Here is a 116504-nt window from a genome sequence, read left to right as displayed (position 1 = left end):
GTAGCTCACACCGAACAGATGTAGAAGCAGCTTATAAAATAATAAAAAAAAATAGTGCATGGAAGAAAGGACCGTTATTCTTTCAAATAAAACATCCGGAGTGCAGCCTTCACTTTCATGGTTCTCATCAAAGGGGAGAGAAGGGTGAGCTAAGGAGAGCAAAGATAAAGGGGAGAGAAGGGTGAGCTAAGGAGAGTAAAGATAATTAATTAACTTAAACGCTGCCGGTTGCTATGGCTGTGCTATGTTGTCATTTTCAGACCGGCAGGTAGTCCGTTTCAATCAAATCATGGTAGGACTCCGGATTAGACGTTGGCCATTGCATTTTGTCTGTTAAGATAGGGTTGAATCATATGCTTCTGCTCCTGATAAGTTTTAAGTTATTTTGATTTCAATGTACTTCTCGCAGCAAGCTAACTTTCATGTATCCAAAATCATTCAAACGATTTTCTTATCAAGAGAGGGTCTATTTGTCTCTTTCATGTAATGATATTTGTCTCTTGATGAAATTGAGTTTGTTGGGGATGGAAGCATCCCTGGTAACACCTTACTTGCTTAGGGTTGAATGCTGCGTTCCTAATCCATCTTTTACAGTTTTAGTTAATGGTTCATCTTGTCCTTGCATCTAAACCTGAATCTTGATCATGCACTATCGGATTCCTTGTTCGACTATTTTCCTGATGCACAGTTAAGGATCTCCATTTGTGCCAAATGTCCCAAATCGAGCTTGGGATTCCTATATATAAAAATGTCTCATTAGAGCAGCGTATATGACAAAAGACCATATTAGTTGTACCGAAAGATATGCTCGAAAAAGATCAAATGCCAATTTCTTAAAATTCATACCACAATCTACGTTGATAAAATGAGGTAGATTCATTTATATATTTTATATTTTTTTACAATTGATAATCACTTCTATAGGGACGAATACAAGATGACACTTAACTCAAGTATTTAGTATAAATTTTGAAGAACCTATACGACCGCATTAAGAAAAGTAGTCCAATGCAAGTTAATCCAAAAGGAATCTTCTCCAATATCATCACAATCAATATTTTCATATGGGACTACTTTCATGACATTCTACATCAAGGTAACTTTTCAATACATCCAAAAGCACTCAAAATGAAGGCCACATGAGAAAGCATTAATAAAGTTTCTCTTGAAATTCTTCTTAAATTCTTGAGTGGTGAGAGGCTAGGGTTCATATACTAAGGTCTAGGGATGACCGAAGGTATGATGTTGAAGGTCCAGCAGGAAGAGGAGGTGCCGCAAGGCCTTTTGGTTACCTTTACTTAGTTTAAGTTTCTGCTGTACTACTTTGATCTCATACAGGATAGCAAATCTTATATAGGGTCCTTTGCATCATTTTCTGTCTCTATTGACCCACTATTTGAAGAATCCATCCGATTACTTTTCTATGGAGCTTGAGCTTCTTCTAGGAGTAATGCGGTTTTCCCTAGCTTTGGGTGTTGTATCGCACCCATCCTTTATTGACGCGGTTTGCATCTTCAACTTCTACTATGCTAATTAAGTTGGTCTCATTAGATCTTGGAATTTCAAAATTGCTTGAACAACTACTATTGTGAACAATCTATTAATTTCTGTGTCTTAGCTCCAATCTTTGATATCAATTGCTATAAGTTTAGGAATAGCTAAATAAAATAATATAACATAAAACCAGCATGGTGCACCAAAACTTAACGTGCTTCAACAAAAATTCAGACTCTGTCTACTAAAGGAGCAAGTGACCTGCTATAATAGAGTGCAAAGCTTTTACAAGTGTTCATCGAACGAAATCAATCCAGAAAAAAAAAATATAAGAAAGATCAATACAAGAAGAGAGCTTGCTGAGAAATTTAACATAGAAGTACGCCACTAAGAGAGCATGGAGATATCGAGACCATATAAAAATCAAAGAAAAAATAATATTCTTACCTTCTATCTCTCCTCCTGCCTCTCTTCTTTTCTCTCTGACTTTCTTCTCTTTCTGTGTTAAGATTACGTGTGAGGTTTAATATCATATGGAATAATTAGCTCTAGGTAGATGGATAGATATAGATGATTGGGCCTAAAACATAACAATTTACATCTTTAAGTTGAATTGGATTCCAACTTGTATATCAAGATCTTCTCCTAGTTAAATTTGAACCTCCTATCTCTCTACAATAAGTGGTATCGGAGCTAATCGTAATCAAACTCTGGAAGTTATAGAGGTGCTCAAATTAGTACTCTTAACTTGCCAAGAATGATAATATGCAAACTCCTAGAGTCAAGTCATGATGGCTGTGAAGTATGGAATGGCTGTGGTAAATTGACTCGATGAAGTAAGATTGATGTTGGGTTTGAGTGCCAGTCCAGAAATTGTTCTTCGAATAGTGGAACTACCGAGTGAAGTATAGTAAGACTCCTGAAGAGTCGGCTTTTGGATTAGAGACTTAAAGAGTGGGAGCAAATGGTGCAAGAGGAATTGGACATGGAGCTTGATTGGAGCGTAGTAGTGGATTGGACTCGAGGGAAAGTTACATTTGCTCACAAGCGATGGGAGAGAGTGTCGAAGAGTCACGTGTGAGGTTTAATCTCAAATGGAATAATTACTAGTGGGAGGTAGATGGATCAATACAGGTAATTGGGTTCGAAACTTAGCGGCTTAAGTTTTAAAATTGAATAAGATTCCAACTTATGTATCCAAATCATCTCCTTATAGTCTCAAACTTCCTATTTCTTCCTCACATTATCTAGATATCACCCTTGCAGTCATGCAACTGTTGGGAGAAACTGTTACATGTCAAATTTGGTATGGAGCATTCATGGCCACTCAGATGAGATAAGGATAGGTAACCCATGAGGAAGAACTAGGCCCAGAAAAGGAGGAACCAGGGGTACCCACCATGGTTGAATGCTTGAGCACTAACCCAATGGGGGGGCAGGACAAAAGCAGCCATGATTGGAAAACACCCAATCCCGAGTTGATAAATTTTTGTGGGTGGCGGTCGCGTGGAATGCATACTCCCTTCCCATTTACTAACGCAATCTATCTGTTCATGCATTATCTTGACAAGGTGCTCATCTATTCAGCAATCCATGAACACTTATATGATAGGCATATAAGCAATTCAAAATTAGAAAAAAGATAAAAAGAAGGAAAATATTAGAATCCACGTTCTTTAGGCTCGGAATCCGTATATAAATTCTTTTGTTGTTTTGCCCAAAAGATGTTGACCAACTTTCTACCGGATCATTAATTTGGTTGTGGTGGAGGTAAAGGAACTAAAATCAATAACTTTATTGATATCAATTTTAGGGGGCCACACATATGTTAAAGCCAAAACTTTAATGTTTTGAGCAGAAAATTAGAAAGTGAACAATGACTTGGTCACTACTCAAACAATGTTTACTTGATTTGCTTCGCCATTAGTGTTCTGCTCTCGCTATTGGTATTTGATGTGCCTTGATCGTGCTGGAATTGTTCAGAAAGGAGTTGCTATTTAGTGCAATTCCATAGCTGCAAGCATGAAGCCATATTCATGAACCACCATTTCTTAACTTCTTCACTAGATTTTTCTTGAATAAAAACACGTAAAGATATGGGTTTTTAGGAGTCTTTAGGAGTTTAGAGTATCTATCTGTTTGTTAAAGGGGTGGATTTTCAGAGTTTTCAAATATCTACTAATTATGCGCTTAGTGAAAAAGGAAAAGATAGAAAATAGACAACCCATTAGCTCATCCACCACATATTATAGTGGCATTTTCCTCAAGAAAAAAAAGAAAGAAAAGGAAAGAAAAAATTTAAGCAAAGGATTTGATCTTAACTTGCACTATATCTTTCTTCAGTGGCTCCACCATGGCTTGTAAACAGTGTCCACCAACCATTATATAACAGCTATGCAGGCCGTGTGTCTGCCACACTCTCTCACCTTCCCTCCTTCCTTCTTGCTCCCGTTCTTCTTCGATCGTTCTTACACCCCCATTCTTCTTCCTTCTTACCCTCATATCTCTTCATGGCCTGCAACGACACCAGGCTGACAATTGATGGCGTCGAGAGCTCCGAACCAAAGGGCGAGGACTCCGACAACTCGCAGAGGGGACAATGGCTTCGAGCTGCCATCCTTGGGGCAAACGACGGGCTGGTCTCCACCTCCTCGTTGATGATGGGAGTGGGAGCTGTGAAGGCCGACGCAAAGGCGATGCTGCTCTCGGGCTTTGCAGGCCTGGTGGCCGGGGCATGCAGCATGGCCATCGGAGAATTCGTGTCGGTGTATTCCCAGTTGGACATCGAGGTGGCCCAGATGAAGAGGGAGCAAAGGATCAAGGGTGGAGGAGAGGTGCACCAGGATGGGCTGCCGAGTCCGGTGCAGGCGGCGGTGGCCTCGGCCTTGGCATTCTCGGCGGGGGCGATGGTGCCACTGCTGGCAGCTGGGTTTATAAGCAGCTATAAGGTGAGGTTGGAGGTCGTGGCGTCGGCGGCAACTGTGGCATTGGTGGTGTTTGGGTCTGTCGGGGCGCTGCTTGGCCGGGCTCCGGTGGCGAAGTCTGCAGCGAGAGTGTTGGTAGGAGGGTGGATGGCCATGGCTGTCACCTTTGCAGTCATGAAGGTCTTCGGTTCCACTGCGCTGTAAAAGACCATTAATGGACCTCTCTCTCTCTCTCTCTCTCACCCCACTCCACGGTCAACACCATGCAAGTAGATATGTTTCTGTAAGCGCGTGGAAAGGAAGGACCAAAAGGTATTTATGTTTTCTGCATGCGATAACAGAATGAAAGCTCCTTCAGTCCAAATATATGCGTCCAATTCGGTTCGCTGGATATGTGTAAACACGCACGATTATTTTAACGGGGAGCGGGAGGAGGATATATATATATATATATATATATATATATATAACGTAGAGCCGGATATGATGAATATAGTCGTTCTGCTTGTCTGGAAAAACTAGAAGACAGAGGCAGAGGTTTCACTGTTCGGATTCAATCATTTGAGCCTGGGTTTAATTTACATGACTGTCACCTTATGGAGTGGAAGATAGGTGTGCACCACAGACCCAAAGTGGAATACAATTTTCACTGTTAAACACCTCCTCACTTCATGTCACCAACATCCAAAGGTTGTGCAGCTTATTCATCATGGCCGTCTTTCTCAAAATTTACAAAAAAAAAAAAAAATGATAATATAATAAAATCATCACCAAATATTTCCTTCGATGGTATTATCTGTTGCTACTTAGGCTAGATGTTGAAAGTTCGATTTTGGTTGGAATCAGACATTGAAGGAGTGGGGTTGAGTATAAGGTGAAGATTGGCCCCTCCTAATTTTTGAAAAAATAATAGAAAAAAGAAAAGCAAATCTAGTAGCCCTGCCCTCTTATTTAGTGGCTTGGTCATAAGGTGGATGTTGGCCCCTCCAAATCAGGACATAAAAAAGAAAACAAACAAACAAACAAAAAAGCACATCTCAACAGCTATGTTCTCTAACTTAGCCTAGGCTATACCAGGTTCAACAGGTTCAAAAGTAATAGTGGCTCTTAGGCCTAACTGGGCTCTTACTTAGCCCATTCTCTTGGAATTTGCCCGTTATGCGGAACCTAAATTTAAAATACAGGGGTTGGGTTGAGACCCAGTTTGAGGCTCAATTGATCAGAGTTCGTCAAAGAGGATCAACCATATTGGACCAATTGCGGGACATAACAGGCATAACCATGAATTTGAACAGCCTGAGTGCATGCGTCCTTAACGAGATTTCAGCTCTCTTTATATGGTAATGTCATATTTTCTGAGAGAAAAAGCAATATTTCTCAAGAATTTGACTGTGATGTCATAAAAGCTAACTCAAAAAACCCAGGTTTGAAAGCACACAAATTGATGTTGGTTAGTGGGCATTTCTTGTATGCAGAACTCTGCAAAAGAAATAGCCCGAGTGCTCCTAACGTTACAGAAAATGATTTATAAATGGGCAAGCTATAATTTCCTATATGTAACATTTGCCCAACCAACAGCTGCTATTACAGTGACAATCTCATAAACCCTAAGACTGCAAATGGATCGGATCGGATCGGATCAGGATCACTGCAAATGGATCGGATCGGATCGGATCATGAGAGATCCTGATCCGATCCATTTTTTTGTTCGAATCCTAATTTTGGATCCAGATCCGTGTCGGGTCAAGTCGGATTTTGATCCGACGGGTCATTCAGATCGGGTCGGATCCAGATCTATGTATTTTTATATTCAAAGTTCCACTATATAATGGTAAAAAACTGATCCCAAAAGAATAGGTCAGATCGGGCCCGGATCCAGGTCAAAATTGGGTGGACCCAACCCGACCCCTTGACATCAGTAACTTCAATGCAACTTCATATGTCACATAACAACCCAAAATAACTAAAAATAACAGTATATCAAATGTGCCAAGTCATAGCTATAAAATGCACAACCAAGCAACTGACTTTAAATTACATTTGTCAGCACAAGAACATACATAACTTCGCATAGGAAGTTGACAATGCAATAAGCAAACCTATCATGAACTATGGGTTAAATATACATGTCAATTCTACTATATTTGCATTTTCATAAGCTACTTTAAAAAAACAGTGCTAAAAACACCTCAAGTTGTATATACTAGGATTCAACTTCCTTAGCAAAATGAAATACTGTACATATGTGCATGAAGGAATCAGGATGGTTAGTTTATGAAGAATCTCCACCTGCAGGCTTGTCTTCACAGTTGTCATCCGACGATTGAGATCCACCTTGTCTAAGTAACAATTCTTTTATCTCCTTGTAACTACTCAGCACCGCTAATGCATCTGCTGTAGTCCTTGGCTTAGGGAGCCCAGGAGCTGTAATTCTTGAACTTGAAACAGGGCTCTCAGATTTCTCCACTTCAGCTTCCATGCCTTTGTTATGCTGGATCCTGGGGTTCCAAGATTCATCCCTGAAGACTTGAGAAGACCTGACTGAGTTGGAAAGACCTTGCTGCAGAGGTGGGGCAGTCTTGAGCATTCGCACAAGTGCACCAACGACAGCATCTGGAGATCTTTGGACTGGTACCAGGGCTCTGGTTTCCAAATTCTCGCTGACTTGAGTGCCTGCAGAAAGTTCCACCCTAGAAGAGGAAATTTTGAAAGCTTTAGATTATGCATGTAGAGATTGATTGTTTGTACATGGAATTTATAGGTTACCTTTGAGTGTAAAATTGGTGCAGTAATTTACATCAAAATCTGAAGTTTTCACACCAAAACTTCAATAACAAAACCATTGATTGAGAAGAGAATCTTCTCGTCAAAATAACCACCCAAAAAGGCAATAGTACCTGGCAGTTTTTTTTTGGGGGGGTGGGGTAGAGGCGCAGGGAATACCATTCATCCCTTTCTACCTTATACAAGAAATATACTTGCAATTTGGGAGTCAAAGCCAGAGGCAACAGAGATCCTGGAATACGTAACATTTGAGGGGCAAAAAAATCTTATACATGTATAGAAAATAGTTGTTCAATATTACTACTACAAACTTCATAATGCATTATCAATATTAGCATCCTTCTTCACGCTTTACATAAAAATCAGATGAGCTTTATATAATAATCAAACGAGTTATCAAGTGGTTCTCATAGGACAAGTTGAACAAAGACATACAAATTGATATTTATATCTTCTAACATATCAAAATTTATGCTAGGAGGATCAACACATGAAGTAATGTTCCTTCTCAGCCAAGACACTATGAGATGAGAAAAATGACACTGATATTTTTTTTTGTCTTCAGCATTTTAACTTGTTTTTTGCATCAGAAGAGCTAATTTGGTGCATGCTCCAAAGCAAGGCTTCTCCAGTAAGCTCATTGTTAGTAGGAGGCGTAGGTGAAAAGAGAAAAAAACTGCAAGACAGGCAATATTTCAGTTTTCAAAGGACCTTATCAAATTGGTTAAACCAATTCAGCAGACAAATTCAATTTCCACAACCAAAACCCTCAACTTATCCTACTGTACAGGCGCATGTCTAAATCTTTCTGCACAACACAATCTTACTTAGGGCTGCTTCCTTTATCAGTATGTTTTTGACAAATCCTTTCTCCCAGGCCTCTATCCTCGTCTTTTTATTAAGACCTCCGCTCCTCTCTCCTCACCTTAATTTTCAGATCTTTCAATACTCCTTTAACCTGTGTTGCACATGCCTTAACATCTCAATTGGTACTCCAGTTACCAATCTTACTTAGGGCTGCTTCCTTTATCAGTATGTTTTTGACAAATCCTTTCTCCCAGGCCTCTATCCTCGTCTTTTTATTAAGACCTCCGCTCCTCTCTCCTCACCTTAATTTTCAGATCTTTCAATACTCCTTTAACCTGTGTTGCACATGCCTTAACATCTCAATTGGTACTCTAGTTACCAATCTTATATTTGTGCAACCACTTCCCTTGAGAGAAATATCTTCAACACTATCATTCCTCCCCACATATTTCTGTCTCAGCATTTTGATTTGCAACAGTCAAACTATTTGCATCTATCATCTCTATTGCTTAATATTCTAATTCATAGGAACAATCGTGGTCCTAATGTTATCGGAAAAGATCTGTTTTGCCTCCTAAAGGTGGTTATAGAATTTATGGAAAGAGATAATTATGTCAAAATATATATGTGGACGGTGGTCTGGTACTCCACATTCATGGTACACGTGATACAAACTATTTCAATTATATCACTTCAAATATATGAAAAATAAAAATAATGAATCTGGTAAAACTAAATCTCCAATGATAATGCTGTAATGTTTTGGAGTGTTCTACAATTGCCATGTGCATCCAAGATTGCAAGAAAGTTTTATAATATGTTTCCAGATGAGCTGTTTTATGGATTGAATGTTGGGTAGTAACTAAGGTACATGCATGTAAGGATACTGCAAATCAGGTTGTTAAGGATGGATACTCGATGAAATCCAGAAGCATGAAACTAGAAACATAAGAAATAAAAACAAACTGAGAAGTCACTTAAATCGAGGATAGTGGAGAAAAATTGCTAGAGACATGGTTTGTTCCCCCAATGAAAGCAAGATGCAGATTGATCTTGAACTGTGTTTAAGCTTCCATTGTCCAATCAGATCCTTAAATTGCCCATTCACATCATCTTTGGTCATCCCCTTCTTGTTTAACACAGCCCTCAATCTTCACCGAGTTGTCCATGCAACAGACACGAAACTCCATTGTAAATGACATACAATTTAAGCCGGTTCACCACTTACCAATTGGTGCAACTCCTTCTTTCCCTTGAATGAAGTAATTTCCCACTCTATGCTTCATAGCTACCAATCATATCAGTACTCTCAGATTCATTGTGCTCACCTCATGATACGATTTCGTAATGGCTGGTATCCAGAAACATATATAACCATGGCCCTTGTTAACTTAATGATGTCCAATCAAAATTCCCTCAATTAAAGGCGTGCATCCATCACATAAAACTGCAAAAGCACCACTCCAATTCATCAACCGACATCTGATTCTATCAAAGCCCTTGTTAATGTAACAATTTCTCTTCCAATTATCCTCAAGTCCCAAAGGCATGCATCCATCACATAAAAGCACAAAAACACCTCTCCACTACCTTCCTTAAGCTATGATTCTATCAATTATGTCTACATCCATCTCTCCATTTCTCTGTATAATATACTTAAGATAAACAGAAGAGATCATAATGTTGTTTCTAAAGTCGAAGAAACCAGTAGCAGGCACCGAACCGATACCCCGACAGCACGAGCCGGTATAGCTCGTGCCGAGCCTGTACCGACGAGGCGACAAGCAGAGGCACGGTACCGTGGGAGAGAGGAAGAGAGAGAGAGAGGGGAGAGAGGGAGGGAGACGGATGTCGGCGGAGGGTGGCGGAGGCTGCGGGTGAACCCCTGTTTTGTTTGAAACAAGAAAACCGGCAGCGGCCTCCGCCGGCCCTCCCGACCTCTCCCTCTCTCTTCCTCCCCCACTCGCTCTCTCTTTCCTTCTTCTTCTCCGGCTCCAGCAACGAGTCTCGTTTCCATTGCCGGAGCCATACCGATGCGGCTCGGATCAGCCGGAGCCGCCCAGTTCGGAACAGTTCCACCGACTTTAGTTGTTTCGCTTAGCTAATGGACAGAGACTGGTTTCATAGAGGGCCATGCTATTGCATGCAAACAACAAATTCTAAAATTGAAGAAGGGTCTTCAATAAGATGTCCATCAACAAAGAAGAGTATTGGTAAGTGGATACAGAATCCTCTGCGGTGCGCATTTTGCAATATAAAATGCAGTACAACGCTCGATGGCCGCCATCAGAAAATGGACAGCTATCAACAATGATGTGTCTTGCAAGGCACTTAAGGCCACCCTGTTTGATAGCCATCCATTTCCATGATTGGACAATGTGGCGGCTATCAAGTGCTATACAACACCCTACGACGCAAACCATTCAACGTAGAGGATCCGCACTTTGGTAAGTGCCCTCCCCCAAAAAAAACTTGAAGATACCTAATCCCTGTCATGTGGGGACTTGTGAATATTGGATAACAAAAAGATTCAGATATGCAAAATAAATTTAATAAATAGGATAATATTCACATAGATGCATGGTAGACTTGGAAGGTCAAAGTTATGTGGGTACATTAAAGAAAAAGGACCGTCCACAATCCACATGGTATGCTCATGCACAACTAGGTCAGGGAGGCTTGGGAAAGGTCTCAAACCTGTGAACAGTCAGCTAGGATGAAGTTTAACATGACCAGGGAAAAAGTCACAAAAAGATGTCTGCGAGACATTATTGAATCAGATTAATCCATGTGTGATGAATGGACAGTAACAACTCAGAAAGCCAACCAGTCATATAACAAGGAAAATTACTCACCAGCAATGATTCATATGTATTATTAAGTATGAATATGTTTTCTTGAACTATCATGTCATATTGTTGTAGGTGTTCCTTCTCAAGTTCTAATAAAATGATGCATAACGATGATGCAACATTGCTCCAAGCATTTGCTTTATTTTTTCCCAAAATTGTTGGTGAGGAATGCTGTATCTAAGTGCAGTTTGAGCACCCTGCTGTTTTTATGTAAATCATTTGTGAAGGAGCTCAAACGGTTAATTGGAGGACTCCATAGTTATGACTACTAGAAGCACATAATTAGAAAAAACATACTCAGCAAAGAAAAGAGAGCAGGAAAAGCATCAGCAATTAATTACTGTTTTGGTACTAACAAGTTCCCCTGACTTGGTGGGTCTCAGCATTATCATATCAAAAATAATGTGCCAGAAAGAATATCACAAACCAGACATACCCATCCAAAGATAAACATTAGCCTTATCTGTCCGTCGTCTAGAACAGAAAGAGAACATATGAATAACGTGCTTAACTGGAGCCACTAGGAATAATGATTAATTATATCAAAAGAAACCTGTCTCGGAAGTCACATAATGTGAAATATAAACAGGTGTCTCTTATATGGAGGTCCAAAGTTCATATAGTATCAATTAATGTACCACTGATACGGAGACATGGATTAATCATGCAACATTGGAAAATATGATGCAAAACCCAACAGCAAAACAATCAGTTCACAGAAAACAAATGCACACATAAAAGAAATTAGCAATTAAATCTGACCTTTTCAAGCCATAAGAAATCACTATCAAAACTAACTATATAAAAACACTTAAGATACATTAGCAGAAAACATCAGAAAAATGATGGATAGCCAAAACAGGGCCAGTGATCACAAGAGAGTATAGAAAGTAGGAGTACAACAAAGTATTATAATTCTCTTTTTTTACCAGTGAATCTGTAGGAAAAGTTGAGTAAAATAATGCATTAAACGATAAATATGGCTCCATGACTTGTTCCAAAGGTTCAAGGCCCGAGCTGTGAATTTTGGACGCACAAAGACCATCTCAATTTATATGGGTATCTTCTTGATAATGTTCATTAAATATGCATCAGTGAATATATAAATTTGGTCCCACTTCATAACACAGAATGAAAAAGCACAGGCCTGACATTGTTCAGGTTTAACAAAACTTCTAGTAAAGAAAAGATCGAGGCTCTGGAATCCACCAGAAATCAGAGAAAAGAAAATATTATTAAATCTCTATCTCAACTAGTACAGCATAAGGTATATTTATAGCAGCCTCTACCTACTCTTCTTACAAGAAAACCCTATCTGACTTGATTATAAGTAAACTACTATAGAAGGATAAATAAATAAATAAATAAATAAAAGACGACCTTATTTGACTAAAACTTTGACTTAATTACCAAACTAAAGCATGCAAAATAAACAACTAAAAGGAGACCTGGAGTCTAACAGTTTCAGATACACCTGCTTCTCAAGGACTTCATCCCTGTTCTGCATCACTTAAGCAAATATAAAACTACAAAAGAGAGCAAATTTTGCAGACCCAACTAAAAAGGCCCATGTACAACAAAAGGTTATCACCATTTTCACCCTGTAGTGGCCGCAAGAAGTCCATCGTTACATTGACTAACCAATGCATTTCTCTATGACTATTCCCGATTCTGTATAACCTCCTTATTCATCATACCGTGAAATAAGGTTCACCAAACCAGTATGCACCACCCCGTACCAAACAAACCATACTGTACCGGTACCAAACCGAGACTCGGTACATGCGCGTATCGAGTATCAGTACGCTAGACAAACCTTAATACCTAGTGTATCAACATGGTACCAATACAAGGTCTAGCACCGAGATGGCGAACCTTGCCTTGAAAGGAGGACAAAATCATGCACTCGATTGTTGAATAATACACATAGAGGTACAGATTATAAATTACATAACTCTAAGCTGGAAAAAGCTATTATAATGTTGAAAATCACTTTTAGATAAGCAAGGGTCTTGAACTTGGCCTCAACTATTCATCCTTTCCTCTTTCTTCTACACCAACCACAAAACTGAATGAAAGAAAAGAAACTGATGCAATCTAGCCCTATCATTCCACCAATCAACAATGATGACCAAATTTGATTAAATAATGACTGCACAAGGTCTAGCGATGATGATGATCATGATATGTAAAACAAGATTCAAGGTTGTCCACTTTCACATCAACATTTTAATCAAGCAAATTTCTCTCAACTTCGTGGATTCAGTGTTAAGACTCCACAAGTCTTACCACAAATCGGTTCAGGTCTAAAAAAACGAAATATTTTCCCATTCTTTGAGGTATAGACAATCACATGGGCTTATGCTTAAACTATCCTAGACCAAGCCAAGTTTGGACTTCAAAGTTTCTGTTTAGCATTATGAACACCACAGTAAAGAGGTTAATGTGTATGATTTTTTTAACTCATGACAACTGCCAAATAATTCACTTGCACCAAGCATCTACATCTTAAAGCTGATTGCAGTAATATGGATAATTTGGTCATCAAAATACATAATTAACATCCTTGGGGCTTTGACTAGTAAACATTCAAACTAATAAACATTAGCAGTCAGGATTTCCAAAGAGTACATTGGTAGCCCTACTATGGTGGATCATAGTGCAGTGTTTGAATCACATGCAAGTCAAGCTAATGGAATGACCTAAGCTAGTAGAGGGAATTATATGGTATCTTATGACCACATACTAATCATGATCATGAGGCCTATGTTTAAGAAAACTGCCAAACAACTGGTCCTGACCAACCATGTGCAGTTTAATCTAGCTGAGAGGCCACAGATTGAATAAAATGGTGTCCTTTCACAAGCATAAAATGTATATAACATACACCTGCACTTGCATTTATAAAGAGAACAAAACCTTGCCATAATGCACAGCATGATGGATGCAACAAATACTTCCACAACGTATGATTTAATTTTAGATTTTCCAAATAAAAAATAAAACCATTTGCAGACTTAAAGCTTCATCGCACAGATGTTTAGTATGATAAGTGGAAGAAATAAAACATTTTCGATAACTGAAGTTTCCAAGCAGCAGGTTGCAGCATCTAGAAAAGCTGAAGTTGGATCACTGATATGCAAAGATACAGGTTTGCCAACCCACATGCATGAAACTAGCATATTATCCGTCGAGTGAAGAACCAAAGCAAGAAAACAGCCTCTTATGTCAGGAAGAATAATTACATATCCTATAAAATCAACTGCATCATAGCTATGCAGAAACAAAACGAAAATCTAGTCTAGCTTGATAATCATAATGTTTAAAACAATGTATAGTAAATTAGAACACATTTTTGCATCACGTTTAAAACATCAAACGATAGGTCACACTAGCAACAGAAAATCCCATAATGGAACAATACCTGTTGCATGACTCTGTTGTATCTTCATCATCAGCAAATGGATAAGCAAACTCAGAATCATCAAACTCATCCAGGAGAGACAACCTACTACAACTTCTAGAAGAAGGGATGCATGCCGAACTGCACTTGAGTCCAGGTGAGGCTCCAACTTCATCTTTCCCAAAAGAAAATGCCTACAATACAAACACCAGAACTTCGCTTGAGAGTCAAAATTAAGATTGCAATTTTGCTTCCATTTAAATATTTAATAGTTTTAGAATTTACATCCAAATTTCCTGGGCTAAGGTGAAATATAAGATATTACCTTTGCCAATGATATGCCAGTCTGAAAGTCCTCTGACCTCAATGGATCCTTCTTAGTTTGTAGCTTACTTTCAAGGGAAGAAGTCTGAGATGCAGAGGCAGTGGTATTTTGAGCTCTGAGTAGATCAGTTTGAGAAGAACACCTAGGCCTTCTAGGCTTGGGAGAAGATGGAGGCAAGGCCTGATCAGGTAAGCCACTATTTCTCCCATGCCTACGTGAAGGAATACTGACTGGAGAACTCTCAGAGCGTAGGAGAGAATTTGGCAAATGGCCCCCATGGGTTGGTGTAGAAGGGGAAGATGTAGGTGAAAATGGAGATGATGATAAGTAATCTTCAAAACTTGTGTCTTTCTTACAAGCTGCTGAAGCATTGCGTGGGATTGAGATTGCTGACGGAGGCTGATCATGCAGGTGTCGAGGAGGGAGGCGTGCATTCGGGTTATAATGCATAGCTTGAGAATCGGAGTATGTAGGTGATGGAGAGGGAGATCCTGAAGGCAAGCCTCCATGGTCATTGCTCCAACTATGTCGCCTGGTGACCGAAGCAAGTTGAGGTGCCAGTCCTGCTGAAGGGAGTGACTGGAATCTCTTGAGAGGATCAGTTGTTGGACTACCAACATAATCCATTATAAACTGTGTAGACAAGGGTGTAGAAGGCTCTGAACTCACATCTTCCAATATTGGGAGGTATGAGACACACAGACACAACCTGCCACATGGAGTGTCAATGGGCACAAAACTAAATTGGTTCATCTCAGCATCCTCTGCCCGAGTAAAGGGCTCCACAAAATAAGTGATTCTGTGGGAAAGGCTAAGCGGGCGGATTCGGCCTGAGGAATTGAGTTCACAGAAAAGTTTGTAAGCAGGTAACAGCCTAACAAACACATACAAAGACCGAAGCATTATGATCGTTCTCTTGTATGTTTTCTTGTACCAAGCCGGGATTTCAGAAGAGCGATGAGACACACCGCTACTTTTCCTACTACCCAAGTACATTTCCTTTCCCAAGCTTCTGTTATTTCGACTCTCGTACTGTACAATCCATCTCTCTACGATCTTCTCGCTTCTAGTTTGAAGCTCATCCTGCCTGGGAATCATTGGAAACCTATCCTTCCCCGAGACATTCTGCAGTAGGCACCCACCAGGAGACAGAAGAGTCGCATCCATGGCAGAGGATCGACGAACCAAGAGCACATCAACAACCAATGGGTCAAGATTGCTCTGCCGCCCAAGGTCAAAATTCTCAAGCGCCGCTGGGCAGTCCCGTAAAGCCAAATTGAACCACTTATCCCTTGGCCGGCTGCTCGATGATGAGGAAGAGGAGGAAGGTGAGGAGGTAAAATGATCCACACTATAATTACGTGAGGAGACGTAAGGAGACCTCGACTCGAGTATGATGTGGAGGCTCTTGGCAAAAAATTCGGTGATCACTTGCTCGATTATTGGAGGTTCAGAGTAGGAATTGCATGAAGACGAAGCCATATCGTACCAGAGACTCAAAAACAGCTTCGAATCTATGAATTCTATAAATTTCAAATTCGATCCTTCTGGACACAAGTAATACGATCATCACAACTTGAAGTAGAACACAAAGTCGATACCTTTCAATTAATTCTCGAGTTCTTGCAGCGATGAATCAAGAGAAAAGAGTAATTGCATGGATTTTTCAAGATTACCAGCTTAAAAAACTAGGGTTTTAGAAGAAACCAGACTCGTGATTCCACTGTAGAAGCTAGAATCCCCCAAAAAACGAAGAAACAACTCAAATCAAACCCAATGAACATAAAAAAAGAACAGAGTACGCGAATTTGATGATGCGATTAAACAAAAATCAAAGAATACACGCTCAAGAACCTTGAAATTACCAAAAAAAATCCAAAAAAGGCGGATTCAGGAGCTTAATGGCAACAAACTGGAGAAAATTTCCGTGGCCTCGATGGGAAGAAGATCGAGAGAAAGGGACTACCTCGAGGAATTATATGCAGTTTGGTGGTTGAAATCTCGGAGCCGTTGGAATCTAGGGTTTTACAGATTGATTGCCCCCTTTTTCCCACAATTGGGAAACCCTAGGTCGATGGATTTGGGCGCAGGAGAGCTCCAATGATGCGGGTCTGCCACGGGCTATTCATGGGAATTACGGATGGGCCCCGGCGATTCGGCGGAGGAGGCAGAGAAGGTGGATCAGAAAGACCGGAGCTGGAAGTTGCAACGCTTCGCCTCGCCTGGGATGCCACATATTAAATGTACTATGCTACTCCATGGCAAAGAGTTTATTAATGTCGACATGATGAACTAATTTATAAATTACACTTTCATTATAACATCTAGTATGTTAATCTTTTTTTCAATTTTTCCTTTAAAAAGTATTTTTTAACTTGTGAAGTATGTATGTATGCATGAGATTCTAGTATAAATATACTTTGGTTTGAAGCATGAAAAACTGGACGAAAAATGTTGATTGTTGGTATGAAAGACTTTTATTTAAAAAATAAAATTGGCGTGTATCCAAACATCCTTGAAAAGATTCTAAACTAGGGTTTTTTAGAAAATACCAAGGGCAAAATTGTTAGTTTGGTCATCGAAGCCCTTTATGTACTAAATCAAGTTTAGACCCTTTGCATGAACATTCTTAGTGAATGCAGCACTGGAGCCCTTCATATATGGTACAAATTCTTTCTGTATACAAATATATATATATATAAATATTTGTTGTATTTTTGTATTTTATTTTCTACTTCAATTCTTTATTATGATTTGAAGTTTATTGGGTTATAGGTGAATATCCTCCATTGTCATCGTCATTTAGACATTTCGTCCATTAAGATAGAGTCAGTATAGAGGATGATTAGGAATATCATAGAGCGAATGCAACTAGAAATGCTAACATCTTTGCCGATCAATTTGGCTCAGCCAAAAACTAGCACAACCCAACAAGCAACAGGCTAGCCATAGCCAAAATTCATAGTCTTTCTTGGGAACATAACTATTAATAATTGTCATCATCTTATTATTCACTAATCATTATCCCTTCATTCCTTTGTTTATTATTACTTATTATTTATAAGTACCTCAAAGATAAGTAGGTAATTAAGCTTTCATATAAGGATGCATAGATGATTTTTCCTTTATTTCGACGTTTTCCATGTAAAGTTGACGCTGCATAAATCAGTTTCTTTTTTTTTTTTCAATGACAATGCAATTGCAAAATTTTGCAATATCTATCTATATGAGAGATGCAACTCAAGAATTGTAATTAATTATACACTTAGGGACCTATCAATACTTTCCTCTACAATTTTTTGTTGGCTTTGTAGACAATTGTTGTACAAATGACAGGGTTGCAGAGTGAAGCAAAAACTGAGACAACATATGGAAGAACTCCAAGATATGCCACTCTTCTTCATGGAAAGAGAGTACAAATTCATAAGCCAGCAGCTTTCTCCAGATGCATGTAGGAATGGCAACTTGAGTGAAAATGTTCTAGAGTTGGCTTGATGTCTGCACATACGTAAACCTTGCAGTCCTAGCTTCTTCATTAACTTCTAGAGGAGGCCCATTGTTATATGTGTTCTTTTTCTTTTTATGACGACAAGATGACTGCTAGATCTGATGGTGCAAGAAGAGTTCTGAAATTGAGAGTTTGAAATTTTGTAAAACAAAAGGAAGCAACCATACTACATTTGGCGAATTTCTGAGGCTTCTTGTAACTTTCGCCATTCTATCAACTTTCCTAGCATTAACTATTAATGATAAGCTTTTCTCTAACCACAAGACAGTAACCTGCATAGTTTCTGATATATTTTTTTGTTGTAGATCATCATAACCTAAAGTCAAGGTCGAACCATCGGAAAGTGGTGGAAGTTAAATTTGAAGAGTTGTCCAACAAATTTGTAAATCTGAGTACATTCCATTTTGAAACAGAATCTGCTTAGATTTCAGATAATGATAGTCATGTATAGACATAGATATAGATACTGAAACATAACAACCCTTATTTCATTAATTTGAAGCTTGCTTAAGCCTTTGAAATAACAAGGTTCTCAACTTATATATCTATAACTCCATCCTGGTTTTTGTTGATCTTCTTTCTCTTCTATGATCCTTCAACCCCTACTTGGCACTTCCTCATCAAATATATTGTTTTGGCCTATACTGTACATGTGCAAACACTAGTTCTCTCTCAATCCTATGCATGTCCCACTTTTTAAGTTCTAAGCTTCAGATGATGACATTAATTTGAACTGAATCCCTGGAGTTTTGTTGGACATCCATCTTGTTGGATCAGAATATTGGCTGTACAGAGGAAACACTATATTTATAAAGCTGGTCTTATAATGGTACAATAAAATTTTCTGGAATTCCTAAGGCATTTGATACCTTCACCACACTGTGATAGCATCTTAACTTCATTTTGCTCAGATGACCTAAAGATGCAGAATATTGATATTATTTATGCAGAAAATAATATCAATGAAGGTGATAAATGGTGCTCAAGTATGCTAACATGCTATCAGGAGACTCTACAATTAAGATAAAACAACAAATTAGTTAGATATTTGGATAACCACAGTTGACATCATGGATTAGTTGGATAAAACAACAAAAGATGATTAAAATAGCAGGACCTGGTTAACAAATTTCCATGTTCGCTGGTAAAATGAATCTTGTCCTAGGCGTTCAATTTGTGCTAATTATAAATTTTCAGCTTTAAAGACTCACCGTTGCTCAACCAAAAGAATCAAGTTAAATGTCAAAACTGGTGTGAACAAAAGGCTACTGACATCCAGTTAAATGTTACAACTGATGAAAAAGTTCTTACATGGATAATGAAATCATTCTTCAAAAAGGAATTCTGAGACTATATTAACTCGAACAGATTTACATGATAATTTGTGATTTTCTTGGCATCAGCATGAAAGGAACTCTATTGTATTTCAAATACTTTACATTTGTTCTGTTTCTCTACATTCATCTTTTATACTACCAGATTTTAAATGCTTGGAAGTCTGATAGTGTTCTGTTCTCATCTTCTACAATCCCGGATTTCTTTGAAACTTGGGACTGGTAGCTGACTCTGGACGTATCAAGGGCGTGACAGCCATGTTCTAATATTCATGACATATTTGGCGATTGCATTCTTTTTTGTGTGTGTAGATCGGAATAGCAGTCATATATCTTCTCTACCATCTTAAAATGATGGTGGAATTGCATGCTCGCAACTATATAAATCCCTGACATACATCCATTTATAATTCATTTTATATTTCTGGAATTTCTTCTGTCCTAAAATTCGAGATTTTTGGAGTTATCAAATATCTTTTTGTCAGATCACTCAGTATAAATGCTTAATATGTTTGAACTTTTAAAGCAAGCAAGCATTCAGCCAACAGCAAAGGATTATGAGCTCACTTCTTGCATCCAGTTCTTCGATATTCCTATGATGAAAAGAACAAAATGATGTTTATAATTCGTCTTCATGGTTTCATTAATATTGATATCCCCCAAATGAGGTTAACTCCTCCTCCAACGAAACAATAAGAACAACTTTTGTCAATCTACCAACTCTTGTTTCTGACTTGACCAAATAGTGGAATTTGCTAGAGTAGTGAAGGATGTGCGAGCATTTAGCTAGGTTGCCGGATGTCAAAAACAACTGAAGACTCTGAATATTAAAATCTCTCTCTCTCTCTCTCTCTCTCTCTCTCTCTCTCTCTCTCTCTCTCTCTCTCTCTATATATATATATATATATATATATATATATATGAAGCAAAATCTTAATGAAGATCTTCAAAATCTAAATCCAAAAGGCCTTAAAGATATTTTGAGAGAACGCATACTTGCATGCCACAAGTTTCCCACTAAGAACAAAATTGATCCAAGCCTACAAATTTACCACAAGTTGGGAGAAATATGTGTCAATCCCCATCCATAATTAAATTTCTAGAGGGAAGCACCAGCTAGCTCCCACTTGCGTATCTTATTTACGATTACTATGATTGTGATCTCTCCAGCAAACCATCTCCAGCGAAGTGGATAGACTTGAAGTGTCTTCAGATAATTCTATCTGTGAGAGTTTTGTGCTTTTGTTTTGTTCTTTAGTTTGCTTTATACTGAACGAGCTGTTGAGTCGCCGTTGCTGCAATTTGGAGCTACACTGGAGCCCACACCACAATCTCTATGCATAATCTAAGTTTCGTGGGGTTGTAAACTATATAACATAGGTCAGTTAGGATAAGATTTCCGGAGATACGTGCCTCCCACGGAGATGTCTATTTTGCAGGGAAATAATATTTCCAACCGAGCTCCACATTAGGGGACTCTGAATGCAATTTAACCGATATGAAGTTCATTAGATGGTGCAAGATTGCCGTCTCATTATCGAATTCTATACTGGTGCCATACTAACATAGTGTCAATACAGAAATTTTTTGGTATACCGAATATCCGTACGCCACTCATACCGGATACTGGTCCCGAATCGAAACGGTATGGTATGTCCTCTACCGTCCGGTTCGGACTGGTACGATATAACATAACTTGGTAATATGGTGAAGATCGGCAGGCATGTCACATCACAAAACTAGTAAAATAGAGAAGCCTTTGCTAAACATGGAGTTAGAAGGTTTAGGATGCAGTTCTCTGCAGTAGAATTTGCATATTCGTAACCATAAATACTAAGCTTTGCTCTAATTATTCTGCGTGGGTTTTATAAGTTCTTATTCACCCAACATTTTTAGATAAGATTCTTTTGTTTGGTAACTTCTAATTATGTTATTTTAGATGTTCCCCTTCTCTTTCTGCATTCTTAAACGAAAATGGAAGTTTTCATGAGCTCCTCTCTCTCTCTCTCTCTCTCTCTCTCTCTCTCTCTCTCTCTCTCTAATACAAAATTAAATTATCCCAATTTTAAGAAATTTTGCAAATATAAATGTTTATAGAGCATTGATCTTAATGCTGTGTCGTGCATCAGCAATGATGCTGCATTTTTTGACGCTAAAAACTATTAATCTCTTGATCCTAGCTAGGTTCCCTTGATGCTAAAAACTAAGAACTTAGATGACATAAAATCGAATTAATTCATGCCCAAAGCCTAGGCCCTTCGATCAAAATCAGTGTTGAGCTTAGATCCATCGAATGCATGGCGGCAACCACGACAAATCGATGAACAAGGGAAGTAGGTAAAGAGCTGAAGGATAGTTGGATGAGTTCAGTATCTATCTATTTACCTATCTACCTATATATATATAGTTTCAAATTCTCTTGACATAAATTCGTAGCCACTGATCAACTCAAATTATGTTCAACCAAATCCAACCTGACAAGCCTCCATCAATGGAAGTATCCATTGTTGCGATAAAAAGGGTTCAGAAAAAGATGGAAGCATCCATTTTGCGATAAAAAGAGTTCAGGAAAAGATTGAACATCTGGAGCTTGATGCTGGGACCCATGGTGAGAATATCGCTGAGGTTTGACGTCGCGCACTCGGCCGAAAGGTCGCGCGCGCGCCCGTTGGAAGCAGCACTCCAACACGCCAAAGCCTTCCACACCCAGCTATCCAATCATATGATGACAGGTGTATAGTCATGGCTTTCCCTGGGATTTTCGTGACACGTGGCACTGTTTGCTGCGTTAAAAGTGGGGAGGGCTGTAAACAACCATGATGGCCGCTGCAGTGCGTTTAAGAATATGTGCGCTTTCTTTAGCTTTAGTGCAGGGTTGATCTCTTTGGATATTCGGCAAATAAGTTTTATAACGTAAAATATCTTGTACTCAGATACACTGTGCCCGAGTCTTGTTTATTCTTTTTACAAAGTCACCTTACGGATTCAAAGGACCCAGAGGTGGATCCAGTTTGCTGGAATTATGCACGCCAAGTATTTGTAAGTTTGAATATATAAACAATTATCTTTACACAATTATACTTTATCTAGATAACGGAGACAAGATTCGATAGCTATAATTATAATTATGCATGCATATAAAGAGATACACAAAGGAGAAAGAATTAATTAGCTTCCGTTTTCCTAGGATCACAATTATAAAAGAAAAAAAAAAAAAGGAGAAAGAATGATAACTCTTGCCTCATAGACATGCTACCATATTGTAAAACTTCCCCATTACTGTATTTTTTGAATTATCTATTAACATCATGCAAGCTGACAAAGATGGAAAATAGGAAAAGTTTGTCTAGTGGACAAGACCTATGATATTTTTTGTGTTTGTGTGTACTAATCATGAATCATAAACGACAATGCAAAAGATAACCTTCTCTATGGCTTCTATACTACAATAATATCGAAGATTTTTTCTTTAAAAAGCTCATAAAAAAACTTATCACAACACCAATAAAACCTCTCATCAGCCTCCACAAAGGTTTTTTGTGCTTAAAAATTCATAAAACTACACCAAGAAGTTAGTGCTGCTCTCCATCCTGGTATAATTTTGATGCTTCCATCTCAAGGTACAAGTTACCCATCCACTATAAATTAACTATTCCAAAAGCTAAGCCACTTTTTTCAATCCTCTCTCTCTCTCTCTCTCTCTCTATATATATATATATATATATATATATACACCCCATTTGAACAAGGCCACCAGAACTGTCCTCCAAGCTACCTCTCTTTGGCTAAAACGCCACAACCATGTCTTCTACTTCCTCCGCTTCCCCAGCCATCATCCAATCTCAGATCATAGACATCTATCATAGAAGACTTCTGCTGATCCACACACCCCTCGATAAACAGCCCATTCAACTAAGACCACCTTTGACCGGTCCGGCTGGTTCTGAGCCGGATTCCAGCATGCCGGGAGGTAGCGTCGATGCCAACATCGTCCTGATCCTCGCCGTCCTCCTATGTGCTTTAATTGGCGTGCTGGGACTCAAGTCTGTCATCCGGTGTGCACTCCGGTGCTCGGTCGAGCCCGAGGCGAATCCGATGATGGCCCGGTTCACTCAGATCGGGATCAGGAGGAAGGCACTCCGGGCCCTGCCCACCCTGGTCTACTCGGCCGCTCCCGGGCTCCATCGAGCTAACCCAGAGTGCGCCATCTGTCTCTCGGATTTTGTGCCTGGGGATCGGGTTCGCGTCCTACCCAAGTGCGATCATGGGTTCCATGCCAGGTGCATCGATCGGTGGCTCATGACTCGGTCATCGTGCCCGACCTGCCGGCGATGTTTGTTTGGTTCGAGCCCAAAGACCTCCGATTGCGCCGAGGTGAACCACCCAGGTCCGGTGCCAGTTCAGCCAATTCTGGTACCGTTGGAACCAGAAGGTTTAATTGCTCGCTATGAATCATAGCAAGGGAATTATAAGTTAGGGTCTAAATTTTTTTGAGCAAATCAGTGCTGTTAAATACTAGAATTTACTTCAGTGTTCCAAACGTATGTAAATTGTATATGTTCATCAAAAGAGTATATGTAAAGAGAGAAGTGTGGTGTTAGATGATTTGCAACTTGGGCTCTTATTTTCCTACATTATGTTGTTCTTTTAATCCAATTGTCTTTTAAATGTACCTAAAGATTTTGAGGTGGAGAAAACGAGGAGGTGCAGTTTGGCTACAGTGGAAATAGCCACAGCTAGTAGCATGTTTGCTCCACTGGTACTACTCGTCCATCACAAATCTTTCTGCCTAACGTCTTCCAGTGCATCCAATACCCCAACAAAGGCGGCATCATAGGTATTAAAGCTCCTGGCCCCCCACAAAGCCTCACAACGTAATGTAGCACTAGTAGCAGCAGTGGAGATATTTAGCTGAATTCTAGCTATACAAAAAAAGGGTGGCAACGAAGAAATTAACTGGGGTCTTCTTAGCCAATGAAGTTAGAGATGAATGAGACTCCGAAGTGAAGCCCACTAAGCACCTTGGAGGTTCTAGTCCAAAGGTGGCACCTTGAAAAAGATTTGTCTGAATCTCTTCCGCCAAAGCATAGCTTAAGTAGATTCTGTCAATCTCTCCCATGGATCAGTCTCCACTTTTTCTGTAGTGGATGCCACTTGTTATAGCAGTCGGGGATGACGAGAGAAAGGCCGTCAACCAACCTTCAGAGACTTGAGTGGAAGAATGACACAAATCGTCGGCGTTCTCATAAGCTAATGCTATTTTGATTTTTCTCTCTCTTTTTTTTTCGTTTCTTTTCATGTCTTTTTTTTTTAAAGTAAAAAGGAGTTTAATCCAACATGTAAGAGTGAATGGCCATTTTCAAATTAATAACTTAACGCATACCCGTGCCTCTGTGATTCGATGGCTGAAAGAAGAGAATACGAGGAGACTAATTCATCAGTAATGTAGCAAGTCCTTGAGTTTATAGTGCTACACAACATGAAATGGCCTGTCAACCAATTACTCTCTACAAGGGGCTTTGCTTGTTGGACTAGAAAAATGTCAGAATTAGGAGCATCAAAGGGTCAAGTATGATGCATGGAGTGAAATGTTGCAACTAATATTGCTTCTCAAAACAAATTACACTGATTCACGTAGAGCAACAAATTCAAATACCGCTTATCCAAAAAGCATGATACCTTACATTTGGTGAACGAGAAGGCTCCATTGGGATAGCTCAAGCAACAGCTTGGGGGGTTGCACAAATTTCGATGTGACGGTCAAGAGATAAAATTCACCTCTTCGATAAACAGCTTAAGGGATTGATTATTGATTAAATATGGGAATCTTCGATGGCGAAGGCTGATTAGGTCACCTCATTTGCTGCTCATTATTCTGAAAAATCTCTCTAGAGTCTAGACTAGCAATTCTCTATTCCTTCTGCTTTGTGCAGCTTTCTTGCTAGTAATAAAGTTGGTTGTGCTCATGCGAGAGCGGTGTTAGCAGCCAATATATCAAAAAAAAAAAAACCCTAACCTCTAATTGAAACCATGAAGCAGCACCATGGAAGAGCTGAAGTAGGAATGACAAGGAAAGGGTTTTGAAAGGAAGCAAACCATGTGTTCACTGAACTACCACACATCATGCTACGGCCACCAGGTGAAAGAATGCATGGATTCAGTATCTATCATCATGCTAAGGCCATAAGGTGAAAAAATGCTACATCAGATCCACCATGGGTCTAAAGTGAAATCATCTTTGCTAGATTCATTTCATCTTAGGATGAAACTATTAGAAGAATTCAGTTCACCTTAGATTAGATCTATGGTGGACCTGATGCACCTAATAATTTCTCCACAGAGCATGACATGCTTTTTACTCCAAACAACCCATACTGGCAGGATAAGGTTTCATCACTATCCTGCATGCCATGTAGGTGAGACAAGGGTTTAGCATTACAGTGATGTCCCATGCAACTATGTGGTGAGGTGGGATGAGTAACCTTTGTGCAGGCCTCCAACTGGTATTCTAGCAAATGTAAATTTTGCTAGTCATCTTTCAATTGCTGCAGGACATATAATGCATGACCAACTGCTGGTCTTGCAAGTAATCTTCAGACTAGTTTCCAATAAGAATCTTACATGCACACTTCCAGCAACATTGCTTAATTCTTCAAACAAAGTACAATTAGTAAATGTGATTGCAAGCATGTCTAGATCAGCATCACAGTAAATTAAAACATAGATACCGAATTAGCAAGCTAGAATATTGAACCTTCCACTATTAGGCGCCTTTGATTTGGGCTGTAACACTCCACAATCATCTAAGAAGCTGACTTCTCTCTCTTTTTTTCTTTTCTTTTCTTTTTTTCCTGCTTGAAGAGGGAATGGAAGTAAAAGTGGATGAAGAGTGAAGGTGCTGATGCTGACGCAATCCAACAACCACTCTGAATATTTATCTCATGCAAAATCAACAATTTCTACTCACATCTGTTTTATGGATCCTGCATTCACAAGATCTAATTAAGTTTCAAATAGAAAAGCTTGTAAGAAGACTGAGAATTTCTGAAGCAGATAGCATAACATCCCTCCCTTAATAAACAAAATTATCAGAATTTTTGTGCTGTCGAGAATGATTTTCTACGGTCAGCATAACACATTAATGCATATTTCCACCGCAATCATAGTGCCACCAATAACAGTGACAATTGACAAGTAAGCAGTTTAATATGGAGATCATCAGTAGCGGTAACAACTGAGTAACAATAGTTCAGGCATGTGGTGGCTAGAACATGAATTTATTGGAGGTTAATGAATAAAGAAGCAGCACAAAAAACATCGTCCACCAAATGCAGCATCCCTTGATCACTTTAGCTTATCAAAAAGCTTCTCTGCTACCTGCATCACCCACAAATATTCAACATAAAGCACTCTCTCTATATAAATTAAAATGCATAATGAAGTTAGCACATTGCATTTTGTTGTGTCAGGCATTTCTTTTTGCAATCCTAGAAGATTCACTAAATATTATAATAGGTGAAAAATAGAAAATAAAGAGGAGATTTACTTACACATTTATCAATGCATTTCCAATAGTCAAAATATTGGCCAGTGCAGTGCTTGTGCCCTGTTTCATCGTCCTTGATTCTCTTGACACACTCCTGTACATCATAAGAGGAATTAAAACCATAATTCTAGACAAAATTGCGTTAAATCGAAAATAAGCAAAGGGAAAAAGATTAACGACTGCATAAATCTTAAAAAAAACTACTTTTGAATCACGGGATCGTTCAAATCCTGGAAATGGCATAGAGCAAGGGAATTTAAACCCTTATGCCAAAGAAGAAAAGTTGATGATGAACCTCACAAATCAAATTTAAGCACGAGTTGCTGAAATCATAAAAGTTTTAGACTACAACATGGGCATATGTCCAGCAGGCTTTCAAGGGAGGAGCACTGGAATTGCCTGACAAGGTTTCCTTCATGTATGGTGGGTAAGTTGATCGGTGGTCTTGGGTTACAAGTCTTTGTGAAAATAAAAATTGGACTTGTCATTTTTTAAACAATGATGCAAGTGCAGATTATAAAAATGGAAATGATTAGATTTGTAAGTATATTCTTAGTCATCAAGCAAGTAATCTATCTACCACAATATTAAATCGTCTAAATTCTCAGACACACACCAGAAAATACATCCAGTTTTTAGTCAAATAAATGACATCAACTTTCAAAGGAACAAATCCATTTGCATTGTTTTCATTTTAATATCACAGTTCAGTTAATAAAGAATTTTTTTAGATTAATAACTATCATCAAGTTTTCCGTCATTTCAGTACGGATGCAGTAAAAGAACATAAAAAAATTAAGCTAGAATCTACAAAAGAAGAAATGACTGGTCATGAAGCATCTCAAAAGTATGAGAATAGTGAAACTCCCAGCAAGAGGAAATCAAGGTAGACTGATGCTGGAAGAAGCTGAAGGCTTTCATGATCAAGGACACTACTAGCACATGCAATAAAATTTATAAGCATTTTGGTTGGGATTGGTGGACATAGATTTGGTGGAACAATGATGTCGAGAAAAATGCGCAGGCACAGACAAAAAGAAGCTCAAAAGGAAAATTATGGCTGCAAAATATATAGCCAGCATAAGCTACCTTCCTTGAAAATAAAAGAAATCTAAGAAACAATTTGACTGAGTCCCAACAGATACCTAAACCACCTATAATACCCATCAACAACTAGAACAGCATGAGATCATGTCATACAATATTTCCTAAATAAAGATAGCAGGGCTTGATCCTGTCTTACATTGAAAATAGTGTTCTAAAGACGAGAGCTTTTTTATTGATTAAAACAAAAGACAAGGAACAGCAGTCACGATTTTTGTCCTGACTAAACACAATTGGAACAGGATTCGAGTCATGCAATATGATGGATTTATGTCATCATGTATTTTGAAGATATCAGCAATTCTATACAGTGTGCAACATGACAAGCAGTTGTTACATGATTGATTTAATGATCACATAACAAGGGTGTTCGATGGACTCAAAAATCCATTTACTTGACCGGTGGAAAATTACTTGATCCAAGTCAATGATCTAGTATCATTGATGGTAAAGTCTAGTTGAAACCCTTAACATTTGATGTTATGAGTGAGAAAGAAAAGAAAAGCCAAAGGACAATCACAAGTACATCATTTTCTATTGTGTATTTTAATTATGATTTGGTACTTGAAGGTCCAAATTATCAGCTATACTTAGCAATCATTTGAGCAGCATGGCAGCAGCCATCAGATAGAACATCTCACTGCCGATTGACAGTTACTAGTCAAGGCAGCTCTGAGATTGCCTGGTAGTCGTTAAGTAGAAAACTTGGGGTGTGGAAGCAGTTTCACATATGTGAAATTACAACCACACTTCTTGATTGTAATGAGCTTTATAAGTATGGCAGCATTGCAAAGTACCAGATCACTTTATTAGGAATAAAGTTGCATAAATGAAACAGTTAGGATCAAAACTAAGTGGATCTTACATCCAGCGACCTTGACCATGTCTTTGGGTGCTAGTCCTTCTTAATTGGCATATTGTGTTCACTTTCTGATATTATTTATGTTAAAGTAACTTGTTTAATAAGTCCAAGGAATTATGACAATGAAGAATAAAGATGTTCTCAAATGCACTCATCAGAAGTTTATTTCAATGCATCTACATATGTATTGTATATAGTCGGAACGAAGGAATAGCAGCACTAAGATTGAGCTCTAACAAATGCATAAACAAGACCGACTGAAACAACTGAGAGGAGAAACTATCTCGTACTCATAGATAGCTATTTAAGAAAATAATATGCATTACCCGATATTCATATAAAGCTTTTACGCATCTAGGCTGGCAACGTTCCTCAAGATATTTCTTTGGATCAACAAGCTCGTCATCCGCCCTGAACATACAAAAGAAAAAAAAAAACATATCAATATGAAGCACAAAAAGAAGTAGCCATACATGCATTGGCGCTGAATGACCATACGATAGATAACAATTCTTATCACAGCTATATGAAGTTACCTCTATGAATTCAGTTACAGAGGTTAACTGCTACCTTAGGTTGCCTTCAAAGAAAAGGAACAAAAATTTGCCAGGAATGAGATGTTTGCAGTCATCTAATTATAACTTGGTTGGTCAAAAGCCGTAGCCAGTTTAAAGCAATGTCTAATGGTTGCTGAAGGAAGCAATAAGTTCATTGAAGTAAAACAGCACGAAATCAACTACAGAACGTGAACGTACAATAATCAATCCCCTCTAATCCTCTATGCTTGAGTCAACCTAGAAAAAGTTCTCATGGCATCGAATAATTCCTTTCAGATTTCTGCAACAACATAAGATCCTCGTTGTCAGTTCTCATGTCCTAGGTGTACATTAGATTCTCTTGTACTCAATCTCTAACCGCAATATATCGGAATCGAGAAATCGCATCCTATGATAACTACTGCATTCATTATAATTGACTTTTATTTGATCCAAGTTCAACTGGCTATTCTAATTTCTAACCATGACTATAGATTCAAGAAGATGACAAGAAAAATATATGCAAGGAATAATTTAAAAAATACAAATCAATAATGGAAAATACGCGGGGAAAATTTATTTTAAAAAAAAACAGTGAGCCAGATTTATACACTCACATGGAGAACAAACTCGAGAACTGGATATTGTTTCAGCGATTCCTCCTGAAAAATCAAGCAAAAAAATCGCTTACTTTACAGATTAAAAGTCAAAATCTATGATAATTTCGCAAAAAAAACACTCGATCTGCACAAATCTTTGATCGCCGGAATCGGGATCAGCGGGAAGAAAGGATGGAGCCATTGGGATCGTGGATCGGGTTGATGGGATCCATCGATTCGTGGAATGCTTACCTTTCTGGCTGGATCTTTAGAAGGTGGCCGGCTCTGGGCGCGGACTTTTTGGACGGCTCCAGGGCTTCGGGGAGGGGAAGAACCCTAGGTGAGGCGACTGACTTTTTTCCCCGTTTGGGCGTTCCAATTTGGTGGCGTTCCATCTGGACCGTCCAATCCGTGGGTTCAGAGACTGGGAGGATACTGTTCGGCCTTGTGAGTGCGAAGTGATCGGGGCCGACTTTTTTTTATTAGGCCCACTTGGGGAGAGCGGTTCTATTTAGTAACTATATTCTGTGTCAGTTTAATATATGTTTGATAAATAAAATAAAAAAATATTTTTAGTATAACAAAATGATCATAAAGGATATTACATAGTATTATATAATAGAGCATAATAAAATATAATATATATTAATACATAAATATATGATATAATATAATATTCTATAATGTAATATAATATTATTATAATATAATAATATAATATTGTATACCATAGCAAAATAGTTTAATATAATATTAAATTATTTAACATAATATATTAATGTATTATGATATGATGTGATATAATATTATATCTATAGTATAATACAATAATAAGAATATAAAATATTATAATTATTAGCGTAAATTAATTTTTCATAATATAACATTTTTTTTAGCTAGGTGAAAAAATTGGTTAAACAATTATTAAAAGAATATTTTGTGTTATTATGATATTTTATTATGGGTATTTTGGTAAAAAATAGCTTTCCGACCGGACCTAAAAGTGCTTTTTTAGAAAGCTCCAAAATGGTGCTTCTTCCAAAAAACTTTTTTTAGCTTTCGAAAAAAAGTTAAAATAGCTTTTCAAAATTTTTAACAAACACCACTATTTCATCTAAAAGTATTTTTGGAGGACTTTTTAGCCCTCCAAAAACTCTCCCAACGGAGCCCTTAGCTTACCTTTCTGATAATATAGCTATGATTGACCGAACATGCACCATTCGATCGCACAATAGCCGCTATAAATTTATATAAATAAAATTAGAGACATCTCAGCAATGGTTAAAATCATTAAAATTAATAATTTTTTTGTGCGAAAGATACAACCCACATCTAATGACTAGATTCTTGAGTTTGGACTGTATCTGTAGCGCAAAAGAATGATAGATGTTCTTTCACGACATCAATTATTGGATCGCATCTTGCACAGCATTCCAATATCTTTCTTCCATCCATCTATATAGATTTAGAAACTATCGTTGCATTGCATGGCCCAATGGTTGATATTGGAAAAGAAGATGAATCATTCTTTCGTGCACAACCCGAACACCTAGATTGATTGCCGATAGTTTTGGAAAAAAAAAAAAAATTTGCTCGTGATTCAAAATTTTAGAATTCAAGAGTAAGAAAAAATCATTTGATTGCATACCCAGATTAGCTAGTCCTTCTGGGTGGGAGGGATTGTTCTCTAATGCTTTTGTATGCGGCTATACTCAAGAATTTATGCAGCAAGCATTGCATGGATGACTATGACGATATTTTGGTTGGGCCCAAAGTTCAATTGCAAGGAGATGTATTGCGCAGGATCTCATTTAATCATATTGTGTGAAAGATTCAAAGGATGCATGATGAACTCCGAACCTTTATCACTGCATAAAAGTACCACGAGAATAGCTGCACTTCGTGAGTATCACGGACATTGCAGCCCAGCTTTGATTAAATTAAGTACGGAAGACCGAGGAGAGCGGATTAATTAAAAGGCAAAACATGGGAACATCCCATGAGATGCTTTTGCGCTCCAGCCTTCCAAGTTCCCCACCCACCAACGCAGAGATGATGATTCCAACTCTTTCGAGACCCAGATCAGTACGCCATCATGCGCTTTGGGCGCAAGTGAGAGAGCACGTGGTCCCACCCAACCATTAAGAGCCGAGATTCGCTGAACCCATACTGATCGGTAATCGGTATGCATCGGTACTGAGTCAAACCGGACGGAACCATCTGGCTTTATCCTATTCTAGCCGATTTGGGCCGGTTCTGGCTAGAGCTAATTCTAAGACCGAATCGATCTGGTGGGAAATTGGTTCGGCTCAATTCAGACTAAACGGATCAGTACGGGTTGGTTCAGCTTTTCTCGTTAAGAACGCAACCAGCTGTGTTTTGTTATAGATTATCTCAAAGTGTGAAGGATGATGTACAATCCGTACTTTTATATGCCATATTTTATGTCCATTTGACGTTATATTCCTTTCTGTGTTTTGTTAGATGGACTTTTTCTGTATAGGATGATGCAGGAGTCATACATTTATCTGGGATCTCCGCCATATGAGCTCCATCTGGTTCCCATTTGGGAAGGCCTCTAAAACTTTGGCCTAATTGAATATTTTTAGACTATTTTAATAGAATTTAGATGATATGGACTGATTATATGTAGGCTCATCATGGAATGAATGTTAATAGGTCTAGGATCTAGCATGCACCTACAAGTATTGCGCCTTTGCAATCACTTACTTTTTGTTTATATGAAGATAAACTTGTTCCATTGCGTACAACGAGTTTCACATGATGACTTCCCAGCCAACAATATCATTTACACCTTGGTTATAGATGGGATTGAAAAAATATTAATACCCGATCAAATACTTATAAACAAACCTCAAAAATCAAATGCATGCGGGAGATAATCACGCTACCAACAACAACAATAACAACAAAGGTTTTTCATCCAAAACAAAAGCTAACCCTGAATTACTGCTCGTATAACCTAGAAGATGCTCTAGGGCATCTAGCTGCATATCAGGGTTTAAACGAGCCTAGTAATAAGTTGCTGAAGGTCGACTTAGAAAATAGGCCGACCTAAACTCAAATCACGCATAAGAAAACATGATCAGGCTCTGAATTTTTTTTTTCTACTCATAAATGCACGGAGCTTAGAAATTGGTCTGAACTCGGCGTACTTTCTACCAAATCGAGTTGATATCTAATTAAGCTTGAGCTGTTTAGATCATTCTCAACCCTGTGCACATGTGGAATTCTTTCAGTTCCATTAACATTGACTCTGTAACTCAGCAATCAACTACCTGGACATGCATGGAATCAGTTTTTGAATTTGCTCTCTATCACTTGGCTGAGAAAGCTTCTTGCATGTGCATGACTCGTATAGCTCATTTTTAGTATGGTAAATTACTTAAAAAATAAACTTATTTATTTGACAACCAGGAACAAGTTGGGAGTGGGCCGAGTGGCCGGGTCCGGGCACCAGGCCCGTGGCAGGCTGGGCTCTGCCAGCGATTTAGGGGCTGTTGACCGGTTGGCGTGACCGCACACCTTCGCTTGGGCCCACCGCACGTTCCCCCCGGCCCACCCCCAGGCTGACGTGCAAGGAAATCCAACGGCCAATATCCTCACGATCCCCATCCGACGGCCCTCCTTCCCAAAAGCCTATCCGTGCCAGCTAACCCACACTCTCTCCACTCTTTTTTATGGCGGCGCCGATGATTTCCCCCAATTTTAGTGGAAGAAAATTTTAGCGTATTTTCGTTCGAAATTTTCGCCTCGCCGGCCGGCTCTATATAAAAGCCATCGCCTCTCTTTCCTCTTTCGTATCGCTATTCCTTCGGCGGAGAGAGAGAGACCGAGAGCTCGCTGTGTCCCTCGGCCCTCGAAGCGGAGGCAGCGGAGAGAAGTCCCGTGCCTGAATCGCGACCATTTTTCTTCGGAACAAAGGTCAGTCGATCTCTTCTCTTCTTCTTTTCTATCCCGATATCTCCATTTGATGGAGAATAGCTTCGATCTGAGAGGCTATGCAGCTTTTTCTAGAGCTTCGTAATGGATCACTGGAATAATGGTGAATCGATCGAGTTCTTGTCGTGATTTTGGAATCTGTGGTTCTTTTGGATCGAGAGATCGGAGATCGAGCTCCAATTCAAAAGGATGTTAGGTTGTTAGTTAGGACTTTCTTTGATTTTAGTAATTTTCTTGGATCTGCAATCTAGATCGAGTGAACTGGAAGCAAAATCTAGAGAAATGCTGATGATCCATTGATTTAGGATGCCTTTTTAAGCGAAGATCTGGGGGATTTAGTGGTTTTCTCGACGGATCTTTGAGAGTTGTTCTTTTATTTTTTGAATACTGTGTTCGCTGGTAGGTTTTTTGAGGATTTTAATCACCCTGCTTTTGATGATTTTTTGTTTTTTTGACAAATTTCTGGTTATTTGAGTCGGTATGGTCCCGCTACATTGTTTTGATTGGGATGAATTGATCTGTTATTTCCTGTAACATGGGTGTGGCTAGATGTCCTGAAGACTTACTTTTTTGGAGGCTATATTGATCGCCCGTATATTCTTAATTTCTATGGTCTCTTGGTCCCCGCAGTAAATTAGATCATTGGTGCGGCATTTTAAGTTGCAACTGGCAAGTAATTTGAAATATTTTACATTTAACCTCAGAATAAGACTAGCAAGCACCATTTCTAATCAGGCACATTTAGGTTCTCCCTATATTCAGTTAAGCGAATGTTTACAAGTGATTGCAGCAAAATGAGTTTTTTATGCCTCAATTTAACAATGAGATAGTAGGTATATATCCATTAGTTACAATGGTATTTGCGCAATGCTTGTTTAGCAGATATTTAGAAGATGGCTGATGCTGAGGATATCCAGCCTCTTGTCTGTGACAATGGCACTGGAATGGTCAAGGTCAGGCAATTAGTCCCATCTCTATATTATTCCCATAGAATTGTTATCAGCTGCCTGGGTACATAGTCATGTACATTATTCATCATGCAGGCTGGTTTTGCTGGAGATGATGCTCCTAGGGCAGTTTTTCCTAGCATTGTAGGCCGACCTCGACATACTGGTGTTATGGTTGGGATGGGCCAGAAAGATGCCTATGTAGGTGATGAGGCCCAGTCAAAAAGAGGTATTCTCACCTTGAAATACCCGATTGAGCATGGCATTGTTAGCAACTGGGATGACATGGAAAAGATCTGGCATCACACCTTCTACAATGAGCTCCGTGTTGCCCCTGAGGAGCACCCTGTGCTGCTCACCGAAGCTCCTCTCAACCCAAAGGCAAACAGAGAGAAAATGACCCAGATAATGTTTGAAACCTTCAATGTGCCTGCCATGTATGTGGCTATCCAGGCTGTTCTATCCCTCTATGCCAGCGGCCGTACAACTGGTAAGTGTAATTGGTCGCGCGAATGAATTCTTCTGCCTTGAATGTTCTTGTCTATCCAAGTTGGTTTAAACTCTTTTTGTTTTCAGGTATTGTGCTGGATTCTGGTGATGGTGTGAGTCACACTGTCCCAATTTATGAAGGATACGCCCTCCCTCATGCCATCCTTCGTTTGGATCTTGCTGGCCGTGATCTCACCGATGCCTTGATGAAGATCCTTACTGAGAGAGGTTATTCCTTCACTACCACTGCGGAACGGGAAATTGTCAGGGACATGAAGGAGAAGCTTGCCTATGTTGCTCTTGACTATGAGCAGGAGCTGGAGACAGCTAAGAGCAGCTCCTCTGTGGAAAAGAGTTACGAGCTGCCTGATGGGCAGGTGATTACTATTGGTGCGGAGAGATTCAGGTGCCCAGAGGTCCTCTTCCAGCCATCCCTGATTGGTATGGAAGCTGCTGGAATCCACGAGACCACTTACAACTCCATCATGAAGTGTGATGTGGATATCAGAAAGGATCTGTATGGCAACATTGTTCTCAGTGGTGGTTCGACAATGTTCCCCGGCATTGCCGATCGTATGAGCAAGGAAATCACAGCCCTTGCCCCAAGTAGCATGAAGATTAAGGTGGTTGCCCCACCTGAGAGGAAGTACAGTGTCTGGATTGGAGGTTCTATCCTCGCTTCCCTTAGCACTTTCCAGCAGGTAAATACCAATACCTCCCCCACATGGAATTTCTGCATTGTTATAAAGCAAACAGATTGCCATTTCATCAGATGTTTGGGTCCTTTTCATCTATATGTCTTTGTTTGTACACTAAAATTGTCATGCAAAGCTGCTTCCAACTTATGTTGCGCTAAGTTGTCTGTTAATTATGGATCAACAGATGTGGATATCTAAGGGAGAGTATGATGAATCTGGTCCTTCGATCGTTCACCGGAAATGCTTCTAAATTTCCAGGATTGGCCGGTTGTCTCTTCTCTCTTCGGGGCGGTTTTTGAGTTGAGTCATGTAAACCTTTCTAGTTGCGTTTGCTGCTGTCTTTCTCGAGGATCTGTTAAATTTGCTTCGGTCATGTGTACTTTGGACACCATCAATATATTCAGGGGATGCTATAAGATCACTACTTCATTCTCATTTCGTTTCAGCCATCTAGGATGTTATGGTTTGGTAGTACTAGCAGAGTATTTAATTATTGGACTTGATTTTTGGTTGTTAGATGTAGCAGCTTGTTGTACCCTTCTATTTAATTTTACTTGCATGTTAATAATATTGTATGCTGAAATTTGGTGCTTTCGGATTTGAGGCAGTGAATTTATATTATACATCTACAAATAAATTTGTGATAGCTTGGATAATTTGTACATGAATGGCAAGATATATGATGATTGAACCCTATTTTTGCCAATGATCCTGTCTGAAACCCGTCTTCCTACCCTACTTGAAGGTGCTCTTCATGAATTTCGAACATATTGGAATGTCGATCATTAACATAACCGCTGGTATTTCGAAATAATTGTGGAATGTGCCAATGATGCAGCATATTTCAGAGCATGTTGCTGTTGCTTTAGGATGTCGCAGGCTGTTTTTTTTTGCTCCCTTGCTCATCTGACCTAGTGAATGAGGAGTAAAGAAACCATTTGGCAGCACATCTTCGGTAATGAAAGGCATGGATTGCTTACTCTGGAATTATGGACCACAAGGGCATCCATTTGGCCTTACATTTTTGATAAGCAAAGGTATGGATTGTTTTGTCTAGAATTATGGACCACAAGGGTATTCGTATTCTTTGTTTGGGAATCTATTTGATTGCTCCTTGTGTGGTCGTGGTGTGTCTGCTTTCGAGCAAGGAAAATGTTGTGTTCTCTTTAGCGGACCCTAACCCGGATTTCTTGAACTACCAGTGGCAAAATAAATGTTGAAGACCTTCGTGAACCACCTACACCGTGTTTGCCGTACAAAAACCCGGATGTGTCAAGCTGTACTCTTCATGTAGAATTATCAAGAAAATGCTTGGCCAGGTATTCATAATGCCTGCTTGCTTGAGATGCAAGCACGTAACGTATCTGATTTGGGATTCGCGGAAAGAAAAAAAAAAACTCAACGGAAAAAAAAATATTTGGTTAGAAGTTTATAACTTTTACCATGAAAATAAAAAATTTATATTTAATGGAAAAAAATAAAAATCTAATTCTCACCAAATAAAAATTAGAGTATTTTTTAAAAGAAATCCTCGAGCTTTTATATAGATTATAATATATTTTTTTATTTTATTAAAAATATAATAGATATGTTACGTAATTTTTTTTTAAAAAAATAGAAGTTTGGCTAAATATAATTTATCCTAAAATGTTCCACTTACAATCAACCAAACATATAAAAATTATTTTTTGAATATTAGATAGCTAAGCATAAGCGGTGAAGAAAAGTTTTTTCTATCTGAATTGCGCGAGTTAGATCGCGAGTCTACATCTGGAAAACAGAAAAAGAACCAGCGAAAATTGCAGCTTGTGATTCATCTTTCGCTGCTGGCCTTTTAAATCTTCCACCGTCACTGCGGGCCCGCTTTTCTATTGCTAGAATTCATCCTTGAGTATGAAACACAGATCTGGTCTTCGGTGCAGCTGCTGTTCGACTCAAGCTAGCCATCTGGTAGGGGATTGCAGCCTAATTATTGCGCACTAATTAGATATAGGAAAGGCACCACCCTTGCTTGGCTCTGTGCTGCAGCCTGCGAGGGTTGTGTGCCCCGTGGGGAATGAATGCCTAATAAGCATCCTGTGTCATTTGTGGGAAATGTACCCTCGCATGACCCACCACCGTAATTTCTAGGAGGGAACATGGAATGACCCACCACCATCTTGAAGCTCTTGATACAAGTGGATCCGTGCGGGCATGTGTTTAGTCTTACATTGATTATTCGCTGGATAAATCTTGGATACTTATACATGATCAAGAAATCTAAATAATATCTTCTTGTTAGCCATTTTGGGTGAGGCCCTGAGTTGTTACAAATGGTATCAGAGCGGATCCGGGTCATAACTTATGTGAACTAAGAGACACTGTAGCACGAATCCATTAAGGCTAATTACGAGCCGATCGTAGTGTTCGTGATTAGATTTGAATAGATTTGAACCCTTAGCCTGATGAAGATGTTAGGGCTTGAACGGAAAGAGTATGTGACGGCTCGTGCGGGCGTGTGTTTAGTCCCACATCGGTTATTTGCTAGGTAGATCTTAGGTACTTATGCATGATCAAGAAATCCAAATAATATCTTCCGGTTAGCCATTTTGGATAAGGTCCTGAATTGTTACAACAAGTCTAATGGTTTGCTATGGACTGCATCCAGTAGGCAATTCAATTGTGAAACCAGGTATTATATATCTATTGTGCTTAAACACCTGATTCCACAATTTTTTATGGAAAATGCTTCCAGCTATCCATTAATTCCATAGAAAGAGTTTATCAGTCCTGCAAATATTTGGCAGCTCCGCGATCAATGGACCCTCTATATTGGGCAAGAAATGCGCCGACTCCATGGAAAGAAGATTGTTCGTAGAGTACTCTACTGATCATCCACTAATAACCAATACTTAGTTCACCCGAGCTACGATGGTATGGTCCGGTGCCAGCATGATGGGGTCAAATTTCATATTCCATTTTCTTTTGCCGGTTGAATCAAATTGATTGCAATCTCTATAAAATCCCTTTTTTAAGTTGGAGGAGATCACAACTTTCTCAAGATAACTGCAATTATTGAAAATAATTTTTTCTTAATTATGAGTTATGCAAGATCAAAATTTTACCTTAAAAAAAAAAGACCAACTAATTTCAAGGCTAGGACATCATTGTAGGCCTCGTGTACTATGTGACAAACTTTTTAGCTATAATTACATTGTTATTGTACTCGTCGTGAACTTCATTTAGGCAATTGGCACATCCAAAAGAAAGTTATGGGCATCATAAGTCGAAGCTTGAAATCAAGTCTTGAATATAGTGGATACAGCTTCAAAATACTGTCCAAACTTATTTGGGATAGGGATAAAGCTTGGATGGCTTAGGTTGGGATGAGTGCCATCTGCTGATGACTCTCGCCCTTCTCGACGTGTCTTGTGTCTATCGTCTGCAAATTCTAACTTATCCGACATTTATACTTCCGACCTTTATTCATTTTAACTGTAATTTCTCCGCCCAACCCGACCAAACACAATACCAAGCTAAAATTGGACCATATTAGATTAGTTGAATTAGGTTAGAGTTGGGTTAGGCTGCATTAATTTGGTTCTTTCGAATAATAAACTTAATTTAGGGAAAAATGTTTAGCATAGTTTTGTTATCTTAATAGTTGATGGATCGATGTCTCAATCATTTATTAATTTTAATCATATTTTGAGGAAATTTAATAAGGGTAGGAATATGGTTTTACAAACATATATAGATCATTTACTAATTTATTGGGTTGGGTCTTGCTAATGTCAACCTAACCAAACGTAACTTAAGTTTTAGTTGAGATTTTTGAGCCCAAGCCCAACTCATATTTATAAAATCTTAACCCCACCCTATCTAATAAATGGGTTAAGCAGGTCGGTTCAAGTTGAGTCTAAACAAAATTGCACCCTTAATCTAGAGTAATCAGATTGATCTATAATAAGCTTGGTGACCCTCTAGAATCTTATAGACTAAGGAAGAAATTGAACTTTTATCTCTTGTATCAGAAGAAAAAACATTTCTAGCTCAACCAATTAGCATTTCTGAATCAAACCCAGTAGGATAATTACCTTTTACTTAATTCTCAAGACTCGACTTAAAACAAATATTTCTTCTAACCGTAGATTTTAATAGCTTGTGAGGAAGTGGCTATAGGGCTATGTTTATTTAGTCAAAAATAAAAATAAGAATAAGAATAGCAAGCGAGCTCAATGCAGATATTCATCGGATGTACAGAAAATAATAGTAATAGTTTTTGGATTATCTGCTCAACGTCTCTCCCTTCGGGTTTTTCGAAAACGCGCCAGAATTTTACGTTGTTTTTGACGTATCGCGCCAGAATTTTAGAAATCAAAGGGCATCCGAAAACGGAGTCGCGCCACGGATTGCGATCCGCGTGCTCTAAGCAAACGAGACATCCGCCGTTCACTGTGGAGTAATCCAACGCTCCGAATCAACTCGCGCCAACTCCCACAAAACTCCCGAATTTCGAATCCCCGCAGATCTCCGCCTCCCCGTCCCCACCCCGCTCTATAATTATCCCCTTCGCCACCCCCAAACCCCCAAATTCAAACGTTCTTCCTCTAAATCCCAAATCCCTAATCCCTAATCCTTCAATTCGAAATCATAATCTTCGCTCTCATTGTTGGAGATGGCGAGAACCAAGCAGACGGCCAGGAAATCCACTGGTGGCAAGGCCCCCCGGAAGCAGCTGGCGACCAAGGCGGCCCGTAAGTCGGCCCCTGCCACCGGCGGCGTGAAGAAGCCCCACCGCTTCCGCCCCGGCACGGTGGCGCTTCGGGAGATCCGGAAGTACCAGAAGAGCACCGAGCTTCTCATCCGCAAGCTCCCCTTCCAGCGCCTCGTCCGGGAAATCGCTCAGGACTTCAAGACCGACCTCCGCTTCCAGAGCTCCGCCGTCGCTGCCCTCCAGGAGGCCGCCGAGGCCTACCTTGTCGGTCTCTTCGAGGATACCAACCTCTGCGCCATCCACGCCAAGCGCGTCACCATCATGCCCAAGGATATCCAGCTTGCCCGCCGGATCCGTGGCGAGAGGGCGTGATCTCTCTTCCCAGTCGATGCTATCTAGCTTTTTTATGCCTCTTTCTATGTATTTTTTTTCTTTTTTTCTCCTTCTGGGTTGTTTGGGATGGGAACTGGTGGCGAACTGTTTGTAGAAATGAAGCAAAGGAAGTGGATGTATGTTCGGTTTTTATGAAATGTTAACGCAACGGGCGCTTTCTTTCAGGTCTTTGTTCTGTTTAAATCTTTTTGAGTTTTCTTCAATGCTTGCTGAAAGGAAAGAAAGGGGGGCAAACTTTCAGTGCCCTTCACGAGGGTGGTTCAACATTTTGTAAGATCACGATCACACTGATGAACGTTCGATGACAGCGCACCGCTATAAAGATATCAAATCCCCAAAATACCCCTCAACGCCCTATTTTCCCGTTAACAACTCATCCTCCCCCTCCCTCTCTTGCCGCTCCGACGAGGACTGGAGAGATTATCGCCTTTTGTTCCCTTCCTATCCTAGGGTTTCTTCTCCGATGCGTCGATGCCGATGAAGATTACCGCCCCTGCTCGCCCTCCGATGCGAAGGCTCCGGCGGCGACTCCTCTTCGGGGCCGCCGGATCCGGTGGTGCTGGCCAACGTCTCCGACGGGAGTCACTTGGGCTACTTTCGGCGGAACGCCGCCAAGGAGTTCATTCTTGTCGTCGGCCGCACCGTCGCCAAGAGGACGCCCGTCCCCCAGCGCCAGTCCGTCCAACATGAAGGTTTTCTCTCTTTCCCTTCTACTACGATTTCTTCCTGTTAGATTATTATCCAAAGCGCATGTAAGTCTGTTCTTTTATCTGTTTCAAATTGCTGCCGGAGTTTATTTTTGTCTAAATCTTGAAAGGTCGTCCTGAGGGATGAGGATCTTGATTTTTTTTTTTTTTTTCCCAGTAGTAGTGTGCTGATTCACGGTTTCCGATTGATGTATATCCGAATCTCGAACAGTACTTCTCTTCTCTTCTCCAAAGTTGATGTGATTTTATGGGTCCCGCTTTTCTTCTCCCCGCCCAAACTTGGATCTTACGGTAACACCAAAGTTACCCATTAATTATAAGCACCAGCATAGGCACTTGTGTTCGTGGTTCATTCAAGGGAAGAGTGGATTTGATGGATGTACATGATCCCACCAACTCTAATTGGAATAAAATCCCAGGCCTTATATGACATTTTAAATCTAGTCATAAAAGTGTGTCCAGAGTCTGTCTTCAAGGTAGATGGATTTCGGGCAATGTTATGTTGGTGATTCAATGCTACCTTTGTTGAGGTTGTACCCATGCAGGCAGTACATTTTCTTTTCAGTGCTTGTACTCATGCTTTGCCATAAACACATTAATATATTCCAAACACCGCATAAGAATCACACTCTTAATGCTTTTCTGATAATACGGTCACTTTTTGTCCCCCTCCACAGATGGTTCTACAAGCAAGCCAAGAATACCAATCAGTGCTGTACGATCCTGTAGCACCATTGAAAGGCCACAAATCTTGTTAAATTACGAGTGATTAAGGGTGTAATCTATTTCTCGGGAGTCAAATCCTTGGTAAAATGATGGTTGTATTCCTGATATTATTCTATGAATTGCCTGTGGGTCAATTTATGGCCTTGAATATTCTTTCAAAACTGTATTATTTTTACGTAGATATAGTATAAAAAGACCAGTCTCCGGATGTACCATGTTCTTGAATTATAGTTGTTTTTTCTTATGAATCTTTTTTTGACTTTTTAGTAGCTGTATCATTTCTTTAACTAGAATATGAAATGTTCTTGTAAAAAGCAAGAATTCTTTATAAAAATCCTTTTCAAAAATGCTGGGTACTTTGAAATTTCCTTTTACGTTTTTTTTTTCTCTCTTATTCTTTTGGTTGCTTCTTGTTCCAGACTTACGGCTAGTCCTGATGATTCAATGATAGTTTTTCACATTGCAATATTTTATGCTCTGCAGTTGATAAAGAGTTGGTATTGAGATTTTGAAATTACAGAACTCCATTCTAGCCATGAGAAGATGCCAGCTCAAAAGCACCTGCAACAACAATCACACGAGAGGTACATCAGAGGCTCCCATCCCGATTGAAATGGAGATTTCACTAAATTAGCTATAACATCTGGCAAGAAGAAAACTGATGTTTAGATGCACCACAAAACAAACAAATAACCAGAAGCCGTTACAACAATCAGGCATTTTGAGTTTGCAAGCAACCATCAAAAGCTGGAATAAGCCTCCTGGATAACATAATATGGCATCCAAGCTGCAGATAATACCACTTCCATATGCAGGTGTTTATGGAGAAAAAATAACAAACAAACAAAAAAAAGAAGAAAAAGAAGCATACCTCATGGGACTGACTGCATTCATGGGATTTCAGTCTCCTAGACAATACTGGGTGCATCTCCCACCCAGCTACAAATGGCACGCGGCCACCGCGTTCTAATACAGTCTACCAGCGGGGCATGCTGAGAAGGTTGATTTACCTCAACAAGGCCACCTTCTTTCCCAGCGGGGTCGCTGCTTGAAGCGGCCGCCACATCGGCCAGATACTCTTCCTGCGTCCACCTTGGAGGGACCGACACACTCAATTTACAGAGCCTCGGTCTCTGCAGCAGACTCTCACCTCCTGCTGCTATGTTCCCATTCAACACAGACTTGGCGATTCCATTGAAATGGTAGATATCAAAAATCTTCTTTCCCGTTGACCCAGTTGAGTCCTTAAATCCACCCATGCTTTTATCCAGATCCAGCAAGGCCTGCCAGAACTCACTCCGTACAATATACCCTGTACAACAGAGGTTTTCAAGCTTTTCGGGTGGCATTTTTATGTTGGTCTCCCTGAGAACTTGATGAAATCCTTCCACACTGATAAAGCCTCCCCCTCCACTCTGGTCCTGGGCATCGAATGCTCGTCTGATCTTCGACTCCCGTTCTTCCAGCTCATTCTCTTCTTGCACGGAGGGGTCGAGTGCAAAAAGAACAGTGTAGTGGGACTCGCTTCCAACCACCCATATTGGCCACCTCGGGCATTTTAGAAACCGACCAACCTTGCAGAAATTAAGGGATTCCAAAAGGGAAAGGAATCCGACCTCCATGCTCGCCGGTATGCCTTTGAGGAACATGCCACCACCAAGATCCATTCTGCCATCAAACACATTCGGAACAGCCCGTCCACAAAGCAGTAGATTCACAATTTCCTGAGGAAAACAGGATTTGTCAGCAATTAAACAGATCTTCCATAAGATCATAGAAATGCTTTGCAACCAATGCACATACTAAAATATTATTTTACTAGGACAGTCATGTTCAGGAGAGATATAAACTTCTCAAGTTTATATCTCTACTGAACATTTCTTAAAATATTACACTCGAGCTGTCTAGCATTCAAATTTCAAGGCATCCTATGGAGCATTATTAACTGGGTTTTTTCATAGTACAATGAAATCCCACAAAATCCCTGAAATCGTGGGTTAAATTCTAGATTTATGAATCTCTATCATCTTACTACCATTTCGAACTTCTTTTGACCACCAAACACCTGCTGAAAAATCTCGAATATCAAAATCTAAAAATTTGAATAACAAAATAGAACAAGATCATAATTTTGAAATTTAAGATGACCTAACACAGCCACAGGAGTTGAAGTCAGAATGGGAGAGCAAAAAGCAACAGGCAGACCAGGAGTTGACCTAAAATACCAAGACTAGGTAACTGTAGAAGAAAACAAGCACTTCTAGGAATAGATATCTGAATGCAGGAAACAAGAAAAGTCCTATTGAGGTAGTGTTGACAGTAGTTAGAAGAGAAATGCCAGCTCCTCAACACAGGATGAATTATATCCACTTGAACCATGCAACATGCAGCTTCCATTTTGATACCGATGATAACACTTGCCTCTCCTATCATATTTGTAGCCAAAGATTTTAAAGGAACACTAACTAACAGTAAAATCATCAAATGCAACTAAGACAAATTAAGAAAGAAATGTCCAACAAGAGCTTAGCATTGCCGTGAGGGATGTTGTGTCTACCAGCAATATTAATTCATGCAAAACAGAGCAACAGGACTTGATCTGATGCGTCAGAACAGCAAATGGTAGAACATCCATTTGCCAGTGTTAATTTTGTATTACTATTTGAATGCAAGGTTTACCCCACTAATATGTACATACCCTGCACCGAGCGAATGGTACCATACCAATACCGAACCGACTCGATATGTTGAACTGATACCCGTAACAGGCGTAGCAACACTGTACCAACATGGCAACAATCATGAGGTCTGCTAATGAGATGGCGAGCGTTGACACAGCATACCCCAAATAGTTAGGAAAAGGCTAGATGGTCATGATTACGGTTATGTAGCATCATGTGATTCCTTTTTTTACTTTCCTTTTAACATATAATAACCTTAAACATTTATCCAAAGAAAAAGCAATTTGATATACTATTTATCCAAGAATAGATATTCAAGTCACATGATATACCTGTGAGGCATGCCCAAATGGAGCCGTGACTAGTGGTAAGCTAGGATCATCCCTATCTGCTTGAATGGATTCCTAAACCGTGATAATGTCAATAAAGATTCAGCAACAGCCACTTCTAAACAACAGGTTGTTCAAATTCAAACTCATAAATTACTAATTTCCAAGCATCAATAATATATAAAAAAAATGAAATTTTAGGAATGTTGCTTTTGAAAAGACATGTTATGGCAACAATAACAGATACTTCTTAGTGAAAGCGATGGCAAATGTACAGCTAGCTTCACCAAAACTATCCATAAGAAAGTGAGTTTGCATATGAGTTATTGACCACATATGTTAATCAGGCCCGGAACATTCCCATTTTCTACAGACTACTCTCATATTCCAAAAAAAAGGTTCAAGTTTAAGCAAGAAGTTACATGATATCATTGAAAACTGAGCTTTTCTTTTAGCACATCTAGAGTTAGTAGCTCACAAAGGCCCAGAAATTGCTGGCTACAGAACAGTATCTTCCTGATGTTATTTTCCCTAGTAAATGTACACTGAACAATTGAAAGCCATTCAAAATCTTCTATTACCACTAAGAACATGGTTCGAAGATGGTCATCACAACATGAAGTTTATTTTTATCATTTGAGAATGATGCAGCCTCCACTGAATTCTGAAAATGGTAGAGGAATTCCAATTAACAGAGCCATCATCTCGAAGCACTGAAAATGGTGGTTCAAAGGTTTTACTCAGATTCTGCTTGCAAAGTAAATTAGGGCTGGGATTCTCTTGGCATAGTTGATCCCACCTATCAACCATTTTTTAAAGAGTGAAGGATCCTCAACTAGATTTTGGTGTGTTTCCCCTCTCCCTAGCAAACCCCCCTCAAATCAGTCAATTAGATTCCACATCTATTTTTTCACTTCCCTTCAACCTTCAAATCTGAGCCATCTCCTTCATTCCTTGAATTCCTGGTATCTCCAAATCCCACCCAAATTAAATTGTTTCAATTAGAAGGCTGGTTTGCACATCTATCCCAAGTATTTCAATGGCATGTTTTAACTTTAGTTAGATTTATGCCCTTGGCATTTCATCCATGGAGTTCGAACTCGCCTTTGGGCATGCCAAGTGTTCGATAAATGGTCGGTGGAACTGTTCTGAACCATCCGATTTGGATTTGGAGCGTCTCGAACTGCCTGGTTTGGAGCGTCCTGAGCCGTACCGGCGGTGGACCGGGAGGGTTCCAGCAACGAAACCGAGACCCCGTCGCTGGAAGGGGAGAAGAAGGAAAAAGAGGAAGAGAGAGAGCGGGGGAGGGAGGGAGGGAGAGGGAGAGGGAGAGGAAGGAGGAGAGAGGCCGGCCAGTCTCTCTCTCTTCCTCTCCCGTTCTCTCTCTCCTCCGCCTCTATTGTGTTAGTACAGGGCGGCACGACAAGGCACGGGACGGGCCCATACCAACCCGTGCCGCCAGGCAATCGGTACGGAGCCCGATACTGGCACAATAGACGTTGACTCAATATTTGTCTTCTTTAGGATTTTCATTTTTTTTCCTATTTGATAGGTCTTTCTTTTGGTTCTACTATCTTGATTGTCCTATAGAAAAATTCAGATCTTCATTTCTCCCCATAATTGGATTTATTGATCTTGTCTAAAATAATATTGACTTCTTTCTTGATGACTAGATTTGTTTTCCCATTCTCAAATGGCCACAATATTTTCAAGGACATACCACATAATTTTACAAAATTTACATCTTTCTATGTTTTATGATCTATTTATTTTCGACTTCAACACTTTATTATAAATCCATTCCTTGAGCTGAAAAAAAAATAATGTATTTGTATCAAACTAATAGAAGCAATGATCCTCCTATACACAGATATTAATGAAAAAAAAAAACTTCGAAAAGAATATGCTAGAAAACCCTAGATATTTTACCCCATATGACTACTGAATTTTTTTCAGGTTTGAATTTTTTTCCTCTCTTTTGCTTCAGGGCAAGATTTGAATCCTAGCAGGCACCTCGGCCATTGTCTCATCTCCTAGCAAGCATCACTGCTACTCTCTGCTGTTTGTTACATCACTCTCCTTTTTTGAAGCCTTTGCTAATTCTGTGTTTGGTAATAATGATGTGGAGAGCCCTGTTTCACTTTGCTTAGAGACCTTGAGACTTGAGCATCATTATATGTTCTCTCATGACCCATGGACTAGGTTTTTGGCCTTTTCCATATTGTATCCCAAGAAACCCCTTAGATTTTCGAATATTATACAATGAATATCTAGTTGGAGTGATTGTTTTAAAAATTTATGAAATTGATAAAAACTTTGCTTATTGTTATGTTAGACTAGACAGCTTATATGCAGGTTGTGTTAGAAGTATATATATAATGATGATCACACCTTATTCAATAGTTTTAAGTGTGAAGGTGATATATGAAGTGTCCAAAGTGTCCTAGTGGCTCACATGTCAAGGAACCCAAAACTTGGGAGTATTCAGGTAACAAGCTGCCAGAAGTTCCATGTTAGAGAGATCATCATATCTTGAAGTTCATTGGCTGTTCATATCAACAAAACCTTCCAAGGCTCCACTAACTGAAAAATATATATAGCAATCATCTCATTGCTATCATTTCTGTTGTCACCGGATCATTATGCAATAAGCTTCTTCCGTATCATGTCCGCTTGCCTTTTCCCCTTCATCACCAGCATCATATTATCACAACCTCTGCGCATCAGTAACTCTTGTGTCACTTAATACTTTTAAGAACTCATTCATGACCATTTGAAGCCATCCTGTGATTTGATGCCTTTATACCCAATACTTGTACAATTGTTACCATGCTACCTCTCTAAAATTTTCTTTTCCCTGTTAGTGGATTTATGATATAGTACAAACTTAATTTTCATCCACAAGGTGAAATTTTAATTGTTTAATACAAAAATAGGGTTCTTCCAGAAGTACTTATCTATTCCCTGCATGAAACCATAAATGGATTGTATGTAATGAAGTCTATAACTAAGTTCTACATATGTATCTCATATGGCAAAGCATTATATGGCGAGCCTAGTCTATATATTCTGTATTAGTTTCCAAAAAGAAATTGCAATTGCAAGATTTAATTAGTAATTTCACCAATAGAACAATATGAGGTGAATAGAAATGCCAAATAACAAAGTCCAAAAATTAAAGTTAAGCAATATGCTTCTTAAAACAAGGAAAAACATGTATTAAATTCATATGCTAGTATTATAATGAAAAGTTGCAGAGCGTTATGCATACCAGTCCTCGTGAAAGCAGAGAAGATATAAGAAATATCATTGCCCCCATACGACTTCGAAATACAGGAAGCATTGCCATAAGCTGACTAAAAGCAGCTGTCCATGAAGCATATGTTTTGACTCTTAGAACTTTCTGCAAATCTGAAGCTGACTCAATTGAAAGACCTTCTAAGGCTTTAGTTATCATCTGCTTAAATGTTGCATCAATAGCATTAGTAAAACCGAAACAGCCCCAAGTTAGTAGGCTAAAAATGATTGTTAGAAAATGTATCTATCATCATCACCTCATTCTGATCAAATTCAGATCCACCATCTGCATGATGGCTTAAAACTCCTAAGGTTGCAACCACAGCTCTCTTTCCACTCCCACATAAAAATAATATTTCAACCATACTGTGAACCAACGCTCTGAAAAACAAACTTGTGGTCAGCATTCGATATTCAAAAATAAAAGATATTGACTAATAAAAGCCAGAAAAGTCATCCGACTGGAGAGATAAACAAGAACCCCACAATGATAAATAAATACATAAGTAAACTTGCTATCCTACATACCATCCATCTTGGTGGAAAAGTTTAAATTCTAGATGAATCCCACAAAAAAAAAACACATGATCTAAAGTAAACTCCACTATGCCTGCTTTCACATCTCATGTGACCATACATTTCAGTTATGTAATGGATACCTTCTAACATATAACTAATGTAACATCAGAACCAATATAGGGGCATTAGAAGAGAACCTTCTGGGCACTCTCAGCGTCCAGAGGTCAGCTTATTGATCAACAATTGGTAAATCCTGCCAACCCACACAATCAGCTTCCTATCACCGTGGCATATTAGATCAGCACCATCATCTTTACTAGGGTCACTAATGACAAAAAATGCAAGTTTTCTTCCATTTCCCCTCCTATACACCCTTTCTTCCTCATTTACATCAAAACAAAGAGTATGAAAGCCTCAAAATTCTATTTTCTCTTTTTAATCAAATTTTGTTGCAGCATTTTGGAAAATTCAAATGCCAAAAGGCCCAAAACTCTTAATGAACCTGACTAATCATTGCCCAGACTCAGGGAAAGACCTAGCCACCATCAATTTACAAAGAATTATAATAAAGGCTAATAATCTCGCTCATCCAAAGCACATAGGAGAAAAGTCTTAAGATTTAAATTATGCTATATAAAAAGTAAATACTTTTTTATTAGTTTGAGAAAATACAGTTTAATTTATGTATGCCATCATCTGGTGCATCATAACAAAATTAGAAAGACTGCATAAAAGAAAAGAAGGTTGATTATAGATGATCAATGGTTTAAGTAAGAAAAATATTGAGAAACTTTCTGGCAAATTTACTTAAATGTTTTTAAATATGTAAAATTTCTAAAAGGAAAGAGTTGGGATATCTTAATTTTTGCAAAGAGTTTTGGTCATTTCATGAATACTTTTAAAATTTTGTTTTGCTTTTTTATGCAACATAAACACAACCGCTAATTTATGTGATGAAATACATAAAAGTATCACTAAAAACGAATTCCATAGCAAAAATATGTGCAATAATAATAATCAAAACTAAATTACTTACAGATAAACAGGATGGTTGGGAAAAATGATAGATATTAAAGTCAATTTAGAAGGCATAACAAGTAACCAAAACATTACCAACATGAACTTTAACTTAAAACAGTGCCAAAAAATCAAAAAAAAAGAGAGTCATTAAACAGGTAAATAAATAAGAAAACCTAGTCTACTGTCATATTTGAACACAGCAGTGAAAGTAAGACATGAGTAGAGCTAAAGGGAAACCTAGTGTGTGAATGGTGTAAAGCCAGACATACTCAAATAAATGCCACCAAGCTCTTCATGCATTAAATGCAAAAGCAATTTGCAGGCTAGTCAAAGCTGCCAAAATTAATCCTCTCATGTAGTCACAGACTCCCCAAGTTTGCAAGGGAAGATAAATAGAGGGCAGTATAATTAATTATCTATCATCATCACTACGACCATCATACAAGCCTTTTCCCATCAAAATTAGGTTAGCCTTCGAGCAAAGCTTTGTTGAGCAGACCCCAAAGAAGGACTGAGCAGATTTCTACATCCAGCTGTCAACATGATTATATCCCATTACATTTACTAATAAAAATGATAAAAATGCAGCTAAAATATATCTAAGGATTAATAAGGGATGGTTTTGTAAAACAGTAGAAATCAGAGTGTGAGAGATGTAGAAAGGAAAACAATGGAGGATCCATCTCAAGAACAAGAGCTGGATAGAAGCAAAAAAGCAAAATCTGTAATGTGGAATAACTATAACAGAGATAGGCACCTATAAAAGGATTACTGATTAAGTTGACATTACAAAGCACGAGGTTTTTATTCCTTGGACTAAGTTTTGCCTATAGTATGTAATAGTTGTCTCAGTTCATCTAGACAAATAATATGATGGGAAGTTATCAAATTGTTCATAAGAGTTCTAATATAACTCTAAATGGTAACCTATTGCAGGCTGTCACGGACTTAATATGGTAATAGAATATCACTTGGCAAGTCAATCATGGTGTCGTAGGTGTTGCAGAAACTAAAACAACACTAGAATTAATTGAATAATAAATGGAAACTTCTACTAGAATGAGAGTAGTCCTGAAGAAGAGATTGCCGACAAAGGAAGATATATGCAGGAAATGTAAAGGATACAGTGTGACTATTAACTAAAACCTATAAGTTCTTTGCTAGAATTATAAATGAATATTTTAGTATGTTTTTTTCTTTTGGGGGTAAAGGAGATCAGAATATGGTTAAAGAGATATTCAAAATTCTAAAGCAGTCTGTTGGAATTTTAATTAATTGCCAGATGTCAAGTTCAATAAATAGGCATACAGGGAGATAAAATAGCAATAGCGATAAACATAAGATCTAAGGAAATTTCGCCAAATAGGAAGTTCATGTGGGACAAAACTGCAGTGTGATAGTAAAATTAAAGTTTTTCCCATGCATTTCAAGGATAGAAATGACAGACATACCTATCCAAATATTCAAAATGATTATTTTTGTAGTATAAAGCCTTCACGTCCTGACATTTTTCATTCCTTTTCTTTTATGGTAAAGTAGTGCCTCTTGGGCTTCAAAGTTTTAACTATTGGTGCCAATGAGCATGCCAGTCACCCTTCAATATGGTATATGTCGTGCCACGGTTGCACGCTTTGAGGCTTTAAAAATATTTCAATTAAAAATATATAAAAAAGAGTTTAAGGAGATGTCATGCTAACCCATCTGCAGCTTTTTGCGAAAGTTAACAGTGATATTTATTAGCAATAAACTTGTATTTTTCAGAATCAGCATGTCAAAGGAAGTCATCACTTCCAACATGAGATGAATGATATTATATGGTATAAGCAAAACAAATTGATAGGTCTAAAGAATCTGTAAAGACATAAAAATGCCCTTAATGGCAAAATGTAACAAGTTCAAAGAAGAATACAATAACCAGTTGCCCACATTTTGTTTTCAGCAAGCAGAAATACGATCCACAAATAACAAAGGAGATACACTAACAGTCAGAGAGTTATTATGGGCAGAGTAATCACCTTTCCTTTCTATCATCAGTTATAGATGCAAAATTATCAGATGCTGCAAATGAACTTTGACAAAATGTCTTTTGAACTAAACTATACAGTGGATTATTGGCTTCAAGTTTACCCAAATCATCTGGGAAAAACAAAAGATATTTGAGGACATAGGCCTGCAGGACAAAGAAAAAAATTAATGCCAGAAAAGATCTTAGGAAAAAATGAATAACAATGCTTAAGGCCAGTATGCATATCTCAAAGGGTCAGTGTATATAATAATATCAATTCAGCACATCCATAGTCACTGACATAAAATGTTCAATATCTAACTCACAAATAGCAACATTTGGAAGTACAATTTTAATATGTTATGAGCATGTAATCCACTAAAAATGCATATAAATTTTTCGTGACATTGCATCACAACAACAAATTGCAAAAGATTGTTACCAATTGGGGCATCTACTTGCCAGCCAAATCTTTAGAGAAACTGAATTTTTATGCAAATCTGGAACTATGATAGACCTTTTTTTACCTTTGTATATTACCCCCTTTATGGGCTTGATACAAGTTCACCTTACCATTTCATATCACATTCCTGCACATGCCTGAGCTAGTCCAGTGAATAGCAAAAGGAAACGAGAAAGTAAACATAGAATGGCAATAGGACTACTTGATTGGGAAACACCTTATAGAAAACTTGCACACATTTCTGACAACAGCTATCATCTTAATAAGCATTGAAAAAAAAACAGAAGGCTATGAAGCAACTCAAGATCCAGTTGATAATCGAGCCAGTATACTATGAGAATTTCATAAACAATTCAGTTATTGATGTTATCTAAGAACAACACTTGATAACATAAAGGTGGCAAAAAGGTTCAAAACAGTTCGATCAACATGTTCTCTTAGCAAGAAGGACAAGGAACTATGCAGAAAAATCAGAAGGCAAAAAATATGATAGGAGAAATGAAGATTTTAAGTAAAGGTGACAGAGAATATTGTTACCTAAACCAATATAAAACAAGGAAGAGGAAATATACAAGTAAGAAATAAAATAAGTTTTGCATGAATATACGCTATCAAACCTGCCAATTGTAAATGCAAGCATTGATCCAACTATATGGTCAATCTTAAAAGTTACTAAGCAAGAAAATATGCATTCTGGTATCCGCAACAAATTTATTTGAACTAAAATGAATTTTAACTTCTTCCAAGCAATAAGGTCTTATAAATTCAGGGTCTACCATCTTTTGCAAATTTGCTGTAAAGAAATCTCAAAGATTAATCATTCTTAGGACATCAATGAATAGGGGAATACAAAATTATTGAAAGTCAAAACAATCACAAGATAAAAATAAAATGCAACAAGATGGGCCGAGAAAATTGGTTGTAAGGCAGAAATGATGGATGGCATGTAAAAACAATAATCAGAGAGAGTGCTACCTGTATGGTTGCCAAGACACCACAAGGACCTCCCTCATGCTGGACCAGACCCATGCATGTTTCTGGATCAGAGCTAAACCTATATGCATTAGTTCACAGAAAATCAGCAAGACAGAGGAAATAGAAGACAGGGAGTTCATTAGTATTGCAATCAAATTTTCAGAACTTGTTTATTTAACGATTATTAAAAAAAGTCACTTTTTATATGGAAGTTCTAAAGCACTTGAAAAAGGTTGAATAAATCAGAGAAGTAGCAGCTAAAAAAGAAAAAATTCAGTGCTTCAATAACAAAAGGCACTTGGTTGGTATCGGAATGGTACTTGCTGATATGATGTCATAGCAGCAAACCCAAGTAATTATTAGCCCTGCTGAGATAGGTAATGATAGGTGTGACCATGGTCACAGAGCTGTAAAGGCAGAGGACAAATTGACGGTAGAACACCACAGGTGGGACATACGCATTAGAAGAATAAAAGCAACAAGCATATCATAGGTACAGTTATTACCTGTTTTTACTACCAAAATCAACACAAATGCCTATTCATTGTAAACACTGCTTTGAGAAAAAAGAAACCAATTTCTAATCGAGATTCAGAGAATCAAGGATCCAAGTCCCCCATGAATCGACAATTCATGCATGGAGAACATCATAGTACCATCCAAATTCCAAACACAATATAAGATGAGAAGCAAGTACTTTGGTGAAGAATCAACAAAAACCTAAAATCAATACTTCCAACACTGCCTTAGCACAAGCAAGTCAAACACCAAATCAACAACCTTAAGGCTTAAGCATTCCTTAAATTTTGCAGTAAGCAATATTAATCTTACAATTTGTATTATGGTGTATTCTAATGACTGCATCTTTCTATCTTAACCATGCTGAAATTCCAGAATTCAAATGAGATTCCTATTATTTGAATCTTGAGTTCTATGTGCCAGCTTCAACTTTGGATACCAACCAATGCCATACAAGTTGCAGCTCAATTCTAAAAGCATTGATTTTCATGTAACACTTTTTGTTTTTAGTTATAAACACCGAATATTAGATTAATTTTTAGGAAAGAGCTTTTTGCATGTAGCATCTTTTAGGATATTTTGAATTCTAATGTTTAGCAAAAAGATCTTGCACTGTCAGCATTGAAATTCATACCAATTTATGCTAGAACTCTATCCATATGGCAATATGCATTAAACAAAGGGAAATCTCTGGTCATGGACTGCTCAATGTTGACTTAAGATTCTATTGAAAGCCTGAAAGCTTAATGGACAACCTCCACAATTTCACCCATCACGACTTTATACAACAATTATTAGGCTCAGTTGCTAAACACAAAGCACTCAACTCTTCAAATCATCGCATTCTCTCTTAAATCAGAACCAATATGTTGCACTACAAATGGAGAAACAACCTGCCTTGATTATTCAGTAATAATATCTCAAGATCCACCTCTATGACCTCATAATTTCCTTAAACATAGCCCAAACATTGTGTCTGACAGGATACAGCATCATTAAAAAAGATACTTCCTCTGCAAATCAAGGACGACATTTTGGACAGTTGTTAACTCTCCATTAAAAAATGTTTTCCCAATGTCTCGCAAGATCCTATCTGCGTATAAATTAAATGACAGGCCAATATTTCTCTACTGAACTGAATTTGTACTCTCTCCAGCCTTCAGACACAGACCTTTTTCGTTTGGTTCAAGGTTTGCTGCACATCCAAGGCTCCTCATCTTCAACACTCTATGGGAGCTAGACAATCCAAAAAGAGCTGAGCATCCTATATTTACTGCTGGGCAGTAGATGGGTTGAAGTATCATTTAGTTTAAAATTTTAAATTTTAAAGAACTGAAGTTAGAAAACAAGAATTCATACTGAGTTAAGCTGTTCACTATTCATCATAAGCAGTTGCAAAGTTCATGAGAAGTCCATAATCAGCTATTATGATGCCATGATAAATTTGGTTAAAATCATCAAGGAATATCAACTTTAATTTATGAATTTCTCAAGAATACATAGACAGCAGAAGCTAAGGTCATCCATCACCACTTTCTTTTTCACCCGAAAGCCTTCCAACAGAATGTGGACCTTAGTTCGGTGACATCATAAATAATATAACTTTGAAGTGTTCAAAGTGTAGATAATGACCATCTAGGTTTTATTTAACACCAACGACAGTGTAAAACTATAAATAAAAATAAAAAAGAAAACTTTCATATATATGGTTCCTGGTTAACGGAAAACTGCTTGAAGCATCAAAAAGTCATGAAAAATATAATCAAACGTGTAAAAAAAAAAATTATTTTTTGAGTAGAAAGAAACAAAAGACTGGGAAATTCTAATAGATCAGTTAGACTCACCTGATACCCTGATTGCTCCATTGCGCCAGCACATCCCTCGACACGCCCTTCCCAAACACCATCAAAAACAGCTGGTCCGCGTCCGAGGACGATAGCTCCTCCCCAGAATCCAAACCCGTGCGCTCCCCCTCCTCCACCTTCCCACCCTGCGAACCCTCCACCTCGGCTTTCGCCGCCGCGGGCCCCACGGCCGCCGCAGCGCTCTTGGCCACCACCTCCTCCCTCGCGCCCACCGGCCGTGCGGCGCTGGCGCTCTTGTTCTCCATTGCCCTGATCCGCTTCTCGGCCGCCGACGCCAGCAGCTCCCTCTGCAACCTCCGGTTCCGCACCTCCACCGACTCCTCCGCGCTGTCTCTCGGCTTGCTCCGCTTCGCCTCCGGCGGCGAGCTCTGGAGGCTCATCCGCAGTGCCATCTGAAGCTCCTCGTCTTCGCGATCCGCCATGGGAAGAGATACCACCGACAAATTCCCAAAATCACAGCCGAAACCTACGGAACGGATATCTAGGGTTTCGATCGATCGAATTAGAACACCGCGAGAGATCGAACCAGCGGGAGAATAAATCCTGGTTTCGATAGGATGGTATCTAACATGGAACTCGATTCGACAAAAGATTCGGTTGGGAAATTGGGATTAGAAACCCTAAAGGCGAGTGGCATTCGGCGGCGAGGGTTCGTCGAGGCGGAACCGGCCGGGCGACGGGAGGCGGGGGAGGATGCGAGACGGGGGATCGGAGAGTTAAAATACCGTCCTCTTCCCTACCACCCGCGGCAGGATAGATTTACCAAAATGCCCCTTCACGTGCACTAATAATAGCAATCCCCGGCCGTCCATCTAGTTGAAACGTGAAAATAAGCGGATTACGGCCGTCTGATGGCGATAATTTAGTTACTTTGGAGGTGAAGTTGAGGGCAGTGATTTCCAAAAACGGGACTGGGGTGAGGTGGTTTCATCCAAGTGAAGCAAGGCAGGGAGACACCAGCTATTGTCGGGACAGGGTTGCATCTTTCGCGCGGAGGAAGGATTCACCGTCCTTCGCGCCTACCCTTCATTTGCGCGAATCCACCTTTGGATCGTGTAATGGCTGCTTCGAGATCTGTGCAGGCGCGAAAAGTTTGGTTTGCTTTGAGAACTGTGCATAGCACGAACCCGAACCCCTCGGCATCTGGGTGGGAGTGGGAATGGAGCATTAACTACTTGCTGTCTCAAGAATTAGCAGGGGAATGACGCTACGGAATGCAGACAAGATCACCAAGTGGGTCCCTATCTGATGTGGCGCCTTTGAACGGCGCCTTTTCCCCTGCCATGTTGGTAGGGAAATGGCCGCGTGATAATATTCAAATTAGGATGCACTTAGGAAAGAAAATGAGGGATTAATACATAATCATGTAACAATTAATATTTACCTTATAATGTGTAATTTAATATTAAAATAATAATTGTTATAAAAGTGCATGATGAAAATTAATAAGTATCATAAAGATAATGTTTTCGAATCATTGTTCACTTAATATAAAATTTATCATTTTTAGATGGTAAAAAAACATGTTTAAAATAATAAAAAAATTATAAATTATTTACTCAGTATGTTTGTTTGTGAAGAAAATACTAAATTTTTCTCGGCTTCATGTCTGAATAGAGTGGTAATAAGTTGTACCGAATCAATTGATTCATGTCAAATCCCTCCATGGAGCTTAGGTTGGTGTGTCTCCCTCCTTTTATTCAAAAATATATTATTTATTTGGAAGAACAATAAAAATGCAAATAACAACTATGCTTTTTGTTATGTTGTCCATTATATTATATATTTATAATATTATGGAGGGATCTGAAAACAGTATAAGTCATTCTAATATCATGATGGCAGTCGTTTTAATCTTTGGTTCAAAACTAGAGGCCAGGTTACTAGGTTGTTTTAAGTGGAAGAATGAAAGTCTATGATCATAAGAGAGGAAATATCAACCACTTATTATCTATATATGATACAAGCACATCAGCTCCTAGCTTGAGAACATATCGGTAGCTAACTGACATCCATTGCTGCCATTCTAGTTTGAGAAACATAAAGATTATATTGGACTCAAAAATGACTTAATTCTGTCAAGACCGTTAACTGATCAGAATCTAGTCAAGAGTTTTTCAGACCCATTCAATTTGGACCAGGTTTGGAGTTTTCAGAAAAAAGAGACAGGGATGCATGGCGTTACCGATCTGTCTTGTTCGACTTAGGAGCCACTTTTTCAGTTTTTTGTATGATCTGGTAGCTACCATTGGGAGGGCTCACTAACACTGAGAGCTCTGTAGAAAATTATGATAATTGATGTAACTTCAGTTTCCATGAAGCAATTTGTAGTTTTGACTGTATGTCTTGACATAGTGAATCACATTTAAAGGCCGGTAGCTAAAATACTCTGAGAAATATTAGCTTCCATGGAATGGTCTGAACTCTTGTTGAGAGACCAAATTAGAACAATTATTAACTCTCACTTAGGAATGATCCATTCCTTTTGCATGCAATGACAGAATTACCAAAAGGTTTCTATCAAGCAACTTCAGTTGTTGCTATGTTACCTGCGCCTTGAAAAAGTCGAAAACTAACAATTCTGATTAGTAAGAGAAGTTTATGAATATGATTTCCAAGTATAATTCATACATATAAGAAGCTCAATTTATTTAGCCATAAATGAATCCATGATGTCAATCCAAACAGCTTAAAATGAATAGTTGATATCATAAAACAATCAAGCAACAGAGTACATCATCGAATGGCTAACAAAAAAATAGCGTCTTCTTAGCATGCACAGGTAATTCATGCAGCAAAACTTGAAATCGCTGATTTAGAACAAATAACATATGCGTCTTTGCTCACAATTATAGCCAGACAAAACAAGTCTAACGCCTTAGGCTCTGCATGATGTACTGAGCATAGAGATCCCTGCAACCATACCCACCAGAGAGTATAATCAGCAGAGGAATATTGCAAAAACACATACATATTTTATGAATGATGACAATCACAAAACACTAGCCTATATAATGTGTTGCATTAGGACCTTATATGCGGTTCTGGCACATTAATATTCACAACAAATATGTAAGTTTATGTTTCAGAAAACAAATGCATGCAATAGTTGAAACAAACTTACATGGAGTATTGGATGGCCTCAACAGCAGTATTTGCAGGCAAGAACTCATTGACAGCAACCTCTTTATTCTCATTCTTTTTGTCTGAACTTGGTCAAGGATGCTGTTAATGATCTGTACATTTATCCTATCCTCATGGAGCAACTGAGCTACAGCACAGCACTGCCCCCAGCATTATTGACAACGAGTAAATAGAAAAAAAAAATCATATCTTCATAAGTTAAGCAATATGAAAGCTTTAGGCAGGAAGTAAAACAGGATACAGTCTTCAAAGAAGCGCTTTATTTCAGCAAGACGATGAGGAGAGAGCTCTGAGAGTTCATTGTAGTGGCGGTACTCAGGATCATCGGCGCACACTGCAATGATTTTATCATCTTTCTCTCCCTGTTCAACAAAACCAAAGAGCATGATCCTCGGAGTAGGAAAATGAATAAATGAATAATAAAACTTCCTCTAATGAAATAATACTTGGTCAATCATGGGCATGAGTCCAATGGCCCTGGCTCGAAGAAAGCAACCAGGAAGGACTGGTTCCTGTTCAAAGTATTGGAAGGGCAACTTATTAGTACTTTTGACCTTCTGCTTAAAGATCCTTATGGTTACTTAGAATCATCTTGAGGTGCATCTGAGAAGAAGATTTAAGGGGGAAAAAAAGATGCTGTTTGTTGTATAGGATACAGGAGGCAAGGAACACAAAACAAGCAATGCATTAAAACCATAAATTTATCTTATAAACCACAAAAGCAAGTGGTCAGTTAGTACATATTCGAAGTTATCAGGTCACCTGCATGAGGATCAAAACATCCATTGGATCATTGTCTTCACAAAGTGTTCGAGGAATGAAACCATAATTATGAGGATACACTACTGATGAATACAAGATCCTATCAACCTGGGGCCAATGTTGAAAATTGTAAGATAATCATCAGGAAGAAAAAGAATGATGAATGATATGAAAAGCATAATGATGAAGTATACAATTCGATTCTAATCATTCATAGTTATCCCAGCAGAAAGAAAGAACCCCCTTTTATTATGCCTGCTACTCTATCATGCCTTGCAGATCTCAGGAAAATTAAATGATGTAAATGGCAGCATTTACACACCTTAATCAGTCCTGTCTTCTTGTCAAGTTCGTATTTAACTTTACTTCCTTTTGTTATCTCCACAACCTATACCAGATGAGCAGGAAAAAAGAATCATGAAGCATTCACTTTCTTTCAGAGTACTGATTTAGAAGAGGAGTGGAACCAACTCATGTTTGTCATATCACATTATGCATTTAAAATCTGAATGAGGGATTAAGCTTCATCAAACTATAGTTATTATCGATTTAGAATATGGAACATTCTTAACTGGAAATGGTGGTGGTTGTGCTCCAAGAAGCTTTTCTCGGGGCATGAAATTAAAAATGGATCATAAAAAGCTTATAAAAAGTAAACTTACCACATTGAAAACAGAAGGAGCTCCAGGACCTGCATGCAAACCACACGGTCACTCATCTGCTGTTCGCTGATCAGATGCCATTGAAATCAAATGGCAGGTAATCAAGATTATGTTGAGGTGAGTACCTATTTCAAGATCGTGCCAAGGATGCGCAGCGACTGATCTCCTTGACAAGGATGAGAGAATCCTTTCATTCAGCCGTGGAACAGGGCGCTTCTCGGTAGCAGGGCTCCCATTTTCTTCACTCATATTTCTAATAGCGAAAAGCATTAAGGGAAAATTAAAGAGTGGATGTCCAAGAGATGTATAGATAAACAACCAAACAATAAACACATGATTCTAATCAGAAAATCATAGCATTTACATTTGTCCATCAATGGTAGCTGCTAAATCAACTAAAATTGGATTGGAAAGTACCGATAAAAACCACAAATTGAAGAGTACACTAGAAGATATTTCAATTTTTTTTCAGCCCCAGTCCTGAGAGAAACCTTATAGTTTGCATCTCCACTATAGTAATAGGTGAATCTATTATTCAAAACAAGAATCCTACAGTAGATCTCTTTTCTTATGTAAGAAGAAAGTAGATAGGTCCAAGATCTAACGCTATTATCATATCTATTAGCGCACCAAAAAAAAAGAGAGGAAATCCAAATATACAATCTACACAACCAATCCTAAGCATTTGCACTAAATTCAAGTAAATAAAAAAAAAAAATCCTTCAACCAAAAAATTAAACTACAAATAGAGTCCTGAAGCTTCCTATGTATTTTCAGAATAAAAATCCCGAGGAGGATAAGAAATCAAAAAAAAAAAAAAAAAAAAAACTCTTGGAGAAATATTAACTTTTAGAAGACTTATAGAACAGTATTGCAGCAAGAAACAAAAGCGAAAAAAAAGAGATAGAGAGAGATAAATTATTAACCTTTGAGCTCTAAGAATCTAAAAGCAACATCAAAATGTAAAAAGGCAAAAAAGGAGAAAAGAAAAGAAAAGAAAAAAGTGCAAGATCTTGATCTCAAACTAAAAGTTGCATCAGCAAAGGATTGATGAATTGATCCAATAAAAAATATAGAAAGGGGAAAGGAAAGATCATTACCTTTAATGAGCGAAATCTGTGTCGAGGGAGAGGAGGAGAGGAGGAGAAGAAGAGTGCTCTGTTGTCTGATTTGGTTGGTGGAATCGGCCTCCTGGTCTTTATTTTATATAAAAACTCGGAGTTGGCGTTGCCGTGTATGAACCCAACGTTCGCGGACGCTGACCTTCTCACGAAAGAACCGGCGGGATGGCTGGAACACCTGGAGAGAATATGACCATACGAAGGTCTTGAATAATTCTAATCTAAATATTTAAATAATTTTTATCTCAAATAATAGCCATTCCTCTTCACTCACATAAACTTATTCGATCTCTCTTTCACCAATAATCTCAATCAGATTAAAATCGATTAAGTGCCAAGTGTTTTCAGTTTTCTGAAATGCCAATTATATCATTGGGCCTTTGTTCAAATGCTCAAAAAGTTATTTGACTGAATAAATTTAGGAAAACTAAAAAAAATATTCAGATTTACTATAGGCCCATGCAAATCACAACTTTGGTTCACTGAATCGAGCATTGGAATGAATAGGAGATTACAACTTTGGCCTAATTGCTATATTAGCTGCGCTAGTAAAAAATAGAATTACACTTTATTTGGAATCATAATTCCTTCATTCTTGAAGGAATAGCAATTCTGCTTTTACACAAGAGAAATGGGCATTCCTGTAAAAATAAAAATAAATAATTTAGTTGATAATGATCTGATCTATAATATTTTATAATATAAAATAATAATTAATATTATATTTTAAAAATATAATACTATAATATTATACCAGTAGTGTGCATTATAATATTGTATCGATTGTTACTTAAAAATTTACTGCAAGCAAACAAACATGATGCAATACATTTTAAATAAATATAATACAAATCAAATTATAAATTATCAAATAGTATTAAATAATATATCAAACTAAGAATTAAAACTTAAGTAAAATAATCAATAAAACATAATATGTCAATTAAAAAGTAAAAAACAAAGTAGTAAAATTCGAAGAAAAATATAAATAATATTAAAATTGACATAAAATTTTAAACTTAAACAAATATGAAGTATAAATAAAATAAAAATAATTAATAAAAACAGGAAAATAGAAGATAACAAGGACAAATTATGCACAATAATCAAAAAATACCAAAAAGAATGATAGCGACCATTAGTATAAAATACTTCTATCACTTAGCTAATGATATTTTAAAATAATAATGAATTGATTATATTCTGATATATAATTAGTTTAGTTAAATATTGAGATTGAAGTGCTATTTTTCTTGCATCCCTCCACTTCTTCTCTAAACACTGGAATGGGAATCATGATTTCTGTTGTGGGATGGGGTTCCCAGTTTAGTCCCACATCGGGTAATCAGCGGAAAGGTCTGTGCCTTAAATGGGGGGTGCAAACACCTCTTCTCACCGAGGACCCTTTTGTGGGACAAAACCATGAGGGTAGGGGGCAACCTCCGCGGACCCCCGCGCCGTCAGGGCTCGGGACTGTCATTGGGCCACGGCCCTGGGCGACCTCCCGCAGACCCGAAGCGGCAATCCCAGAGCGGACAATACCTCGGCGAGGACGCGGATGCTTTTCCTGCTCGCCCGGTGTGCGGGCTGGTGTCGGGGTTCCGATCGCACATCAGTTGGCGCTAGAGGAAGGGCCCCGGCCACGCACAGACCTTCCCGCTGGGGGGGCTGTGTTGTGGGATGGGGTTCCCAGTTTAGTCCCACATCGGGTAATCAGCGGAAAGGTCTGTGCCTTAAATGGGGGGTGCAAACACCTCTTCTCACCGAGGGCCCTTTTGCGGGACAAAACCGTGAGGGTAGGGGGCAACCTCCGCGGACCCCCGCGCCGTCAGGGCTCGGGACTGTCATTGGGCCACGGCCCTGGGCGACCTCCCGCAGACCCGAAGCGGCAATCCCAGAGCGGACAATACCTCGGCGAGGACGCGGATGCTTTCCCTGCTCGCCCGGTGTGCGGGCTGGTGTCGGGGTTCCGACCCCACATCAATTTCAATTCCCCATCCTTCAATTGATCAATTCCCATTCTATTTCAATACCTATTCTGATTTCTTTTGATCCCTGGAGTGCAGGAGTCATGTATTAAGATGCCAGATATTCTGGCATTTCAAAATTTAGAACTCCATAAAATTGAAAAGAAAAAAAATGTTGTACAGACTTCTTCCATTTTGAAGATAATATGTACAGAAAACTTGTCAGGCATCTGCGGCCTGCCTGACTTTTCTCAAAACACGCTCAGTTTTTAGCGCAATCCCAGGTGGAGGAAGTAGGCAGACCTTCCTAATTGCCAAACCTTTCAAGGAAAGGGGGGCAAATGCGCACTTTTATTTATACAGTGGCAACCCTTTTTTTTTTAAGAAGAAAGTGGTTGCACCACACACCGTGGAAGATATGATTGTAGTTTTTTTTTTTCTAAATAGATGATTCATACAATTCTAGTACGAATGTACGGTTACAGCTTTATGTGAATATAATGAAGTATTTTTAGATTTCTGAGTACTGTTCTTGGATTCTATTGCAAGCAGCTAATCTTTCCAGTACTTGCAATATTTCTTTCAATATACCACTAAGATATCCAAAATTTCAGCAGAGTTGGTCTGATAAGCTTAGCATGTGCAATATAAACTTCAACATGCAGACCTGCACACTTGCACCCATAGGTCTCAAATAGAAAATCTTGTACACTCTTTTGTCTATCTTGTATTTTAGAGACTGCCAATGTAATTAGAAAGTGCACATCGTTGTGGTAGAGTGGCATGGAATGCTTATCAATTTACAGCCCTGAAACAGATGATCAAAGGAGAAAGCAAACTCTATAATGTTACTAAAAGACAATGACAATTTGTAAATATGATATTCCTAAAAAATAACAAATATTATGCATGACACTGTGACTTGAATAAGATATTAAAGTGCTCGGCCAGTAGGTGTTGTTCCAAGCGTGGAGGGTTCTACATTGTCCCAAAGACCAACAGTCTTCAATGGAAACAAATCTAACGAAACAACAAGAGCACTTCAGCAAAAGGAGAGGGAAAATTTTAATAAGGGGGAAGTGGTGGGAGTCGAACATCTTAAGTAGAGCAACACCCAGGGAGCTCGCATTGCGATAAAGATAAAATTAACATTATTAGTTTAATCCAGCAATCCAGATCACCATTAGCAGACTCACTTATTCACTATTTCTCAAATTTCCATTTCAAGACAGACATTTGAATCAAGTCTCAATTATAGTTGAAATTTATAATTGAAATTTCACCTTTCAATTGTTGTTCTCAACCTTTTACCTTGGTCATACAAGAAAATGATTATCCTTTTCAACTCTTGAATAAGCAATTCATGACCCCCCTGTGAAGCCTTCATTGGAAGCCAGCATGAGAACAGGAACATATAACATAGAACTCATTTCTTGGTTTCTAAATGGTAGCTGGTCAAAAGAACAGGCTTTTAAAAGATAAACATCACAACCAACCACCCTTCAGTACATAACTTTGAGTTCCGCAAAACCCGACTGATAACAACAGATGATTCTGAAATTCTAAGCTAACAAAAGTATTTTGGTTCTTTTAAAAGTTCCACCTCCATTGTTTTCTCAAGTCAAGCCGTCTCTCTGCTTTGGGAGCAACAGATGTTTGCACTCTTGCATACTCACAGGAGGAATACAAATATGAATTGCTCGCGTCTCCCTTGAAGCTTCCTGGCCAGACTTTAAGGAATCAAGAACCCCACACCTCTTGGAGGCAGCAATTCACATATTTGTTGAGTTGCTTTTTGGTACAAATATTTGTTTAGTTCCTTGCCCACATCTTGCATGGAGTTCTCCACTCCACTTCCCATCCCTAATTTTCTGAAAAAAAAAAAATACATGACATAAAGTTAACATTCTAAGTCACAATTCTTGAGCCCTCAATTTTGGACCATTCAATCATGACTTGTATTTGATTACCTCTTAGAATTGTAACAAAAATTGGAAACAGCAAGTGATCTAAATTTAGTGTTTTGCTACTGATTCATATTTGCACCAGCTTCACAGCATTTAGACATAATGCATCTCAGTAGTCTCGTGGAAGTTAATTTGCAATGTTAAGGAAGAAATGCAAAGATGACATTAACTGAGCACCAGAAATTTAGTACCACCAATTCCCATCAAACCAAGAAAAAATTCGTTAGGTGACAATGACCAATATAAGTAAAATGTTCAGTTAAATCTCAATATTGAAAGCTACCATGAATGGGACAATGGAGAGCGAAACAAAATGAACCAATAAGAACCAATAAGCAGCCTACCCCAATAACAGTTTTCCAAGGCAAGAACAACCAGATAATGTTTACTAAGACCAAATAAGAGACTCAAAACTTGCTAATCTTTTTTGACTAATCCAATTAAAGAATAAGAGGGTTATTATGAGGATCATAATGCACTGATCTGTGTATATAAACTCTTAGAAGGAATTTATCTAAAAGAGAGCCATCTTCTTCAACTACAGTATTTAATCCTCATTTTTAAAGGCATGTCATCAACAGCAAGTAGAGTCAGGAAGATGATTTCATTTGATGTAAAATACTCATAAATTTGCCTATTGTTTAAATAGCATGTGGAATGAACCATCTCAGGGCATTCCATTACTTGTTATCAAGGCTATATCATTCGAAGAAATGTAGTGTCATCTGTGACATAAAAATTTTAATTAAAAAGGTCAAATGAATAGTGCATTGTAAAAGATCAAAGATCAGAAACTGGATAAATTAGTTCGTTACTATCTTATCAGTTCTTATTTGAACTTTATTGTCAACATTTTAATAGAGAATAATATTGGGAAAGGGAATCCAATATCTAGTAGAGTGTCACTATTAACAACTGTAGGAAGTGATGATACAAAATGGGAACATTGTTTATTAGCAGATAATAGTGGTGAAAATATGAAAGCATATTGAATTAACAAATCTAAACTGTAAATCATAAAACTAAACAAGTAATAGATCATTTATTACTATAGTGTACAACAACAAAAATAGAGAGACAAAGTCGAATTCTGCCAGAATGGGACACGTGAATATGATTCTTATCAATCTATTAATCAATACTATGAAAAGGAGTGAGAAGATTTTAACCATGAAAGCACTTGCTTGACATAGATAGCTAAAAGAATTGGAATAGAGAACAGGGGCAGAGAAGTTCTAGTCAATGACTACATGTCATTGATAGATCCAAAACCGATAAAATGAAAAGAAAATATGAAGAAACACTAGAAGCATCTATAGAAAATCAAGAAGAAATATGAAGCCATGAATTGTAGCAAGATCTTTATCAGCTTTAAGGAAGTCTTGTGCCACCATCTTATATTTAAAAAACTAAGTAGGAAATCTCAAGATAAAAGGCAAGTTAACAGAATGGATCCTGATATTGGGCAGTGAGCAGGGCCTGTGAGCATTAGGGAATGTATTTCAGAAGTTTTATGTGAATTTATTATAAAACAGAGACTAATTATTGACTTCAAAAACGGTTTTAACATGTGGGAAAGATATGAAGCAAAATGCTGGGCAGTTAGTAGGGCCCAAGAGCATAAAAGTGTAGTAGAGATTAGCATGTCGAAGTGGGTTTGTTGAAGAATCAAGATAGGTTGAATTTGAATAAGCGCATTAAACAAATTTTGGGCTTATGCTATTGGAAGATAAATCAAGGTATTCATCTGTTTGTCTAGACAACAGCAATAAAAACAAGTGACGACAATACGACGGAGGGGGGGTCTGGCATATAGATTGAAGATCAGTTGTCAAAATAGACGAATAGACAATAAGCAGTCATTTAACTAAGTTCTTGTTTCAAAGAATTAGGTACTCAGGTTGGTTGTGGACCAATGAAAAAGTAGGATTCATGAAAATGATCTAAAATTGATGGAATTAAGCTTCTTCTTTGTGCTTGCCCATTTTCAAATCAATATGACTTCAAATCTGACTTTCAGACATGCTACTAACTAAAAGATAAGCAAATGATAGATTCTCATTTTTGTTTTGCTTATACTTTTGTTAATAGAATGGATCTAATTTTTGCCAACTTAGATTCTTTTGTTAGCAGTATGTCTGACGTTAGACTTGAAGCTTGACTTGTTTAAACAAAGGTAAGCTTGCCAATGATGGGCTTACGTGTGAACTAATAGACATTTTCTCATATCAACTAACTCGTTATCTATGTCCAGGACCAACTCTCCAAACAAGAAACACAAGCTTTTATTTGCTTCCCTTGTATACAATGATACTTGATTATACATTTTCTGCCTTCACTTTTATGGGCACTACAAGTTTGCCCACATACTCTTCCAGAAGTTTGATTGCACCGATGATGTTTTACACTGTAAGATTCATCCAGATGGTGCCATTAATCATATTTACAGAAAGGCTAACAAATAGAGAGCGAGAGATTAAGTAGATATGATCATTGAAGTTGGCCCAGATCAATACAATGCCAGACAACTAAGCCCCCGAGACAATATGAAAAGATCAATGAGGCTACAATCTGGCAATTAGAAGCTAAGTCAGAGTTCAGAGAGCATTTTTTTAAAGATTCTTTCCCTCATTTTCAGATGTAGGAGAAAGAATTGCAGAGATTAAAGATTTGGAGTCTTGGATAGTGAGCAATAATTCATGAAAATTTTATTTATTTCAGGAGAAATGTTCTTTGAGGCTTTGATGCAAACAATCAGCGAAGTAAAATCCATGTAACTGACTTCTTGATTGATGGAACATGACTTCTCATTTTTTTCATTTAAATTTTAGATCAATTAAACAACATATACAGAAGAATCCAATCACAGGTATAAATCATTGAGTTTGCCATTGCAATTCATACCTCTACTTCATCAATCTGCTCACGGGTTCTCATCAAAAAGAACTTTATAAAACCTCTTCCTCTCTTCCCTTTTCTCGGCACTGTGCAGTCTCAGTGCTTCCTCTTCATCCTCTTCTTCTTCCTCCTTCGTCGGTCTCACTTCAACCTCACCTCTCTTCCTCCTCTTCTCCAAATTCGCCAACCGCCGCCTCCTATTATATTCGTGAAGTCCCTCCTGCATCAATTCTCCGAGGTTATCCTTCGCGACCACCAATGGATCCTTTTCGACAAGCTCCGATCCCCTGTACCCCTCCCGGAGGACCACCGTGTATATCTTGTACCGGTTCGACACATAGAATATGCACGGTTGCTGGAGCAGCAATAAATTCAGCCTCTCCGGCAATCCGAATTCCCTCTTGAAATGCTCCAATTTCACAATGGACGCCTTCTTCCACAGTGTTAGTGAGAGAAGCTCATGGACGATGCCGACAGACCGCTTCTCCGACTGCTTCCAATTATCGGAATACGGTGAAATGTATGGCGTGCCATCATTGAATTCGTCAAATTTTGCCCGAGTTTTCACCCAGCTCGGCGGCAGCGAGCAGATGTACCGCGGCTCCGTCCCCCGTTCAGCTGCCAATGCCTCGACGGCGGAGACCGCGAGCGCCGGGTCCCACCGGACGAGCTCGATCTCCATCGAATTCCGGCGGCCGTAGCGGTTCACGACGCGGAAGGTGTCGGGGTATTGGGGGAGGATGCGGAGGATGTAGTCATCGGGGAGGCCGAAATTTCTCTTGAGCTCGTTGAGCTTGACAACGTTGAGGCGGCGGTCGCGAGAGAGCATGAGGAGCTTGGCGAGGCGGCGGGCCATGGCAGGCTCCGTCGAGGCCCGGACGGCCTCCTCCTCGTCGATGAGGGCGGCCATGCGCTTGGAGAACCGGAAGTAGACCTCGCCGTCGTCGTCGGCGAAGGTTTCGAAGCAGCAGGGGTATTTGTGGAGCCAGTTGAGGGCTTTGCCCTGGAGGTCGAGGGTTTTGAACTTTTTCTGTAGGGATCGGACGGTGGCGGTGTAGTTGGGGGCGCGGAGGAGGATGTGTTTGATCTGGTTGTTGACGATCCAGCGGCGGTTGCGGGATAGGACGGCTTCGAGGGCCGGGTCCTTCTTCATCGACCAGAGGGCGAGGCCGCGGTGGAGGATGCGGAGGTTGTGGTTGACGTCGGGGTGGAGGTGATCGAGGAGTCGCCAGGAGAGGAGGTGGCCGAGGGCGCCGGACCGCCTCGTCGCCATGGGCACGGCTTAAGGACGGACCGACGGAGTGACGGACTGTAGCAGCCCGGCAGGGTACTCGGCGTCATCGTAATTGGGAATCGCTGTTGTAAAGAAAATAACGGCCGGTATTTGTACGAATCACGAACGTATACACTTGGAATTACAAGTTATTTGTACCAAAAAATAATACAAATTATCAATTAAAAAATAATTGAATTTTGTTTTAAAATATTAATTTATTGCCCATTTTGCCGGAAAATCAACCGATCCATCAACAATTTTGCGAGAAGCAAAAGATTTTCTGGATGCCATACCCAAACAAATGATGTTAAAAATGTTTTAATTGTAAAAAAAATTAATTTATGATGTGGTGATACGTAATATCATTCTCTAAAATTATGTTAATAAAAAGGAACGATATAATTAGGATAGATCAGTTTATAAATTTTATTATCCAGCTAAAAGTTTTTAAAAGTCTATTTGGATAATTTTGTTGGATTCTTAGGGTTTGTAACAAATTTTATAGAATTAATCTATGAGATATGTTTTTTTTTGTTTTTGTTTTTTTTTGGGCTAAAGTGACATATGGCTATTAATGAAATCTCTCTCAACCTATTTATGTAAGGAGAAAAAAATTTGCTGAGTTTTTTTTATAAGATATGATACATCTCGTTTGAAAGATTTTTTTTTTAAGATTTTCCGAGGCCACATATCTATAGAATGGTAAACAGTGCAGCTGACTAGGTGGCTTCATTCGTAGTCCATTATATTGAAAGATTCATTTGAACGGGCACCGAGGTGTTCTAGTGTTATTTGTTTTAATTCTGTTGGATTCTATCCATGCACATGGTAGTCGATGTAAAAAAAAAAAAAATTCCGGTGAATCCCGTGGATATAAATCTGCTCCGGTTTGTATTTTTTTTTTCCTCTTTTGGATTGTACAGAGTTATTCATATCAGCCCTAAATCTTTTAAAAAATCGTTAGGATACACCAAGTTATGCACGCACGTCGCTATCGCCCTTCACCACTGCCTACATGCCCGGCGTCATTCCATCCACCAAAAAGCCCCAATACAAAATTCATACGTCAGCGCAATATCCACCGCTCCTTTTTATTTCTTTCATCCAATCCTCACCGTCGATGATCCGACTAAGAACGCGTCAGAAAAGTCGGAAAACAGCGGTGCGCTTCCATGCGACCTGTTAGAATAAAACATCAATATCACCACCACCCGTAATTATAAGACATCAGCCACCGCCCTTTTCTAACATGGTGGATGAGACCGGCAACCGGTCAGGTGACGGCACTCAACCTAGGAACCCGATTTGGTTCGACGGTTAGGCGAAGCAAAGTGGTATAAAACAAGGCGAATGCTCCGATCTCGGTCTCTCGCATCCTCTGTTCTTGAAATCCACCGCCAGATCTGGACGCAAAGGAAACAAGAAGGCAGAAGGCGAAGCTGAGAGTAAGCAGAGAGAGAGAGAGAGACGCGAGAGCCGGAAGAATCGTAGAAGCGATGTCGAGCGATGGCGACATCGACGAGGACGAGCTCCTTCAGATCGCTCTGAAGGAGCAGGCAGAGCGCGATTTGAGCTACCAGAAGCCGTCCAAGGCCTCGAAGCCCGTCATCAACCTCGTCCAGCCCCCGCCGTTGCCACACTTCATGGAGAAGGGCCAGGGGAAAGCTAACCCTAATGCCAGAGGGGGCACCGCTGCCGGCAAGGGGCAACGCCGGTCGATCAGGGGCCGCGCGGACGACGACGACGACTCCGAGGTCGAGCTGCTCAGTATCTCCTCCGGAGATGAGGATACCTCCAGGGATCGCGCCCCCCCGCAGCGGAATCGGGAGCGGAGGGCGTCGAGGGACGATGGGGATTGGGAGGGGGACGAGCCGCGGAGCTGGAAGAAGGTCGATGAGGCAGAGGTATTCTCGCATCCGTTCTTGATTTATTGATCCTTTTGAATTCAAAATGGATTCGCTATTATTGAATTTGAGATGGAGTCGTTAGTATTTCTTGGTAATTTATGCTCCTGTTCTAATCGATTAACTCTTGAATTTAAGAAAGAGTCGCTGGCAGCTCTTAGTATTGCATGCTACCATTTTTTATTTACAGTTTCTTGATTTTTAGATCTGTTTTTTAAGTATTTCTTCGTAATACATTCTCTTGCTTTTTATTGATTCCTTCGTAAATCTCAGATAGACTTGGTTCACACAGTTTGTGCTGATGAATTGGAGTCACGCATGGCATCAATATTCAGATTATTTCTTGGTCTGCCTGTGCTGAAAAGATTCGTGCATTAGAATTTGATTTGAATTTGATTTGAATTATATTCAAAAGAGTTATATATACTATTTTTGGAATCCCTGTACAAGATATGGTTGTTTATATTAAAGCTGTATTCAATCTAGAGTGTTTGTAATGGATTATGTTAAAAAATTTGCGATTCTGTTGCTTTCCAGGAGAAGCATAAGCAATCTATCGTTAACTTCATTATTTTTTCTTCAATTATAACATTCTTGGTGATAGTTATTGCATTTATTCCTTATTTTTCTTCACCATGTCATAGTTTTTCTCGCCATTATCAATCCTAATCCCATTCCTTCAATAGCCTGAGAAATGCAGAGGGTCGTAGTGTCTTGATAGAAAGTGGATAAGCTGGCTGACGTGATTTGGAAATAAAGGGATCAACTAGCTGATTTCATCCAGAAAATGGACAGGGCAGATGGCATTTTTTTAAGGAAAGAGAGCTGACTTATGCGTAGTTAGATGGTAGTGAGTGCAACACGTGTTTTCCATGTTATACACACATGTCAGGGCTGCTTTCATAACAATTCAATAGCATCTTAATGGATTTTGACTTATTAACAGTGATCATGATTTTGGTATGTTCTCCCAGTTAAAATTAGGTTAAGAGTTAATTTTTGTTGTAATTAGCTGGGTTAAAACTGCTGCTTCTTCCAAGAAATTGCTGACCTGCTTTCATTGAAAGAATATCACCAAATTTTTAAACTGTTTTCTTTTTATAGGTAATGTAAACAACGATCAAGTTCACTGGTATGCTACTAGTATTTACTGCTCGTAAGCTATACCTAAGAATTTGGGTTGGTGTAGTGTATTGGTAAATGCTGATATTTTAAACCTCATAAGGCTTTGATGCTTACTCATTAAGGACAACCAATGGTTGTTATTGCTAATTCCTCTTTGGCCTTTCAGTACCTTGACACTGTCAAGTTCTTCACTGTTCTTTATGTAATCTTGTGCATCATTTATGATCCATTCTGAGTAGTCAGTATCATCTATGCAACACTAGCAGCTTTGCAATATAACTGCTCGTTTCTGCTCAAGCATATATTTCTTACTGATAAGGTGAAAGATGAATGATTTATTTTTTTTTTTTTATTTTTCAGCTTGCTCGTAGAGTCCGGGAAATGCGCGAGGCAAGGGCAGCACCTGCCCAAAGCTTAGAGCCAAAAGCGACAGCACTAGGTCAAAAGGCGCTTACCAACTTACAGTCCTTACCTCGAGGAGTGGAAGTTTTAGATCCACTGGGACTAGGGTAACATTTCACGTATATTGATTGTGATTGCTAATCATTTTGTTTATTTTTTATTAAAAAATCGGTATCTACTTCATGCTTTCTCAGGCTCATCTTCTCAATCTTGAATTACTTTTCCCCCTTAGTTGTGGAATCCAAGTGCTTTTGGATGCAATTCAATTTAAAATGTTTCTCTTGTTAGAATTTAATTGTGGTGTTCCAATTTATATATCCGTCCAGCTTTATCTTGTTCTAGATTGCCTGTTTGACACGTTAGTAAATCAGCGACAGTGTGAAAAGTTTCTTTGGGCTGTTAAAATTTGATGCCATACAGTTTTAGGTATTTTTTCTATGATTATATTCAAAGTGGATATTCACATAGACATGGGTTTATGCATGTGTACATATGTATGCATTTATGTATATGTACCATGGAAAGCTCAATGGATTTTTGCAAGCGAGGATTTCTTTCTCCCTTTCTTTCTTTTCAGGCAATCTTTGATAATTGACGTGGACTATTTTGGAATTTTAACTAAAATTCATGAAAGTTAGTCTACCCATAGTATCACATGCTACCCTTTCTAGCAAGGTTTGCCGTCTTGGTATCGGACCCTGTATCAGTGCATACAGGATGCCACACTAGCAATGTGTCGGTACGGTACTGTACGGTATAGAATCTTTTCAGCATACTAAGTGTCAGTACGCCACCCGTACTGAGTACCGATATCAAACCAGTATGGTACGATATGCTCTGTACCGTCCGATTTGCGTTGGTATGACGAACCATGCTTTCTAGTTTGTTGTTCTCTCTCTCTTTTTTTTGCATTAATAAGTTTCTCTTGTGAACTGGCAGGGTAATAGATAATAAATCTTTGAGGCTAATTACTGCAGCTTCAATAAGCTCACCGGTTTCTCGAGAGAGATCTGATCCATTGGATCCCAGTACTCGAGGTATGCTACTTCTGTTTCTAGTTGACTTTTATGACAAGTGATGGAATCCCATAATTTTTGTGGTCTAATTGTTGCTAGTCCTTTTGATACTTTACGTAGCCTTCAATAGTAATGCACATTGCTGAACTTATGCTTTTAGTGATCCCAGTGAATTCACATGCAAGTTTCCAGGTAATAGTACTTATAGTGGTTTTTGATGCAAAATCATGGAGCTCTATAAACTGGATTTTTGAATAAGCTCATTGCTTTAGTGGATTGCTTCTGTTGCATTTCACTCCAGAAGGTTTTTAGTGCTTTTAGAGGTCAAACACCTATTAATAAGTTATCTGGCATTTCCTTATAACCTTTGATATTTAGCTATAAGAGGGATGGTCTTAGTTTGTCTGTGATAGTTTTGTCCATATTTGGGTCATAGGTTGTTCCATGTGCTTTTAGAGTCAGAGGAGTTGCTAGGTGTTTGCATATTCTCAGCGAGAGCCATTAGCAGTGTTTTATGACCATTATCTACTAGTGAATCTCAATCTATTGAGACATGGCAATTAAGGCTTTTAGGTTCTTGGTTGGCAGTCAAATACCTTAAGGATTAAGATCCATAACTTTGCATTTTAAGAGATGATTGTCAACTCTTGACAAAATAAGCAGAGGAAGATCAGGTATGCCTTGGAGAATAGTGAATTTGGTGGATATTATGAAGCATTTACTTCAGGCTCTTGTTTAGGAATATTAATGATTAGCAGGTATTTTATCAAGTCTATGAGAAAGATCGATCAACTTCAGACCTTGGATTTTTGAACTTTGGTTTGAAAATGAAAATTTATAGCTGCAGGGTTCCAAAATAATGGGAGAAATATTACATGTTTATGGTAGAAACCACCTGAGTTGATGAATGGGCAAAATTTAGCAGAATGTTGAGTAGAATGTATAAAAACTGTAATGAAGTCATCAGAAATTTGCATGTGGACTTGCCATGTACATTCACCCCCATTTTCTAAGAAATATACACCCAAATCCTTGCATTTCTATGTAGCAAGTCTGTAGAGTGAAACCATAGAGGATTGCATAACTCAAGGAGGGTAGTACATTCATAAACCCCCAAAAGAAGTGTCGAAAGTTGTGCTAAAAGTGGATGTGAAAGTTCTAGTGCTAAAAGTGCATATCACATGAGGCATGGAGAAAATTTGCAACAATAACAAGGGGTTTATTTGGGATTCGAATGAGTTTTACCCATTATATCATGGAAGCCAAGCTCTCTTTCACCTTCTATGGTTCATGGCAATGACAGACTACTGAAAATCAATTTTGGGTTTGTTCTCCGGGTTGTAACTTCTAACATGAACTGGATTCTTTCATTACTTCTAGTTTTCCTTTAGATTTGTTTCTCCAAGGACATGCTTATTCTTGGTTGGAGATTCTGTATGATTGGTGGGTACATCATAGACCCTTTATTTCATTTCTAAATTGTTTGAAATTAGTTCATGTTAAGGTCAGAGCGGCAATATTGGCCTGATTGCAAGCTAGAGTTAATGATAATGTTTTCTATATCCGCTAGAGTTAGCAGGGAGATAGTCCTTGAAGTTCAAAATATTCGTGGTAGAATTTCATGCTTTTATTATTACATCGATTTCATTTTCACCGCTGTTGATTATTTAACATAGTTTCTGTCAATTTTTGCAGAAAAAGTAATGTATTCTTCATCAAATTTTGATCCCAAGGTTTTTCTTGCACGGGTTCATCAAGAGACAAGTGCTGCTGATTTAGAATCTGGTGCCCTTACTTTAAAAACTGACCTTAAAGGAAGGACGCAGCAGAAAAAGCAGTTAGTGAAAGAGAATTTTGATTGCTTTGTCTCTTGCAAAACCACAATTGATGGTATTTAGTCATTAATGTCAATGTATAATTCTGCTGTTTACATATGGTAATTTGTGGGTTTTGTTTTAATAGGTTTGCTTCCTGCCACTGTAAGAAGTTACTGATGTTTTTTTGCAGATATCCAGTTGAAACTGGCGCAGATAGAGGAAGATCCGGAAGGTGCAGGTACTGCTCACTTGCATCAAATCACTCAAAATATCGGTGCAGTAGCAAATCATGCATTTGAGCCTCTAATTGAGAGGCAGGTAGAAAGCTGAATCCTTAGTTTTAGAAGTCTGATCTGTGAAGCTTGCAGTTAATTAATGGTTCCATGAATTTAATGAACTTGGATTTCTCATTTGTCTCGACAATGATTTAGGTGCAAGCTGAAAAAATCAGATCAGTTCAAGGAATGCTTCAGAGGTTCCGCACGCTGTTCAATCTGCCAAGTGCAATTCGTGGGAGCATTAGTAAAGGCGAATATGATTTAGCCGTTAGAGAGTACAGGAAAGCAAAGTCAATTGTGCTTCCTTCTCATGTATGTTAACCTTGCCAACTTAATGATTTTTATGTCCTGGACAGTAAAGTTGCTCTGTTTTTATATCGGTTATGCTTAGCTTCATCATTGGGTGTAAGTTCTAGATAAATCCTGTAGATTGGTGGTACTTTGTGGTTTGAATCATTCTTGATGACGAGACATATAAACTGTAGTATGATTTATTTTAGTCAGGACTAGAGAAAAGATGAATATGGAAGAATCGATCCAGAGGAAGTCCTATTCTAGAGTATGAGATTCTGTCCAATGCAAAGAGAAAAAAACTGGCTGCTCCAAAAATGGTAAAGAAGAAGAAAAGATGTTTCAGGGTGTGTTTTTTTTTTTTTTTGGGAGGGGGTGGGGGTGGGGCTGAGGTTCTTTCTGAACCATCATGGCAGGCCAAAGTGGTCCTTATCCTTTTCAGGTTTGGAATAGAAATTATCAAACTACATCTGTGATAGTGCTCTTGGGGCTCATTACTTGGCAGAGGAAATTAATAAAAAAACTCTTAGGTCTCTTAGAGACTAAGCTAAAGGCTCTGTAGGAATTAAATGCCCTCTTGCCCTTTGCTTTTTTCCGCTCTTAGTTTTTTGTCACTGCTCTTGCTTCATTTTTTTGAATTTTCTTCTCTCTTATCTTGGCCAGACTTCATTCCTCCCATTTATTTTCACATAACCTTTCGATTACCTTCATGCTTTTCCATAAGAGGGAGGAGCCACAGTATTGTAACCAAAACTTCTAACACACACAGCCCTTTATTTTCTGAATGTTACTGCAAATAGAAGAAAGGAATTCAGGAAGAAAAATAAATAGCAAATTAAATAATAAATCTAGGCTCCATGTAAATATAGTGATGCCATTTCAGTAATATATCAAAGTGGTGGAGGTACTCATAATTTTCTTTTTAAAAAACCATGGAGATCCTAAAGTTGCGTTGGATATCTTTTTGTCATTGCATCTTATGCCTTTTTCTTTTCAAGGGTCAATCTAATCTTCTAGAATAGCGTCAAAATGCTATTTTTCCTTAGCTGGTTTTGCTTTTTGAGGAATCCTCTATTTACATGTTTGCCTTGAACAAGCATCAATAACTATGTTAAGTTCTCTTTGGTTGGATTACTAGGCATGTTATGAACAAGGGATTCTGGTGAATGTTAAAGCAAGGTATGGGGATGTCAGTGAGAATTTGGTGGAATTTTGTGGTAGTTTGAAACTTTATTAACTATGAATTAAATCCTCACTCCTAAGCCCTGGAAGAAATCATGTCAAAGGGAATTGGTAAGGTTACCATCTGTAAATGTTACTAGAATTCCCTTTTCAGCTATGGTTTGGTTTAAACATGAGACCCTGTATTTCTGGTAATGTGGATTCTATCTTGAATCATATCTCCGTTCTATTGTGGGAATAATAAACTCCTAAGATTTGTGTAGAGCAGAAGCTCAAGTTGAAAGACTACATTTATCGGCACAAAGATAGTTCAAGAGGAATTCCTATATGTCAACTAGAGTTGATCATGGGCCTTCTGGCTCGCCCAGCCCGCCCAGCCCGGCCCGAAATTTTTCGGGCTTGCATATTAAAAAAAAAGCCCATGGGTCTGGCCTGGGCAGGAAAAGCGGCCCGACCAAAAAACCGGGTTGGGCCCGGGAACTTTTAAAAATGGCCCGGCCCGGCCCGGCCCGACCCGTGTTTTATATATAAAACAAAATAAAGGTAGGAAAATAGATCCAGTTTTAGAGAGCCCATTAAGCTGTTGGGTCATTCTGGCCCATTTCCAGATTCCAAACAAAGAAAAAATCGGGCTTGTTGGGTCGGGCCTGGGACCAGATTTATAAAGTCGGGTCAGGCCTGGACAAAAATTTAAGCCCGACAGTCGGGCCGGGCCGGGCCTGGGCATAGCTATCGGGCCTAATTTCTGCTGTAGAGCCCGGCCCGGCCTGAGCCCGGCCCGGCCTGGGTTTTGATCAGCTCTAATGTCAACATCACTTTGCACTTTTAGAACCTTAACTTAAGTCCCAACCCTTAAAGTCCACAAGCTTATTTAACACCATTTTACTTTTCGCAACTTCCAATGCTCTTTATCCTGGTGCAAAATTTAAAAGATTTGGCCTTGAGATAATGGAAATCTTTTTTTTTTTTTTTTTTAGGAAAGATGATGGAAATCTTGTATTTACCTAATTACCACAAGCAAACTTTGCAGGTCGGTAAGAACCTAAAATTCCTGAATTTGAGTGTCTGAGATCAGCTTGAAACTTAAAAGTTGGAAATAAGTAGGATATTTGGTTTAGTGAGACATTTGAATTGAAATGCTCCATGAAATGTAAAGTTTAATAAATCCTATCATGAGAAAATGTTGGATATCATGCATCCTTTTTTTTCCGATGAACCATTTCTATTTTAGATGTTCAAAGATTTCAAGCTTCAGCACATGGTTCAACATATATTTTTAGAACTAGAGAGCTTCATTTAACACCTTGATGCTTGAAAATGGAATGGTTTGCAGACTGATGATCTGATAAAACCCGATCTAGATTATTTTTTTTTTGATATTTGTCCTGATCATGATTCGGCATATTGGTGCATACCGCCTCGTAACCGTATCATACCAGTACCAAATCAAGACTCAGTATTGGAAGTGTACGGAGCCTCGCTACGTCGTTCCATCCTTCTTATCGAGTGTACCAACTACCAACAACACTGTACCGATGTGGTACCGGTATAGGGTGCGGTATTGAGATGCAAACCTTGGTTGTCATAATTGTTAGGAATCCACCTTTTCTATGCTTTCAAATTTGCTGTTGTCTTCTTTTTTTTTGTAATTTTATCTCCCTTGCTTGTCCTCTCACACAAGGCAAAACCACATGAACTCCCACTGAGCTCTTAACAGAGCATGGCCTGATATTTCTCCACTTTCAACAACAGTTCATTCTAGTTGGCTATTTTGGCATCTTCTTTGCAATCTTTGTAATCATATTTTGCTCGATAACTAGAGCACTTGAGGACTACATGTCATCTAGCTGCTAAATTCTTAGGAAATCATGTTTTTTCTATATTCTAGACAGGAATTCCCTCACAATACATTCTAAAAAGTACCATGTTTATACCTCCAAAGTGAAGCTTTGGCATTTGGGATATCTTTGTGCACCTGCTTGCCCTATCCGCCCACCCACATGCTTGCACGACACATCCATATCCGCACTAAACTTCTCCTCCTCCTCCTCCTCCAGAGAGAAGCTTCGGCATATGTCTGTTTCCCGCTATTCATCTGTTGCATTGTCGAAATTCTGAAAATAGAGCAAGGTTTCTGTGTCATGCTGTAAAATCAAGGTATTATACATATGTATCATATGTTTCTTTGATGTTCTTGGAGAAGAATACTTTACATCTTGCTCGAAGCAAGATTAGCAGTTGTCCTTTTTTTTGTTACTATTAGCCAATCATTCATTGTCGTATAAATTTTTTGCTTACAGGTGGGAATACTAAAACGTGTACTCGAGGAGGTGGAAAAAGTGATGCAGGAGTTCAGGGTTATGCTTTATAAATCAATGGAAGATCCACACCTTGACCTAGCTGATGTAAGTTTGCTCCTATGCCAGATTCGCTTTTGCAGAACATAAACGAGCTAACGTAATGGTACCTTATGCCTTACAAGTTACCATGCTGGCTTGGCTTGAGCCTTTGCATTGGGCAAGTCACCTAAGTTATACACAGATTAGTTAATAAAAAAGGAAAAAATATTTTCATATATTATAAGAATCGGAAAATGTTTAAAGGAGGAAATTGATGGGACAAATGGCCTTCTATTTCTCCTGGCCTAGGATTTCCTTGTTCATGACCTTTCTTATTGTAATTTTTTTTTGACAATTTGTTTAATACCTCTATATGAATTAATGCCAAAATTTTTGATTGCTTGCCTTTCAACTACTTTCGTACGTCTGGTAGGTATCACATGTTCCTTGCACATATTTTTCAAGGGCCCCACGTCTTACATTTAACTAGCGTTCCATGATTCTTCTAGCTTGAGAACATTGCCAGGCTGTTGCTGGAGTTGGAGCCTGATTCAGATCCCTTGTGGCATTATCTTAATATTCAGGTACTTTCTAATAGTTCTTTAGAAATTACTTGTACATAAAAAAATTCATGCTGTTTCATCTTCTTGTTAGTTGACATTTACTTAGCTAAGTGTTTTTAATTTCATTTTTTTTGTCAGAATCGCAGGATTCGAGGTTTGCTTGAAAAGTGCACTTTAGATCATGAGGCACGGATGGAAATTTTGCATAATGAGATCCGGGAAAAGGTGCAATCTGATGCAAGATGGAGGCAACTCCAACATGACTCAAATAAATCAGTAAGTGCTTTATTGTTAATATGCTCTGCTAATGCATTTGACACTACCTATCAATTTATTATCTGCTGCTTATTTCCATTAGGATTTCCTAAGAATCAATGAATCAGATGGTAAACATCAAGATGGAAAAGAATGCCACATGGGAACTAAACAAAAAAGAATTATGTATACATGCACTATTATATGTACATTTGAGTTACATGGTTGAATTACAATTATTTCATGCATAAAATGTGCATTCACCTTTGCCATGCTCAAGACTTAATTTGTGTTAATTTCATCATGTATTATGTATTATTATTTTGTTCAATGTTAAATTATATGTTAATCTGATTACTGCTCTCCTGATTACTTGCTATATTCTGTTACATCCAGTTAGATGTTGGTTCGTCCATAGGTGACTCTCTTCCAGTTGATTCACATCCAGTAGATCTGGTGGGGGAAAAGGTGGATGCTTTAAGAGGAACATACATCCACAGGTTAACTGCTGTACTTATCCACCACATGCCGGCATTCTGGAGATTAGCTCTATCTGTGTTCAGTGGAAAGTTTGCGAAGGTACTACTTTGAATCACTCTCTAATCCACTTTTGGGTTTAATAAAATGAAACGCTCAATATTTTCGCCAACTGTATAATGAGTCCACTTGAGAAATTTACCAGGAAGCAAGATTTTGGGTCCTAGTGGGATGACGGGTGTCCCATCATCTTGAGTATTGGGACGGGACTGGGCAGGGGGCAGGACATCCACCATCCTAAGTGTCAGGATGCTGCATCTCCCATCCCGCAGAAAAAGAGGGACAGCCCATCCCACGGATTTGAATCCTTGCTGGAAAGTCTGCATCAGCTTGGCAACTGATCCATTATGCTTTTGCTTTCTTCAAGTTTGAAGCTTTCGCTAATTTTATTTGACATGCTGAACAAAAGAAATCTCATTGGGAAGCAGATGATTCAACATGCTGTTGTCATCTACATAGTGCTATTTTATGGTGTACCTACTTCAGGCTAGATTTTACATATCAAGGATCTTTGTCACAGAAGTTAGATTCTTCTGTAGAACCACAAAGTTCTGAACTTCCTTGCCAACAATGCTGACTAATATATGAAAAGAACTTTAGAGGAATCAAAACAAAGAGCTCATTGTCATTCATTTCTGCATTTGATATCATCAACTAACCTATCTATAGTACCTTGGTAACTACAGGCAACAATTTGACCTTCTTAATATGAGCATCACTGTTGCTCAGGTCTTTTTACTCATCTTTATGTGAATTGGATAGGGATGTTTCCTTTCATGTTCTACATATAAGCATTATCTTATAGAAAAATGAAATGTCAAAGTAAAATATGCAGGATATTTCAAATCTATCACATAAAATACCATTTTTTATTGAATGGTATGGTAAAGAGTACGATATGTTGATTAAAGAAAAGATCTAATCTTTGTTGATCTTTATCAGGTTTTGTAGGCATGATAGTAAAGTAGATGCTTTGGACCATCCATATGTACACAAGTTCCTCTGTATGTGACTATAAAATTTCGACCATTAGGTACACTAGCCCGGAGCATATGACTTTTAATGTATGCCAGCCAATGACATGGACAGACTGGTTTGGTTATGATGTTCATGTGTGACCTTGTTTGTTATAGTTAACAAAGGAAAAAACTTGCAGAATTAGGATAATGATAATAATTATGGGAGGTTTATAGGAATTCTGATGTCAGTTTCTTTACTATATTAATCTGTGAGTTTTTTTGGACATGGTTATTTGCAAGTTTTTTCTTCAATTGTCACCTGCAGAATTAATACAGTATGCATAGCATGAGGTTCATAGTGGTGGAGTGTGAAATGCTGTATACTGAGAATGCATGCTTTGATTTATGTCCAGAAATAATTTTGTTTACTCTTAGACATGCTTCTTTTCCTTTTTTCCAGGTTACTGCCGGCAATACACTTCTTGATTCTGAGACAAATGTTAAACCCGCCGCAAATAGGGGTGAGGATAAAGTTGGTGAGGTAAAATACTCGAGCCATTCTCTTGAAGAAGTCGCCACTATGGTTCATGGTACTATATCTGCATTTGAGGTCAAGGTATAATAACTTCTCATAATTTTCTTGTGAATTAGTTAACAAACCCTATGTTTGTTTTCAATTTGTTCCTTTTTTTTATTCTTTCTTATAAGTTGTTTGTTGTTAGTTCGAAAAACAAGCAAAAACTTAGTGATGCCATTACTTCTCAGATTGATTTCATTGCCCTAGATATCGTATATCACTTCTCAGATTGATTTCATAGCCCTAGACGTCATGCATTTATTTATCCTTCCAGCCATTCTAGAATGATTTGTAATATTTGGCTCACTGACAAGACTTCAATAGTAGTGTAATTGGAAGCTACAGCCTGTTTTTATTCCTGTAGCATTGTTGGTAGGTACAGTAATGTAGATAAGTTCCTGTTTTGATGACAGGTCCTCAATACATTTCGTGATTTTGAAGAATCAAACATTCTTCGCCCATTCATGAGTGATGCTATAAGGGAAATAGCTAAAACATGCCAGTCTCTTGAGGGGAAAGAGTCGGCTCCTTCAACTGCTGGTATTAAATATTCTTTTCTTAAAAGCTGTACGTTAGTCATAATGTAAGATGGGCTACAATCTTAGAGCATTTTCATCGTTCTACCAGTTAAAACATTGCGTGCCCTTCATATTGAAATCACGAAGATTTATGTACTAAGGCTCTGCTCATGGATGCGGGCAACAACCAAGGAGATGGCCAAAGATGAAATGTGGGTTCCTTTATCTACTCTGGAAAGAAATAAATCTCCATATGCAATTTCTTACTTGCCCTTGGCATTTCAAGCGATGACAATGTCAGCTATGGACCGTATTGATGTGTAAGTTGTTGCTTCTTTTTATGGATTTTGCAGATTGTGTATGAATTTTTTTTTTATCAATTTGTAATTTTATACATATGTTATCCTTCCCCTCATTTATATTCATGGGTCTCTTGCACTTTATTTCTGCAGAAACTTACACACAGTCTTCCTCCTAATTACCTGTTGTTGTAGATTTCTCTTAGCTTTTTAAAGTTGAAACCCATCGGCTAAACAGGTAGATTTCTCTTGGCTTTATTGAGGTAGAAGCCCATATGTACGATCTGCGAATGATAGTATTGGAGGTAGAATAGCGCATGCATCCAGAGAAGGAGGTGGAGTGAATGTAATGCTCCATAAGTTGGAGCTTATAAATGAATATACGCTTCAGATAGATCTCTCATGCAAGAGATATTTACTTTGTGCATACTTGGGATTGTATTTCATTATCTCTCTCCATCTATACCAAGGTCCGCCGTACCGATACTGGTCGGCGTACCGGTGGCCGGCCGGACCGGTACGGTACCGGTCCGGTCCGGTACGTACCGGCCGGTACGCGGTGGTTTCAAAAACCACAGCGCGCGGCGCTGTGGTTCTTAAAAAAAAAAACCGGTTCGCACCGGTACGAGGCCGGTACCGGCCGGTACGGGCCCGTACCGGCCGGTTCGGATAAAAAACCGGAAAATACCGGTTTTTTTGTTGTTCCGGTACCGGTCTAGGACCGGACCGGTACGTACCGGCCGGTACGGGCCGGTACGGCATTCCATGATCTATACTATTTGCTACTCTGGTATATGATTCTTCTTTTTTGTGAGTATTAGATCATGGGCTCTGGAGATTGTATAGAATCTAGAAATGGTTAATTCTTTATGCAAATTCTTGGATTTTTTTTTGTTTTTTTAGAAGCTATTGATGCATATCCAACTATTTTCAGAAGCCAGCGATCCTGTCTTTGTTTTACTATGTTCTGGGTTGAGTTTGAGTTTGGTTCACCCACTTCTATTGATCATTTTTTTTTGCAAGTACCTCCTTTATTATTTTGATTGGCGGTGCATTTACACGTGCACCATTGTGATTTACTTAATGTAGCATGGTTGGCACATATATCCTGCAGCTGGTTGCTTATAAACATCACCAGCGAGGCAGTAATGTTATGCTAGAAAAACCATAACTACAATATCATTGGGACATTCACCACAATAGTTCCTAACGTACATACTCTTACACATCTATTTGTTCGTGGCCTAACATACATACTCTGTTCCTAACTTCCATAATAAGCTGAAGGATGTGTTTTTCATTCTAAGGACAATTAATTTTTTGTACTACCTTGAGGTTGAAGTTCGTGACTTAATCTAATCTGTCTCAGTATCATTTCAAGTTAAAGAATTCTGTGTGCCATACTGACATATCATTGTCTTTTCTGCTTTTTTGGCTGCTGATATCATTCCATTGTTGTACTTGTTTTGGTTCCCTGTCTTCTTAGCAATGATGAGTTGTGGTGATAAATATGTGCAAATCGGTCATTCTTATCAAGATGTAAATTAAACATCAGGTATTAGTTTCATGGGTGAATGATTGTTTAGTTAAAAAATTATCTTCATGGATTTTTTTCCCACTTAGGTAATAATAGTGTTCATTGTAACTCTGAAAAGGATTTTCTTCTTTATTCTGTTCTGATACATTTGATGATTTCATTTAACATATCTAGTTATGTTTTGAAGATTTAACATATTTATTTTATTACTATTTTGATTATGAATCTGCCGTGCCACTTCTTGGGAAAGAAGACTTTTGAGCTATTCATCGAAACCAAGGGCAGAACAGCATTTCTTTTAATAATGTAAGTTACAGCATTTAGTGCCTCTAGATTGATGTTGTTTCTACTTTCTTCCTGTTCAGTTTGATTCAGTATCTAAGGAGTGAAGCAACTAAGTCGGATAGCATTTTAGAACAAGTTCTAGAAATTCAAGAATCAGTTAGACTTGCATTTCTCAACTGTTTCCTGGATTTTGCAGGTATGCTTAATATTGAATGCAATAGTTAAATAACTTGTTGTTTACATGAGTTAATTAATTATCACCATAAGTATCATTTTCTGTGCAAGTGACTCAGGTTATCTTGAACGAATTGGAGGTGAAATCTCACAGAGTAAATCAAACAAAGAAAACAATCACTTGCAAAATGGATATTTTGATGGTCTTGGCAGAGAGTCATTCTGTATTCATGTTGGTGGTGGTGGTGCTGATTCTCACAAAAAGCTATTAATAGTTCTGAGTAACATTGGTTATTGCAAAGATGAGCTTTCACATAGCTTGTACGACAAGTATAAGCACCTATGGCTGCAATATAGGTATGCTATTAATCTTAATCCCTTTCTCCTCATCATTTGAGATCCTTATGACTGTTTTTTTCCTCCCTAGAAATTTCTTATGAGAGTCTTTCCATAGCTTAAGTCTTAAGTTTGGGGTGGAAAGTAGCTTTGACCATGGTCATGAATGTTCTTGATCGTGAATCCAGAATTCAAACTCAGAGCATGCTAAATCTGGAGAACCTTTCTTACTAGGGAAAAGATGGCAAATATTTGCCCTATCCAGGGCCAAACACTCTGAAATAGAAGCGTCTTTAATTTCTCACAAAGGAATAAGCTGGTATATATTTCTTACTGCTGCTGTTAGAGTTTTTGTGAGTCACCTGATCTTTGCCCACGTCCAGTCTTCACCAGTGCACCTATATCCAGGATGCTTTGGAATCAAGATTTCAACTTACCTTTGCTTATCTGTCTGAATTTCATTAGTTTCAGCAGTTCAAAGTCAAATACAGGATTATTAACTTAACTCTCAAACTAGCTAAAGTGTTTATATGCTCAATGGTATGCTGAAAATTTTAACAAACCACTAAGTCCCCACTGTTTGAGGTCAAAGTCTCGAAGAAAGATGAAATCCCACATTTAGGTAGAAGAGGACTGGTTGCTAGAGGGTTTCTCATGATTACTCATAAAAATCATCTGCTTACAATGTTTTGAAGGATTTGCTGTGAGGGCATCAGGGTAAAAAGTTGCCGGTCTTCCCAAAGAGACTCTTTGCTGAAGAGAGAAAGTTGTAGTTTTTGCAGTATAATCTAGCTTCTGAATTATAAATTCTAATAGCTTGACCAGCACAGGAGGAAATATTCTTTTTGTGGACTCCAGTCAAACTCTATTTGCAATCCACTGTAAGTCCAAACCTCCAAACAAAGACACTTTAAAATCCTTTCCTAGGAAAAGATAACATGAAGACTAAATTACTGAACTAATCAAAATTACTTTTAGGTGACAATTCTAATGATTTTCAAACTTTCATAACCTTCTCTGTAGCTAAAGTAGGTCTCTTAGGTTGTGCTTTCAAGAATAAGAGAAAGTAGAATAAACATAGTTATTTCTTTTGGAGTAGTCCTTTATGTTTTTATTTTGCTTAATTTTCTTAATTCATGTTGGAATAACTTTAGAGCTGAGGATATCCTTTTCATGTAATACATGGGGAAAGAGTGATAGATGGTGTTGTTCAGAGAATAATGCTATCCTGACACTATGAGAATAGTTATTTCCAGGAATAAACAGATTTGACGGAATAAGTATTCCTCCTGTTTTAACAAGCATGCTTGGTACGAATAAGGTCTATTCTTAGTCCCAAGCCAAACACAGCTTAAATACCTATCCAATTTAAATATGACGTAGAAAACTACGAATAAAGATAGCTTTCAGTTATTCTAAAAGGTGCAATATACCAAAATGCCTACTAACTTCTAGATCCTTGTGTTGCAGAAACATCTGGATGTCTTCTAGCTCACCAAGGTCTGATATTTCTTACGTAGAAATCCTATTATGAGTGAGAATGAAACATTATATTTTCTCCTTTTCCTCAATTTTGATATGCTATCTTCCTTAATTTTTTCCCTCTTTATATTTTATTCTTCTCTTTTCTTCTCTATTTATTCCCCGTTCTCTTTTTCTTCTTTCCCCTGTCTTTTCTCTCTCATCTAGAACACTACAAACTCATTAAGGGTCTTGATGCCTTGTGGCCTAGAGCCTGCATGGTTGCCTTAACAAATTTGGGCATGAGAGAGGATTATAAAAGACTGTTTTCGCTGTCAATATGTCAAAGTGGCAGGGGGCAATAGACAAAATGGAATTAAAGAATAAGTTAACATATCATGATTTAATTATTTTTACTACTATAAATCAATTGTGATGGTTTGGTATGTATAATCAAAAAGTAAGGCAGGTGCAGTCAGGATAAGGGTTTGAATTGTGTCAGAGGATCAAGATTTATGTGTTTATGCCCACGCTTAGTCCATACACATAGAGGGAGAGACATTTAAGAGACAGTTGCACAATCCAATCCATTGAAACTTAAAATGAGTCAATATTACATCTATTTTGTAGTGCATGAAGTATAACTCAAAAAAAAAAGTAGTAATACTTTGTTTTAGATTTGGTTTGACATACAAATTTACCTCCTTATGTATTTTGGTCAACAATATCATTGGCCAGAACTTTGAATCTAATTAAGTTCAGTTAGATTATTCCTTTGTTAATGAATCTGTGGGTTATCATAGACTTATTCTTTTATATATGTTTTATAGCCATTCTGACAGTTTGTTGTTATTTAGGGATAAGGATGAGCTATATGCTGATACCCGAGACCTAGTAACATCATTTTCAGCACTGGAAGAGAAGATCCTTGAACAGTATACATTTGTGAAGGTGCAGTGCAATATCCATCCTCTTTTGGAGTGTTTTATTAGAATTGATTATTCTTTGCCTAATTTGTCACATACCTTGATGATGACATAAAGATGCAATCTTTTGTTCTGTTAAAAGAATTTTCTAAGGGCCTCCTTGGACATCAGAAGAACTCAGCAGTCTGATAAAGATCTTCTGATGGGGCCTTTCTCTTTCAAAAACATGACTGAAACTATGGCAGGAGTTCGGGGCTGCGACTTTTTCTAACCCTTGGTTTTTTTTTTGGATAACTAATCACTTCTATGAGGTGATTTATCTAATCCCTGGAAAACTGGGATTAGTTACTCCTCTGGCCTCCCAATCACCTTCCATTACCCCGTTGCTATCGTAATTTCAACGGTGATGCCCTGCTGGAAGATCTTATCCTATTGGTTGATAAGATCTTCTAGCATCCAAACAAGGCCTAAATTAATTAATGGTTTTACATGAATTGCACATTAGAATATTGTTTTCAAAATGCAATATCTTGAACGAGATATACTAGCTAATTGAAAAATCAAGCTTTAAATTCTTTTTGGTCATAGCAATTGACACTTTCTTCTGGTCCCCATTGCTAGAATATTCTATCTTGTTGTCCATTTTTGGGATGCAACAATTACATATGATGACAAAAATTTCCCTGAAGATCGTAATTAAGAACTTGTTGCATTTTTTCTTTTTTCACAAGAAGGCAATCAAAATCAATCAAGGCTCAAAACTTGCTTTTGATTTTAGTTCTGACCAAATCAAATGAATTTTGATTTCAATAGTCTTGATTCAATAGTATAAAAAAAAGTTTTTGAGAATTAGGAGAATTATCAAAAAATAAAGTAGAAGAAGTCAGGCATATGATAGATACATCCTTTTATAGCACATCATGCAGTTTTGGGAACTTTGGATTTATTGTTCGGTCGTTTGAAACTGAACTAATAATAAATTATCATTGTTTGATGGCAGTCTAACATATGATAATCTGAATGCTGACGACGTTCAAGTTCAGGATAAACTTTTATCTCTTGTTCCATGCTTCTAAGTATAATCAACATTGTAAAATCTGAGTTTAGTTTAGAGAAAATGCTCCCAAGATTTAGATAGATAAAAGGGTAAAATATTAGCATATATAGTTTTTTAAATGCACTTAGTTTTGGTTCCTTAAGCAGGAAACTAAGCTTTAGATCAGGTCTGTGTGAAACTGAAACATGTTGATTTTGGTTTTAGGATTTTGCAGTTTGGGAAAAACTAAACCATGAAATCAATAATTTAAATGGTTTTTGGGCCTATAAGACAACCATACTTCTAATACTTTTGTGACTATATTGGATTCTTTCTACAATTATTGATCTCGAAGCCCTGTTTTTTCCTTGTACATTTTGCTCTGAATACTATGAACTTGATTGAATATAAATTTTAAGTGAGGTGGCCATAAAATGGTTGCAACTTAAGCTGGGTTTGGCCTGGCTGGGCCCCATTTAAGCCCCTAGGTGCATAGTTGGCAGCCTGTGACAATTTTGTCTTAAAGGATCTGGTATGATTTTCAGAGTAAGAATCTAGAAATTTTCAATGTTGAGCAATTTCCTTGATGTAAGTTTAATGATCTGGAAATTTGTTTTATGGCTCTTCACTTCATGGATATGAGGATGAGGTTTCTTAATTTATAATGTATGCCTTAGTGTCTGTGGAAAGTAAAATATACAACTTCTCACTATTGCCTCCTTGTCTTCCGATGGCTTTCGTAGTTAGTGCAAAACTGTATGTAAACTCTCTCTCTCTCTATATATATATATGAGTATGTGTGTATATATATGTTTGTATGTAATATACACGTGTATGTGTGTGTAGGTATGTATATATGTTAATGAAATCCTTATTTATGTAGTCCAGGTAAATTGGAGGCTTATGTTGTTAGTTTTACAAAACTATGTCTAATTCAATGTTTTTCTGTGTATATATCAGTCAAATTTGATTAGAACTGCTGCTTTAAACTATCTGCTGGATTCTGGGGTTCAATGGGGAGCAGCACCTACCGTGAAGGTAAAAAAAAAAATGTGGAAAATATGATATCTAGTTTATTCATATCATTTGGCTTTTGATATGAACATCTGCTACAAAGGAAAGCTTATTTTCCTTCAGGTTTCTTATGAGTTGTTTCTCTTGCAGGGTATTCGAGATTCAACAGTCGAGTTACTACACATCCTTGTGTCTGTGCATGCAGAGGTGTTGTATAATGTGTCTATTATGCATTATATACTCTCCATGTGTTTTCATTATTTTATGCTTTTAATTAATAAAATAAAGGATAGAATTCTGGTGCTTAAAATGGGAAAAAATAAATGGATGTCTAGAATGCTGATTCTGTCAAATGCAGAGGTTTTACTCTGTTGTAGTGTATAACATTGCTGTGGGCCCAAACCTACATGTCTGCAGGATCATTGCTTCGTAGCCTGTCTTTTCTTGCAAGTGTTATTGGTGCTTATAGTCTCCATCTAAAGAGAGTATGTTTGGGAGGATTGAGTTTATTTTGCATAAAATCAATTAGGATGCATTCTAGAGACATCCTAATGTTTAACGCAATGATGACAAGGCTAAGAGAATTATAAATATGGAGTAGCTAGCAAGGCATTCGTTAAGAAGTCCTGTTTATTGCATTCTCTGCCCTAGGATCATCTTTTATTTCTGGGCCAGTAAATGTATCCGCTTTCACTTGTTGTTTTGCTTCCTATGCTGGTTTCCATCTGTTGGCAATCAATTGCTATTGGTTGAAGAACTTAAAAGATTGTGTAAATTTTTTTTAGTTTCTACTATGAATTTCTCATGGAACCTGGAGACTAGGTTTTGGGGTTATGAGATTTCTTAAAACAGTTTCATCCTAGTCATCTGCTGAATGAAAAACTCTGATGCCTTCTTGCATTTGTATGTATGTATTAGATGAAGACTGACTGCAAGGTCTTGCTTAAAATATACATGTAAAGTGGGGCAACTCTTTCAGAGTTTTGTTGGTGGTAGTATAATTTGTCTTAATGGACAAGGTCACTACTATTGAATAATAATACATGCATTTCAGTGGTTTCTGAACTCATCAAAGTATAACAGCCTGCTATCCTAAGATTGGTGTTTCTCTTTGTCCTACATAATCAGAGGCTTCCACTTGTATCAAAATCACAAAGGAATCTGGAGTTGTTAGTGAATTGGTGGCTGACTAGTCTAGTTTTCTGTCAGCTGGATGATTCTAATAATGATATTGCTTGTTGCAGGTATTTTCTGGTGTGAGGCCATTGTTGGAGAAGACATTGGGCATTTTGGTGGAGGGCCTAATTGACACATTTCTCAGCCTTTTCCATGAAAACAAAACTAAGGATCTGAAGTCATTGGATGCAAATGGCTTCTGTCAGCTTATGCTTGAGGTGAATGTACAAATATATGTTTTTCTTTGTTATTTTTTGCGTATTCGAGGGGTCATGGTTTGGTGCACTGGTAAAAGGCTTAGGTTGACAGACGCAATGCCGTAGGTTCGCGTTCGAGTCTTGGGGCAGCCACTTTGTGCAAAAAAGGCTAAAGGGTAGGGCTGTCCCCAGTTCGCCCCTCCTAGGACCCCGGATTGCCGGGACCATAAGTGGGTACTGTAGAATTGTTTGCTCATTAGGTGAACTGTATTAATATTTTATGCTTTTGGAGCTGTTACGGGTGAGTAGCGACATGAGTACTAAGGTGGTTTGGAACTCTTTTTAAATGATTGTCTCTACCTGCAGCTTGAATATTTTGAAACTGTCTTGAACACATATTTCTCGCCGGATGCAAGGGAAGCATTGAAGTCCTTACAAGGATTATTACTAGAAAAGGCTTGCGAGAGTGCAAATGAGTTTTCTGAGAATCCGGGGCACCACCGCCGACCAACTCGTGGAAGTGAAGATGCCATGGCAGATGATCGGCAACAAGGACCTGCGGTGCCCCCAGATGATTTAATTGTAAGATTATTCTTTACCCTTTTAATCAACTTAAAATTTTTTAAATGTCCTGTTGTTTTCGTGATACTATGATGCCTGATGTGGAATCCTGCTGATATATTCCTTTGGAAAAAATATGATTGTTGATTCTTTATATCCTTGTTTGAGGGCTAATTACAAGAAAATTATTATTCAAAAAATATAGGCAAGAAATTAATTGTAACTGTCTGTTAAAAGAAAAAAAGAAAATTCTTACTTTTCAAGATTACTCTGGGATTCCATCAAAATTTATCAACTATTTGCAACCATAAAGTATTTGAGGGGTTTCGTTATATGTATAGGTGCCCAAGTGAGCATCATTTTTTGCCTATGGTTCTTGAAAACATATTCATGCCTTACATGCCGGGGCCTGTCTCTATGTAGAGAATACGTAAGCCTTCGATGCTATTATATCTTTGGTAGTTAAATTTGAGCATAAAAATCATGAGGCCACATACGGCTGCTTTTCATAACATTGCTCATGAGATGGTTTTTTGAGGGGTGATCATCCTCATTTATATTTCATTATTGAAACAGTCTATACTGCTGTATTTTATATAATCTAAGGTTATGCAGTATTGGTATCAGCATCAAGTGAATCTGCTTAGGTAGGATTGGTAATAGATACAAAATTTTGTTATATTTGTGTGCTGGTTATTCTTCACAAGTAATATCCTTTTTTTTTGTGATTTGAATATGCTTAATCGTGCACATGAGCTGAGCCAAGTATCAGGCTGCTTGGGCTTGTCTTCGTATGTTAAATAGTTGTTCCAGCTCAGCTGGAGCTCGAGCCGAGCTTCACACGATCTGCTCATGCTTGGCTTGGCTAAGCTTCGAGCCAAGCTGAGCTTTTTCCATTGTTTGGCACAGAAAAGGCGTTCAGGCTTTATGAGTCAATTTTCTGAATGTGTTTGGGCTCGGTTCATTTCCTAGCTGAGCCGAGCTCAAACAAGCTTTTGGCGGGCCAAGCCCGAGCTGCTCATAAGCAGCTCGGATTCATTTGCAGTCCTAGATATGCTCATATACTAGAAATCATTTGAGCTTCTGTCTTGCTGCAACAGAACTCACAGTCCTGCACATCTATATGTAGGAGTTAGAATTTTTAAACATCATAATGCAGTGCTGCTTTATGGATGTTATGGTACTTTGGATTTTCTATTTATCTTGGTATAAATATTCCATAATGTTTTTCAGGCACTTGCGCAACAATATAGTACTGAACTTCTCGAAGGGGAACTAGAGAGGACTCGATTGAACATAGCATGCTTCATTGAATCTTTGCTTCAGCCAAGCTCTGCTGCAGGAGCCACAAAACCTGCTTATTCTTCCTTCCAAGGCCCCGCTGCTTCTCCAAAATACAGGAGGCAGCAAACAGTAAATTCTTCAGCAGTCTCTTGGAGACGCAGATGAGTTGATGGGAAGAAAAGTTGCTATCCGTTGTTCATTTGTCCTCTCATTTTTTGTCTTTTCAAGATAACTGATGGTTTTCTTATCCTGTATATTGGGTAAATTTTTGGGCAATTGTTTGGTTTTTTGTAGATTATTTCTCCTGAGTTGAGACGTGTTCTGGTGAGCCTTCCTGTGTATATTTGCAATGTATAATCATATTGATTTGAATGCGGAATATTCTTATGCAGAAAAAAAGTTGGAATCCGATGAACGCTAGTGCTTTTTGGATAATTACAGAAACATTCGCGGGATGAGGCCACGCAAATCTCAATAGTACATATACGAGGTTCGATTGATAGGGATGACTCAAGAAAAAAAGAGGATTGATGGAGAGATGAACGGTACGGAGATTAGGTTAAGATGAAGGAATAAGGTCTATCATACGTTTATACTTAGAAGATTGTGATTTAATTTAGAAGGATCTTCTGAGTTATTTCATGCAGCTCTATGGGGCGTAAGAATGTGCTCTAGCTGGGGGTTAATTAACTTTACGAAGCTGGAGGTGTCACAGATGCTTGCGTATTAAGTCCACCAAGCTGGAGATGTCACAGATGCTTGCGTCATATGTATTAAGTATTTCATTTCTGTTTCATGTTCAACTACCTCATTTATCTTCACATGGAGCTCTGGCAAAATGGGAGCGAGCAGCCGAGCAGCCTCAGGCTGCATAGAAGGTGCACAAAGGTGGATATGTATAATGGGCAGACGTGTTCTTTAACTTTATCGATGCAAGTTGATTTAGAGATCTGATTGATCTACGGGCATGACCAGAATAGCCAAATAGATCGACCAATGGACTTGGGAAGTACTTTATAGAGGCTAGTATGCTTAGAGGTAGTTAAAGCAGTCGGATGCGGTAGTTGTGAACGTTCATCTTATGTACAAGATAACTAATGAGTCCCAATGCACGATACTCGTATCTTGAATTACCTGCTGGTATATGCAAGATGGTTATATGGGTCTTTGGAAAAGCTAATATTTAGTATTGCGTCCGTTACAGATGTTTAATTATTAATGAAATGGGTCCTGAGAACCTTTACATGAAGCCGGCATTCTCCGCCGACTATAGACAGCGAGTAGAAAAATTATAAGAAAAAAGGCTTCCTAATTCGATGTTAATTATTCTCCGGGTGTCGCCGTAAAATTATGAGAAGTTCCCTGAAAGGATAATTAACTATTTACCAGTCACTATGACCATAGGTCCCGGAAAAATTGATAAAAAGATTTTCTTTTGGAGGAATGATATTATTTATTTACCCGTTTCTAGGTTAAGCTCCCCTCGAGGATTGGCCTCCCTTTATTTTTGACTCTAGGGTTTCGTCACCGGAAGACCGTACTCACCACCGGCGTTAGGATTTCAGTTCCCCTTCTTCTAATCCTTTCTCCTCCTCCGGCGGGCGGGCGGCGGCGACACCGGCAGCGATGGCTCGGAACGAGGAGAAGGCCCAATCGATGCTGAACCGCTTCATCACGATGAAGCAAGAGGAGAAGCGGAAGCCCAAGGAGCGCCGCCCCTACCTCGCCTCCGAGTGCCGCGACCTCGCCGAGGCCCACCGATGGCGCTCCGAAATCCTCCGCGAGATCGGCGTCAAGGTTGCGGAGATCCAGAATGAGGGCCTCGGGGAGCACCGCCTCCGCGATCTCAACGACGAGATCAACAAACTCCTCCGCGAGCGCGTCCACTGGGAGCGCCGCATCGTGGAGCTCGGCGGCCCCAACTACACCAAGAACTCGGCCAAGATGACCGACCTTGAGGGCAACATTGTCGACGTCCCCAACCCCAGCGGCCGCGGCCCCGGCTACCGCTACTTCGGCGCTGCTAAGAAGCTCCCCGGCGTCCGCGATCTCTTCGAGAAGCCCCCCGAGATCAAGAAGCTCCGCTCCCGCTACGACATCTACAAGCGCATCGACGCCAGCTACTACGGCTACCGCGACGACGAGGACGGCATCTTGGAGAAATTGGAGGGCCCCGCGGAGGCCGAGATGAGGGAGTCGGCGGTGGCCGAGTGGCGGAGGATGGAGCAGATCAGGAGGGAGGCGAGGAAGGCGGTGAAGAGCGGCGAGGTGGCGAGCGTGGGGACTGCGGCGTCCGCCACGGAGATACTCTTCGAAGGAGTGGAGGATGTCGTGGAGGAGGAGAGGAGGATGGAGAGGGAGAGGGAAGAGAGGGAGAGGAGCAAGGAGAAGGAGTTTGTGGTCCACGTGCCGCTCCCGGATGAGAAGGAGATCGAGAGGATGGTCGTCGAGAAGAAGAAAATGGAGCTGCTGAGCAAGTACACGAGCGATATGCTGTTGGAGGAGCAGCTCGAGGCCAAGGCCATGCTCAATGTCCAGAGGTAAGAGTCTGCTGCTCTCGTGATAGAATCTTTTGCTCTTAATTATTGGATTTAGTAGATCAATTTGTTCAATTCCTTCTTTCTCGGCGACAGGATTCTTTTGTTACGATCGCCTATAAAAGAAGAAATTAACGTTTGCTTGATCTATTGATGTCATCATTTTTCATGTTATTCGTGTGGTTAGGGTGGTGCATTGATCATGATGGTTTTTATACAATTAGTTAATAAAAGTTTTAAGCGTGTGTTTACTTATCTTGAAATTAGGATGATTTGTATGCCAACTTTGTTTTTTTTTTTCATGGAAATTAGTTCAAACTTATGGTTATATTGATCTCTGAAATTGCGCTCCCAACACTGTTTGTCCAAGATGGTCCATTTTTTGAACTGTGAAGTTAACTGTTCCTGCTGCATCTATCATTCATAATCAATATACTTTGTGGTTCCTTGATTGCAAACAGTCGATATATTTTCGAAACCTTCCATCTCTGATAATGAGATTCCATGCAGAAATTTCATTTTTGATTTTGTGCGAACAGAGTATGACTAGATTGTTAGTTCCTTGGTTTGGCATTCTCCATCAAAACAAAGGAGACATTATTTTCGAGAATTTAAGCACTTAGTAGCTAAGATGTTTTCTCAGATGTGATTGTCGAGCAAAATAATATGTGGTGGTTGTTTCAGTATATTTTACCTTACAATTCCTTGTGGATTCCGCTTACCATTTCATCATGAATTTTAAAAGTTCAATAAGATGCAAGTGGCTATTGACAGAAATAACTTTCAATCATTTCGTGTACGTATGCATTTGAGTACATTCAATGGGCAGACCACTAAATCTTTGTTCTGTTGCAGAATATATGTATGTTTAAAGCATTAGAGAACTTTTAATGGGCAGACCACTAAATCTTTGTCCTGTTACAGAGAACTCACATGATTATCCATTAATATAAGAAAAGAAAAAAAAGGGAAAACTTCTCATTTCATGGCCTCATCATGACATCCAAAAAATGAAACTTTCTTAAACAAATGTTTGAAAAGTTAATTTCTTATTATTATGTAGCTATATTTAGCCCATAATCTTTTTGATATCTATAATATTGTCGTTGGTTTGATATTGGTAACACTTTTTCCTGGTAGCTAGTGTTACTTTCATGATTCAAGCTAGCTTAGTTTTTTGTTCCCTCGTCAGGTAATCTTCTATCGAAACTGTCGTGCTAACTTGTCAAGCAGAAGCTTCTGCTTCGAGGAGAGGAAGGGATGTTGGAAGTCTTGCGAAGCGTCTGACTGCTAGGGCGCAAGCAGCAGCCGTAGTAAGATCCTGGCTTCTTCTGAGGGATAATATATCATGAATTTAGTAACTTGTCATTAATCCATATGCTTGTGAAGACTCAAGTATCTTACTATCTTGGGATATTTTGCTCTTTAGTTTTGGAGAAATTGTTCTGATTATGAACAAGTTTGGAGGGGCATTTATTCATATCAAGTTTGTAGCCTAGAGAAGATGGAATCAAACCTAATAGTATTATATTAGAAAAATAAGATTTAGATTTACACGACTTATTCCCCCTTATCGGGAAAGAGAGATATGCTCTCTTATTCTCAAATGAATGTAAGGAGCTCCAGAGATTGGGATATCCCGGATCTCTCTCTCTCTCTCTCTCTGGGTTTAATTTAATAATAACGGAGGGATATATACTGTAATGAAGGCATGCAGCTTGTCCAAGTTCTATTTGGATGCAGAATTTAGTTGGGTAGAATTAAAAATGATAATAACCAAAGATACAATAGAGGATGGGAAAATAGTATTGTAACTTATGAGCCCATAATTACCGTGGTCGGGCACGGGGAAATGAATGTACGTGTACGTCACCGAAAATTCACTTAATTTCATGGATGAACTATTCGACACCCTGTGTCCCTCTATACTTTATCAAGCTCTCTTGTATCAACATGCTTTACCAGCTACACTACTTGACACCCTCAAATAAATCAAGCCAAGTGTGACTTATTTTATTTTGTTGTGGAACGTGAACTCCGCAATACCCGGGCATATCTGTCCATCCACATTTCTCCCACTCTTATTTCTTTCAATCTTTAATTCTCTTGCTTCTATGTGGTTAGTATTGTTTACCTAGTTCGAGTTTTCACCAATTTTGTAGCTATTCAGGTGCATGGATCACATATGCTACATCTGGAATATTTTAATATAATTAAAAAAATAATAAAGAAAAAGAGAAGAGGAATGGTGACTAAACCCCCACCAAAATGCAAGAGAAGCTTGAACTTATTATAACTTTACTAGCTTGGCTAAATGGCGATTACTATAAAAACCTATTGGCTCTCTATCATTGCAACTTCATCCTTTTTCCCGTGTCACTCCATTGTTTGAATCTATTTGGAGCGATGCCCTTTCACACATCCAATTGGATTTTTATTCATTTTCTACAATTAGATATTGTTTTCAAGTTACACTAGAGTAGTTATAAAATCTCCTTCTGCCTTTTATATGTTTGTATGTATGTATTTATTAAAAAATATATAACTGCATAGTATATTGGAAGATTTGATGATAGAAGTTCATGCCCTTCTTTTTACTTGAATGAGTGCAAGTTGGTCCCACCACACATCAAGTTTTGGAATCAGGCGGATGGCAATGCCGGACCTTATCAAACAGTAGAAGCAAGCAGGGACACGTGTGATCATTGTCAAGCATGCAAGCAGCACGTGCTGCTGGTTGCAAGGACCGATTGCAATTAGGTAGTCTTTAGATTTGAAAATTGAAATGGGGTCAAGACCATGACAGCAAGTTTCTCTCCAACACCTCCAAAGTGTTATTTGCAACTACGACGGAGTTTCCATCCATAAACCTCTTTGCATCTTAATTTTCCGGCATGGTATCTACTGCATCTATAAGAATCTCCTTTATACTTAATTATTTCTTTCTACATAATCAATATTATGGGTTATAATTTATTTATTTTTGCCTTTTCTTTGTGAAATTCTAGCCATGCTAGTGACAAAAAGTGCCTTCCGACCGGCCTGGCCTCCTTATTGATTCGTTTGATTTGACACCCCAGCAACCCAATCAACCATTATTTTTTAGTTTCCTAGAAAACAATTATATATATGTATATATATTTGATAATGTTTCCTTAAACATTTTTTTTGAAAAAATAACCCATACGAAAAAAATCTAAAAATTTTGCAAAATATATTTTATTTTCATATTTCTAAAAAAAACCATTCTTGTGCAAAGAAACAAACTACTTCGAATTTTTATTCGGTCATTAGTTCTTGGGCAAAACGCATATTTATTTTGTGAACACACATTTATTTTTTTGCACTTAAAAAATAGTAAAAAAATAAGATTGCACCTAGAGCCTAAAACTATATATATATAATTGCAGGTTCAATAATTAAGTGATATTTCTCCTAAAAAAATTTATTCCTGTAAACATACATTTATTTTTTTGCACTTAAAAAAATGGTAAAAAAATAAGATTGTAACTAAAACCTAAACTCTACTCTATATATATGTTCATTCTTGCAGGTTCAATAATTAAGTGATTTTCACCTATTAAAAAAAAAAAAAAAAAAAAACTTCCTTTTCAAAGTGTACTCCCCGGGATACGTTTCATTGCATGAAGACCGGTTTGTGTCCCTATCAGCTTTCTACCTTATAATATCTGGGGCTCATATGGTCCCAAGAAAGGGCACCCCAGTGGGGGCCCTACTCTCCCTTGTACATTGAATCAAACCCCCCCTCTCTCTTTCGCCGCGTCATCCAGGCCGATTGGTGGTCTTTGGCGACTCTGACACCCCGTTGCCCCCAAAATCTCGCCTATAAGAAAAGAAAAAGCTCGACTTGGATCTCGCCCTGAGAGCGTCGAGTTGGCTTCTCATGCCGGCATTTTCGATCCAGATAAGTCCAATAATCATCTGTTTGTAAGTCGAATTTGATTTCCTTGCCTTTTTGTTTTGGGTTTTCTTGGAGTTTCGATCTTGCTATTTGTGGCGAAGCTGGAATGGCAAACTTATGACGGTAGCAGTTTTCGAGCTAAATGAAGAAGATTTGGCGGTGATTTTGATCGATTTTCTCTTTTGTCTTGCTTAAATTCGGGATTTTTATGATTTTGGCGCACTATCCTATTTTTGTTTAGGGTTTGACCTAAGATTCAGGTGGTTCTTATTGAGGTTCTTACATTGTTGGGGTGAAACCAGCTGGAGATTCAGAAAGGTGGAACCTTAATGGGTTTATTTTATATCCTGGGGGTTTGTACAGTTTTGAAGACCCATAGCTTCTGAGACTTGAAATTTTAAGTTGTTATGAAGAAAAAGTTAAGGCGAAGGTGGGATCTTTTTCAATAAAGCTGTCTAATTTGAGCCCAGAAAAGGGGGGAAAAAAGAAGAAGTTGTAGGATTCAATCTGTTCCAATCTTTTGTTCCGTGATAGTGGATGCGAACAAAGTTATTGCAGGGAAATACTGCTGGTAGGTTGGGCAAATCTTCAAATTTTCAATAAAAAAAAAGGTGTCAAATTTAAGCTGTCAAAAAGAGTAACTCGTCCATTTTGATCTGAACTTTTGTTCAGTGACCACAGATGGAGGGTAATTTACCAACCAGTAACATGATGCCTTATGGTGTTCTGGACTTGCAAGGTTCCATGCACATGCATCATCAACACCACCCACAAGCAACCTTCCATCATCACCAGCAACAGCCAAGCAGTGCTCAACATCAGGGCTCAATGATTCAGCCACCGATGCATGAAGTTTTCCAGCTAACCGTCAACCAGATGCAGGATTGCAATCAGCAACCAGCAGTTCCTGTCACGGACTACAATAAGGGAGAGCATGGTAAAGCCTCCTTGAGTGACGATGATGATCAGAACTTCACGGAGGATGGAGTCGACGGGCAGAATGAAGCTGGAAATGGGAAAAAAGGCTTTCCGTGGCAGCGGATGAAGTGGACTCGTGCAATGGTTAGGCTCTTGATAACTGCAGTTTCCTACATAGGAGAAGATGCCATGTCAGAATATAACAGTGGTGGGAGGAGGAAGTATACCCTATTGCAGAAAAAGGGGAAGTGGAAGGCAATATCAAAAGTGATGGCAGAGAGGGGCTGTTATGTTTCACCTCAACAGTGTGAAGACAAGTTCAATGATCTCAACAAGAGATATAAAAGGCTTACAGATATTCTTGGTAGGGGCACATCTTGCAAGGTGGTGGAGAATCCAGTTCTTTTGGATCAAATGGACATCTCTGACAAGCTGAAGGAAGATGCGAGGAAAATTTTGAGCTCGAAGCATCTGTTCTATGAGGAGATGTGCTCATATCATAACGGGAATCGGTTGAATTTACCTCATGATCCTGCACTTCATCGGTCATTGCAGCTGGTTCTCAGAAGTAGAGAGGAGCATGACATAAGGAGGGCTGTGCATGAGGATATTGATGAAGATGATCAAAGCGCAGACACTGACAATGAAGAAGATGATGCTGAAGAGCATACTGTATTGCATGGTGATATTGGGGGATCGTGCATTCCGAAAAGGATCAAGCATTTGGTGGACCATGAAGAAGTTGGTTTTGGAAACCCTTCAGGGTCACAGGATTGTACAAGGCGGCTTCATCCCCAAGGCATGTCTGTGGATATGAACCAAGTACTTCCCGAAGGATCTACTGTTGCTTGGGGGCAGAACAACACGATGAGTTCTCGTTCACTTCAGCTGGAAGACCAGAGACTGAATATTCAACTTCAGATGCTGGAGCTTGAAAGGCAACGGTTCAAGTGGCAGCGATTTAGTAAGAAGAAAGACAGAGAACTGAACAAGATGAGGATGGAGAATGGAAGGATGAAGCTCGAGAATGAAAGGTTGGCACTGGAGTTAAAGCGCAAGGAGTTCGAGATTGATCTTAATATGAAGAGAAATCAGTGATGCATGATTATTTGAAGAGAGTTGTGTAATTTAAGCTTTAGATATAGTATGCTGTAGCCTATAACTAAAGCATTCTCCTAGGTGGAATCTTTGTTTTGTATTTCTCAAAACTGAATACATTAGTTGGGTCATTCTATTAAACTTGTGAACATGTGCCATGCTATTAAACCTTTATTTCCTTGTCACATGGACATGAAAAAGTTTCTATCTCTACCGTCACAGACAGAGTGATTGCTGTTCTGCAGGCAAAATGAATGAGCTCTTGGATTTGTTATTTCTTTTTACTGGCTTCTCTTCACATTTTCTATTGCAGCTCATGTATGCAAATATGTAATGATGGAAACATGATGTTAATTGCCAAAATTGGGAGTGGGAATAGGTGAGGGTTCAGGGAAGCGGATATTTTAGAATCACCTCTAGTAAGGAAGCACATATCAAGTAGTGCGAGATTGAGATTTTGGAAAAATTCTGAAGTAGATGTGTTACCCTAGATAGAAGATTCAAGCTACTAACAAAATGATTACTTTCTTATGCTGAAATTAATAAAACGGGTCCTTGTATAATCCTCAAGTCTTCTACAGATTAGCAGATTGGTTACTGAAGATGTTCACGATGACTTGGGCTGGAAAATTTGATGTTTAGAAACATTGCTGGAAGGTCATAAGGTGTATTTTTTGTCTGAAGAACCTCCCGAACAATTGTTGTGTTAAAATTGTTATCATATAGATTAAGTTCGACTCTTCTAGGAGGTTTGAACAGAATGCTGTACATAGTTGTGTGTCTTTCCAGTCATTGCATTTTTGTATGAAAGCTGAATGAGTTTCTGCAAATTATTGATGTACGGTTTTACTTCTCTCTGTTTCTTGTACCTAATCTGTTTAAAAATCTGGGTGGAAATGAAGACTTTTTGTCTTAGTGTGCTGGAATCCATTATATGTGGCCCATATTAATTATTAAAACATTCACAAACATGATTTGAAATGTTATGATCATGTTAGGTGCATAACCTCCTATTCAAACCCCCTGGCTCATATTGTTTCCAAGGAGAGGATTTCAGATTGCGTACCCATAAATTATAGTTTGATAACTAATGGTTGTTATATTAGTGCAATCTAAAAAGACAGTTCGATTAACAATTTCTTGGAATTATATTAGTGAAAAGATTATCCTTGTGATGCTCTTCTCCTTGCCTTACCCTCCTTCACTGCCACTAAACTTCATATAAAATATATTATACGAAGGAGAAGCAGCAGCTTCTTTATGACAGCAAGCATATTGCTTTGATTATTGAATCGGCAAAAAATATTTCAATATAATTCAGCTTTATGGCAATCTAATGGATGAGCTTCCATGAACATTTGGAAACACTTTCTTTAAAAGGATTCTTGGTAAATGATCATGGGATATAACAAACTGCAGCCATCTGGGGATCGACATTGCAGTACTTGAACTAAGTATTTATTCTTACAGGAAATTCCTGAAACCAAGTATCTATTCCCCTAGCTTTCTCAATTCTCACAGGTGATGATGATGTTCCAATCGTAATTTTCTTAGGCTACCCTTTGCTCGTTTGGCACTGCTAGGAATTTTTCCAATCACACAAGTGGGTCCTTGATCTTTTGACACGGCCTTAGAGAGCATCAGATAAAGTGGGGAGAATATATATTATTGGAGGCTTCAATTCTCATACGTTTATAGGACCAAGAAATGAGAAAGTCCAGTGTTTGGTGGCTTGGCAACTTTAAGAAAGAAATCTAAAAAAATGATTGAATGATTACATAACACACTCATGCAAAATAGAAAAATATAGGTATATCATTAAAAAAACAGATGTTATAATTAAATAATGAAGTCTACTTAATTAATTTAAACAAGATATAAAAGACTTGGACATGTTATATCTGGATGGCTCTTGCTCCATTCTTTCATCCTGAAAGATATCAAGATCACATAATATTACAGGTCTATTAAGTGATATGATTTCCAAATCATATATAGATTGTCCACCCAACATGCATTGTACATGTACATCCAAACAAACACAAAAAAAAGGAAACACAAACAGCCATTTATGAACTCTTATTTATGTCATGGCTACCACAATATATAGCTACGTAAGATATCTAGGCTTGAAGCAAACGAAGATATAAAAGAAATGGCAGCAAATGAAACTAACAAAATGGTCATCTTGAGAGTAGGAATTTCTAGAAAGCAATAATTTAGGCATTATAACCTTTGACAAGGATGTGCAGTTCTATACAAAACGGATAATTTAATTGATTCAATTATATTTGCTCGTCTAACTTGCAATCAACTTGATTATTCTCTCCGTATGACTTTTGTCTCATCCAAATGCGATCCTGCATTAATCACTTCATGGTATATGTGCTTGAACTGAAATTTACGACAAAATAACATGACTGTAGATCTTCTGAAATTTGCCCTGCTCGCGTCTCTGCCCCCCTGTGCTACGATTGAATTGGAACGACTCATACCAGTTATTTGGTTATTGGAAAGATAGACATGAACTGCATAATTTCCTTTTGTTGAAAATCTGATTGGATTTTTTCAAAAGATTATCCGGATTCTGCATGTCTATATTTTGCAGCGGATGCTGGATCTCTCATATATCTTTGCATTTGTAAACTTAATTGGTGGTAGTCCATGTTCCATCTACAAGACATCAGAAAACAGTTCTCTGCAAGCAGATCCATGGCATGGTGGTAGACCACACGACAGCAGCTCAGGAGGTTATCAGTTTTGCATGCAGCTGGCCCTCATGTAATTCTCCAAGTTACAATCAGATGATTCATCCACTTCATTGTGCAAGTCTGTAAGCCTATAAGCCCAACATAGAGAACTTGTTACCCAGAAGCGAGGCCCTTGTTCCCCTGGAGTAAAGCATGAAGAACAAACCTTATTCCTGCGAAAAATCAGACGAAATATGTCTGTCTTTCATATCTTTCTCATATCTTGGTGCTCCAATATTTCATGGCTCTCCACTTCATTTCCACTTTCCAGCAAGTATTGGCCTCTTCTAATTAATTTTGCATTGAAAAGGAAACTCATATTACACAAATTTATGCATAAATCATTCCTAGGATTTGATTTATTTGCTCATTAGATTGGGATGGGCTGTGAAGTTCTAACATGGCATCAGAAAGTGATGGTAGCAGCATCCCAATGCATGGCAGCCTCTTGGAGGCATCTCTCCTAGTGGAACAGGGGGTGCCCCATTTAATTCGAGTAGCGTTCAGTGTAGATACATCATATATTCATATATATGTAAGCACTAGTATAATATATATATAAGAAAGGAAAAGAAAAAAAGATGACTCTTTTTCTTTTTTCTTAATCATTGTTTAGAATGTTAAATACTTCATTCCTGAAGTCCAGTCCAGCTTCATGTGGCCATGTAGTTTCTATTACCTATAGAGAACTTAGTTGTACGTATGCCCATCTTGATCCAAGTTGGCCAGTTATTTACGGTTTTATACAGTAGTTGGACTTTCATTTTCAGTAGTTGTATCACAAAAAATAAAAAAATGAAATCAAAATTTTATTTCTTATTCTGTTTGGAATCTCAATATATATACACATCTCAACTATGCCTTGGGTTTCGACTGTCCTATCTTTTTCTTCTTTTCTGACCATCCATCCTAAGCTTCTTTCACACTCTCCCATGTAATCTTATTTCTATTTTTTTAATTTATTTTATTATTACTATTTTAATTACTTTTGTTAGATATCTTCATATACATATCTACACCAAAGCAAAGCAGCCAGAATTTTTTATATAAAAAATAATAAAAACAGCTTTGGATGATCCCAAAGTGGTCTGCATCCTCGAGTGGCCTTACACCGGCAAAAAGGATGGCTTGGGACTTCAAATTTTTTAATAGAGCAGAAATTAGATTAGATACGGATCGAATATTATAAATATATCTATATTTATATTTATTTTGTTTGACATATACAGATATGAATACGAATGGTAGTTGGATGCAAAAACTTATATCCATATTTGCTCCAAAGAATACAAATAGATACTGAAAGTATTGATATAAATATGAATATAAATTCAATAATTAAACTTTATAATTGTAAAATAAAAAATATTACTAAATAGATAATAAATTAAATTAATAATATATTAATATGATCATTTATTTTAAAAAAAATTAAAAGTGCTATATAAAATTAAATAAAATTAAAAATAAAATTAAATATTCGAATACGGATCAGATAGCTATTTATATCCGATGGATATGAGTATTGATATGAATATAGTAGAATACTTAAATTTTGTATTCATATCATCATACATTTGGAAATAAAAATAAAGCCGGATTGATATATTATACGATCAACCCTCACCTCCATCCTTCTCACTTCACTGTTGATGTGGCTCCGATGGGGTCGCACCCTTCCTGTGAAAAAATTAGCCCAGCCTTTTAGGCATCGCGCGCTGCAGAACAAATGTCGGAACGGAACCGCTTCCCTCTCGCAAGTTATTATAAGCTCTTCCTCGTTGCCGTTCTTTTTTTTTTTTTTTTTTGGTAAATCGGCCGCTCACACATGACGAGCGTGAAGCTGGCCTACAAAATCAGAAAACAAAATGCTACGCAAGGACGCAGGCACAGCATCGTGGCCTGTCCAAAGAAAATCTCCCGAATGATGAGCCGCGAAGGAAGCAACCCAGTTAGCCGCACCGTTTGCCTCCCGATATACGTGCGAGGCTTGGTAGGAGGCAGTCTCCCCCAATGCTCTACGAATATCGAGAAGCAGCGGCCGGTCGTCGACTGAGTACCCCCCTCCCCGGATCCACCCAACCACCGTGGTCGAGTCTCCCTCGAGAAGGAAGTGACCCTCACCAAGTACCCGCCTCGCATAGGAGACACCCTCCCAGGCCGCCTGAAGCTCTGCGGTCGCCACTGATGAGTCAAAAATCCTGCGTCCACCTGCCGCCACAAGTCTGGCATCATGATCCCTAATGATAAATCCCACACCTCCGCAGCTCCCATCCGCTGATACACTGCCATCAAAGTTCACCTTGAGAAAGCCAGGGGGTGGGGGCACCCAGGATACAAGTATCGTCCTGGACGCTGCAGTAGCAGAATGGGGGCCCCAGATGTCCCTAGCCAACCCAGTAGGTGTAGACTCAACAGCGCCGATGATCTCCGCCGCAAGCCGTAGAGCTCGATCCGCCACCAACCTCGGATGGTGGCTCTCACCATCGAAAACCCATGTATTCCTCCCCAGCCAACAATGATAGGCCAGGTAGGCATCACGAGTCCCCCTCTCCTCGCGTACAGACCCCCGGACCGAGGCCTCCAAGTGACGGAGGAACTCCTCAACGGACGTCCACAACTGCCTCTGGTCGGGCTGAGCTGAAGCATGTCTCCATATCTGGCTAGCTCTAGGGCACTCAAAAAGAACATGATAGATGGTCTCCTCTGTCGCCTGACAAGCTCCACATCCGGCCTGGACCCTCACTCGTCTCACCAAAACCCCACAAGTAGGTAAACACTCCCAAGCCACCTTCCACAGGAACAAGGCCACTCGAGGGTGAATGTGCATCCTCCAAATCCAGCCGCAGTCCACCTGTCTCGCAGAGGGCCCTCTACCAATTGCTAAAAGGTCCCGAACTCTCACAGTCGTCCCACCTGTCCTGCTCCATACCCTCCTATCCACTGCCTCCCCCTCCGGGATTGGCAGAGCTAGGACGCGCTCAGCAAGGTGCTCCCCGAATACCTGTCGAGCAAGGCTCGTGTCCCACCTCCGCTCCCCCTGGGCAAATAAGGCACACACTCTACGTCCCTCCATCCAGCCATGGTCAATCTCGGTGGGCCACTCCTGCAAAGCTACCTCAGCCAACCATCTGTCCTCCAAAATGCTGATCGACCGCCCATCCCCAATCTCCCACCTGATCTCTGGCAACACTCCTGGGGCGCGAACGCAGATCTCTCTCCAAATAAAGGAAGCTCCTCGGCCAGTACGTAGGACGTAGTGGGGGGCAGGGTCCCCGTACTTCGCCCTCAACAGTGAGCCCCAAAGGCCCTCAGGCTCTAGAAGAAACCTGGCTGCCAACCTGGTCGCCAATAACTCCCTCCGCTCGACCAATGAGTGAATACCAAGTCCTCCCCGTCAGTCGGCTGGCAAATAGACTCCCAAGCCACCAGGTGAACACCATCTCTGCCTCCCCGCCGTCCCCAGATGAAAGTGCGAAACATCCTCTCCAATCCCCGGATCACAACAAGAGGGACCAGGGTATTGGAGAGCAAATAAATGGGGATAGAGCTCAACACTGACCGTACCAAGATGACTCGGCCCATCATCGACAGTGCACCCGCCTGCCAACCCTCCAAACGGTGGGTGATGCTCCGCTCCATGGATGTACACTCCCTCCGACGTAGACGGCGTCCCGTAATAGGCACCCCGAGGTATGTAAGGGTCCCCACCTGCTCTCCAATCCCTAGTAGGCTCATAATAGACTGCCTCGCCCCATGGTCAGTCTTCGGGCTAAAGAAAATGGCAGACTTGGTCAGATTGACCTGCTGCCCCGACATACCACAATATGCCCCCAAGATCCTACTAATGGCCCGGGCTGATCTGCTCGTCGCGCGGGCTAACAGTATACAGTCATCAGCGAATAGCAGATGCGAAACCCTAGCCGTCCCGGCCCCCGGGCCATAGACCTGCAACTCCTGCTCATGGACTGCCTGTCTGAGTGCACGGGACAAAGAATCTGCACATAGAATGAACAAAAGTGGTGACAAAGGGCAACCTTGTCTCAATCCTACCGACGACTCGAAGAAGCATGATGGTGAGCCATTAAACAATAAGGCAAAGGACGGGGACAATATGCAACCGAGCACCCATCTGACCCACTGTGGGTGAAATCCAAATCCCTCCAGGCATCGCCGCACAAACTCCCATCTCATCCTGTCGTATGCCCGCTCCATATCAAGTTTGACTCCCATTAAGCACCTGCACTTAGGCGCTTTCTGGAGGTCAGTCATGAACTCATGAGCAATGAGGACGTTATCCGAAATGGAACGCCCCCCAACGAAAGCCCCCTGCTCAGGGCAAATGAGTCTGGGTAGGATACCCCTCATCCTCTGGACTAGTACCCTCGCCACCACCTTATACAGGGTGGTACACAAGCTGATCGGTCTGTAGTGGCTCGGCTCAACAGGGTCCTGTCTCTTCGGAATCAGTGTAATGAAAGTCCTCCTCCACTCCACAGGCATCGCTGTCGACACAAAAAACTGCTGGACTGCCGCGGTCACCTCCTGTCTGACTATGTGCCAATACCTCCTGAAAAGACAGGGGGGAAGCCATCTGGGCCCGGGGCTCTGTCCTCGCCCAAAGACCAAAGGGCCGACTGTACCTCATCTGGGGGAAGCCATCTGTTGCCGTTCTTTCAGTGATCCATTCAGCCCACCTTTTATCCATCTTTTCTTCTTCTATTCTGCTTTCCTTTTCTTCTCGAGAGAAAGATGGGAGGTTGCGCGACGAAGCCCGCGGAGTTCGAGGCCCCTCGGCCGCTGGAGGAGTCCTCGGCGGCGGCCGGTTCCAAGGCCAAAGAAGCATCCGTAGAGAAGAAGAAAGAGGCGGCCACCGGGGGCGGCAAGGAGGTCGATCAAGGGCCGCCGGAGGAGAACCGCCGGAGATCCCTGGGCCTCTTGTTTAAAGAGGTATGGTTCGTAATTTCCCTAAACTTGGCGCTCCAACTTTATATATATATATATTACCGTCTGATCAGAATCTGATGGTCGTCTAATCTAGGGAGGTCCAAATTTTTCTTGCTTCTTTTTTCTTGGAATTTAGATTTGGGTTTTATTTCAAAATAATATTATTATATAAAATGTGTAAGCAGTTGACTCTATTTCAAATTTTTTAGACAAGACAATCTTCTGCATGTCGCAAACTGCCACATCAGCGCCTCAGTTTGTTCGACCTTGCAAGTAAAGAAGGAAATTAAAAAAAATAAAAAAGAAAGGAGGAGAAAATTGGATATGCTCCTTCCCTCTTCCCCTTCGGTTTGTTCGCAGCCCTTCCATATCCCATCTCTCTCTCTCTCTTTTCTTAACATCTCACAAGAACTATGGGATCGAGTGGAAGAACGGCATGGAAGAAAAGGCTTCTCTCTTTCTTGTTTTCATAGTGGTGGATAAATCAAAAAGGGCAAATCCTGGGAGGATGTAAAGCAAGGCTCCTTCAATATCTCGTTTATGATTCCTATCATAGCCCAGAATATCAACTAAAAAGCTAGCCAGAAGATATTATTCGAGTTCTTTGGTCTTGTACAAATACCCAAGATTTATCTGGTGCATAACCGTTGTGTGACTAAGTACATGCCCACATGGATTCTTACATACTCGTCCTATTTTAAGCTCGGGTGTCCTTGCTATGTCAAGAATCTAAATCTATTTAAATCTAATCACAAGTACCATAATCGGCTCGTGGTTAGCCACATAAACTTGTGCTGCAATATCCCCTAATCTACATAGGCCATAGGTTACGTTCACTCTGATTCTATTTGTCACAAATCAGAACCTCACTTAAAAAGGCTAGATCGAAGATGTTATTTGGATTCTTGTCCTTGTACAAGTATCCAACATCTACCCAGTTCATAGTTGATATTTGACTAAACACACTCTAGCACGGGTCCTCACAATACCAAACACTTCTTTCTTTTTTTTATTTAAGAAAAATGTTGAACAAAAGATAAGATTTTTCCCATCTCTTGGACCTTTCGGTTTGAGGATGAGCTGCAGGTAGATTTCAGTTCTTGAATCTTTCAGAGCTGGACTCTCAAGATAAGATGTCCCTAGTTGTATTTTTATACTGATCGTTGACAAATATTCAAGGGATCAAGGTCTGGTTTACATTAGAATTCTTACTGATGTTAGTTGACTAAAGGGAAGCCTCAAGTTGCATGATAGGATGTGACTTCATCATTTCGAATAGCTGAAGTGGGAGCTAGACATGAGTATATATGTTGGAGAAGACGTGCTCCCGCTGAGGGAAGACGATATAACTGGACTTTTCTTTTCTAGTCTGATTGTGCTCCCTTTCATCACTGGCATGTTACTCAAGAATGAAATAGCCGCAGAGATGCATGGTGGATGTTTACTCTTCTTTGATACGTCGTCTATTAGAACTGGATTGAGTTTGCTGGTCTTTGGTGTCCTAACTTGCATTCACCAAGATGGAACTTGTGATGTTTTGGGATTGAGTATATCAAAAAGATTGAACTTTAATGAATTTAAATTATTGCCACACCATTAGTCACTATTTCATCACATGGGCCTCATATTCTCTTGATCTTTCCATGACTATTTAAACAAGGAAAGAGCTTTTAAATTTTCCAGTGCTCATGATGTACAGGGCACCAATAACATGAGCACTCTCATCTAACTCCCTACTTTTTCTCACACGCAAATGGAGAGAGAGAGAGAGAGAGAGAGAGAGAGAGAAAAGGTGATCAGGGAAGGGCTACTAAATGGGAAGGAAGTTCTCTCTTTCGTTTAAAGTAGTGACTCTGGTTGGATGGACTCACAAAGCGGTGAAGTGGCACTTGTTAGATCTAGGAAATGTTATTTTGTTAAATAAATTTGAAGTAGAATTAATTGCTTAAATATTTTATATGATAATCTTGTTTTGAAAAAAGAAACTCTGTAGATTTTAAACTACCACAACATTTATGTTTTATGCCAGTTACCTTCTCTTTGTTTTTGCTGTGTAATTTAGAGACTTGAGGAACACTGAGGAAAATATTGAAACATTGGTGTTGCCTGCAATTAAGTTCCACCGGTCTGGGGAAAATAATACTCCTGGAGTCCTGGCTTTGGATGCCATCGTACGCTGCATCAAAATGAGTGCATTTCATGCTTTGAGATCCATTCCATTTTAGAATTCTTTGTGACAAGAATTACTCACAGCAATGCATGTGCCAATGTGGCAGCATGTGATTGGAAGTTATTCGAAGTTTTTGGAACCTCTTCCAATCATGCGCCGCCACATATAAAAGGAGCGTGTAGAAAATCTCACCCTTTGTCACTCCCTGTTGACCCCTGAAAGTAACCTGTGCTAGGCCTGATAATGTGCCCAGGCTTTCTCTAGAGGGCATAAATGCAATGCTAGTTATACTAATCAGTATTTTTTCAGAAAAAAAAGAAAATTATATGCTGCTCTGGGCATCATAAACTGAAAAACAGGGGGTGGGTGTTAAGGCATCATGCCTGCCACAATTGGAGGAAATAAAACATTTGAATTTAACTTCAAAATCATGATACTGTTCTTTTCCTACATCCAAAATTGTTGAATTTTATGAGTTGATGAACTTAAAAAATGCTTGGTTGTTTAAAAAGAAGGTTCAAAAAAATGAAAAAGTGTAAAATAATTAGGAGAGGACAACATGAATTTGAAATAATTATAAAAGCTTATTGCACAATCAAACATCTAATGTTATACAATCATGACTTTTAATTTCAAAGAACAATTACAAGGTATCATAATTTTGTACTACATCCGAACACACTCTTATTCATTTGATTTTTCTTTTTCCAGAAACACCATTTAGTGGCAATGCAGGGTTTGGCATACACCCCCCTGTAGAAGTATAGTAGTAGTCTATAGATATTTGCTTGAACACATAATGATACCATGGAAGGATTTCTTAACCTCTAGGCTGCATGCGCATGGCATACAAATGGCCAGTTGTGGTAAAATATTTTAGTCCTGTTTAGTAGCAGTTATGTGATTTATAAAAGAAGTATCTTGCTTTAGCTTTATGGAGCATCATGTTGCCTTTTTCTTTTCCATGTAATGCATTGTCCCCACCCTTCTAACGTATGCTTTTAGGAAGTGATCCATTTTTCAGGGTCCAGCTCTTCTTTGTTTCCTTTAGCTGTCACAATGGATGGCAGAAGCTTATTCTCCATTGCATGGTAGCCCCACCTCCTTTTGTATGCGTTGTTACTTAAAGATCTGTTCCCCATGGAGCTACCCTAATTGTATTATAATCCCTGTGATCATGGGATTAGGTGATTAAACTTATGATCTTTGTATACAATTTTCTAGCACTTACATAAGGTCTTAGGTTCGTTATTTTCATGAGTTTCATTTTTCAGCATTAACTTACATGATTTTTTTTTTACTTTAGCTTTGAATGGAATGGTTTCATCTCAGTGCTGTACACTGGGCCTCAAACTAGATGCCTAAATTATATAATAAGACACTAATCTTGGATAATAAGCGAGGTTTACATCCATGCATTACTGGTATGAGGGAGTAACAACATAGACAATTTTTCTGAAGTGTTTAACTAGAGGTCACTGCTGTACAATATTTTCACATCAACTTAAATATTTCAAGGAATCTCAAGTGCAATTGAAGTTACACTGATTAAAGTTGCTGGCAATGCAGAATGAAGAGATCAGTGGACCCCATGAAACTGGGGAGCATGCTATGATGGAGACCATTACACTTCCACCAAAACCAGTGGAAGCAAAGGAAGAACCAGTTCAGTCCAAGGCAGAAGTGCATCATATTGAAGAATCTAAACCGGAAATTATAACTGCTGACGTATCAAATCCAAATCCTAGTACTGAAAGGACTTCTGTTTCTGCAGCAGTCCAGCCCAAGACAGAACTTCGAGCTAATGAAGAATCTAAACCCAGGACTGTGGTTGCTGATGTTTCAGTCACATATACCAACCCCGAGCAAGCCTCTGTTCAATCTACTGAAGAGTCTAAACCGAAGGCTATTGTTGCTGACATCTCAAGCCCAAACCCCTTTCCCAGAAAAACCTCTGTTACTTCTCTTATAGCAGCTTTCAAAGCGAATGAGAAATCAGTGGATTCAGAATTGAAAATGGAAGAAGTCAAAGCTGCGGAGGGAGATGCAGTGCATTCAAAATTGATAGCAGAAATCCAGAATGATAAGAGAGAAGCATTCAACTCAAAGCCAAAAGCAGTAGAAATCCAGACTGCAAAGGAAGGATCACCAGATTCAAAATTGAAAGTGGAAGATGTCCAGGCTGCTAAGGGAGATGAAGTGCATTCAAAATCGAAAGCAGAAACCCAAGCTGATAAGAGAGAAGCATTGGATTCAAAAATGAAAGCAGAAGAAAACCAGACAGCGAAGGAAGAAGCAATGGATTCGAAATCGAAAGCAGAAGCATATACTGCTACAGAAGAGGCAGTGGATTCAAAATTTGAAGCAGAAGACCAGGCTGCAAAAGAAGAGACTGTAGAATCAAAACCAAAAAAAGAAATCCAGGCCAAAAAAGCAGAAATAGTGAATTCAAAAATAAAGGCAGAGGTCCAAGCTGCAACAGAAGAGACAGTAGATTCAAAACCAAAAGAACTCCAGACTGAAAAGATTGAGGCAGTGGATTCAAAATTGAAAGCAGAAGGTTCAGATACCAAGGAGGAAGCAATTGATTTAAAACCAAAAGCAGAAGCTCAAACAGCTGAGGGAGAAGAAATGGATTCAAAACATAATTCAGAAGTCATCCAGATGGCCAAGGGAGAAGCAGTGGATTCAAAATTGAAAGCTGAGTTCCAGATTGCTATGGAAGTAGTGAATCCAGCTATTGGTGTCAAGACAGGAAGGAGCAGCTGTCTTATAAAAAAAGATGGATACGTAATTGCTAGTTCCTTCTATACCAGAACTCCAGAAGATCATGGATCAAATATTCAAATGGACAAAAACCACTCTTCTAGTTAGGTTTTGGGTCTGAATGCTTGTTATTTGAGGCTGCGTGCTTTCTTCTGTATTTTATTTATCCAATTGATGATTTGCTATTTGGTTTCCTGATCCAAATTTCTGATTGCATTTAAGATTTTGTTGTTCACCTTTTCTTCCAATTTTTTGAAGAAATTCAGCAATCCAATGATGTATTCTTTTGCATATTCTTGGATATTATTGCTCCCAATGTGCTAATTAATTATTTCTTACTTATTCCCACCATGCATTCTTAAGGCATAAGCTGGTTGATCGCATCTGGAGAATATAGCTGGAAGCATAACTTGTACGATGTTTGCGGTAAGGCTATCAGTAAAAGGCTCCAGATGAAACTCATAAATCTGGATGGGCATGTCATTTTAGTTTCTGGATCCATATTATATCGCTGCTGTATCGGAATTGTTATTGTTATTCTTTGCTGTTGCTGCTGCTGCTGCATACTGTCATTTTGGAAGCTTATGCAAGTCATAGATGTTTAAGAACTAACTGGCTTCTCTCCATAATTCAGAACTCTTGCCATCAAATTTTAATTCAAACATGGATATTGACAACCACTTCAACCATCACACTCTTTCTTGGGTCATCATTCTCCATGATCTACCAATCTATGTCCATTTGCATGGGACCCTTCCTCAAATGAAGATCATCTCATCAAGGAGAAAATTCAAGAAGAGAAGGTCGCTTCAACTCTTCAATCCTCCAACCTTAAGACGACAATAATTTTGGAGATTCTGTTACTATAATTGAAAAGTTTTCACAAGATGATTTTGAAGGCATCAACCATAGTTCCTTTACTATTTTTTGAAGGTAAAATATTAAGGGGAAAAGTTCAAGTGTCAGCCTTTTCATCTGTCTAACCTTTGAATCTTACATCAATTTCATCCACTCGTCCTCTAGAATCATAAAAGCACTGGCATGTCGCCCCCACCATGTTGATATGCAATCTGTGGAGCTATATACCTTTATCAAAGTTTTAAAGCCTAAAGTCTTACAATCTCAAACAAGATAGAAGGTTGGAAAGATTTATAAAAAAAAAAAAAATTGGGATCTCAAA

The 116504-nt window shown here is 38.9% G+C and overlaps 13 protein-coding genes across 24 annotated transcripts; 8 read left to right on the top strand and 5 right to left on the bottom strand.

Annotated features, from left to right (window-relative positions):
- Positions 1-3814: 3814 nt before the first annotated feature.
- Positions 3815-4782, top strand: LOC103701197 (vacuolar iron transporter homolog 4-like). The gene has a single exon (XM_008783172.4). It carries the CDS (start codon positions 4005-4007, stop codon positions 4620-4622), a length of 618 nt encoding a protein of 205 aa, XP_008781394.1. The 5' UTR covers positions 3815-4004; the 3' UTR covers positions 4623-4782.
- A 1621-nt stretch (positions 4783-6403) lies between these two features.
- Positions 6404-16847, bottom strand: LOC103701198 (autophagy-related protein 13b). 4 transcript variants are annotated; one of them, XM_039133255.1, is made up of 4 exons: positions 16556-16841; positions 14590-16321; positions 14286-14458; positions 6404-7108 (listed from the first exon to the last, which is right to left on the bottom strand). In XM_039133255.1, the coding sequence occupies exons 2-4, from the start codon at positions 16069-16071 to the stop codon at positions 6691-6693; spliced, it is 2073 nt and encodes a 690-aa protein (XP_038989183.1). In that variant the 5' UTR covers positions 16072-16321; positions 16556-16841; the 3' UTR covers positions 6404-6690. The 4 variants fall into 4 exon arrangements, with proteins under 4 accessions (XP_038989183.1, XP_026658071.2, XP_008781395.2 ...); XM_026802270.2 differs by having other exon boundaries at positions 14590-16136; XM_008783173.4 differs by having other exon boundaries at positions 14590-16841.
- Positions 16848-23171: 6324 nt separating this feature from the next.
- On the top strand, positions 23172-24058 carry LOC113462345 (RING-H2 finger protein ATL78-like). The gene has a single exon (XM_026802250.2). The coding sequence runs from the start codon at positions 23233-23235 to the stop codon at positions 23887-23889; it is 657 nt and encodes a 218-aa protein (XP_026658051.2). The 5' UTR covers positions 23172-23232; the 3' UTR covers positions 23890-24058.
- A 2418-nt stretch (positions 24059-26476) lies between these two features.
- LOC103701200 (cytochrome b-c1 complex subunit 6-like) lies at positions 26477-30471 on the bottom strand. Of its 2 annotated transcripts, none has more exons than XM_039133254.1 (5): positions 30230-30303; positions 30097-30141; positions 29270-29354; positions 26982-27071; positions 26477-26808 (listed from the first exon to the last, which is right to left on the bottom strand). In XM_039133254.1, coding segments are annotated over exons 2-5 (210 nt in total). In that variant the 5' UTR covers positions 30099-30141; positions 30230-30303; the 3' UTR covers positions 26477-26775. The 2 variants fall into 2 exon arrangements, with proteins under 2 accessions (XP_038989182.1, XP_008781398.1); XM_008783176.3 differs by lacking the exon at positions 30230-30303 and adding an exon at positions 30331-30471 and having other exon boundaries at positions 26486-26808.
- Positions 30472-33784: 3313 nt separating this feature from the next.
- Positions 33785-36821, top strand: LOC103701202 (actin-101-like). 2 transcript variants are annotated; one of them, XM_008783178.3, is made up of 5 exons: positions 33785-34023; positions 34924-34994; positions 35085-35478; positions 35565-36178; positions 36360-36821. In XM_008783178.3, exons 2-5 carry the CDS (start codon positions 34935-34937, stop codon positions 36423-36425), a joined length of 1134 nt encoding a protein of 377 aa, XP_008781400.1. In that variant the 5' UTR covers positions 33785-34023; positions 34924-34934; the 3' UTR covers positions 36426-36821. The 2 variants fall into 2 exon arrangements, with proteins under 2 accessions (XP_008781400.1, XP_008781401.1); XM_008783179.4 differs by having other exon boundaries at positions 33894-34023; positions 34921-34994.
- Positions 36822-40737: 3916 nt separating this feature from the next.
- LOC103701203 (histone H3.2) lies at positions 40738-41428 on the top strand. The gene has a single exon (XM_008783180.4). The coding sequence runs from the start codon at positions 40833-40835 to the stop codon at positions 41241-41243; it is 411 nt and encodes a 136-aa protein (XP_008781402.1). The 5' UTR covers positions 40738-40832; the 3' UTR covers positions 41244-41428.
- Positions 41429-43051: 1623 nt separating this feature from the next.
- LOC103701205 (ubiquitin carboxyl-terminal hydrolase MINDY-3) lies at positions 43052-57086 on the bottom strand. Of its 3 annotated transcripts, none has more exons than XM_008783183.4 (8): positions 56350-57084; positions 53987-54065; positions 52559-52713; positions 49262-49385; positions 48979-49164; positions 45711-45782; positions 43569-44421; positions 43052-43258 (listed from the first exon to the last, which is right to left on the bottom strand). In XM_008783183.4, the coding sequence occupies exons 1-7, from the start codon at positions 56790-56792 to the stop codon at positions 43606-43608; spliced, it is 1875 nt and encodes a 624-aa protein (XP_008781405.2). In that variant the 5' UTR covers positions 56793-57084; the 3' UTR covers positions 43052-43258; positions 43569-43605. The 3 variants fall into 3 exon arrangements, with proteins under 3 accessions (XP_008781405.2, XP_026658072.2, XP_008781406.2); XM_008783184.4 differs by lacking the exon at positions 43052-43258 and adding an exon at positions 43306-43484 and having other exon boundaries at positions 56350-57085; XM_026802271.2 differs by lacking the exon at positions 45711-45782 and having other exon boundaries at positions 56350-57086.
- A 1912-nt stretch (positions 57087-58998) lies between these two features.
- Positions 58999-62213, bottom strand: LOC103701206 (soluble inorganic pyrophosphatase). Of its 2 annotated transcripts, XM_008783185.3 has the most exons (9): positions 62039-62208; positions 61064-61191; positions 60939-60967; positions 60599-60664; positions 60277-60384; positions 59961-60026; positions 59756-59876; positions 59495-59576; positions 58999-59283 (listed from the first exon to the last, which is right to left on the bottom strand). In XM_008783185.3, the coding sequence occupies exons 2-9, from the start codon at positions 61185-61187 to the stop codon at positions 59241-59243; spliced, it is 639 nt and encodes a 212-aa protein (XP_008781407.1). In that variant the 5' UTR covers positions 61188-61191; positions 62039-62208; the 3' UTR covers positions 58999-59240. The 2 variants fall into 2 exon arrangements, with proteins under 2 accessions (XP_008781407.1, XP_008781408.1); XM_008783186.3 differs by lacking the exon at positions 60277-60384 and having other exon boundaries at positions 62039-62213.
- Positions 62214-65269: 3056 nt separating this feature from the next.
- Positions 65270-70224, bottom strand: LOC103701375 (protein WHAT'S THIS FACTOR 1 homolog, chloroplastic). The gene is made up of 2 exons (XM_008783414.4): positions 68898-70224; positions 65270-65897 (listed from the first exon to the last, which is right to left on the bottom strand). The coding sequence occupies exon 1, from the start codon at positions 70162-70164 to the stop codon at positions 68917-68919; it is 1248 nt and encodes a 415-aa protein (XP_008781636.2). The 5' UTR covers positions 70165-70224; the 3' UTR covers positions 65270-65897; positions 68898-68916.
- A 1297-nt stretch (positions 70225-71521) lies between these two features.
- LOC103701207 (exocyst complex component SEC5A-like) lies at positions 71522-94631 on the top strand. 2 transcript variants are annotated; one of them, XM_026802272.2, is made up of 22 exons: positions 71522-72071; positions 73557-73705; positions 74538-74635; positions 76310-76504; positions 76622-76749; positions 76863-77021; positions 80483-80587; positions 81031-81105; positions 81223-81360; positions 81736-81918; positions 83296-83451; positions 83826-83952; positions 84040-84250; positions 86132-86247; positions 86345-86582; positions 88032-88061; positions 88880-88973; positions 90945-91022; positions 91149-91205; positions 92243-92392; positions 92738-92953; positions 94166-94631. In XM_026802272.2, exons 1-22 carry the CDS (start codon positions 71664-71666, stop codon positions 94379-94381), a joined length of 3327 nt encoding a protein of 1108 aa, XP_026658073.2. In that variant the 5' UTR covers positions 71522-71663; the 3' UTR covers positions 94382-94631. The 2 variants fall into 2 exon arrangements, with proteins under 2 accessions (XP_026658073.2, XP_008781410.1); XM_008783188.4 differs by lacking the exon at positions 88032-88061 and having other exon boundaries at positions 71527-72071.
- A 1046-nt stretch (positions 94632-95677) lies between these two features.
- Positions 95678-98307, top strand: LOC103701208 (pre-mRNA-splicing factor ISY1 homolog). Its single transcript, XM_008783189.3, has 2 exons — positions 95678-96756; positions 97946-98307. The coding sequence occupies exons 1-2, from the start codon at positions 95843-95845 to the stop codon at positions 97947-97949; spliced, it is 918 nt and encodes a 305-aa protein (XP_008781411.2). The 5' UTR covers positions 95678-95842; the 3' UTR covers positions 97950-98307.
- A 2074-nt stretch (positions 98308-100381) lies between these two features.
- Positions 100382-102969, top strand: LOC103701210. Of its 3 annotated transcripts, none has more exons than XM_008783192.4 (2): positions 100382-101246; positions 101415-102969. In XM_008783192.4, exons 1-2 carry the CDS (start codon positions 101213-101215, stop codon positions 102689-102691), a joined length of 1311 nt encoding a protein of 436 aa, XP_008781414.1. In that variant the 5' UTR covers positions 100382-101212; the 3' UTR covers positions 102692-102969. The 3 variants fall into 3 exon arrangements, with proteins under 3 accessions (XP_008781414.1, XP_008781413.1, XP_008781412.1); XM_008783191.4 differs by having other exon boundaries at positions 100383-101246; positions 101357-102969; XM_008783190.4 differs by having other exon boundaries at positions 100387-101246; positions 101348-102969.
- A 7145-nt stretch (positions 102970-110114) lies between these two features.
- LOC103701376 (titin-like) lies at positions 110115-115639 on the top strand. Its single transcript, XM_008783415.4, has 2 exons — positions 110115-110391; positions 114128-115639. Exons 1-2 carry the CDS (start codon positions 110194-110196, stop codon positions 115430-115432), a joined length of 1503 nt encoding a protein of 500 aa, XP_008781637.1. The 5' UTR covers positions 110115-110193; the 3' UTR covers positions 115433-115639.
- The last annotated feature ends 865 nt before the right edge of the window (positions 115640-116504 follow it).

The sequence above is a fragment of the Phoenix dactylifera genome, chromosome 14 (assembly GCF_009389715.1).
Source record: "Phoenix dactylifera cultivar Barhee BC4 chromosome 14, palm_55x_up_171113_PBpolish2nd_filt_p, whole genome shotgun sequence".
Classification (NCBI taxonomy): Eukaryota; Viridiplantae; Streptophyta; class Magnoliopsida; order Arecales; family Arecaceae; genus Phoenix; species Phoenix dactylifera.
This window is presented reverse-complemented; position numbering and strand designations above follow the sequence as displayed.

Bases quoted from the DNA above. Each gene is read 5' to 3' on its own strand.
- LOC103701198 (XM_008783173.4), bottom strand. From the start codon at position 16,071: ATGGCTTCGTCTTCATGCAATTCCTACTCTGAACCTCCAATAATCGAG. The intron at 14,459-14,589 runs GTAATATCTTAT...TTTGTATTGTAG, and splicing joins CTGGCATATCATTGGCAAAG to GCATTTTCTTTTGGGAAAGA. The intron at 7,109-14,285 runs GTATTGTTCCAT...TTCCTCTTCTAG, and splicing joins ACAACAGAGTCATGCAACAG to GGTGGAACTTTCTGCAGGCA.
- LOC103701205 (XM_008783184.4), bottom strand. From the start codon at position 56,792: ATGGCGGATCGCGAAGACGAGGAGCTTCAGATGGCACTGCGGATGAGC. The intron at 54,066-56,349 runs GTGAGTCTAACT...TAATGCATATAG, and splicing joins TGGAGCAATCAGGGTATCAG to GTTTAGCTCTGATCCAGAAA. The intron at 49,165-49,261 runs GTGATGATGATA...ACATTTAAGCAG, and splicing joins CTGAATTTGATCAGAATGAG to ATGATAACTAAAGCCTTAGA.
- LOC103701206 (XM_008783185.3), bottom strand. From the start codon at position 61,187: ATGAGTGAAGAAAATGGGAGCCCTGCTACCGAGAAGCGCCCTGTTCCA. The intron at 60,665-60,938 runs GTAAGTTTACTT...CATCTGGTATAG, and splicing joins CTCCTTCTGTTTTCAATGTG to GTTGTGGAGATAACAAAAGG. The intron at 60,385-60,598 runs GTGTGTAAATGC...CATTGGCCCCAG, and splicing joins AGAAGACAGGACTGATTAAG to GTTGATAGGATCTTGTATTC.
- LOC103701203 (XM_008783180.4), top strand. From the start codon at position 40,833: ATGGCGAGAACCAAGCAGACGGCCAGGAAATCCACTGGTGGCAAGGCC.
- LOC103701207 (XM_026802272.2), top strand. From the start codon at position 71,664: ATGTCGAGCGATGGCGACATCGACGAGGACGAGCTCCTTCAGATCGCT. The intron at 76,505-76,621 runs GTATTTAGTCAT...GTTTTTTTGCAG, and splicing joins TTGCAAAACCACAATTGATG to ATATCCAGTTGAAACTGGCG. The intron at 91,206-92,242 runs GTGTTGTATAAT...TGCTTGTTGCAG, and splicing joins TTGTGTCTGTGCATGCAGAG to GTATTTTCTGGTGTGAGGCC.
- LOC103701208 (XM_008783189.3), top strand. From the start codon at position 95,843: ATGGCTCGGAACGAGGAGAAGGCCCAATCGATGCTGAACCGCTTCATC.
- LOC103701375 (XM_008783414.4), bottom strand. From the start codon at position 70,164: ATGGCGACGAGGCGGTCCGGCGCCCTCGGCCACCTCCTCTCCTGGCGA.
- LOC103701197 (XM_008783172.4), top strand. From the start codon at position 4,005: ATGGCCTGCAACGACACCAGGCTGACAATTGATGGCGTCGAGAGCTCC.
- LOC103701200 (XM_008783176.3), bottom strand. The intron at 27,072-29,269 runs GTAATGCATATT...TATGATGTACAG, and splicing joins AAGCTTTATATGAATATCGG to GAGTGTGTCAAGAGAATCAA. The intron at 26,809-26,981 runs GTAAGTAAATCT...TGGGTGATGCAG, and splicing joins GGAAATGCATTGATAAATGT to GTAGCAGAGAAGCTTTTTGA.
- LOC113462345 (XM_026802250.2), top strand. From the start codon at position 23,233: ATGTCTTCTACTTCCTCCGCTTCCCCAGCCATCATCCAATCTCAGATC.
- LOC103701210 (XM_008783191.4), top strand. From the start codon at position 101,357: ATGGAGGGTAATTTACCAACCAGTAACATGATGCCTTATGGTGTTCTG.
- LOC103701376 (XM_008783415.4), top strand. From the start codon at position 110,194: ATGGGAGGTTGCGCGACGAAGCCCGCGGAGTTCGAGGCCCCTCGGCCG. The intron at 110,392-114,127 runs GTATGGTTCGTA...CTGGCAATGCAG, and splicing joins TGGGCCTCTTGTTTAAAGAG to AATGAAGAGATCAGTGGACC.
- LOC103701202 (XM_008783178.3), top strand. From the start codon at position 34,935: ATGGCTGATGCTGAGGATATCCAGCCTCTTGTCTGTGACAATGGCACT. The intron at 34,995-35,084 runs GTCAGGCAATTA...TTCATCATGCAG, and splicing joins ATGGCACTGGAATGGTCAAG to GCTGGTTTTGCTGGAGATGA. The intron at 35,479-35,564 runs GTAAGTGTAATT...TTTTGTTTTCAG, and splicing joins TGCCAGCGGCCGTACAACTG to GTATTGTGCTGGATTCTGGT.